The sequence below is a fragment of the Mustela erminea genome, chromosome 10 (genome assembly GCF_009829155.1).
Source record: "Mustela erminea isolate mMusErm1 chromosome 10, mMusErm1.Pri, whole genome shotgun sequence".
Taxonomy (NCBI): Eukaryota; Metazoa; Chordata; class Mammalia; order Carnivora; family Mustelidae; genus Mustela; species Mustela erminea.
Genome location: NC_045623.1, coordinates 6,250,074 through 6,389,919, shown reverse-complemented (window position 1 = coordinate 6,389,919; position 139,846 = coordinate 6,250,074). Strand labels below are relative to the sequence as shown.

The window sequence follows — 139,846 nt, the reverse complement described above, 5'->3', positions numbered from 1 at the left end:
ATTTATCTATATATATGGAAAACATGAGAATGAGAGACTTAAATGTTTATCACTTATGTGGTTTATTGTGGTGGTTAATTTTCGGTCTTCATAATATCTTATTTTCAAAATACCATTCTGGTTCTTATTTTCTTAGCTATTAAAATATTATTCTGAAGTATAATTTGACTTTAGGACTATTGACTTACTGAACTAGCTCTATGGTCTTGGATACACTGTTTAATTTCCCTGGTAAGACTGAAACATGTCTTGTTCCTCGTCATGGGTCAGGTGGTCTGTATGTCAGCATTAATTAGGGTATCAGCCTGTCTACTCTATGGTCAAATAATCTTCGCAAAACAGGAAAAAATATACAGTGGAAAACAGACGGTCTCTTCAATAAATGGTGCTGGGAAAACTGGACAGCTATATGTAGAAGAATGAAACTCGACCATTCTCTTACACCATACACAAAGATAAACTCAAAATGGATAAAAGCTTTTGGCTTCAATTTTGTTTTTGAGATTTGATTTAGGAGGTTGAGAAAATTTGCTAGTATTCTAAAATTACTGAGCAATTTTATCATGAATGCATTTTCTCAAGTGCATTCACCACATCTTTTGCAGTTAGCATATAATATTTCTCCTTCAATTTTAATGGAATAAGTTAAATATGTAGAAGTTTGTTTTTTTTTTTATGTTGACAACTTTGACTCTGGGATTATTTTGTTCAGCTTGTTTCTTTAAGATTTTTTGTTAAGTCATCTCAATACCCAATATGGGGTTTGAACTCACATCAGGAGTCACAGGCTCCACCCACTGAGCCAGCTCAGAGTCCCTCCACCAATGTGGAAGTTTATATCCTGGGATTGGACCCCTTTTTCTTTTTTCTTTATTGCATTTAATGTTATAAATCTAAGCACTGAATAGCTTATGAGACGACTTTTAATAAGTTGTGTTTTCCTCAATTATTTTTTGAGGTTTTTTGTTATTTTCAGACCCATGATCCATTAGAAATAGGTCATATAATCTTCAAGCATGTGGAGATTTTCTAGATGTATACTACTCAGTGACTTAGAATTGGATACTACTGTAGTACAGAACAAATTCTCTACAAATTCTCTTCTAACAAAATGTGACCTGTTTTGTGGCTCATCATATGGCTTTCATCACTGAGTATTTGCAGTACATTAGAGAGAAATGTGTATTTTACCAATATTCAGTGTGATGTTATATAATACCAATTAAGTCAAAATAGGACCGCTCTTCCAATCTGCTATATATTGACTGACTTCCTTTGCCTAATTAAAGACTGGAGGAAGGATATTAATGAGGCCAACTATTGAATTATGAAGAGTTTTTTTAGTTCAGTTTTGTTTTTTTGAAATTGTTGTATTTACCATATATGTATTCTTCCAGGAATTGTTATCTATTCAGAATTAGTTTTCTATATGGCATCTTTTCTCTTCAGTCTAAAGAAATTCTTTCAACTCACTTGATTTAGCAGGTCTGCTGGAGATAAATTCTTCCACATTTTGTCTGAAATGTATGTATTCATTGATCTTTATCTGCTATTTACAGTTCTCTTGAAAGCCCAAAAAAATAAAAATGCCTGTGATTTTTTTATCGTAAAATTTCTATTCAGTGCTTTTGAAAATTTTCATCTCTTTATTGAAAAGCATTATTTATTCCCTCATGATACTTACTTCTCTAAATTATTTGACACGTCAATCGTAATTACCTCAATCTATTTCTGATAATTCCAAAATCTGGACATTTCTGGGTCCAATATCATTTTTATTATAGTAATATGTTTTCACATTTCTTAATATTTCATTCAATGTGAGGGACTTTGTATAAAAAAACTGATAAAAATTGTTTCCCATAAAAATGAGACGGTTTCATCTGCCACATTACTCCTCTGGGATTGAAGGACAGAGTGCCTGATGCCTTGTGTAAGGTTCAGCCACCTGTTAACTTTCTCCTACTCCTCTACATACATCCTTACTCTACCTGGCCCCTAGCTGTCCCTTGACAACAAGTGACCCTTATTCTCATGCCTCAACTCCAGGGACAGACAGTCATTCACCATGTTTAAATTTTAGCTGCTTTCCTCTTAACAGCATTTAGGGAGGTTTCTTCCTCCTCTTACTTCTCTGTTAAAGGCTAAATCCACCATGGATCTCATCTAGCAGGGGAATTGTTACTTTTCTGTATTCACAGGGTTCATATTCCCAAGTCTATATTCTAATGGCATAATATAACTATGACTTTGAGTATTATTTGTCTTGAAATAATTACTGGGTCTCAAGTGGAATTCTTTAGTGATACCTTACTAGCCTGGTACTATTTTAAAAATGACACGTGGAGATTGGGTCTTAAATTAGTTGTACTTGAAACTACTGTGAAAATGTGTATCAGTACTTGTGCTAAAATACCCACTGTGGGTATTTTAGTCACCCCTAACTGTGTCCCCAAAATTTATAGTTTGCTTGAGCAAACTGTTGGGAATAGAAAAAGGAAAAGACCATATAACATGTATACTGAGAAATACAGGTTTATGTTTTCTAAGGAATCAGGCCATAAGGCTTCCCAAATGAGTCTAATAGGTGCTGAAAAAATAGAGTTGGTAAGTTTGGGGCCACTCTATATAAACGTTCATTCCTGCTATTAGAGTAAAAATGAGAATAAGCTTTCTTATAGGAGGTCATTGAGTGGACAATTCTTATATCTTGCCAAATACATATTAATTGAAACAGTCTGATTATATACTATGCAAATCAAAAAAAGATGATAATCACCAAAAAATAACAACAAACATAAAAGACATTGGAGTGTGTCTGCTTAACCAGTAAAAAGACCTGCCAATCTGAAAAGAGGGAACCAGGCCATACTTTAGAAAAGATAGTTGATTAATAATCAGAAGACAACTTATTTTGGTGAAATCCCATTGCTTTATTTTAACTTTTGTTTCCCTTGCCTCAGGAGACATATCTAGAAAGAAGTTGCTATAGCTGATGTCAGAGTTTACTTCGTGAGTTCTCCTATAGTACTTCCATATTCTCCTATGGCTTTATGTCTCACATTTAGGTCTTCAACCCATTTTGAATTAATTTTGGTGTATGGTATAAGAAAATGTTCCACTTTCATTTTTTTGCCTGTTGTTATCAAGTACTTTGTCAAAATAAATCCTTCTGCACAGTGAAGGAAAAAACACACTAAAGGCAAATTACAGAATAGGATAAGATATTTGCAAGTGACAAATTTGATAAAGGGTTAGTATCCAAAATGTGTAAAGAACTTAAACTCAAAATGAATAATATAATTCAAAAATGGGCAGGAGACATGAATAGCCCTTCTTCCAAAGATATACAAATGGTCAACAGGCACATGAAAAGATACACAACATCACTGATGATTAGAGATATAAAACTCAAATATGTCAGAATGACTAACCTCAAGAACAGATGAAATAACAGGCGTTGGCAAGAATGTGGAGAAAGGGAACCGATCTTGCATTGCTGGTGGGAGTGTAAAATGGTGAAGCCATTCTGGAAAACAGCATGGGGTTTGGTCAAAAAGTTAAAAACAAAACTACTGTACAATTCAGCAATTTTACTACTAAGTATTTATCCAAAGAATCCAAAAATACCAATTCAAAGGGATATATGGAGCATTATCTACAATAGCCAAATTACAGAAACAGTCCAACCATCTGTCAACTGATGAATGGATGAAGGGGTGGTGCGCATGCGTGTGTGTGTGTGTGTGTGTGTGTGTGTGTGATTTCATTATATTTATAGATGAGTAATATACAGTGGGATATTATTCAGCCATTAAAAAAAAAAAAACCTTGCCACTCACAGTGACATGGATGGAGCCAGAATAAATAATGCTAAATGAAATAAGCCAGTCAGAATAAAACAAATAGGATATAATTTCAGTCATGTGTAGAATTTAAAAATCAAGGGAGCTCAAGGAAAGGAGAGAGAGAAAGACCAAGAGACAGACTTAACTATAGCAAAAAATGGATGGTTACGAGTGGGGATGGGTGAAATAGGTTACGAGGATTAAGGAGGGCACTTGTCGTGATGAGCACAGGGTATCTTACAGAAGTGTTGAATCACTATATTGTATACCTGCTACTAATATTACACTGTATGTCAACTAGCTAGAATTTAAATAAAAAACTAAATTCATTTTAAGTTACTTTTTTAAGTTCATAGTAGAACACAAATTCATGTAATTCAAGCAAAAATTCATAAGGGAAGAAAAGAATGTAAGAAAAAAGGAAGTGAGTGAATAATGCAGAATTCAAATTATTTAGTAATAAAATGATGTATTACATTGCTATTGTAAATGAGGCAGAAATTGGGCTTTAAAAAATCAAAAAGACACTCACTATTGAAAATAGTGAGGTAGAAAAACATGGCTGTCAATATTTCCAGAATAAGTTTTTTCAATGATAGATGATAGAACAATTCGAAAAGACAAATGTAAACCATAATTTTGAGAAGAATGTAATGTTTTAAGACAGTTTTTGATTTTTTGTAATAATGGTTTTACTATATATATATATTTGTTTTACTATATTTTGCAACATTTTTAACAACCACAGAAAGAATAAAGTTCTTATCATGCAGAAATCATCATGGTTTTCAAGTACAAAATTCTACAAAATTGTCACCATATCAAATTTGTATTTTCAAATAGAAATTACTCTAATTTTATAATCAGTATAATAAAGACTATTGTGTTCACTATTCAGAACCTAAAACAATAGCTTCGATATAGTAGCTGTTACTAAAATTTATAAACAAATAGTTTTTGTTTAAAGGACTATCATTTCTAAAAGCAAAAAAGGAAAACACATCTGTAATCACACTGCAGCTATACTATTAATTTTTTATCTAAAGCTTCCCAGACTTTTATCATAAATGTATATGTATATTTAGAATCCTACTGTATCTACACTAAAATGCATATTTAATAGGATTTGAATATACTTCTCAATCCTTCCTAGCACAATATTTCAGAGATTCTCAAAGCCCCAGCTGGGTTGAAAGAGGGGATGTTTAGCACCAAACTGTGCTGGAGTCCAAGTATTTGAGAAGCTAAACAAAAACCATTGAAGGGGCTTCCCCATCTTCCTCCGATCTTGCACACACTTGAAAATGAAATCTGTTGCTTCACTAATATCAAATCTTTTTCCCCCAAGGGAAAATGTAAATATGAGTGTCCTCCAGCAACTCTGAGTTACATATAAAAATGTTTTTGAGTTCCAGCAGAGAGCAAGGTGAGAAAAGCAGCATGCCCATGGATCCCAGGGCCCTCCGGGCCCATCAGTGTGAGGCCGGCGGGTGAATTGGGGGGCCTGGGGACAGGTCGCGGGCTGTGACCTGCAAAGACCCAGCGCCCTTGCCGCGGCTGCCCACTGGCAAGGCCCAGGCTGAAGCAGCTGCGAGCTTCTCTGCACCCGACCTCACCTTGGCACAGATGGCAGCGGCCTTTGGGAGCCCAGACCTCACCTGCTGCCTACCGTTGGGCGCAACTCTGCAAGGCCTCCACCAAGCCCCTGCCCAAGCCCCCCGGTGCGCGGCGCCTTTGGACGTCAGGTGTAGAGGAGCGAGAAGAATGGTGCCCACACGAATGCCGCCCACTGGGCCATCAAGGTCTGAGAAGGTGGGTCTGTGGGGACTCTAGCTCGGCCACCTTTGGGCCTTGCAGCCCCACAGGTCCCGCCCTGGGAAAACCACTTCGTCACCACTCATCTTCCATAGAGAACGGTGGACAGAGGCCCTAATGGGCCCAGAAGGACGGGTGGAACGGTTAACGGGCCACAGGCAGTTGGTCTTCGTTCCACCAAACATTGATGTTGGAAGATCGACATGGGAGAATTACGTACGGCGTATGGCCAATGGGAAGACCACCCTTCGGGAAGATTTAATGGCCGTTTTTAGAAGGCCTGTGTACCTAATATGAAAAAGCTGCTCTCAGCTCCCCACCGCCCAACCTTTCAAAGGAAAACTTTTGCCACATCTAGGCCTTCTAGATGTAAAGATGTTGCAGACATATGATAAAGTAGAGTTAGAAAAATCACAAGTCTTGTAAATGCTTTTTTTTTTAATCATAGAAAAGATGTCTTTTGAAAATGACTTTGAAATGGAATTGCTAAACCACCTCTTGAAGGGACATCAGCAGCGACACACATCCACATTTGTTCAGTGGTTAAGAGGACGTGAGGTAGATGACCTTGAGGAGGAAGAAAAGAAGGTTCTGTGTCAGACTGGTCATATTTAGAAGACATTTTCATATTACAACCATTGTTTTGTGTCTGCATTTTATCCCTCAACTACTGTATATATAGATAACAATGCTAAGTACAATTTTGAAATATCTACTCTTTCCAGATATTCTGAAGTGCCTGAGAGGTGTTGAAAATAGAGGTAGTAAAAAGACATTCTAATAATATCTTTTTGTTAACATTCATATGGAATGCTGTTTAATTTGGGGGGAATGGCCAAAACACCTCTTTGAATAGTACACATTGTGTTTGTGCACTGGTTCAGAGGGGGTGGGAGAAGGACGTGCAGAGAGCTCTGCCAGTGTGTTCATAGTGAGGGAAGATTAACCATTGTCCTTTATGTTCCTGCATTTTGGTTTACTTGGCTGTGTATATAGTGTATATACTAGACAAATGAGTCCTAATTTTCAACATCTAGTTTTTCTAGAACTTAAAGAGGTTGGCAGTGTATGACAAATTAGTAAAATTAGCATATTCTGTACACATTGCACTGAAATTCAAAGGAAAGCTTTTCTTCTATAACTGACTTTTGGCTATGAATTTGTTCAACCACCTTTAAACATTATACTTGCCTGTACTTGTCTACTGGATTTTTGGTGGAAAGAAGGAAGTGAGGGAGAGAATAGTTTATTCCAAAATAAAGGTCATATTTAGAAGGTATCTCCGATTATATCCATTGTAAGGTGTGTGCAATTTAACAGGGCTGTTGTGTACATAGTGGCCAAGTACCTATATGAAATATCTAATCTTTCTAGTTATTTAGAAATGCTTGATGTATTTAAAAGTAGGTTAATGCCTCCTATAAATAGCTTTTAAAATCTGATGGGAAATATTATCTTTGAAAGTGGAATTTCTAAACCACCTCTCTGAACAGTATACTTATTCCCTGGTTTGAGGGAAGTGGGAGGAAAGAAATTGCAAAAGGTGCTTGACTAGTGTGTACTAGGAAATTTCAGTTTATCCATTGCCCTATATGTCATGTGAATTTAACTTGACTGTATATTTCTAAGAAATATACAGAAATAAAAATAAATTTCTATATATACTAGACAAGTAGGTCCTAATTTTATAATATCTAGTCTCTAGATATGAAAGAGGTAGCCAATGTATGACAAAAGTAGAGTTAGTAAACTAACACATTTTGCACACTTTGTGTTAAAATTCATCAAAAGGCTGCCTTCTGAGAAGGACTTGAAGAGATGACATTGTAGTCATCTAAGTGACACGTGCTTATTTGTACTCACCCGCTGGGTTGGCAGTAGAGAGGAGTTGTGAGAAATGAAGGGTTCTAGACTGGAATGTTTCCATGCAGAAGACACTTTCAGATATAACCCATTGTTCCATATGTGTAGTTGATTCAACACTACTGTGTATACAGTGGACAAACTTAAGTCCTAATTTGAAACATCCAGCCTTTCTAGATGTTTAGAAGTGCACGAAGTATGTTAAAAGTAGAGGTAGTAAGATAACACATTTTGTAGATAATCCTTTTGTTAAAATTCATATGAAATATTATTGTCTTGAAAATGGAATGATCAAAGTGATCAAACCACCTCTCAGAGCAGTACACATTCTGTGATATTTGTGCTGGTTCAAGGAGGAAGGAGAAGAAAGAGCAAAGGAATTTATACCAGTATGTTTATAGTTAGGGAGGATTATCCATTGTCCTGTATGTCTGCATTTTGTTTTACTTAGCTGTGTATGTAGTGTATATAAAGGACAAATGAATCCTAATTTACACTACCTAGTCTTTCTAGATGTTAAAGAGGTTGTCAGTGTATGACAAAAGTAGTAAACAAATGCATTGTGTATGCTTTGTGTTTAGGTTCATAGGAGAGACTATTCTGAGAACAACTAGAGGAAGTGAAATTGTTAAAATCCCCTCTAAGCATTACAGATACTTATACTTCCCACTAGGTTGATAGAGATGAAAAGAAGAAGGGTTCTAAGACAGAATATTCTTTCAGTGCTACTATGTATGTAGTGAGCAAATTTTAAATAAATCCTTACTTGAAACATCCAGTCTTCTGGATGTTTGAAAGTGAACATGTTAGAAGTAGAGTTGCAACAACCTTTATTGTTAATTTATGGGAATGTTTGTATTTTGGGAATGGAGTTGTTAAACTTGATGTCTTGGAGAGCATACTGACTTTTCACTGCATTCACTAGGGGATGGAGATGGGGGCAGGGAAAGAAGCGAGGAGAAAATTGTTCTGTGCCCATGAGTTATCAAAGTTCTGTATGTGCATTTTAGTTAACATTGCTGTATGTCAAAGGATAAACAAGTCATTATACCCAAAGTATATTAAAAGTAGAGGTAGTAATCAGGAAAAGATGCTGGATTTTGTCAAATGCTTTTTCTGCATCAATTGAGAGGACCATGTTGTTCATCAAAATCAAAAGCTTCTGCACAGCAAAGGAAACAGTCAAGAAAACAAAGAGACAACCCATGGAATGGGAGAAGATATTTGCAAATGACAGTGCAGACAAAAGGTTGATATCCAGGATCTATAAAGAACTCCTCAAACTCAACACACACAAAACAGACAATCATATCAAAAAATGGGCAGAAGATATGAACAGACACTTCTCCAATGAAGACATACAAATGGCTATCAGACACATGAAAAAATGTTCATCATCACTAGCCATCAGGGAGATTCAAATTAAAACCACATTGAGATATCACCTTACACCAGTTAGATTAGCAAGACAGGAAACAACATGTGTTGGAGGGGATGTGGAGAAAGGGGAACCCTCTTCCACTGTTGGTGGAATGCAAGTTGGTGCAGCCTCTTTGGAGAACAGTGTGGAGATTCCTCAAGAAATTAAAAATAGAACTTCCCTATGACCCTGCCATTGCACTACTGGGTATTACTTCAAAGATACAGATGTCGTGAAAAGAAGGGCCATCTGCACCCCCATGTTTATAGCAGCAATGGCCATGGTCGCCAAACTGTGGAAAGAACCAAGATGCTCTTCAACAGATGAATGGATAAGGAAGATGTAGTCCATATAGACTATGGAGTATTATGCCTCCATCAGAAAGGACGAATACCCAACTTTTGTAGCAACATGGACAGGACTGGAAGAGATGATGCTGAGTGAAAGAAGTCAAGCAGGGAGAGTCAATTATCATATGGTTTCACTTATTTGTGGAGCATAACAAATAGCATGGAGGACATGGGGAGTTAGAGAGGAGAAGGGAGTTGGGGGAAATTGGAAGGAGAGGTGAACCATGGGAGACTATGGACTCTGAAAAGCAATCTGGGGGGTTTGAAGTGGTGGGGAGGTGGGAGTTTGGGGGTACCAGGTCGTGGGTATTATAGAGGGCACGGATTGCATGGAGCACTGGGTGTGGTGCAAAAATAATGAATACTGTTGTGCTGAAAATAAATAAAAAATAAATTTAAAAAAAAGTAGAGGTAGTAAATACTCCCTTTATGAATGCCCTTTTGTTAGTCTTTAGGAAGGACTGTTCTGAGAGTGTTTGTCAATCACCTCTTAGAGCCAGATGTAGTCCTAGACTTGGTCATTAAAATGGTGGAGGGAGCAGAGGAGGGGTGAAGGGAAGGGCTATTTATTTATTTATTTATTTTTCCTAACTGGTTAACATGCTGCCTCTTGATTTGCCTCTCAGATGAAGAAAATTCCTCCATCTACAATTCTTTCTTCTTCCCATAAATCCTTTTCTGGCAGTTATAATCTTTATTTTCATGTTGCCTAGGTTGACTAAAATTTACACTACTGAATATTGACATTTCCAGCCAAGATGAAAAACAATAAATGTTAAAATTCTATGACTTAGAACCATGGTGCTTGCATAGGCAGCAGTATCCCAATCTGTGGGTCAGTGTCCTAGCTCTGAGCTACTCAAGAATGGAACTCACATGTTTTTGAAATGGATTTTCTCTAATTACGCATCATCAAGGTCTCAAAGGTGTGATTTGTTACAGTTAGTTTATATTCAAATCAGGTTTGTATTTTTCCAGATTTTCTATTTCACCTTTATGCCGTCCTTATTGACTGAAGTAGAGAGCTTTCTTTGGCGTGGACTATTTGTTCCATACATACTTTTTGGTATCTACTTGGTTCCTTTTCTTCAAGACTATTTCTCCTTTAGATGTCACACAACTTATGTTCTTATTTTAATGTTGTATTTCAAGGTCTCCTTAGTGCATATATCAAGTTACCATTTCCATTTTGCTGGAACTCTAGTTGAATTCACTGCTGTGGGTATAGCCTTCTTTTATTTTACCTTTCATTTATATTGTTCTTATTAAAATGTTCAGACAACATCCTTAAAAAAAATGAAGATAGGGAAAGAGACAGGCAGGAAGGAAGATACACAAAGAATGGAAGACACAGGAGGAGAGACAACATAGGAGGTAAAATTTCTGTCTGGTGGTCTTAGGAGACAGAATTTTAGGTTTGAATCATATTTTACAGTCAAAATGTTAAAGATATACCACAATTTTATTTGTAGACTCCAGTGTGATGAAAATCTAATGCAATTCTCCTGTACTTTCTCTTTAGAAACTCAATGCTCTGCATTTCAAAGTTATGTATCAAGGGGAAGGTTTAATTAGCTATATTTTCCACCCATTCTTAAGGGCACTAGGCAGTCCTTTTATTGTGAAATTTGTGGGATGTTTTATCCCTTCAGCTGTTCTAAATGACTTCTCTGCCTGCTGTAAGTATTTGTCCTTCTCCTTCTTTTCCCCTTTTCCCCAGCTCAAATACATGCCATTCATATATGGACACGATTGGAATAATGCATTAGGCTGTTTTCCTCTCAAAATAAATCCCTCTTAGTCTTCTTAACTCTGAATAAAATTTCCTTTTTTTGCATTTTTTAATGTTTTAAAATTTTTAATTTACATACTGAGTATACAAAAATTTTTAAATTTATTTATAACTTATTTTCAGCAGAACAGTATTCATTATTTTTGCACCACACCCAGTGCTCCATGCAATCCGTGCCCTCTATAATACCCACCACCTGGTTCCCCTAAACTCCCACGCCCCACCCCTTCAAAACCCTCAGATTATTTTTCAGAGTCCATAGTCTCCCATGGTTCACCTCTCCTTCCAATTTCCCCCAACTCCCTTCTCCTCTCTAACTCCCCATGTCCTCCATGCTATTTGTTATGCTCCACAAATAAGTGAAACCATATGATAATTGACACTCTCTGCTTGACTTCTTTCACTCAGCATCATCTCTTCCAGTCCTGTCCATGTTGCTACAAAAGTTGGGTATTTGTCCTTTCTGATGGAGGCATAATACTCCATGGTGTATATGGACCACATCTTCCTTATCCATTCATCTGTTGAAGAGCATCTTGGTTCTTTCCACAGTTTGGCGACCGTGGCCATTGCTGCTATAAACATGGGGGTGCAGATGGCCCTTCTTTTCATGACATCTGTATCTTTGGAGTAATACCCAGTAGTGCAATGGCAGGGTCATAGGGAAGTTCTATTTTTAATTTCTTGAGGAATCTCCACACTGTTCTCCAAGAGGCTACACCAACTTGCATTCCCACCAACAGTGGAAGAGGGTTCCCCTTTCTCCACATCCCCTCCAACACATGTTGTTTCCTGTCTTGCTAATTTTGGCCATTCTAACTGGTGTAAGGTTATACCTCAATGTGGTTTTAATTTGAGTCTCCCTGAGGGCTAGTGATGATGAACATTTTTTCATGTGTCTGATAGCCATTTGTATGTCTTCGTTGGAGAAGTGTCTGTTCATATCTTCTGCCCATTTTTTGATATGATTGTCTATTTTGTGTGTGTTGAGTTGGAGGAGTTCTTTATAGATGCTAGATATCAACCTTTTGTCTGTACTGTCATTTGCAAATATCTTCTCCCATTCCATGGGTTGTCTCTTTGTTTTCTTGACTGTTTCCTTTGCTGTGCAGAAGCTTTTGATTTTGATGAAGTCTCAAAAGTTTATTTTGGCTTTTGTTTTCTTTGCCTTTGGAGACATATCTTGAAAGAAGTTGCTGTGGCTGATATCAAGGAGAATACTGCCTATGTTCTCCTCTAGGATTCTGATGAATTCCTGTCTCACATTGAGGTCTTTTATCCATTTTGAGTTTATCTTTGTGTACGGTATAAGAGAATGGTTGAGTTTCATTCTTCTACATATAGCTGTCCAGTTTTCCCAGCACCATTTATTGAAGAGACTGTCTTTTTTCCACTGTATATTTTTTCCCATTTTGTCGAAAATTATTTGCCCATAAAGTTGAGGTTCCATATCTGGGCTCTCTACTCTGTTCCACTGGTCTATGTGTCCATTTTTATGCCAGTACCATGCTGTCTTGGTGATCACAGCTCTGTAGTAAAGCTTGAAATCAGGTAGCGTGATGCCCCGTTTTATTTTTGTATTTAAACAATTCCTTAGCGATTCAGGGTCTCTTCTGATTCCATACAAATTTTTGGATTATTTGCTCCAGCTCTTTGAAAAATACTGGTGGAATTTTGATCGGAATGGCATTAAAAGTATAGATTGCTCTAGGCAGTATAGACATTTTAACAATGTTTATTCTTCTGATCCAAGAGCATGGAATAGTCTTCTACCTTTTTGTGTCATCTTCAATTTCTTTCATGAGTGTTCTGTAGTTCCTCAAATACAGATCCTTTACCTCTTTAGTTAGGTTTATTCACAGGTATCTTATGGTTCTTGGTGCAATAGTAAATGGAATCGATTCTCTAATTTCCCTTTCTGTATTTTCATTGTTAGTGTATAAGAAAGCCACTGATTTCTGTACATTGACTTTGTATCCTGCTACATTGCTGAATTGCTCTATGAGTTCTAGTTAGTTTGGGGATGGAATCTTTTGGGTTTTCCATATGAAGAATCATGTCATCTGCGAAGAGAGAGACTTTGACTTCTTTATTGCCAATTTGGATACCTTTTCTTTCTCTTTGTTGTCTGATTGCTGTTGCTAGGACTTCTAATACTATATTGAACAAGAGTGGTGAGAGTGGGCATCCTTGTCGTGTTCCTGATCTCAACGGGAAGGCTGCAAGCTTTTTCCCATTGAGGATGATATTTGCTGTGAGTCTTTCATAGATAGATTTGATGAAGTTCAGGAATATTCCCTCTATCTCTGTACTTCAAAGCATTTTAATCAGGAACGGATGCTGGATTTTGTCAAATGCTTCTTCTGCATCATTTGAGAGGACCACGTGGTTCTTCTCCATTCTCATATTAATTTGTTCTATCCCATTGATTGATTTGCAAATGTTGAACCATCCTTGTAGCCCAGGGATGAATCCCACCTGGTCATGGTGGATAATCTTTTGAATGTGCTGTTGGATCCTGTTTGCTAGGATCTTGTTGAGATTCTTAGCATCCATATTCATCAGTGATATTGGTCTGTAATTCTCCTTTTTGGTAGGGTCTTTGCCTGGCTTGGGGATCAGGGTAATGCAGGCTTCATATAAAGAGTCAGGAAGTTTTCCTTCTGCTTCAACTTTTTGAAACAGCTTCAGGAGAATAGGTGTTATTTCTTCTTTGAAAGTTTGGTAGAATTCCCCAGGGAATCCGTCAGGTCCTGGGTTCTTGTTTTTTGGGAGGTTTTTGATCACTGCTCAATCTCGTTACTAGATATCAGTCTATTCAAGTTGTCAATTTCTTCCTGGTTCAATTTTGGGAGTTTATAGTTTTCCAGGAATGCATCCATTTTATCTAGGTTGCTAAGTTTATTAGCATATAATTTCTTATAATAACTTCTGATGATTGTTTCTAACTCCTTGGTGTTAGTTGTGATCTCTCCCTTTTCATTCATAATTTTATGAATTTGGGCATTCTTTCTTTTCTTTTGGATTAGTTTGGCCAATGGTTTATCGATCTTATTGATTCTTTCAAAAAACCAGATTCTAGTTTCATTGATACGTTCTACTGTATCTCTGGTTTCTACCTCATTGAATTCAGCTCTAATCTTGATAATATCCCTTCTTATGTGTGGAGTTGGTTTGATTTGTTGTTGATTCTCCAGTTCTTTAAGATGTAGAGATAGCTGGTGTGTTCTGGATTTTTCAATTTTTTTTTTAGAATATCTTTTTTTTAATTTTTAATTTTTTATAAACATATATTTTTATCCCCAGGGGTACAGGTCTGTGAAACGCCAGGTTTACACACTTCACAGCACTCACCAAAGGACATACCCTCCCCCATGTCCATAACACCACCCCCCTTCTCCCAACCCCCCTCCCCCCAGCAACCCTCAGTTTGTTTTGTGGGATTAAAAGTCACTTATGGTTTGTCTCCCTTCCAATCCCATCTTGTTTCATTGATTCTTCTCCTACCCACTTAAGCCTCCTTGTTGCATCACCACTTCCTCATATCAGGGAGATCATATGATAGTTGCCTTTCTCTGCTTGACTTATTTCGCTAAGCATGATACGCTCTAGTTCCTTCCATGTTGTCGCAAATGGCAAGATTTCACTTCTTTTTATGACTGCATAGTATTCCATTGTGTATATATACCACCTCTTCTTTATCCATTCATGTGTTGATGGACATCTAGGTTCTTTCCATAGTTTGGCTATTGTGGACATTGCTACTATAAACATTCAGGTGCACGTGCCCCTTTGGATCACTATGTTTGAATCTTTAGGGTAAGTACCCAGCAGTGCAATTGCTGGGTCATAGGGCAGTTCTATTTTCAACATTTTGAGGAACCTCCATGCTGTTTTCAGGAGTGGTTGCACCAGCTTGCATTCCCACCAACAGCATCTGTTATTTCCTGAATTGTTGATTTTAGCCATTCTGACTTGTGTGAGGTGATATCTCATTGTGGTTTTGATTTGTATTTCCCTGATGCCGAGTGATATGGAGCACTTTTTCATGTGTCTGTTGGCCATCTGGATGTCTTCTTTGCAGAAATGTCTGTTCATGTCCTCTGTCCATTTCTTGATTGGATTATTTGTTCTTTGGGTGTTGAGTTTGCTAAGTTCTTTATAGATTTCGGACATTAGTCCTTTATCTGATATGTCGTTTGCAAATTTCTTCTCCCATTCTGTCAGTTGTCTTTTGATTTTGTTAACTGTTTCCTTTGCTGTGCAGAAGCTTTTGATCTTGATGAAATCCCAATAGTTCATTTTTGCCCTTGCTTCCCTTGCCTTTGGCGATGTTCCTAGGAAGATGTTGCTGTGGCTGAGGTCGAAGAGGTTGCTGCCTGTGTTCTCCTCAAGGATTTTGATGGATTCCTTTCGCACATTGAGGTCCTTCATCCATTTTGAGTCTATTCTCGTGTGTGGTGTAAGGAAATGGTCCAATTTCATTTTTCTGCATGTGGCTGTCCAATTTTCCCAACATCATTTATTGAAGAGGCTGTCTTTTTTCCATTGGACATTCTTTCCTGCTTTGTCGAAGATTAGTTGACCATAGAGTTGAGGGTCTATTTCTGGGCTTTCTATTCTGTTCCATTGATCTATGTGTCTGTTTTTGTGCCAGTACCATGCTGTCTTGATGATTACAGCTTTGTAATAGAGCTTGAAGTCCGGAATTGTGATGCCACCAACTTTGGCTTTCTTTTTCAATGTTCCTTTGGCTATTCGAGGTCTTTTCTGGTTCCATATAACTTTTAGGATTATTTGTTCCATTTCTTTGAAAAAGATGGATGGTACTTTGATAGGAATTGCATTAAATGTGTAGATTGCTTTAGGTAGCATAGACATTTTCACGATATTTATTCTTCCAATCCAGGAGCATGGAACATTTTTCCATTTCTTTGTGTCTTCCTCAATTTCTTTCATGAGTACTTTATAGTTTTCTGAGTATAGACTCTGCCTCTTTGGTTAGGTTTATTTCTAGCTATCTTATGGTTTTGGGTGCAATTGTAAATGGGATTGACTCCTTAATTTCTCTTTCTTCTGTCTTGTTGTTGGTGTAGAGATATGCAACTGACTTCTGTGCATTGATTTTATATCCTGACACTTTACTGAATTCTTGTACAAGTTCTAGCAGTTTTAGAGTGGAGTCTTTTGGGTTTTCCACATATAGTATCATATCATCTGCGAAGAGTGATAAATTGACTTCTTCTTTGAAAATTTGGATGCCTTTAATTTCCTTTTGTTCTCTGATTGCTGAGGCTAGGACTTCTAGTACTATGTTGAATAGCAGTGGTGATAATGGACATCCCTGCCGTGTTCCTGACCTTAGCGGAAAAGCTTTCAGTTTTTCTCCATTGAGAATGATATTGTGGTGGATTTTTCATAGATGGCGTTGATGATATTGAGGTATGTGCCCTCTACCCCTACACTTTGAAGAGTTTTGATCAGGAAGGGATGCTGCACTTTGTCAAATGCTTTTTCAGCATCTATTGAGAGTATCATATGGTTCTTGTTCTTTCTTTTATTGATGTGTTGTATCACATTGACTGATTTGCGGATGTTGAACCAACCTTGCAGCCCTGGAATAAATCCCACTTGGTCGTGATGAATAATCATTTCAATGAACTGTTGAATCCTATTGGCTAGTATATTGGTGAGAATTTTCGCATCTGTGTTCATCAAGGATATTGGTCTATAGCTCTCTTTTTTGATGGGATCCTTGTCTGGTTTTGGGATCAAGGTGATGCTGGCCTCATAAAATGAGGTTGGAAGTTTTCCTTCCATTTCTATTTTTTGGGACACTTTCAGGAGAATGGGAATTAGTTCTTCTTTAAATGTTTGGTAGAATTCCCCCGGGAAGCCGTCTGGTCCTGGGCTTTTGTTTGTTTGGAGATTTTTCATGACTGTTTCAATTACCTTACTGGTTATGGGTCTGTTCAGGCTTTCTATTTCTTCCTGGTTCAGTTGTGGTAGTTTATATGTTTCTAGGAATGCATCCATTTCTTCCAGATTGTCAAATTTGTTGGCGTAGAGTTGCTCATAGTATGTTCTTATAATAGTTTGTATTTCTTTGGTGTTAGTTGTGATCTCTCCTCTTTCATTCATGATTTTATTTATTTGGGTCCTTTCTCTTTTCTTTTTGATAAGTCTGGTCAGGGGCTTATCAATTTTATTAATTCTTTCAAAGAACCAGCTTCTAGTTTCGTTGATTTGCTCTATTGTTTTTTTTTTTTTTTTTTTGGTTTCTATTTCATTGATTTCTGCTCTGATCTTTATGATTTCTCCTCTCCTGCTGGGCTTAGGGTTTCTTTTTTGTTCTTTCTCCAGCTCCTTTAGGTGTAGGGTTAGGTTGTGTACCTGAGACCTTTCTTGTTTCTTGAGAAAGGCTTGTACCGCTATATATTTTCCTCTCAGGACTGCCTTTGTTGTGTCCCACAGATTTTGAACCGTTGTATTTTCATTATCACTTGTTTCCATGATTTTTTTCAATTCTTCTTTAATATCCCGGTTGACCCATTCATTCTTTAGAAGGATGCTGTTTAGTCTCCATGTATTTGGGTTCTTTCCAAACTTCCTCTTGTGGTTGAGTTCTAGCTTCAGAGCATTGTGGTCTGAAAATATGCAGGGAATGATCCCAATCTTTTGATACCGGTTGAGTCCTGATTTAGGACCGAGAATGTGATCTATTCTGGAGAATGTTCCATGTGCACTAGAGAAGAATGTGTATTCTGTTGCTTTGGGATGAAATGTTCTGAATAAATCTGTGATGTCCATCTAGTCCAGTGTGTCGTTTAAGGCCTTTATTTCCTTGCTGATCTGTTGCTTGGATGATCTGTCCATTTCAGTGAGGGGAGTATTAAAGTCCCCTACTATTATTGTATTATTGTTGATGTGTCTTTGATTTTGTTATTAATTGGTTTATATAGTTGGCTGCTCCCACGTTGGGGGCATAGATATTTAAAATTGTTAGATCTTCCTGTTGGAAAGACCCTTTGAGTATGATATAGTGTCCTTACTCATCTCTTATTATAGTCTTTGGCTTAACATCTAATTGATCTGATATAAGGATTGCCACTCCTGCTTTCTTCTGATGTCCATTAGCATGGTAAATTCTTTTCCACCCCCTCACTTTAAATCTGGAGGGGCTTAAAATGAGTTTCTTGGAGGCAACATATAGATGGGTTTTGTTTTTTTATCCATTCTGATACCCTTTGTCTTTAGATTGGGGCATTTAGCCCATTAACATTCAGGGTAACTGTTGAGAGATATGAATTTAGTGCCATTGTATTGCCTGTAAGGTGACTGTTACTGTATATTGTCTCTGTTACTTACTGATCTACCACTTGTAGGCTCTCTCTTTGCTTAGAAGACCCCTTTCAATATTTTCTGTAGAGCTGGTTTGGTGTTTGCAAATTCTTTCAGATTTTGTTTGTCCTGGAAGCGTTTAATCTCTTCTTCTATTTTCAATGATAGCCTAGCTGGATATAGTATTCTTGGCTGCATGTTTTTCTCATTTAGTGCTCTGAAAATATCATGCCAGCTCTTTCTGGCCTGCCAGCTGCCAATCTAATATTTTTACCATTGTATGTTACAGACTTCTTTTCCCGGGCTGCTTTCAGGATTTTCTCTTTGTCACTGAGACTTGTAAATTTTACTATTAGGTGATGGAGTGTGGGCCTATTCTTATTGATTTTGAGGGGCATTGTCTGAACCTCCTGAATTTTGATGCTCATTCCCTTTGCCATATTGGGGAAATTCTCCCCAATAATTCTCTCCAGTATACCTTCTGCTCCCCATCTCTTTCTTCTTCTTCTGGAATCCCAATTATTCTAATGTTGTTTCATCTTATGGTGTCACTTTTCTCTCAAATTCTCCCCTCGTGGTCCAGGGCTGTTTGTCCCTCTTTTGCTCAGTTTCTTTATTCTCTGTCATTTGGTCTTCTATATCACTAATTCTTTCTTCTATCTCATTTATCCTAGCAGTGAGAGCCTCCATTTTTAATTGCACCTCATTAATAGCTTTTTTGATTTCAAATTGGTTAGATTTTAGTTCTTTTATTTCTCCAGAAAGGGCTTTTATATCTCCTGAGAGGGTTTCTCTTATATCTTCCATGCCTTTTTCAAGCCCGGCTAGAACCTTGAGAATTGTCTTTCTGAACTCTAGATCTGACATATTACCAATGTCTGTATTGTTTAGGTCCCTAGCCTTCAGTACTGCCTCTTGTTCTTTTTTTTGTGGTGAATTTTTCCGCCTTGTCATTTTGTCCAGATAAGAGTATATGAAGGAGCAAGTAAAATACTAAAAGGGTGGCAAGAACCCCAGGAAAATATGCTTTAACCAAATCAGAAGAGATCCCAAATGTGATGGGGGAGAAAGGGGATAAAAAGAGGTTCAAAAAGAAAGAAAGGAAAAAAAGAAAAAAGAAAAGAAAAGAATTTAAAAAAAGAAAATGAATAAAGAAAAATATAAAAGAGAATATATATATATATATATTAGATAAACTAGTTAAAAAACGTTAAAAAAGAAAAGGGTAAAAGTTAAAAAAAAATTTTAGCAGAAGAAGAGAAAAAAATGAAAAAGAAAAAAATTAAATTAACTGCAAGACTTAAAAAAACCACAGGGAGAAAGCCATGAGTTCCGTGCTTTGCTTTCTCCTCCTCTGGAAATCTGTTGCTCTCCTTGGTATTGAAACCGCACTCCTTGGTAGGTGAACTTGGTCTTGGCTGGGTTTCTTGTTGATCTTCTGGGGGAGGGGCCTGGTCTAGTGATTCTCAAGTGTCTTTGCCCCAGGCAGAATTGCACCGCCCTTACCAGGGGCTGGGGTGTGTAATCCGCTCAGGTTTGCTTTCAGGAGCTTTTGTTCCCTAAGCGCTTTCCGTAGAGTTCTGGAGAACGGGAATACAAATAGCGGCCTCCTGGTCTCCGGCCCAGAGGAGCCGAGAGCCCAGGGCCCCACTCCTCAGTGTGTCCTCAGAGGACAGCGCCCAGTTACTCCCGTCTGCCTGACCTCCAGCCGCGTTCGGAGCTCACCGAGCCTGCCACTGGTTCAAGGTAAGCCCGAGCTGTGATATTTTTTTTTCCGAGCTGCGAGCTTACTGTTGGCTCTGTCTCTGTAGCCAGCTTTCCCATTCCAATACCCGCAAGCTCTGCAACACTCCGACACCCCTGATCCTTCTGTGACCCTACGGGACCTGAGGCCACGCTGACCCCGCATGGGCTTCGCCCCGGTTTAACCTCTGGAGCGATGTCCCTCAGCGGAACAGACTTGTAAAAGTCCTGATTTTGTGCTCCTTTGCTCCACCGCTTGCCAGGAGCCGGCCCCTCCCCCTGGGGTCTATCTTCCTGTCGCTTTGGATTCACTTCTCCGCCAGTCCTACCTTCTAGAAAGTGGTTGTTTTTCTGTTTCCAGAATTGCTGTTCTTCTTCTCTTCGATCTGCCCTGGATTTGCCGGTGTTTGCAATCTTTATATAAGCTATCTAGCTGATCTCCTGCTAGCTGAAGTAGCCTCAGCCTGCTACTACTCTGCCATCTTGACTCCTCCCCCTGGATTTTTCAATTTTTTTGAGGGAGGCTTGGATGGCTATGTATTTCCCCCTTAGGACTGCTTTTCCTGTATCCCATAGGTTTTGGACCGAAGTGTCTTTATTCTCATTTGTTTCCATGAATTGTTTCAGTTCCTCTTTGATCTCCTGGTTGATCCAAGCATTCTTAAGCAAGGTGGTCTTTAGCGTCCAGGTGTTTGAGTTCCTTCCGAACTTTTCCTTGTGATTGAGCTCAAGTTTCAAAGCATTGTGATCTGAGAATATGCAGGGAATAATCTCAGTCTTTTGGTATCAGTTGAGTCCTTATTTGTGACCCAGTATGTGGTCTATTCTTGAGAAGCTTCCATGTGCACTTGAGAAGAATGAGTATTCTGTTGTTTTAGGGCGGAATGTTCTGTATATATCTATGAGGTCCATCTGGTCCAATGTGTCCTTCAATGCTCTTTTTTCTTTATAGATTTTCTGCTTCAATGATCTGTCTATTTCTGAGAGAGGCGTGTTAAGATCTCCTACTATTAATGTATTCATATCAATATGACTGTTTATCTTGATTAACAGTTTTCTTATGTAAGGCTGCTCCCATGTTGGGGGCATATATCTAACAATTGTTAGATCATCTTGGTGGATAGTCCCTTTAAGAATTATGCAGTGTCCTTCTGTATCTCTGACCACAGTCTTTAGTTTAAAATATAATTTATCTCAAATGAGATTTGCTACGGCCTTCTTTTGAAGCCCATTGGCATGAAAGATGCTTCTCTATCCCTTCACTTTCAATCTGGGTGTATCTTTAAGTTCCAAAAGGGTCTCTTGTAGACAACATATGGAGGGGTCCTGTCGCTTTATCCAATCTGCAACCCTGTGTCATTTCATGGGCGCATTTAGGCCTTTCACATTGAGGCTGATTATTGATAGATACGTTTTTATTGACATCGTGTTACCTTTGAAGTCTTTCTTACTGTAGATTGTCTCTATATTTCTGTTCAATGCTATTCTTGTGATTTTTCCCCTTTTATAGAACCCCCTTCAATATTTCCTGCAGTGTTGGCTTGGTGGTTGCATAGTCTTTTAAACCTTGCTGGTCTTGGAAACTCTTTATCTCTCTATCCATTTTGAATGTCAGTCTTGCTGGATAAAGTATTCTTGGCTGCATGTTCTTCTCATTTAGTGCCTGAATATATTTTTTCAGACCTTTCTGACTTGCCAGTTCTCTGTGGACAGGTCTGACATTATTCTGATGGGCTTTCCTCTGTAAGTAAGGAGCCTCTTTGTCCTAGCAGCTTTCAAGAGATTGTATCTACAAGTTTGATTCCTCAATTTGACTATCAGGTGCCTTGATGGTTTTTTTGTTTTTTTTTTTTTTAATCTATAATCTTGGGTGGAGATTGTTCAGCCTCTAGTACATGAACACTGGTTCCATTCGTGAGACTGGGAAAATTTTCATGAAGAATTTATTCCACTATATCTTCTAGTTTGTTTTAGGCTTCCTCCTGATCCTTTCTCTCTATCTGTTTGTCCTCCAGATCACTAATTCTATCTTCTGTCTCAGTTACCCTAACTTTGAGAGAATTTAGATTAGATTGGAACTCATTGAGAGCATTGTGAACCTCATCCCTGCAGGAGTTACATAAATAAATTCCTTTCACTTCTTCTACTGCCCATTAAACCTAGGGAATCAATATGCTTCCCTGTGCATGTGGGCTCCTAGGGAGACTTCTCCTATGATTTGTCACATAAATACTGCTTGACAACTGAGCTAGTTCCAGTTTCAAGCATGTGAACTTGCTGTTCTGGACCACACCATAAATGCAGAATGTTACTACAGTTTTAATGTGGATATTAAAAAAAAACTACATACTCACAGGAATTCTCATAGATGGGCTCTATTCTCCAAAAAGTAAATAGCATTTTGCTTTTGTCTCATTGAGCTTTCTGACCATTTATTCTGCATATCTCTATGATTGCTCTTCAAACAGTTGTAGTGAATTTATTTTAATTTTTTATTTCCTCTTATTGTCTGTATTTTAGCCTTATATAGTATTGAAGTTATCAACTTTGCAACTCTTCAGTCAGTTTTGGCATTTGTATCTATATAAAACTGCCTTTTAAAACATCTCTACTTTCAAATTTACTAGTTTAAAATTTTATATAAAAATATATTCACTCAAAAATTTACTTCTCAATTTATAATGTTGTTCATTTGGGTTTCATATATTTTATCAGCACTTTACCAAAGAGTACTGTATTTCTTTTTTAAAATAGGTACTATGGTTGATTGCTTTTTCCTAATTTTATATGTTTCTGGGCTTTGTTTTTGGATTTTTTTTTTGCACTAAATAATTAATTTAAAAACTGTGAAATAATCCAGACTTGGAAGAAAATTTGTGGCTTTAAATTCATATGTTAGAAAAAAACTGAACTAATTTAGGTATCTATTTTATAGAAAGAGAAAGCAAACTGAAAAATTAAAGAAAATTAAAGATAAAGATGGCAGTTAATGATATTGAAAACTACAAAAAAGAACAAACAAGTCAATTAAAAAGTAATTTTTCAAAATGACTAACGAAATTAAGAAACACACAAGTAAAAATCACTATTTAAAAAGATATGTTACTGTAAGGGCCTACTTAGCCAGAGGGAGCCATTTTGTTGTTTATGCAGTAAACTTAGATTGACCCTATGCAGTAGACTTAGATTGACCCTGCCCCTCCCAGAGGAACTTACTTGCAAAACCCCAATACAAGGGCAGGTCAGGCCAGGTGGAGACCTCCAATCAGTGGAGTGCACATACTGTCTCCCTAGCTACCAGGGAGAGTGGCCCCACCTTTTGAGTGCCAATTCTGACCAAGGTGATAGGCTAGTTCAAATATCTACTAGGGTAGTAATCTCATTGACCACCTATGTGTAGCCAGGCTCAACAACATGGCCTTTGCTCTATAAAAGTTAGTCTGTGCAGTGGGGAAGGGGCGCCTCTTTGTAAGAGATGGCCCTGACCAGTCAGTTTGATTCTCGATGCTTGGTGCAAAATAAAGCTTTGCTTGACCTTTGCTTTGTATCAGTCTCGCTCCTTTGACCATGGACCCAACAGTTACAACCTATCACACATACTTAAAAAATGGGAAAATATTATAAATAACTACCTGCTGATAATTTTTAAAAAAATGGGCCATGTACTGACAACTTCTGGGAAAATAGAACTTACCAAAACTACATAAAGAAAATTTGAAATCTAATATTCCTATAACTACGAAAGAAACATCCATAATTTCAAATTCTCCCTCAAATGAAACTCTGGATTAAGGCAACTATTCTGAATAAGTAAATGAGTAAGTAATACCAATGTTCATAGACTATTTCAGAGAATAAAATTTTAAGACAAACTTTGCAGGTCAACACAAACCTGAAAATTAAATACAATTCAATACTAGAAAGATGTAAATATTCCCCAAGTTACTCCATATATTCAATGTGACAACAGCATTCTAAACTGTATTACAGTCTTATTGTAGAACTTGACAAGTGATTTTAACTTTATGTGAAACTTTGAAGGCTAAGGATATACATGGGGAAATAGAAGATAAGGAAGATACGCTTTATTGTGTATCCAAAGTTTTCAGAAAGTAGAGTTGGGGTCCTAAAAAAGAGAAAGAAACTAGTGGAACTCAAAAGAGTTTAGATGAAGCCCAGGACATGATTTAAAAGGAAAAAAAATGGTATTACAAAACATTGGGAAAGAACTGTCCTTTTCAGTAAAGGGTGCTAGACCAATTGCATAACCTTGTGGAAGAAAATAAAGTTTGGTGTTCACCTTACATCACATACAAAATTCAATCACAACAGAAATCAATAGGTAAAATGCTAAATAATTAAATTCCAGAATGTAATAAAGGCGGATATCCAATGGTCTGGTGATAGGACAAGATTTAATCAACAGGACATTCAAAAATAAGCACTAAACATAAAGGTAAAAACTGAGAAATGGGTCTATGTGTCAGAGATATATGCCAAACCATTTAGAACTGCATTATTAATCAAAAAGTAGAAACAACCCAAATTCCCCCTTAGCAGCAGGATGCATACATAAACTGTGTTTTATTAATAGAATGGAATTCAATGCATCATTAAAAATCAACAAACCGCAGCTCCCTACAATGGAAATGGATCTCACAGATAAAAATTTGAATGCAAGAAGCCAGACCCACATGTATAAATCTTGTATAATTTCATTTACATAAAACAAAATGAAAAACTAAACAGTGGTGTTAAGGAACTTAAATCTCTAAATAAGTGCAAAGGAATAAGTGTCAAAATATAGGTACATTACATGAGAGGTTGAGAGGGGTGATGGTACATGGGCTACATTCAGCCTCTTGACCTTAGTGTCTCAGTCAACCGCACATTTACTTTGATATATGTCATTAGACTGTAGAATTCTGTGTTCTTCATACATTTTATTATATGCAACTCATAATGAGCTAAAAAAAGAGAGCAGTAACAATGAGGAGAGAGAGGGAAGAGGGGAGAGTCTCCATGTTTCCTCAGGGTATCATATAGTATTTCTGAAAAACTCTAAAATACATATGGTGTATTAATTTTGGTATATTTGAATTTGAGTTTCCAGGTCCTAACTAATTCTAGTTCATCTTTACCAGTATTCAGAAAAATCTAAAATCTGGATTACTAGTGTTATCTATTAACAACTGAAGTCACAAAAAGGACACAGGTCATCAACATCAAACATGATATTTGCAGTTTTGTCTGGCTAGTAGCCTTTTTCACTTCAGAGAAGTCCATATTCCCTTATTTGTTTCCTGAGGAACTCTTTTCAAAAGAGTCCTGGAGATATGAATTAAAATGTTGCCAAGAAGCACCCTGTGTACAAGAAGCACACTGTGTCATCAAAGGAAAATTCTGTCCAATCTGTCCCTGTCTCTGGACACAAATGAAATCAACTGATGACTACATGATAGTATTTAAGTGTTAATGTTTGACTTCATTATAATATTACATTATAGAATCCACAACAATTACATGAGATTTGATGCTTAATGACTATTAATATCTTATTCTATTTATTTTAAAGTCCATTTTAGATGAAAATCCTCCCTTGAAGGAAGTAACACTGAAATGGAAGTCTGTTATATAAATGCATAAAAATTATGCCATTCTGGCATTCATGTTGGAGGGCAAGGGCAATAGTCAGAATCTCGAGCTTGCCCTCCAGAATATGGAACACATTCTGACAATTCCATTTGTGTGTTCCATATGTTAGTAGAAATTCCAGTATTTAAATAAAAATTTATATAATAGGGTCAATATAGGTAATAATTCCCTTGGAAATAAAAACTTACACATTTTCATACCCAATCAGTTTTCTGGTTGTGGTAAATGACTTATTCAGCTTCACATTTGTCAGGTGACCTCATGGCTCTTCATGCAATTTTTAAAAAGGCTAAGTTAGCAGCTTCATTCAAGTAGAAGAAATTACCTTTAAAATTGGAAAACCTGAGCTTTCTAAAATCTAATAACAAGAGAAAAGATCTTCCCTGGAAGGGGAAGTTTAATAGTTATGTGATTAAGGTGCATCCCAAAGTAGCAAAATATACACATTTGTATTCAGTTCTCACGTTACCACAGTAAACAGAATCTGGCGGAGAGTTTCTAAGATCATAAAAATCTTACACTGCATTGAAAATTATTTTTTGTCTAGATTTTTAAAAGCTGTCTTTGCTCTTATTATTTGTGTTTTCTTTTTGCACTTGAGTGGCACGAGGTGTTCTGTACTACACAAAGTTTGGTCAACATTCTGGGCAGGCTACAGATGAAGATTTCCAGAACCTTTACTATGCTACTGTTTCCACTCTCCCAAGCCTGCTCTCCCACTTAATTTAGAGCAATACTTTCTCTAACACCAGTGAAAAAATGTTGAAAGGTCAAGGAGAGCACGTGAAACCTAACTGTAATTTCACACTAGCATTTTGCAACATATTTAGAGATACTTAAAAATAGTTCAACTCTTCTTTCTATATGGTGATTACAGTCTTTCTCTTCTGACCTAATGAAACTAATTTGGCATAAACAAGGGAGCTGGTTGATACTTTTTGTGTTCATACTGATTGAAGAGTAAACAGAGGCTGGGTTTCCCTCAGAATTTCTTCGTTTTTGCCACTGTGGAGGAAGAAGAAAAGAAGACAATTGTGTATTTCTGAATTTGTATTAATTTCTTTAATCCAAATACACAGATCAATGACTGTGAATATGTTTGTCTTTGAGAGCACATGATCATTCTTCTAATCAGCTTGTCAACTTAATTGTCAACAATTAATTATACTACTTCTAATTAATTTTACTAAGTAGTAATAGACTAATAGACTTATTCTACTAATTCTCCTAACCTATTAGATTGTTCTACTAATCAGCTTGTACCATTTGTGCAACACGCATGTTCCTATGACAGGTATGATTTTCTATATCCTGCCAATTCCATCTTCATATACTGCCTTTCACGTTCTCATAAGAATCTTCAGGAAATTTTCAAGAAGAAATTCAGAAAGGCCTATCATCAAGTAGCTTACTTTTTCCAACTTGGTAATGTACTAAAAACAGTTGTGCCATTCTCAATAACTGTGAGTACTTAATACCATTAGCTTTATTTTTCCTGCTCTTAAAGCTCAAACAAGGGAAAGCCCACTCCGTGCCATACCGATTATATTATAAACATATTAAGATGTATTTTTTCCAAAGTAATAATTTTCTTCTTTTTCTTATAATTCTATTACAATATTAGCTTTCTTAATTTTTATTTTTTTAATTAGTTTTCAGTATATTAGAATTCATTGTTTATGTACCACACCCAATGCTCTATGCAATACATGCCCTCCACAATACCCACCACCAGGCTGGCACAACTTCCCATCCCCTGCCCCTTCAAAACCCTCAGATTGTTTTTCAGAGTCCGTAGTCTCTCATGGTTCATCTCCTCCTCTGATTTCCATCAACTCCCTTCTCCTCTCCATCTCCCCATGTTGTCCATGTTATTTCTTATGCTCCACAAATAAGTGAAACCATAAGATAACTGAATCTCTCTGCTTGACTTATTTCACTCAGCATAATCTCTTCCACTCCTGTCCATGTTGATACAAAGTTATGTATTCATCCTTTCTTTTCTTTTCTTTTTAAGATTTTATTTATTTGAGAGAGAGAGAGAGAGAGTGAGCATAAAAGGGGCAAGGTGCAGAGGTAGAAGCCGGCTCCCTGATGAGCAGAGGGCCTGATGTGGGACTTGATCCTGGGACTCCAGGATCATGACCTGAGCCGAAGGCCATTGCTTAACCAACTGAGCCACCCAGGTGCCCAGGTATTCACCCTTTCTGATGGAGACATAATACTCTATAGTGTATATGGACCACATTTTCCTTATCCATTCATCCGTTGAAGGGCATCTTGGTTCTTTCCATAGTTTGGCGACCGTGGCCATTGCTGCTATAAACATTGGGGTACAGATGGCCCTTCTTTTCACTACACCTGTATCTTTGGGGTAAATACTCAGTAGTGCAATTGCAGGGTCATAGGGAAGTTCTATTTTTAATTTCTTGAGGAATCTCCACACTGTTCTCCAAAGTGGCTACACCAACCTGCATTCCTACCAACAGTGTAAGAGGGTTCCCCTTTCTCCACATCCCCTCCAACACACATTCTTTCCTGTCTTGTTAATTTTGGCCATTCTAACTGGTGTAAGGTGATATCTCAATGTGGTTTTAATTGGAATCTCCCTGATGGCTCATGATGATGAACATTTTTTTCACGTGTCCAATAGCCATTTGTGTGTCTTCATTGGAGAAGTGTCTGTTCATGTCTTCCACCCATTTTTTGACATGAGTATCTGTTTTGTGTGTGTTGAGTTTGAGGAGTTCTTTGTAGATCCTGGATATCAGCCTTTTGCCTGTAGAGCCATTTGTAAATATCTTCTCCCATTCTGTGGGTTTTGTTTGGTTGACTATTTCCTTTGCTGTGCAGAAGCTTTTGATTTTGATGAAGTCCCAAAAGTTTATTTTTGCTTTTGTTTCCTTTGCCTTTGGAGACATATCTTGAAAGAAGTTGCTGTGGCTGATATCAAAGAGATTACTGCCTATGTTCTCCTCTAGGATTCTGATGGATTCCTGTCTCATGTTGAGGTCTTTTATCCATCTCAAGTTTATCTTTGTGTATGGTGTAAGAGAATGGTCGAGTTTCATTCTTCTACATATAGCTGTCCAAGTTTCCCACCACCATTTATTGAAGGGACTGTCTTTTTCACTGCATATTTTTTCCTGCTTTGTTGAGGGTCCATATTTGGACTCTCTACTCTGTTCCACTGGTCTATGTGTCTGTTTTTATGCCAGTACCATGCTGTCTTGGTGATCACAGCTTTGTAGTAGAGCTTGAAATCCAGCAACGTGATGCCCCCAATTTTGTTTTCCTTTTTCAACATTTCCTTAGCAATTCGGGGTCTCTTCTGATTCCATACAAATTTTAGGATCATTTGCTTCAGCTCTTTGAAAAATGTCAGTGGAATTTTTATTGGAATGGCATTAAAAGTATAGATTGCTCTAGGCAGTATAAACATTTTAACAATGTTTATTCTTCCAATCCAAGAGCATGGAATGGTCTTCCATCTTTTTGTGTCTTCTTTGATTTCTTTCATGACTGTTCTGTAGTTCCTTCAGTATAGATCCTTTACCTCTTCGGTTAGGTTTATTCCCAGGTATCTTCTGGTTCTTGGTGCTATAGTAAATGGAATCAATTCTCTAATTTCCCCTTCTGTATTTACATTGTTAGCGTATAAGAAAGCCACTGATTTCTGTACATTGACTTTGTATCCTACCACATTACTGAATTGCTGTATGAGTTCTAGTACTTTTGGGTTTTCCATATAAAGTATCATGTCATCTGTGAAGAGAGAGAGTTTGACTTCTTCATTGCCAATTCGAATACCTTTTATTTCTCTTTGTTGTCTGATTGCTGTTGCTAGGACTTCTAATACTGTGTTGAACAAGAGTGGTGAGAGTGGGCATCCTTGTCTTGTTCCTGATCTCAACGGGAAGGCTGCAAGCTTTTTCCCATTGAGGATGCTATTTGCTGTGGGTTTTTCATAGATAGATTTTATGAACTTGAGGAATGTTCCCTCTATCCCTATACTTTAAAGGATTTTAATCAGGAACGGATGCTGGATTTTGTCAAATACTTTTTCTGCATCAATTGAGAGGACCATGTGGTTCTTCTCTCTTCTCTTATTGATTTGTTCTATCACACTGATTGATTTGTGAATGTTGAACCATCCTTGCAACCCAGGGATGAATCCCACCTAGTCATGGTGGATAATCTTTTTAATATGCTATTGGATCCTATTTGCTAGGATCTTGTTGAGAATCTGGCATCCATATTCATCAGGGATATTGGTCTGAAATTATCCTTTTAGGTAGGGTCTTTGCCTGGTTTGGGGATAAGGGTAATGCTGGCTTCATAAAAAGAGTCTGGAAGTTTGCCTTCTGCTTCAATTTTTTGAACCAGCTTCAGGAGAATAGGTGTTATTTCTTCTTTGAATGTTTGGTACAATTCCCCAGGGAAACCGTCAGGTCTTAGACTCCTGTTTTTTTTTTTTTGGAGGTTTTTCACTGTTTCAATCTCATTACTAGACATTGGTCTATTCGGGTTGTCAATTTCTTTCTGGTTCAATTTTGGAAGTTTACAGTTTCCAGGAATGCATCCATTTCATCTAGGCTGCTTAAATTATTGGCATATAACTGTTGATAATAATTTCTGATGATTGTTTCTATTTCCTTGGTGTTAGTTGTGATCTCTCCCTTTTCATTCATAATATTATGAATTGGGGCCTTTTTTCTTTTGGATTAGTTTGGCCAATGGTTTATTGATCTTATTGATTCTTTCAAAAAAAAAACAGCTTCTAGTTTCATTGATGTTTTCTACTGTATCTCTAGTTTCTATCTCCTTGATCTCTGCTCTAATCTTGATTATTTCCCTTCTTGTATGTGGACTTTGCTTAATTTGTTGTTGATTCTCCAGTTCTTTAAGTATCTTTAAGGTGTAGAGATAGCTGGAGTATTTCCTTTTTTTTTTTTTTTTTTTGAAGGAGGCTTGGATGGCTATGCATTTCCCCCTTAGGACCACCTTTGCTGTATCCCATAGGTTTTGGATTGAAGTGTCTTCATTCTCATTGGTTTCCATGAATTGTTTAAGTTCTTCTTCAATTTCCTGGTTGATTCAAGCATTCTTAAGCAAGGTGGTTTTTAGCTTCCAGGTGTTTGAATTCCTTCCAAACTTTTCCTTGTGATTGAGCTCCAGTTTCAAAGCATTGCGATCTGAGAATATGCAGGGAATAATCTCAATCTTTTGGTGTTGGTTGAGCCCTGATTTGTATGTTGTCTATTCTGAAGAAGAATGAGTATTCTGTTGTTTTAGGGTGGAATGTTCTGTATATATCTATGAGGTCCATCTTGTCCAATGTGTCATTCAATGCTCTTGTTTCTCTATTGATTTTCTGCTTGGATGATCTATTACTGAGAGTGGCATGTTAAGATCTCTTACTATTAATGTATTCATATCAATATGACTCTTTATCTCGATTAACAGTTTTCTTATATAGTTGGCTGCTCCTATATTGGGGTCATAAATACTTACAATTGGTAGATCTTCTTGGTGGATCTTCCCTTTAAGAATTATGTAGTGTCCTTCTTGGGTGCCTGGGTGGCTCAGCGGGTTAAAGCCTCTGCCTTCGGCTCAGGTCACGATCTCAGGTTCCTGGGATGGAGCCCCACATCAGGCTCTCTGCTCGGCAGGGAGCCTGCTTCCTCCTCTCTCTCTCTCTCTCTGCCTGCCTGTCTGCCTATTTGTGATTTCTCTCTGTCAAATAAATAAATAAAATCTTTAAAAAAAAAAGAATTATGTAGTGTCCTTCTGTATCTCTGACTGCAGTCTTTAGTTTAAAATCTAATTTATCTGATATGCGAATCACTACCCCAGCTTTCTTTGAGGCCCATTGGCATGAAAGATGCTTGTCTATCCCTTCACTTACAGTCTGGGTGTATACTTCGGTTCAAAATGGGTCTCTTGTAGACAACGTATGGATGGGCCCTGTTAGTTTATCCAATCTGCAACCCTGTGCCATTTTATGGGCGCATTTAGGCCATTCACGTTGAGAATGATTATTGAGAGATACGTTTTTATTGACATCGTGTTACCTGTGAAGTCATTGTTTCTATAGATTATCTCCATATATTTCTGTTCAATGATATTCTTTGGTTTTTTTCCTCTTTTATAAAACCTCCCTTAATATTTCTTGCAGTACTGGCTTGGTGGTCACATACTCTTTTAAACCTTGCCAGTCTTGGAAGCTCTTTATCTCTCCATCCATTTGGAATGTCAGTCTTGCTGAATAAAGAATTCTTGGCTGCATGTTCTTCTCATTTAGTGCCCTGAATACACTTTGCCAGCCCTTTCTGGCTTGCCAGGTTTCTGTGGACAGGTCTAACATTATTCTGATGGGTTTTCCTCTGTATTTAAGGAATTTCTTCACCCTAGCTGCTTTCAAGAGCTCCTGTCTACAATTATGATTCATCATTTTCACAATCAGGTGTCTCGAGGTCTTTCTAGATTCTAATATCTTGGGGACAGACCTTTCTGCCTCTAGTACATGAACGCTGGTTCCATTCCCTAGATTGGGAAAACTCTCATGGAGAATTTGTTCAACTATATCTTCTAGTCTTCTTTCTTCTCCTCCCACTCAGGGATTCCAATAATTCTGACATTGGAACGTTTCATGGCATCATTTATTTCCCTAATTCTGTTTTCATGGCTTCTAAGCTGTTTGTTCCAGGTTTCCTCCTGATCCTTTTTCTCTGTTTGTCCTCCAGATCTCTAATTCTATCTTCTGCCTCAGTTACCCTAGCTTTCAGAGAATTTAGATTAGATTGGAACTCACTGAGAACACTGTGAAAATCATCCCTGGTGGCTTTCACTTCTGCCCTAATCAATTCCATTTTGTCATCAAAGGCTTTCTCCAACATAGCGATTGCCTGGAGAATTGTTAGCCTGAATTCTCTTTCTGACATACTGTTTATGTCCTGAATAATCGTTAGACAGTATGTCAGAAAGGGAATTCGAACTATGTCCATATGCAATAGCTCTGGTGGAGACGGCCCAGTCTCTGAATTTTTCTTCTGTTGGGCATTCCTTCTCCTAGTCATTTTGGTTAGAGATGGCTGAACAGATGTGTACTGAATATATCAACCATGGCGCAGGCAAGGTGCACCCTAAAATGCCTCTGAGTAATCAAAAAAAAAAAAAAAAGAAAAAGAGAGAGAGAGAGAGAGAGAAAGAAAGAAAGGAGAGAGAGAGAGACAGGAAAAAAAGAGAGATAAAATAAAATGGGAGGCCCAGCCCAAATGGGCCCCAAGGTAATATTTATGAAGTATACAACAAAAACAGACAAATAAAAAGACCAACAAAAGGGGCGCCTGGGTGGCTCAGTGGGTTAGGCCGCTGCCTTCGGCTCAGGTCATGATCTCAGGGTCCTGGGATCGAGTCCCGCATCGGGCTCTCTGCTCAGCAGGGAGCCTGCTTCCCTCTCTCTCTCTCTCTGCCTGCCTCTCCATCTACTTGTGATTTCTCTCTGTCAAATAAATAAATAAAATCTTAAAAAAAAATAAAAAAGAAAGACCAACAAAAGATGCCAAGAGATAAATAAATAAATAGAACCTCATCAAAAAGAACCCCACGTATAAGATTTATATACTACAAGGACAAAAACAAATACACAGAAACACTAACAGAAGAAAAAGATGGGAGAGTGGTTATAAATTCTCAGTGTGGACGAGGAAGTTTTTTAATTCTTCCTGGATATATCTTGATATCTTTGTTAAAGGACTCAACTTTCCTAGGATAAAGGGGGATTAAAACTGGTTTACCTATAGGGGTAGCATTGATTGGGGAAAGGGGATTACCTTGAAGCTTATCTTTATATGAATATTTAAAAAATAATAATTAAATTTAAAAATAGAAAAGCAAAAGAAAATCACAGGTATATGTATCAAAAAGTTGAGGTTAAAATGTTATTATGGAATTTGATGTACTGAACATCTCCTTGTGATGGCAAATAGGTTAAGAAGTTTGTGTGTGTGTGTGTGTGTGTGTGTGTGTGTGTGTGTGTGTGTGTGTAAAGAACCAGAATAGTGGGAATGAATTAAAAATAGAAGTTGTATCTATGAAGTAGTGGTGGTTGTCCTATTGTCTTTTTTTGGGGGGGGAGCTGGCTTTTTGGGGGAGAGGCCTGCCACGTGGTTTTCAGGGAGTGTTATTAGAGTTGTTAAGTCCTCCTGTCCCCATCAAGGGGCTGGACTCTGAGGAAACTGGTTTTTCAGGCTTTTGTTCTCTGGAGGTTTTGTTTGGTTTGTTTTCTCTCACCTTGGAGGCTTTTGGCAGATTTTGGAAGTTAGAAGAAAGTAAACTGCATCCAGACCTCCCTCTCAGAGAGAAGCCTCAGTTTCTTCCCCTCTGGGTGCTCCAGAGCAAAGAAATTCCCCCTCTGCTGCTTGCAGAGCACATTCCCAGTCATGGCCTCTGGGGTCACAGGAACTCCTGCTTGTACCCAAAACCATGAGAAATGCTAGTGGCTGCCTGGGCAGCTCCAGACTGCCAGAGAGGTCCCAACCAGAGAGAGCACACTGAGATTTACCTGTTGGCCCAGGCTGGGAGTGCTCAGACTCTCTACGACTAACACCTGCAAGCACCTCTCTCAGGGGAGTGTGTAGGGCATGACTCAGACTCTGTGCAGTGCACACACCCCTGCAGAATGCAAAAGGCTGTGGTTCTGCTGTCTGGCAAGGCTCCTTTCCCCTCACCAGTGCCACCACCCAGACACTCTCTGGGGCTCCAGTGGCTCAGGGACCAAGACCTGGCTTCATCACTGCACTCTCTCTGGCTCAGCACCAGTGGTAGCTGTTCTGGATCAGCGGGCTTAAGCCTCTGTCCCTAACTGCCCAATTTTCCCAATATCCCCTAGGATCCTTTGCTCTTTTTGAGTGCTTTCAACCGACTCCAAGTTAATGATGGTTTCCAATCACAGGGAACTCTTGTATTGGGGTATTACTTTGCAATGGGTCGCTTCTGGTGGCTCCCTCCCACTTTTGTTTATCTTCCAATATCAGTCCGATGTTCCCACTCCACTTTACCTACCCACTAGTGTCTTCTGCCCCGTAGAGATCCAGAAGTGTATAATTCTAATCTCAGGCTGATCTCATGGGTGATCAGAGTTCTTTGGTAGGTGATCAGCTCACTTTAGGGGACAGGTTGAAATGGCCCCTGCTCCTACTTCTCCACCATCTTGTCTCCCCCACCACTTAAGATTTATTTATATATATATATATTTTTAATGAGTGTTTCATAGGCTCAAGTTCCCAACCACATTTGAGATGATTTTTTTATATGGTATAAGAGAGTATGATTTGTTTTGTGTGTGTGTGTGTGTGTGTTGTGTTTTGCGGGGTTTTGTTTTGTTTTGCATATTACTGTCTAGTTTTCTAAATGTCATGTATTCAAGAGACTATTCTGTCTCCATTTTATATTCTGGTCTTCTTTAAGATAAGTTCTCATACATATATGACTGTATTTCTCTTTATTCTGTTCCATTGATCTATGTGTTGGTTTTCTTGCTAACACTGTACTATTTTGATTACTGTAGGTTGGTAATATAGTTTGAAATCAGGCAGTATGATGCCTCTAGCTTTGTTCCTTCTTAAGATTGCTTTGGCAATTTAGGATCTTTATTGTTTCAGAACAATTTTAACATTGTTTGTTCTATTTTGGTTTAAAAATGCTACTTGGTACTTGATAGGGATTTCACCTAATCTATAGATGGTTTAAGGTAATACAGACATTTCAAATATCTTAATTATTTCAATCTATGAGCACAGAATATCTTTCCATTTATTTCTAATTTCTTTTTTTAAATTTTTATTTACTTTTCAAATTTATTTTCAGTGTCCCAGAATTCATTGTTTATGCACTACACCCAGTGCTCCATATTTCTAATTTTTTTTTTATCAACTGTATACACATTTTAGGAGACAGATCTTTCACATCCTTGGCTAAATTTAGTCCTAGATATTTTATTCCTTTGATGCAATTGTAAAAGGAATTATTTTCCAATTCCTTTGGTAGTTTGAATATAATGGAGAGAAATGAAACAGATTTTTGTGTATTGATTTTGTACTCTGATATTTTACTGAATTTGTTTAGAAGTTCTCACTTTTTTGGTAAAGTCTTTAGGTTTTTCTAAATATTGAATCACAGTTTATGTTCTGAAAAGATCACTTTGCTGGTTACTGAAGAAGAATGGGCTCTGTACAGCGGAGGACAGGGAAAGCCTAACCCTAAGCTCTCTAACCCCTAACCCTAACCTGACCCTAAATCTAATCAAACATCATGCCCAATTTTGAGGACTGACAGCTGTGCTCTGAAATCACAAACAAGTCCATCATTCTGCCTTTCACTCCTTGCTCAGTATTGTACTGAAAGTTCTACCCAGAACAATGAGACAAGAAATAAGGAATCCACATGTGAAAGGAAACAGTAGACCTAGATCTATTTAGAAGCCAGAGATGGCATCATCTCATATAAAGAGCTTCCTAAAGAATCAACAAAAAAATGATTATAGCCAGTTCCCTAATTCTGCAAAGTAACAGGACAAAATATCAATACACACAAATCTCTCTTATTTGTATACATTAGCAATGAATCATCCAAAAAGGAATTTAAGAAAACAATTCCATTTTAGGGAATATCAACATTGACAAAAATATTTAGGAATAGATGTAATCAAGGTATATGTCTTGTATACCAAAAATTACAAAACACTGCTGAAAGAAAGTAAGGGAAACCTAAATAAATCTGAGGATACCCCATGGTGATGAAAATACATACTACTGAAGATGGCAACAGTACACAAACAATGTGGAAATTCAGTGTCTTCCAAAGAAATTGCACAAAGGTCTTTGGGAAGAAATGCACATATGGAATTTTAAGGGACCACAAGATAACCAAAACCATCTTGAAAAAGAAAATCAATGGTGAAAGGTCATACTTCCAATGTTCAAACCTTAATACAAAGCAACAGTAAATAAAACATTGTGATACTGTCATAAAGATATGCATATACTCTGAAACAAATAATACAGTATATATTAATTAGTTGAAATTAATTTTTAAAAAATAATAAATAGTTTTTTAAGTATGCATACAGATCAGTGGGATTTAACTGAGAGCCCAGAAACAAACCCCTTCATCTATGGTTCACTGAATTTTGACAAGAGTAGACAACATTACACTAGGGGGACAGAATGGTCTTTTCAACAAAGGGTGCTAGATAATTGGCTATCCACATACAGAGGAATGGAACTAGACCCTTACCTCACACCACATACAAACATTAACTCAAAATAAGTTAAAGGATTAAATGTAAGAGGTAAAATTATAAGCTCTAGAAGAAACAAATGGGGATAAATCTTCATAACTTTGGATTTAGCAATGTTTTTAGATCTGACACCAAAATATAAGAAGGGAAAGAAAATAATACATAAAATAATATCCTTAAAATCAAAAATCTGTCCCAGGCACCTGGCTGGCTCAGTTGGTTAAACATATGACTCTTTTTTTTTTTAAGATTTTATTTATTTATTTGACAGACAGAGATTGCAGGTAGGCAAAGAGGCAGGCAGAGAGAGAGGAGGAAGCAGGCTCCCTGCTGAGCAGAGAGCCCGATGTGGGGCTCGATCCCAGGACCTGAGATCATGACCTGAGCCGAAGGCAGAGGCTTTAACCCACTGAGCCACCCAGGTGCTCCAACTATCTGACTCGTAATATTGACTCACATCATGATCTCAGAGTCATGATAGAGCCCCATGTCATGATCCACACTGAATGTGGGGCCTGCTTAAGATTCTCTTTTCTTCTCCCTCTGCCCCTGTCCACTTGTACACTCTCTCTCACTCACTCTTTAAAAAAAAGTTTAAAAAAAATTAAAAATACTTGTATATAAGTAGATACTATCCAAAAAGTGAAAAGACAGCCTCCAGAATGGAAGGAAATAGTTTTACATTATTTATCTAATAAGAGTCTGTTGCCCAGAATATGTAAAGAGCTTTTGCAACTCAACAAAAAGACAACCCCAGAGAAATCATACACATGGTGAAGAGCACATGAATAGATGTTAAACACCATTAGTTTTTATTGAAATGAAGATTTAAACCAGTTATTTGTCCTTTTACACAAGTAGAATCACTATAATTGAGAAAATTAAAAATAACAAAAGGATATTGAGAAACTGAAACCCTTATACCTTGCTTGTAAAAAATAGTGCAGTCTATGTATAAAATAGTTTGACAGTTACTCAAATAGATCAAAGCAGAATTAACATATGGTTCAACAATTGCATTCCTAGATATATATCCCCAAAATTGAAAACACTGGTACAAACAAACAAAAATATGCAGGAATATTCATAGCAGCAGTGCTCACAAAAGGCAAAAGCCAGACACTGTGCAAATATCCATCCACAGGGAAAAGGATCAACAAAATGAGGTCGATCCATAAATGGCTATTTTGTTCTGCCCTAGGAAGGAATGAAGTAAAATGGCTCATCTGTGTGGAAAAAAATATGGTGGTTCCTTAAAATATTAAACACCAGTTCCACTGCAGCCTATATGCCTCCCAAAACTGAAACCAGAAGCACCCTTATTCAGAACAGCATTTCTCACAACAGCCAAAAGGCAGAAGCCACCCAAGTGTCCACTGACAGATGAATGGATAAACAAAATGTGGTTTATACACCATGGAACATGATTCAGCCTTAAAAACAAAGGGAGTTCTGACACAGGCTACAACACAGATTGAACCTGGAAGTCATTATGCTGAGTGAAATCAGCCAGGCATGGAAGGAGAGATACTGTATGATTCCACTTGGATGAGGGGTCTGGGACACAAAGCTGGATGTGGTTGCAGGGGGCTGAAGGGAAAGGACAATGGGGAGTTGGTGTTTCATGCTCACAGATTCCCTCGGGAGAATGTGAAAGTTCTGGAGAATGATGTCCAACTGTGGGAACTCAGCTAAGGTCAAAGAACTGTGTACCTGAAATGTTTTAAGGGGTCGATGTTCTTATGTTTAGTCACTGTGAAAAAGTGAATGAAGGATTGATGCATGTCACAACGTGGATGGACACTGAAAAGGGCCCCAGTGACTTAAGCCATATAGAAATCCCACTCACTTGGGAGCTGTCTGTGCTCCTTAAGTCCATCAAGGCTACCCAAATAAGGGAAAGTCCTGAAGAAGTTCCAGAAGAAGAAAACTGGATCCAAATGGAGAGGACATTTCAGACCGTTGGGCAGGTGGTGACAGCTGGAGTGGGCCTGTGGTCTGGGTTCAAATGTGGGAACCATCATGGTTTCCTCACTTGGGGTCATGTGGTGGTTCTGCAGGACAGTGTCCCTGTTTGCGGTAAAATGCACTGAAGTAGTCCATGTGAAGTGGCAGACATGGTAGAGAAACAACAGCTGGGGAGTCTGAGTGTGGAGATAAAGCTCATCTGTGCTGCTGTGACACATAACTGCAGATGTGACATCGCCACAGAGGAAATGACTCTTCTGAACACCCATCTCAGCACCATATCACAGAAGCAGAGAGGACATCAGACCTTGGGGTGGAGGCCAAGCCTCCCCCCAGATATAGGTCACCCACAGTGGAGAGGCCACTCGCCCTTGCAGGAGGCCACATGTTGTAAGAGAATCATGGGGGCATTGAATCAGGCACCGCCGTGTCTCAGGTGCAGTAGAAGCAGTGAGGTTTGAAATTCCAATTCTCTACAATGCTCCCCCACAATCTGCTTAGAACTGTGAAAAGGCAGGAAGGAAGCCTCAATAGAGTGGACTGGGGACACCAGAAGGCGAGGCTGGAAGGGGGCGCCTGGTGCTGCATTACAATGGAGCCCATTACAGACCCCACAGTAGTAGCCCCCACAGGATGGGCTCCTCTGTTCCAGGCCCACAGGGGAAGCTGGAGGGTTCATCTTCTATAGGAAATCAGCATCTCTGCAGCTGAGCCAGTGAGAACCCTCTTCACACACCACCCCCCTGAACCCCTGCCTTTCTCCAGGGGACTTTCCTTCCAAGCAGCCCTCCCAAGTGCTTCCTTGCTCTCCATGAAATACTGTTCCTCTCCTTTGTTTCTTGCACTTGCCTGTGATGGGACTGGAGCTTGCTCAGTCCAGATCACCATTCTCTGCTCTTCCTAAATAAACCCATGTTGCTGGTCAAATAACTGGCCATTTGAGTTTAAGGTGAAGGGAACTAATAAACTCAAGAAATTCTCAAGGAGCAAAATCAATATACACAAATCAATTGCATTTCTATGTGCTCAGAAGGAACCATCAGAAAAAGTCCACAGAGAACAATATCATTTACTACTGCATCCAAAAGAACAAGACGCCTAGGAGTCTCCTGAACCCAGGAGCAGACAGACTTGTCCTCTGACAGCCATGCAACACTGAGGACAGACAGGGAGGGAGACACATGGATGCGGGGAGAAACTCTGTGCTCAGGGAGGAACCGACACCGGGAAAACACCTGCTCTCCCCAAAGCTGTCTATAGATTCCATGCTGTCGCTCCCAAAATTCCAAACTCCAGACAAGCCCTGGAGCCAGTGTAGATGCAGGAAGGACCCTGCAGGGCTGCGGTGGGGGGGAGCATGAGTCTCAAGTGGGGCGGCCGCTCCCTGATGCAGACCATCTGAGGAGCCCTAGGAACTGAATCCACATGTGCACGAACGCAGCTGCAGAACCTGGGGAGAATCCGAGCCCAGAAAGGGAGACCCTTCAGCCCCACACACAGCATGGTGAGAGACCACATCACCACACACAAAACCACGGAAGCCAAGTGTCTACAGAGCATGCCCTTCCTCCATGGGGTCCTGACACCATGCACGCCCTTGGCAGTCCCCGCTCAGGTGGCTTCTTCTCACCTTCTCCTCCAGCAGCCAGTTGTGAGGACGCTGGACTGCTATCAGTGTGGATATGGCCCACATCCTTCACAATGGGCCCTGTCAGTTTGGACATGGCCCCACGTCCTCCACAGCTAGTTCTGCTTGTACTACTCCTGCTTCTATCATCCTCCAAGAGTAGGAATTTCCCTTGGTATCTTGAACTGTTACTAAGTGTTAGAAATATTAAGGTGGCTGGATGAATATTGAGGAACCCAACTATTGAAAAATGATCAAAATAGATTAGTGGGGAAAAGGAAGTGAATTCTGATCCTGATTTGGATCCTGAAGAGACAGACTAACTTGTGCTACAGTTACTCACCCTTAATATTGATCCTTGGGAAACATTTTAGATAATTAAGTGATTTTTGTGGCATAGGATAAACTATGAGGTTGATCCTGATACTGTAGATGTAGACTAAAATCTGCTGCTAACATCCTAGAATGTGGCTTGCCAACAGTGCTTACCTGGAGAGAGTTTGCTAGTCTCAATATTTTGTGTGATGATTTGGCATCTTGTTAAAGAACTCCACTCTGATGAATTTTCTTCTGTAACCCAAGTATAGATGATGCTGTCATTGGCCACATCATTCATGGAATTCTACTTACCATGATGCAGTATGATTCTGTTCTCTCTCCAGGAGCACAGACCCTTTCTCTTACTGGATTATTCTACCTTCATCAGGCATTTTTCAGCCTTACAGTAATTTTAGAGAAAGCATCATGGGCTTGTAGAACCTTGTGCTTGAATTAAAAAAAAAATCATCTTGAATGAATTAAACCCAGGTCATGATTAATTAGAAGCACAAAACTTAAATTGATAAAAATCCATATTGATAGATTTGTTTTTACTTACATTTCCTTTTTGAATCATAGCAAATATACAAAGTAATGATTTTAAGAGACAGGGGAGATGAAGTCTATAGTTCTTAGAGCTGTAGAGCTGAAAAGAAACTCCAGGAGGATTTATTTAAAGAGTGAAATGGAAGTCCTTTTGATCAATATTTTCCTTAAAAGCTTTTCTGTTGCAGAAGTCTGATGATTAGTAAAAGTCAATATTTTTCTGCTGTTTTCTTGTAAGCTATTTAGCCAAGTTATTATTTTGGGAAGGAACTACTGGGCTATTTTAATACTGTCAGCCTTTTGCTTTGGTAGGTGTGCTCTTATCCTGAATCTCACCCACACCTGCTTTTCCATTCACTGCGGACAGCAGCATATTTTTCCTTTTTCATATTTTAAAAAGATTTGTCAGTATCATTTTATACACAGTAAGAGAGCTATAAAGATTAAGGAAATTGTGACCTATGCAGGATATTAGATCCTAGCCACAACAAGTTTCTTGGAGGGCTTTTCAGTATATTCTCCTTGCACAGCTTATATCTATATTCTCCTCGCACAGTTTATACCTAAGTGACCTCTGGGACAGATATACCCAAAAGACCTTTCACTTTGATGCTTATTTGTGCTAATTTGGTATGTGGGTCTGGGAAGTTTGGTTTCACAGATTCAAAAGAGTTCAAGAAAATTGATGTTAGTTCTGTCTCTGTTCCAGTTTGATCTAGGATTCTCTGATCAGGTAAAGGAGAAACAGATCAGACTATACCAAAAATTGATCTTTTCATTGAGAAATAAAAGTTGAATTACCTACGGTCACCTCTCTTTATACTATAAACCTTAAAGGGACAATACTTCTGTTCCTTTGCCTTCCTTGGGCAGCTGGTATTAGCAAACTCTAGTTCCTGTTTTAGGATAAAGTTGTTGTTTTCTGGTTTCATGGTCTTTTATTTATTTTTTTTTGAAGATTTTTATTTTTATTTATTTGAGAGAGAGCACCATTCAGGGGGATGTGGGAGGGAGAAGCAGATTCCCCACTGAGCAGGAAGCCTGACTCAACTTGGGGCTTGATTCCAGGACTCTAGGATCATGAACTGAGCTGAAGGCAGACACCCAACTGACTGAGCTGTCCAGGCTCCCTTCATGGTCTTTTAATATGAAAAATACAAATTTGATGTCCCTGAAAGAATCAAGTAGCCTCTTCAACTAGGTCCTCAGTAGTAATTCTACAGGTCTGCAGCCAATTCCCTGCAGGGAAATGTGGCAATCGGTCCCATGAAGCTAAGAAGAAATGGTAGGAACCATGCCCTGACAGTCCCCTTTCCATCTTGCCTTGTAGAAATGGTACTAGAGGTAGATTAAACAAAATTGGCTTTCTTTTTCAGAAGCTAACATCATGTGAGACCTGAGCATGTATAATATTTTCTCTCTTTTAAGGTTAAAATTAAGAGAGCTTTTCTTCTCCCTTTGGTCATGAAGAACCATTGGTACTGTAAGAAAAGTAGCTAGGAATACAGGGCTTATATGAACCAACCTGGTAATAAAACTTAGAAGGAATGAGTGAATGGGACAATCTATCAGAGTGATTTCTGTAGGTTAATAGTTTTTATGTCTTGCAACATTTTGGAATATGGATTTAAGACATCTCACTAGATATTTAGAGTAATAACTTTGTTAAACAACTTCATTATAATTAGAAGACAGGCATGTTGCTTTTTTTTTAAGATTTTATTTATTTATTTGAGAGAGAGACAGTGAGAGAGAGCATGAGCAAGGAGAAGGTCAGAGAGAGAAGCAGACTCCCCGTGGAGCCGGGAGCCCGATGTGGGACTCGATCCTGGGACTCCAGGATCATGACCTGAGCCGAAGGCAGTCGTCCAACCAACTGAGCCACCCAGGCGTCCCTTTTAAGTAGTTTGAGTATTGACAAAAGATAAATCCTCAACTTCCTTATATGTAATCCCATGAGCCAGGCCAAGTTTCCCAAATAAAAAAAAAATTGCACTGTAAGTTGCTTCCAGTAGAGGATGAGAAGTAGAGGGGAAATAACATGTAAATCTGACAATGTGAATTTTACCAGATTTCAAAAAAGAATGATTAAGCTTACAAAGTGATGTACTGATTCTTTTTGCATTACTTTCCCTTTATGTTGTTTAATCAAATTCCAGAAACAAAATTTTTTATTTATCATACTATTTCCTTTTGCCAAAGCTCAAGGTTATAACTGGAAGTTTGGCAAGAAAATCTTAGAAAATTATACGAAGAACAGGGATATTAAGTAGATGAGCTAAATCAGCTTCTTTGTTCCCTTTAAAAACTCATAATTGTCTAGTTCATGCATGTAGCTTTGCTTTTTGCTTTTACTATATAACATAAGGTTATAACATAAGTAGTGCTTCCTTTTGCAATTATCAAAATCATTACTCTAAAATACCAACCTCTCAGTCTGTAAACTTTAGAGGCATGTGTGTGTACAAGGATGTCCTAAAAGTCATGAATTTCTGTTTCCACAAAGTATTCAGTTTGATAATAAAAGTAGTTTTACTTCTATCACTTAAAATTTCGATCATAGAGCTGTAGAGAAAAAGTGAAGTGATTTCATAACAATTTAAATGAAGAAGGAAGTGACATGTTAAATGTCCAATAACTTGGCATTAGATTATTTATAGGACTATTTTCCCACCCAAGTAAGCTGTATATTTTCCTCTGGAAATTCATTTCTTCCAGTGTTAAACTGTGTTAATATTTGTGCATTAGTGGAGAGTGTTCTTTTTAATACATAAGTGTTAGAATTTCAGTTACTTCAGTTGAGACACAGAAAATTGTTACTGATCCAATAAAAGTATCAAAGGCCAAACAGTAACCATTTGGTTTCATTCTTGAAAAGGTGGATGAGAAGAGAAGTAGAGAAAACTCATGTCTTTTTTGTTTGTTTCCTTATAGGAGAATCAGTATTAAAAATACAAGTCAAAGTTAACGCTCTGGAATGAGTGATGCTTTTGTGATTTATTTAACTAGAGGAGGGAAAAGGAAGAAACCTGGATTGTTCTTTTCTCAAGGAAGTGAGACTAAAGAAACAGCATTTCATTTCCCCCCCAAATGTAAAATGAACTCCCTTACCTTAAAAACTCTTTCTTGTTCTCCTTGCTGAAGGAGAGCAGTAGTAAGCAGAATAGAGATGTGAGGAGTGAGCTTTTAATGGTGGGTGGTGCTCCTCCCCTAAATGTTCCTGGAAAGGCATTCTGCTTGTGTTCTTTGAGAAAAAAAAAAAGAGGCCATGAGCAGGAGGAACTCCTTGACGTTACAGAATTATAAGTCCCCTGGAAAACTGCTTTCTGAATAAAGTACAAGCTAGGAAGCTGCTTGAGAGGTGTTTCCCTCTATAGACCAAGCTACACCATAAAGGAGCTCAGCAGGGGCTCAACAGGGTCTCAGCCACAGACACCTGTTGGGCCCCAAGAGGCTAAGATGGCACCGGGTGGCCTTCTCTTCCGGATCGGGAACCCACATGGCCGACCACAAAGGCGCCAAAGTGGCGGTTTCGGTTTCCCATCAGTTTCGTTTCCCGTGAGCCTCCACCCCCTGCAGGGCGTGTCTCTCCCAACTCCCGCCGACAGGCACATCCCCATTGGCCCCCACTTTGCTGACCTCACTTCCCTTCCCTCACCCCATATAAGCCGCTGCCCTGATCAATAAAGCGAGATCCTGCTTCGACAGACCTCCCGAGCCCGGTGTCTTCTGTGGGTGCGTTCCGGGTTCACGACACTTGCCATCCCGCTCAGCCCCAAGGAGAGGCCTCTGGCTGGCCCGGGCGCCTCCTCCCCTCGGCGGGGAGCCCAACAGACACCAGTTTTCTTTCCTAGCTACTTCTGTCCCATGAGCAGACTCTATCTAGTGGAAGACTTCTACTTCTCAGCAGAAGCTTATGGAGGACTATATGAAACCTTAAAGTTCTTTTATGGTCCTGAAGGGAATGGATGCTGAGTTTGACAAGAGACTTTTTCTGTTGGATTCTGTCATACAGCATCATCATACTTAAGTCAGGGACAGTTAGTTGGCTCATGACGTGAACATGGAAGAGTTCTCGTAATAATGAGCCATGGCAGGTGCCTAAGAGTGAAGGTGAGATGGCCCAGAGCATCTGGTACAAGAGCCTGGTACTCAGGGGAAGACCAGCCAGTGGCTTGGCACCGCATGCTTACTCATGCTGTACAGTTTTTGTTCTTTGAATCCCCTTTCAAATCCCCTGCTACATTCTGAGTAACTATGTGGGAAATACCACTCCTTTTCTGCTGGTTGAATACAAATAGCTTAAAGGGGAAACAATAATGACTGTAGAGTAGAATTTAGAGAAAATGGTCTTGTCAAAACCCAGTTTGGGCTCATTACTGAAGAATTAACAGTCTATGATTTTTCCTCTAAGGCTTATTCACACATGATGGAGTTTTAAGACAATTATAATGCAATAATGATGAATCCTATTTGTAAAACACCTGTCCAAAAGAATTCATTCTACTTTACTAACAACTCTGTTTTTTCAAATTTTCTGTGAAACAGAGAGACCAAGAAGTGTTACTTCAAGCCTCCCATTGAGGGAAACAGAAATTCATAAGTAAGGAAGTGCAGATAAATGCAATCAAGATCATCCAGTTATAACATTAAGTATAAAATTTATCTCTGCAGATTACACTTGGGTTCTGTGGACACCTTTTTTCAGCCCACAGACCATGTCAGTTTACTAATGATAATAATACTTAAAGGCAATATTTAATGCACATACACTGTATGCCAAACACTGTTCTAAGCACTTCAAACACAACAAATCCTTTGAAGTTCACTAGTGAACAACTCTATGGAGTGGATATCACTGTTTCCCCTACTTAGTAAGTAAGGAAACGGAGTTACAGAAAGGTTGTGTCTTGCCTAAAGTCACAGAACTAATGACAGAAGCAGAAACCAAACCCAGACAGTTGGGCTCCAGGGTCCATATTCTTAATAATTAATGCCATCCTCAATTTTAAAAACTCCACAAAACTATCCATTTCTGTTTCCATAATTAAAAGAATGCATGTGCATGACACTTAAATTTTCACAGAAGTATTTAGAGTATTTTATTTCTGTGTACTTTATCAAGTTAGCTGGTGGAGGATAATTTTCTAAATCTAAAAGGGAGTTTGGATCTGAATGTAGAAATTTGCAAGAACCACAATTTGGGAACCACTATCAAAGCCTCAAATACAAAAAAAAAATTAAATGTAATTTCTAGTCTAATGTGTAAAACTTAACCTGGTGATAAAACCTGGAGAAGAAAGTTAAATTTGAAGTGACAGACTCTTACTTTTCAGAGTATCTCAAATTAAGCAGTAGGTGCACAAATATAAAGTATAGTAGATTTAAATCCGAAATTTAGAACATCACCAGTTGGTTTGGAAGATAGCATTTTGTTGCCTTGTAAAAGCTTAGAAAAGGGTATTCCCTCAAAAAAGAGAAATTACTGTCATTGATTTAAAATATAGTAACAAAGGTGTCTAGTGCAAACCTGCAGGGCTTTATGTGGAATAACTTACTCATCTCAATTTTTTCTATAAAACTTTCTCAAATTTATTCTAGTTCCCTCCCCCAACAGTCTTCAGCATTCTAATTCAAATTGGTAAAAGGCTGAGCAACTGTTGAAATTTACCTAAAGGAACTACACCAGACTAAACTAGCTAAAAACAAGTGAGGAAAGCAAAACTCCTATGTAGTAGAAAGTTGGGATGAAATGGGCATGCTTACTTTGTCTCCATTTAATTCCTGATGAAGTCAAAACCATGGTATTGTGACCCTGAGTGAACTGCAGAAAGAATATTTTCTAAAAATGCATGCATGGCATCAGAAAGGCCAACAAAGGTAAGTGCAGGGCAGAACATGTGAGATGAAAGCTTTCAAGACCAGTGACAGTCACTTTTTCCAATTGTCCCTCAACCTTACTCCTGGAACCTAAACCCAGGAATCCCCCTGGGATGTGGGGCAGCGTGGCCACACAAGCCCCCAAGATAATGATGGAGATGAGTTCAACTCATCCAGCTGAGCTTTCTTCAACCACAGGAACATTCTCTAGCCTGAAGCTCAGAGGAGAAATAATGTAAGAACCATGTTTTCTTAATCTGTCATTAAGTGGGACATTCATTTCCTTTACAAGGAAAAAATAAAAGATTCTGATCTCTACTGTTGTACAGGGAATGATTTTCCAAAATAAGCATAGTAAGATATGGATGTCCACAAGTGAATTAGCATCCTGGATTTCAGTGAGTTGCCAAAGCTTAAGTAGTCTGTTCATCCATCTCTCTGCAGCTACTATTGTGAATGAGATGGTTCTGGGGCTGGTTTGAAAGAGTTAATATTGGAAATCCCTCTTGTACAATGTCTGCCAAGGAATCCCTAACAATCTGAGTGGTGGAGTTACCTCTTGTAGGTAGGATATTATTGAACAGGGCACAGGAACTTGGTCCAACGTTAATACAACATTCATGGAATGAGTCATAAGATTAGGTTGTTAGGGCAACATACTTACTACCTTTTAGTACTTTAATAAGATTGGCCTGGGTCATTGCAAATACTCTGGCATGAACTTGCAGATGATAAGAGATGTAATGAAGGTGATGAAGGTGTGAGATGGTCCTGTTCACCTTATCTGCAGAGAAGATAGTGGATGCTCGTTATTTATCCATGGATGTCTGAGCTCAGGAGCAGGTTCTTTGGTCTTGGAGGAAGAAGCAAAGATAAAGATCTGATCATCAGAAGGAGCAGTGAGTTGCCTCTGTCTGGAAGTCCAGAGACCTGACTTCTTGGCACAGCTCTTGTCAGGACTATCTGTGTAACCGTGGACAAACCACCTAATCTCTTTCAGGCACAGGTTACTCGGTGGCCATAAGAGGAGTTTTAATATGTTGGTTGCTGAGGCCAGAATCAGAATGACATCTCGGGTTTCTCTAACTTAGGCAGTTTCTATAAGACCTGTTCTGTACACATGGGGAGTGTCATGGTAGACTTTCTTTGGTATAAAAAGGAATTAGCCATCATAAATTCCCCCAACTTCAGAAGAAATCAGTAATGTGGGCCACAAGTCTTAATCTAAAATTGGATGGACAGTCTTTTATTATAACAGATATGGAGAGGAAGAAATGCCCCAGCTTTGTCTGTCCAATATGGTGGCCATGAGCCCTGTGTGCCTAGCTGAATTTAAATTTGAATTAAATAAAAAAAAATATTTCCTCAATAACCTTAGCCCATTTTGAGTGCTCAGTAACCACACGTGTCTACTGTATTGGGCAGCACATGCATAGAATTACAAAAAGTTCTATTAGTCAACAGTGTCTCAGATCTTTGCCCAGACCACAAACTGCAGCTATTGTCCCTCCCTTAGTGCAAGACATGGATGTTGGTGTCCTCGGATGACTGTGTCCATCATTAAGAAACAAAAAAATGTATTAAAACTCACTTGGAAGTAGAAGAACTATAAGAAACTCTTCAGGCAAAAGATGCTGGAGGCATTGAACAAGAGTTTGAGAGAGGTGGGGAGGTTAAAGGAAGGAATTAGGAAACACCAAAACCATTCTGTGCCTTGAATCTTGACTAGTCCTGAGATTCTGTAAAATACACATCCCCTAGAGGGGTGTTCCTCAGAGATATGGTCACCCTATGACTCTGGAGATGGAAAAGGATGAGAAAAGCAGGTTTCCCTTAATCAGGCACCTCCTCAGTACTCAATGGTGGAGAAAAGGTTAGTCATGTTGGGCCCATGTTTCAAAAGACAAAGTTGTTATGTAGCCAGGCTGGCAGTACAGGAAATAGTTCAGGCTTTCTGGAAATAGGTGAGGGAGTAACCACTCTATCTAACAGCAGTTCCTTAGGTACAGATCAGTGCAGTCAAAGGCAGTGAATGTTCTAAGGCTTAAGCTTAAATATTAGAAAGTATCAGTGATAAAATCTTTTCTGAAGATTTGGTACAGTGGTTCCACCTTCAGCCCTGCTGGCTAGGGGGCCATGCATATGGGGAAAGGAAGAAATCAGAGGCAGATGGCAAAAAGTGTAATTTTAGCTGCTGTCTGAAAGCCACCTGTGAAGGGAATCACCTTTCTCCTCTGGACTCACTTCCAGGTGCAGCTTCAGGGAATGATACCAAAGACACTAACGCTGAGTTCACAGACAGCATCAAAGAGGAAGCTGCACACAGTAGCCAGCAAGTAAGTCCAAGCCAGGTTCTGGGTTCCCAGGGTGGCAGGCTCATAGCCCTTTGGGGTCTGGTAGTCTCCTACAGCCCTTGTAAGCTTAGAGTAAGAAGCTATCTTTTTCTCAAAACCACTTCCCAGTCTTCTTTCCACCCTCCCTGAGCTTCCCAGCCACATTGCCAGCCAACCCCTATCCTCACTCAACTTTCCTCTCCAATCCACCTTTTCTCCCCCTCTCCTTCTATCTATTGCTTCTCCTTCCCACCTTTGCCCCTATGTACCACCTATAGCTCTAGCTTCAGAAGAATGTTTTCTAACAACAAGACCATGGACAGTTCTGCTCTTGGGTTTTTGTATCAGAAACACACCACAGAAGACAGGGAGTCATCAGAGGCTGCTGGGGGAGGTGGCAGGCCTAAGATCCACTTCAGGAAAAGTGCTGAGAACCTCCAAGAGGATCAGAAATGCTTCCAAAGGAGGGAATCTGTCTTGGTGAAATCTTGTTACACAAAATAGAAGTCTGTTGGACAACCTGACAGACCACCCAGGTTGGGACACATCAGAGACCAGCAGGTGACACTTCAAGAGCAAGCCCCCATCAAACATCAGAACTTGGTAACCAGGGCTGAAATACTGTTTACAAAAGCCATCACTGAAGGTGCAACCAGCAGTTCGCAAGCTCAAGAGTTGAAAGCCTTGGACCTCAGAGATTAAGTCACAGACAGTGATCCCAGTGCACTCACTGGCACTCCTATGTGTCTCTACCTTGCCCAGAGACACTTAGCAATCACATCTCCTACATGGACCATGCCTGTGAGTCTCTGAGTTATTAAGGAGAAAGTGGATCATTTGGTATCTGTCCTTCTGCAGAAGTAGCTGGGCTTTTCCAGGGATAGCTTCCTTGGAGCTATTAGAGAAACTGCTGGGAAAATGAGTCTCTCTGGGTCTGCCTCTATACCTCCTGTATAATAAAAAGAGGAGACCAACAAAAAGAACCTACATGAGCATTCCTCAAATCTCACTGGACTTGGCACAGTCTTTGGCTCTTGGGGACATAAGTAGTTGGTTGTCTGGGATACCTCACATCCTCAACACCATTTCTTCCCCTTCTACCAAGATCCCCTTTTTGTTGCTCTAGCTATACCTGACCTTTACTTCTCCCTTAAGTTCTTGCATGAATTCCATTTCTCCTTTTGCTTGAACAGCTTCTTCTAATTTCTCCTAACCAATGCTTGTGACTTTAATTATGTAGAGTATTGCCTCTCCGAACAGATCCCTCTGCCTCCCACTCCTCCCACTGAGGGGCTCTGGGGAGAAGAGAGGGATCTGCAAGATAAGGAAATGTCCACTCTAGGAGTTAGATTGGGGTATCAGCCAGTCATGTGATTATTGCTGCTGTGGACAGGATTAGTTCCAAAAAAAGTGAACAAGAGGGACAGAAGTGAAGACAGCCAGATTCTGATTGATACGATCTTAACTATGAGTAGTCATGTGAGCCTTTTGCTCTAGTTCTCAGTTGTAGGCAAACAGATTTGTAAAGTTATTCCTTCTCAACCTTCCTTCCTATAGCCTAGCATGGAGCAAATAACCAGATGACATTTTGAGAAGGTCAGTTCAATCCTGGACTAAACCTTTTGCATTGGGGCAAGTATATTTCCCTTGCAATGGCTGCCCTACTGCTTGGCAGAAATACTTAATGAATTATTTGTTAGCCTTTGGATAGGGCTCATGATGGACAAATTTATATACCTGTTGGATGGAGATATCTTGGGTAAGCATAATTTTCTTTCCATCACCTTTCCTTGAAAATCAATGTCTAGTTTTGGGTAGGAGGAACCTTGGTGTATGAAATCATTGTAAATTCACTATAGCTTTTCTGGAGTTTGAGGATGTGACTGTCCAGCTACCAAATAAATAAAGCTTGCTTTGCCATAACTGTTTTGTGTCCAGATTCTCAAAACTGTGTTTGCTGGTTTCTGGTGAAATAGACTCTTACAGTTAGGTTCTGAATTCCTCTTTGCTGCATCCTTGGAAGGTAAACTTTATTCAACACCAAGCTACCTTTGTACCTCAGGTATACACAGACTTCCCCTAACAAACACATCCCACATTGTGTTCCTTCCAAGGCAAGAGCTATCTTTTGGCCAAAGCAAGTTCTTCATCCTTATTTTTAGACTCATTCACATCTGGAAGTCTCAGGTCTGGCTATGTTGGTAATTCTCCCCAGGTATCTCCCACAAAATCCCATTCTCAAGAAAATGTAAGGTCTCTAATAAATAACTAGGAAATGCCTGCGAAATGAATCAACCATTGCCTTTCTTCATTTAAATGTGTGCAACAGAAAAAAGTTATCAAGTGTCAAAGGCAATGATGGAGAAAAAAGTCAGTAGACTTCTTTTGAAGAACTTGAAAAGAAAATCATTAATACCTTTCACATATGTGAGAAGTGACACATTGTGAAACATATATCATAGAGTAAAAACAAAACAACCCAATTCAAACAGGAGATGAGATTTGCATATGAATTTCTGTAGGGTAAAAGGAAACCCAGCACACACAAAAGAGGTTTAATTTTACAATGGAAGCAACAGAACAAATGAATTAGGAACTGGCCAGTGGGGCAGAAAGTGTATGATATATAATTAACAATAGACCTAAAGGATTTATACTAACACCACACATACTGAAAGCCCTGGGATTTTATTTGGGAAAAAATATAGAAATGTCAACTTTCCACTGATGAGAAAGAAAAACTGATTAAAAAGCTAGATTCTGAGTCATTTTTCATGCATTTACATTTCAATTTTAAAGATAGATTAGCCTAAAGTAAGCTTCCACTGACACAGAACCCAAATTAGCCGGGAAACAAATCATAGCTCTATTTTCTATTTTCAAAGTGGGAAATTAGACCAGGTGTACCTTCAGGTCCTTTATGGTATAGACATTCCATGGTTCTTTATTTTTTTAATTTTTAAAGACACTATGTATATTTAAATCAGTGAAAGATAACATACATTCAGACGGCAGTTGGAGAGGAGAAGGGAGTTGAGGGAAATTGGAAGGGGAGGTGAACCATGAGAGACTATGGACTCTGAGAAACAATCTGAGTGTTTTGAAGGTACAGGGGGGTGGGAGGTTGGGGGAACCAGGTGGTGGGTATTAGAGAGGGCACGGATTGCATGGAGCACTGGGTATGGTGCAAAAACAATGAACACTGTTACACTGAAAAAATAAATAAATTTTTAAAAAATAAATAAATAATTTTTTATTTTTTATAAACATATGTTTTTATCCCCAGGGGTACAGGTCTGTGAATCACCAGGTTTACACACTTTACAGCACTCACCAAAGCACATACCCTCCCCAGTGTCCATAATCCCACCCCCTTCTCCCAAACAAAAAAAAAAAAAATAAAGCAAGATGTTACTAACTAAAAATAAATAAATAAATAAATAAATAAATAAATAAATAAATAAAAATAGATAGGTATAGATGGGGCATCTGGGTGGCTCAGTCAGTTACTTGGGCATCCAGGTCTTGATCTTAGCTGAGGTCTTGATCTCTAGGTCATGAGTTCAGGCCCCATGTTGTGCTCATCCCTGGGTATGGAGCCCACTTAAAAAAAAAGATATCATTAAAATGAGAGTTTTTTTTTAGATTTATTTATTTGAGAGAGAGAGCCCAAGCAGGAGGTAGGGGGAGAGGGACAAGCAGACTCCCTGATGACGAGGGAGCCCAACATGGAGCTCGATCCCAGAACCCTGGGATCATGACCAGAGCCGAAGGCAGACACTTGACTGACTGAACCACCCAGAAGCCCCAAAATGAGTTGTTATTTTTAAAGAGAAAGAACACTTGGTTTTTGGTAAAAAATAAAGTGCCCATATTCAAAGCTGATGGTAATGTTTATTTATTTTCTTAAACGTTTTATTTATTTGAGAGAGAGAGCACAAGCAGGGACAGGGGCAGAGAGGGGGAAGCAGACTCCCCACTGAACAGGAAGCTCAATGTGGGACTCAGTCTCAGGACCCTGAGATCAAGACCTGAGGCTGAAGGCAGATGCTTAATCGACTGAGCCACCCAGGTGCCCTGCCAGTGTTTATTTTCTTAAGTTTGTTGGAAAGGGTTTATATAGAAAGGTAACATCTCATAGTTTAAATGAGGGGTTGAAGTCCTAAGTTTTCAGAAGTGGTTTTATCCAGTCCCCCTTTCTTTATTTTGTTCCAATGCTTGGTGGCACATATGGAGATAGGCCAACCTAACTAAGCCCGGTAGGAGAACAAGAGAGGCAAAAGTCAGGCTCAGAACCCGAGGAAGGCCTGGGAAATGAGCAGCCGTGTCTATGCATCTTTCTTCATTCTCTTTATTTGCAACTTCAATGGCTGTGTTACTGGCAAATTCATGCTGTGAATCAACTCCACCCATGCAGCCTAGGTCTTACCAAGCTCCATTATGAGCAGAAGTCTGTGGCTTTGTGCCAGGCCAAGCAGCTCTGTCAGTCATTGATCCATTTAAGTGGCTCTGAGCCCTGTTCTGTTCTATATATTTGTAACCTGAATGAAGGTATAAAGCATGTAATCAGTTCTACAAAGCATGCCCAATTGAGTGGCTTCTACTTGATTTATGGAGATGCACAAAAAATATTTTGAAGACTTTGATCATTGAGAATATTCGTTCTGGATAACCAGAATGAATTTACCAGTGACAAGTACAAGTCACACTGTTAGTACAGATAGAAGAAACACCACAAGCCCAAAATAGCTGTGGTAGAGAGGTGGAAAATTGGGAAGTCAACATAGACCCGGAGCTAAGTAGAACTCCAAAGTGCAGTCGCAGACAAAAGAAAGAAGCAACATAGCTATGGGATGTATTAAGATTAATATTGGATGGATGGACAAGAAACCCTTGCACAAAAATACCTAGTCATACACTGAATGGGTTCTCATACTCAGGTTTTGGTTTCACACTTTTAAGAGTGTGGAGAAAATTGGAAAGGAACCCAAGATGAACAATAAGAAAGTCTTTTAAAAAATTCTCCTTTGAGGAAAAGCTACACAATCTGCTTGAGTTGACGCACTGAAGAGTAACTTCAGGAGTATCCACGGAACATAGAAAGGTGTTGGGAAGTTGTTTCCACCTTGTTTTCTCCTCAGGTGCTTAGATTTGTAGAGAGAGTTTGCCTGTCAGCATCAGCACAAGAGTGATAAGCAACAAGTGGGCAGGTGGCCTCACTTTAACTTCTCCGTAGTTATGGGGTGTGATTCTCCTGTTGCCAGTGAAATTAAGTTTCTGTTTTACCTGTGGCAGAGTGCCTCCTGTCTCAGTCTTCCCTTTTAGGGCATGAGGTGCAGGCTTGGCCTTAGGCTCTGAGAGCTGCTGTCTCAAGACGAGATCTTAAGTCAAGGACTTGGATGTTGTGGCATCAAGGTAGTTTCCTGTCTTGTAAGAAGCATCCCAGGAGACTCGGTTCCCAAGGGAGAGAACAATCACAGGATCCACACTCTCTGGTCCTGTGTAAACCTCAATTGTTTGCATTGGGTTTTTGTTTATGATGGGCTTGTGTTTTTTTTCTGGCCCACATTTGGATGCAGCTCTTCTGCCCATGGCGGCCGTTCTGAACACTGGCTCTCTTGTGTCCTCCCCATCCAGACCAGTCTCTAGGGCCCTTATGGCTGAGGAAGTCCTTAGGGTGAGCACATTTTAGGGCTGTCTTTTTTGTTTCCATTAATGGATGCCTTTGCAATCTGATGTTCCTCTTGAATCCTCTCTCATGACCTAACTTCTTTAAATTATGATTTTATTTCAGCTTATCAAGGTGGCCTTGGAGAAAAGCCTAGCAGCTGTGGAGACCCAGAATGTATGTTTTCCCCCCTCCTTCCTCAGCAGGAGGGAATAATAACAGATGTCTTCAGGAGGAAATGCTCCACCTGAGGGCTGAGATCCACCAACACTTAGAGAAGAAGAGAGCTGAGGGGGAACTGAAAGGGCTAAAGGCTCAAATTGAAGAAGCAGGATTCTCCTCTGTAGCCCACATCAGGTAGGACACTGCCCAGAGGAGGAGAGCCTGCCCATCAGGATGTCACCATAGACAAGTGATTTCACCTTGCTGCAACAAAGGCATTTGTGCTGCTCTAGGGCTTCCTGGTCCACATCCCAAGCTCCATGCATTAATACTTCAAATTCTTAAGAGAAAACTCAATAATATTGGATAATGGTGATCATTCAAATTATTTAAATCTGACCTTAATTCCATGTAATAATGCCCATTATTAGCTGTAGAGTCACAAGTGAAAATCTGCCAGTGTATGACTGGAACACTTTGAAGAATGTCCTACTACACATGACTACCCTACTGCTGCGTGTAGAACCAGAAGAGTCCCTGAGGGAAGATGATGTATACAGGGGCCCCTTTGCTTCCACTCAGCTCTCTCTTAGCAGCGTGAATCCCTAAATCATGGAATAGCACTTTTTTTTCCTAAAGATTTTATTTATTTATTTGACAGATCACAAGTAGGCAGAGAGAGGAAGAGAAGCAGGCTCCCTGCTGAGCAGAGAGCCCGATGCGGGGCTCGATCCCAGGACCCTGGGACCATGACCTGAGCGGAAAGCAGAGGCTTTAACCCACTGAGCCACCCAGATGCCCCTGGAATAGCACTTTTTTTTTTTAAGATTTTATTTATGTATTTGACAGACAGAGATCACAAGTAGGCAGAGAGGCAGCAGAGAGAGAGAGGAGAAAGCAGGCTCCCCGCTGAGCAGAGAGCCCGATGCGGGGCTCGATCCCAGGCCCCTGAGATCATGACCTGAGCCGAAGACAGAGGCTCAACCCACTGAGCCACGCAGGTGCCCCCTGGAATAGCCCTTTTAACAATATCTGCTGATTGTTAACTTTACAGAGTGGTATATAGCTGATTCATTGGTTAGATTGACCAACGTGTGTTTTTTTAATATTTTCTTTATTTATTTGAGAGAGAGACAGAGATAGAGCACAGGTTGGGAGGAGAGGGAGAAGCGGATTCCCTGCTGAGCAGGGAGCCTGACCCGGGGCTCCATCCCAGCATCCTGGGATAATGACCTTAGCCTACGGCAGACACCCAGCTGACTGAGCCACCCAGGTGCCCCTGGGCACTCTGTTTTTCATGGCATTTCTCAAAAGATGATTAGGGAACAGACTGATTATGTAGGACTAATCCATTCATTTGTTCATCCCTGAGGGTCAAAATCATCCTGGGGCCTGTTGTTTAGAACACAGGAGTGCAATTGTACAATTTCTAATTCATGCCCTATAGTTTCCCTTCTTACTATGTACCACTTAAACGTCCCCAAGTTATAGAATAATATTAGTGCTGAAGAGTACCTTGGCATCTAGCCTAATCCTTATTTCATAGTCAATGAAACTCCAGTCTAAAAAGTTCTAGCAGCTTGCTCAACATTGCATATTAAATTTTTAATATCTAAGCCTTCTGGATAACCAGAACAAATTTAGAATGCCTCTAAATTTTTAATATCTAAGCCTTTTCTTCTATGCTGTATATTTTTTAGAACAGTCTTGGAAATATTCTTGTGATCATCCTTCATGCTGGTTCTTTTACACTGAATTGTGATATTCCTTCCTTTTTTAAAGATTTTTATTTATTTGATAGAAATAGAGAGAGAGCACAAGTAAATAGAGTAGCAGGCAGAGGGGGAGGAAGAAGCAGGCTCTTTGTTGAGCAGGGAGCCCAATGTAGGTCTTGATCCAAGGACCCTGGGATCATGACCTGACCTTAAGACAGACACTTAAAGGACTGATCCACCCAAGCACCTCTTTCTTTCTTTCTTTCTTTCTTTCTTTCTTTCTTTCTTTCTCTTTCTTTCTTTTCTTTTTTTTTTCCTACAGAGAAAAAGAGAGTACATGTGAGAGCATATGCACAAGGAGGGGGAGGGCTGGAAGGAAAGGAGAGAGAGAATCTTGAACAGCCTCTATGCCTGGTGCAGAGCCTGATGTGGGGCTCAGTCTCACAGCCCTGAGATCATGACCTGAGCTGAAATCAAGAGTCAGATGCTTAACCAATTGAGTCACCCAGGTGCCCCCATGATATTTCTTTCTACTGAAGTGAAATTCTACTTAAGTGAAAGCTAAGTCATTGTTGTTTAAGTAATCTCTCTGCTCACCATGGGGCTTTAACTCACAACCTCGAGATCAAGAGTCACATGCTCTTCTGACTGAGCCAGCCAGTTCAGGATTCTAAGAAACTCAATCTAGGGGGACAGCCAACTGCTAATTCTTCAGATATGAATTACTAGTTTCTTGTGCCTCTTCTAGTCAGCAGTTCTCAATACAGCATGCTTACAGATCACCTGCAGGACTTAAGTAAAATATAGATCTATAGGCCTTAGCTCTAAATTTGTGGAGGGGGTGTTGTTTTATTCTGTTTTGTTTTGTTTTCCAAGTACCTCATAGAATTCTGTTAGTACATTTCAGGACTGCAGCTGGTATAGCAGAATAAAATGACTCCTCTGTTATAGACGCTGAACTGACTAGACCATATATGCAACTCCATTTAAGCATCCAGTAGCTCTACTAGCTATGAGTTATCCTAAGTTTATATAAAAGGATACTGAGGCTTAAAGAGGTTAAGCAAACTGCTGATTTAAATGAATTACCTTGGGGGGAGGAGTCAAGATGCTGGAGAAGTAGCAGGCTGAGATGACATCAGGTAGCAGATCAGCTAGATAGCTTATCTGATCATTGCAAACACCTACAAATCCAATGGGTAACCAAAGAGAAGAGCAAAAATTCTAGAAACAGAATATCGATCACTTTCTGAAAGGTAGGACCTGAGGAGAAGTGAATCCAAAGTGACAGGAATATAGACCACGGAGGGAGGAGCCAGCTCCCAGCAAGCGGTGGAGCAATGGAACACAAAATCAGAACTTTTAAATGTCTGCTCCACGGAGGGACATCACTCCAGAGGCTAAACTGTGGGGAAGCCCACGTGGGGTCAGCATAACCCCAGGTCCTGTGGGGTCACAGAAGGACTGGGGGTGTCTGAGTGTCACAGAGCTCGCAGGTATTAGAGTGGGGAAGCCAGATACAGCGACAAAGCCAAGGAGTGAGCTCTCAGCTTGGGGTTACCTTGAACTGGTCACAGGCTGGGTGAGCTTGGAGTGTGGCTGGAGGCCACAGAGACAGAAGCGACTGGGCGTTTTTCTCCAAGTGTGGCAATTGAGCGCTTTCCTCCAAGGCAAGGGAGATGGGGTGGTTGGGTGCTTTTCTCTGAGGACACACTGAGGAGCAGGACCCTGAGATCTTGGCTCCTCCGGGCCAGAGATTGGGAGGCCACCATCTTCATTCCCGTCCTCTGGAACTCTACAGAAAGCGCTCAGGGAACAAAAGCTCCTGAAAGCAAACCCAAGTGGATTACTTAGCCCAGCCCCTGGTAAGGGTGGTGCAATTCCAGCTGGGGCAAAGACACTTGAGAATCACTACAACAGGCCCCTCCCCAAGAAGATCAACAAGAAACCCAGCCAAGACCAACTTCACTCACCAAGGAGAACAGTGGAATTCCAGAAGAGAAGAAAGCAAATCTTATCTGGACAAAATGACAAGGCGAAAAAACTCACCACAAAAAAAAAAAAAAAAAAAAGAACAAGAAGTAGTACAGAAGGCTGAGGACCTAATCAATACAGACATTGGTAATATGACAGATCTAGAGTTTAAAATGATGATTCTCAAGGTTCTAGCCAGGCTCAAAAAAGGCATAGAAGATATTAGAGAAACCCTCTCCAGAGAGATAAAAGCCCTTTCTGGAGAAATAAAAGAACTAAAATCTAACCAAGTTGAAATTAAAAAAGCTATTAATGAGGTGCAATCAAAAATGGAAGCTCTTACTGCTAGGATAAATGAGGCAGAAGAAAGAATTAGTGACATAGAAGACCAAATGACAGAGAATAAAGAAGCTAAGCAAGAAAAACAAACAAATACTGGACCACAAGGAGAGAATTCGAGAGATAATGACACCATAAGATGACACAACATTAGAATAATTGGGATTCCATAAGAAGAAGAAAGAGAGAGGGGAGCAGAAGGTATATTGGAGAGAATTATTGTAGAGAATTTCCCTAATATGGCAAAGGGAAAAAACATCAAAATCCAGGAGATGCTAAGAACGCCCCTCAAAATCAATAAAAATAGGTCCACAACTCATCACTTGATAGTAAAATTTACAAGTCTTAGCGACAAAGAGAAAATCCTGAAAGCAGCCTGGGAAAAGAAGTCTGTAACATACACGGGTAAAAACATTATATTGGCAGCGGACCTATCCATAGAGACCTGGCAGGCCAGAAAGAACTGGCATGATATATTCAGAGCACTAAGCAAGGAAAACATGCAGCCAAGAATACTATATCCAGCTAGGCTATCATTAAAAATAGAAGGAGAGATTAAAAGCTCCCAGGACAAAAAAAAAAAACCTGAGAGAATTTGTAAACACCAAACCAGCTCTACAGGAAATGTTGAAAGGGGTCCTCTAAGCAAAGAGAGAGCCTACAAATGGTAGATCAGAAAGGAACAGAGACAATATACAGTAAGTCACCTTACAGGCAATACAATGGCACTAAATTCATATCTCTCAATAGTTGCCCTGAATGTTAATGGGCTAAATGTCCCAATCAAAGGAAACAGGGTATCAGAATGGATAAAAAACAAAACCCATCAATATGCTTCCTACAAGAAACTCATTTTAGACCCAAAGACACCTCCAGATTTAAAGTGAGGGGGTGGAAAACAATAGACCATGCTAATGGACATCAGAAGAAAGCTGGAGTGGCAATCCTTATATCAGATCAATTAGATGTTAAGCCAAAGACTATAATAAGAGATGAGGAAAAACACTATATCATACTCAAAGGGTCTGTTCAACAAGAAGACCTAACAATTTTAAATATCTATGCCCCTAACATGGGAGAAGTCAACTATATAAACCAATTAATAACAAAATCGAAGAAATACATCGACAATAATACAATAATAGTAGGGGACTTTAACACTCCCCTCACTGAAATGGACAGATCATCTAAACAAAAGATCAACAAGGAAATAAAGGCCTTAAATGACACGCTGGACCAGATGGACATCACAGATATATTCAGAACATTCAATCCCAAAGCAACAGAATATACATTCTTCTCTAGTGCACATGGAACATTCTCCAGAATAGACCGCATCCTGGGTCATAAAACAGGTCTCAACTGGTATCAGAAGATTGAGATCATTCCCTGCATAGTTTCAGACCACAATGCTCTGAAGCTAGAACTCAATCACAAGAGGAAATTTGGAAAGAACCCAAATACATGGAGACTAAACAGCATCCTTCTAAAAAAAAGAATAGGTCAACCAGGAAATTAAAGAAGAATTTAAAAAATCATGGAAACAAATGATAATGAAAACACAGTGGTTCAAAATCTGTGGGACACAACAAAGACAGTCCTGAGAGGAAAATATATAGTGGCACAAGCCTTTTTCAAGAAACAAGAAAGGTCTCAAATACACAACCTAACCCTACACCTAAAGGAGCTGGAGAAAGAACAACAAAGAAAGCCTAAACCCAACAGGAGAAGAGAAATCATAAAGATCAGAGCAGAAATCAATGAAATAGAAACTAAAAAAACAATAAAACAAATCAACGAAACTAGGATCTGGTTCTTTGAAAGAATTGATAAGATTGATAAACCCTTGGCCCGACTTATCAAAAAGAAAAGAGAAAGGACCCAAATAAATAAAAGTATGAATGAAAGAGGAGAGATCACAACAAACACCAAAGAAATACAAACAATTATAAGAACATACTATGAACAAATCTATACCAACAAATTCGACAATCTGGAAGAAATGGATACATTTCTAGAGACATATAAACTACCACAACTGAAACAGGAAGAAACAGAAAATCTGAACAGACCCATAACCAGTAAGGAGATTAAAACAGTCATCAAAAATCTCCAAACAAACAAAAGTCCAGGGCCAGATGGCTTCTCAGGGGAATTCTACCAAACATTTAAAGAAGAATTAACTCCTATTCTCCTGAAACTGTTCCAAAAAATAGAAATGGAAAACTTCCAAACTCATTTTATGAGGCCAGCATCACCTTGATCCCAAAACCAGACAAGGATCCCATCAAAAAAGAGAATTACAGACCAATATCCTTGATGAACACAGATGCAAAAATTCTCAGCAAAATACTGGACAATAGGACCCAACAGTACATTGAAAGGATTATTCACCACGACCAAGTGGGACTTATTCCAGGGCTGCAAGGTTGGTTCAACATCCACAAATCAATCAATGTGATACAATACTTTAATAAAAGAAAGAATATGAACCATATGATACTCTCAATAGACGCTGAAAAAGCATTTGACAAAGTGCAGCATCCCTTCCTGATCAAAACTCTTCAAAGTGTAGGAATAGAGGGCACATACCTCAATATTATCACCCACTGCAAATATCATTCTCAATGGAGAAAAACTGAAAGCTTTTCCGCTAAGGTCAGGAACATGGCAAGGATGTCTGTTATCACCACTGCTGTTCAACATAGTACTAGAAGTCCTAGCCTCAGCAATCAGACAACAAAAAGAAATTAAAGACATCCAAATCGGCAAAGAAGGAGTCAAACTATCACTCTTCGCAGATGATATGATCCTATATGTGGAAAACCCAAAAGACTCCACTCCAAAACTGCTAGAACTTGTACAAGAATTCAGTAAAGTGTCAGGATAAAAAGTCAATGCACAGAAATAAGTTGCATTTCTTTACACTAACAACAAGACAGAAGAAAGAGAAATTAAGGAGTCAGTCCCATTTACAATTGCACCCAAAACCATAAGATACCTAGGAATAAACCTAACCAAAGAGGCAAAGAATCTATACTCAAAAAACTGTAAAGTATTAATGAAAGAAATTGAGGAAGACACAAAGAAATGGAAAAATATTCCATGCTCATGGATTGGAAGAACAAATATTGTAGAAATGTCTATTCTATCTACAGCAATCTACACATTTAATGCAATCCCTATCAAAATCCCATCCATTTTTTTTTTCAAAGAAATAGAACAAACTATCCTAAAATTTATATGGAACCAGAAAAGACCTCGAATAGCCGAAGGGATATTGAAAAAGAAAGCAAAAGTTGGTGGCATCACAATTCCGGACTTCAAGCTCTATTACAAAGCTGTCATCATCAAGACAGTATGATACTGGCACAAAAACAGACACATAGATCAATGGAACAGAATAGAGAGCCCAGAAATAGACCCTCAACTCTATGGTCAACTAATCTTTGACAAAGCAGGAAGGAATGTCCAATGGAAAAAAGACAGCCTCTTCAACAAATGGTGCTGGGAAAATTGGACAGCCACATGCAGAAAAATGAAATTGGACTATTTCCTTACACCACACATGAAAATAGACTCAAAATGGATGAAGGACCTCAATGTGAGAAAGGAATCCATCAAAATCCTTGAGGAGAACACAGGCAGCAACCTCTTTGACCTCAACCACAGCAACTTCTTCCTAGGAACATCACCAAAGACAACAGAAGCAAGGGCAAAAATGAACTATTGTGATTTCATCAAGATCAAAAGCTTTTGTACAGCAAAGGAAACAGTTAACAAAACCAAAAGACAACTAACAGAATGGGAGAAGGTATTTGCAAATGACATCAGATAAAAGACTAGTGTCCAAAATCTATAAAGAGCTTAGCAAACTCAACACCCAAAGAACAAATAATCCAATCAAGAAATGGGCAGAGGACATGAACAGACATTTCCAAAGAAGATATCCAGATGGCCAAAGGACACATGAAAAAATGCTCCACATCACTCGGCATCAGGAAAATACAAATCAAAGCTGGTGAGATACCACCTCACACCAGTCAGAATGGCTAAAATTAACAAGTCAAGAAATGACAGATGCTGGCGAGGATGCAGAGAGTGGGGAGCCCTCCTACACTGTTGGTGGGAATGCAAGCTGGTGCAACCACTCTGGAAAACAGTGTGGAGGTTCCTTGAAAAACTGAAAATAGAGCGACCCTATGACCAGCGATTGCACTACTGGGTATATATCCTAAGGATACAAACGTGGTGCTCTGAAGGGGCACATACACCCAAACATTTATAGCAGCAATGTCCACAATAGCCAAACTATGGAAAGAACCTAGACGTCCATCAACAGATGAGTGGATAAAGATGAAGTGGTATATATACACAATGGAATACTATGCAGCCATCAAAAGAAATGAAATCTTGCCATTTGCGATGACGTGGATGGAACTAGAGGGTATTATGCTTAGCGAAATAAGTCAATCGGAGAAAGACAACTATCATATGATCTTCCCGATATGAGGAAATGGAGATACAATGTGGGGGGGTTGGGGTATAGGAAAAGAAAAAATGAAAGAAGGTGGGATTGGGAGGGAGACAAACCATAAAAGACTCAATCTCACAAAACAGACTGAGGGTTGCTGGGGGGTGGGGGGACGGCAGAGTGTGGTGGTGATATGGACATTGGGGAGAGTATGTGCTATGATGAGTGCTGTAAAATGTGTAAACCTGGCGATTCACAGACCTGTACCCCTGGGGATAAAAATACATTACATGTTTATTTTTAAAAATTAATTAATTAATAAAAAAATGAATTGCCTTGTTAAAGCAATGTTGTTGTTGTTGTTGTTGTTGTTGTTGTTGTTGTTTAACACTTCCATCCAACCCTGGTGAAGGGTTCGGTGTGAAGAAAGGATGGAGTCTAGAATGTCGTGGTGAAAATTAGTTGTTTATCCATTTTATGTCTTCTACAAGTATGCATGTTTTATGTGTCAGGCACTGCGGAGGCTCTGGGGATACAGGATGAACAGGATAGGAAGAATCCCTGACCTCATGAAGATGATTTATCGAAAGAGCCAAACGTAAAGCAAATAATAACAGAAGTACTTTTGATTGTAGTTCTGATTGGTATTACTTATTTCTTGTTTTCCTAGGTCCCAATTTCTCATCCAGTGGTTGAAAACTGACCAATGATAATTAATAGAATTGTAGAACCCATAATAAATTTGTCCCAGGAAAGGTCTTTCTTATTCTTTTTTTTTTTTTTCTTAACACTGTAAATACCCTTGTTTATTCCAAAGACCAGTGAAAATTAGAACATGAGGCTGAGGGGATGCCTGGGTAGTTCAGTTGGCTGAGCATTTGCTTTTGACTTGGGCCATGATCTCCTGTTCTGGGATCAAGTCCCGAATCTGTCTCCCTGCTCAGTGGGGAGCCTGCTTCTCCCTCTTCCTCTCCCCCTGCCTCTGCCACTACTTACTACTTATGCTCTCATTCTCTCTCTATCTCAAATAAATAAAATCATTTAAAAAAAAAAGAAAAGAAAATGAGGCTAGCTGACCAGGATAAAGACAACTAGATCATGTGTGTTGTGTCCAAGGTTTTTAGGGACTGTGTTGCCACCAAGTAGCTGTGGTAATGCGGGAGTCTCTCCTCCTGAATCTATCCAATAAGGGAGCCCATGCCATCTCTGAGGTGGCTTCCTGCTTTGGGGTGTCTCTGAGTCTCTGCTGGGCTTGATGGGGGCTACGGAAACTGAGGCTGAGAGAAGAGCCACCCCCTCATGGTGTGTGTGTGTGTGTGTGTGTGTGTGTGTGTGTGTGTGTGTGTGTGTTTCCTGCAGGAACACCATGCTGAGCCTTTGACTTGAGAATGCAGAGCTGAAAGAGCAGATGGGAGAAGCAATGTCTGATGGATGGGAGATAGAGGAAGACAAGGAGAAGGGCGAGGTGGCAGTGGAAACTGTGGTAGCCAGAGGGGGTCTGAATGAGAATAGCCTTCAGGCTGAATTCAGAAAGCTTCAGGGAAAACTGAAGAATGCCCACAACATCATCAGCCTCCTCAAAGAACAGCTCGTGCTGAGCAGCAAGGATGGGAATAGTAAGCTTAGCCCAGAGCTCCTTGCACACCTGGTCCGGGAGATCGACAGAATGAACACAGAGCTGGTCTGTTCTCCTGAGAATCCCCAATGCCAGGAAGAGGAGTGCATGACCATAAAGCCCTGCCCTAGACCCCAGAGTCTTGACATTGGGGCTGCCTCACCGTGGATGGCCACCAAGTAAGTGTGGGTTTAGATGGAAATAGAGACCTGTGGAGAAGGCCTGGACGTAACAATTTTTATCTAAAACAGTTCTTCTCCATGGGTCAGAAGGGACTGAGGGAAGGGCACCTTTGCCCCCCAAGCAGTGGTAATATTCCTCACACATTCATCTTTTGGAAAAGCTTTTACAACATTGTCTCACAAACATTACTTGGGCAATTAATTTTTCATAAATAGTGTTTCATTTTCCAGATGGCACACTAGGCATTGGGCAGCAGGCAGAAAGACCCGGTCTCTGCCCATAAGTCTGCAGTGTGGTGGGGAAAGATGGCATAAAACAGGTCATTTCAATAGGATGCCATATAGGGATGCTTGGGACTTAAGGAAGCCCCAACAAGTGGTGTGTAATGACACCTCTCCATATCACTGCCATTTTCATCACAGCCCATCCTAGGTGTCTGTTCATGGGCCACAGGATTGGGCTGTTGGGATCCTCCTAAGGGGAGGGGTTTTGCTGACTATTGAATAAATGGAGACTAGAGAGGATTCGGGCTGGGGGGAGTGGAGGACAAGGCTGGGACAGGAGCATGAGGATAGATGAAGAGAGGTTTCTACCCCTCCTCTCTTTAACCGCTGAACCAACCTTAACTGAGAGCCCCTCAGTAGACTCCAGTGGCACTGTACTTTGTGTTGAAAATACAGAGATGAATAAAACATTACCTTAGCTCTGCAGGAGCTTGGAGCTGAAAAGCAAGCCACTACCAAAGGGCTTGAGGAATGCTAGAACAAACCCATGAATATAGTCCACGGGGGGTCAGAAAGGGAAGGGGATCGGGACTGCCTGGGACTGTTACTGCCTGGTCTCTATGCTGGCTCTTTTCACAGCTGGATAACTGGCCCCAGGCCCAAGACCCTGGAACCCCATCAGAATTTAGCCTTCCTGGATCCACCAAGCACCTGCGCTCCCAGCTGGCCCAGTGCAGACAGACAACGCTACCAGGACCTCCAGGAGAAGCTGCTGATATCAGAAGCCACGGTCTTTGCCCAGGACAACCAGATGGAGAAATACAGAGTCATGCTTAGTAAGTCTTAGGTTCACCATCACTAAGACAGCTGCCTATGTGCTTTGTAGACTTCCCTTTTCTTCCACAGCCTCAAAACAAATTTAATCCCAACCAGGGTCCTAGAATTGTGGAAATGGTTATTTAACTTCAGTTTTCCAACTGGTAGAGAAGAATAAAAAACAAAGGAAGCTTGCAGTGAGCATATAGGGAAGAAACGGGCTAACATCTAGGTTTGCTGATTTCTGCTATAGTCAGCAAACTGCTTTACATCTCTCAACTTATACTGACAGTTTCTCTCCTCCTCTTGGCACCAAATCACAATCTTCAAAAATATACCATCACCATTGGTTTAGAATCCATGCTTTCTACTAGAACTTCCTACATTGATTGAAATGCTTATGGAGCACATGAGATGTCTCAAATTCAACTTCAGAATTTTGTTTACTTTTAATTAATTTAATATGAAGTTGTCACATGTGGCTAGTAGCTATGTTTTTAAAATTTTTATTTATTTTTATTTTTAAAAAGTTTTTTATTTTGGGGGGATTTCAAAAGTTAATTTTTAATCTATTTGTTTAAAAGATTTTTTAATTAATTTATTTATTTTCAGCATAACAGTATTCATTATTTTTGCACCACACCCAGTGCTCCATGCAATCCGTGCCCTCTATAATACCCACCACCTGGTACCCCAACCTCCCACCCCCCTCGCCAATTCAAACCCCTCAGATTGTTTTTCAGAGTCCATAGTCTCTCATGATTCACCTCCCCTTCCAATTTCCCCCAACTCCCTTCTCCTCTCTAACTCCCCATGTCCTCCATGCCATTTGTTATGCTCCACAAATAAGTGAAACCATATGATAATTGACTCTCTCTGCTTGACTTATTTCACTCAGCATAATCTCTTCCAGTCCCGTCCATGTTGCTACAAAAGTTGGGTATTCGTCCTTTCTGATGGAGGCATAATACTCCATAGTTTATATGGACCACATCTTCCTTATCCATTTGTCCTTTGAAGGGCATCTTGGTTCTTTCCATAGGTTGGCGACCGTGGCCATTGCTGCTATAAACATAGGGGTACAGATGGCCCTTCTTTTCACTACATCTGTATCCTTGGGGTAAATACCCAGTAGTGCAATTGCAGGGTCATAGGGAAGTTCTATTTTTAATTTCTTGAGGAATCTCCACACTGTTGTCCAAAGAGGCTGCACCAACTTGCATTCCCACCAACAGTGGAAGAGGGTTGCCCTTTCTCCACATCCCCTCCAACACATGTTGTTTCCTGTCTTGTTAATTTTGGCCATTCTAACTGGTGTAAGGTGATATCTCAATGTAGTTTTAATTTGAATCTCCCTGATGGCTAGTGATGATGAACATTTTTTCATGTGTCTGATAGCCATTTGTATGTCTTGATTGGAGAAGTGTCTGTCCATATCTTCTGCCCATTTTTTGATATCATTGCCTGTTTTGTGAGTTTTGAGTTTGAGGAGTTCATTATAGATCCTGGATATCAACCTTTTGTCTGTACTGTCATTTGCAAATATCTTCTCCCATTCCATGGGTTGCCTCTTTGTTTTTTTGACTGTTTCCTTTGCTGTGCAGAAGCTTTTGATTTTGATGAAGTCCCAAAAGTTTATTTTCACTTTTGTTTCCTTTGCCTTTGGAGACATATCTTGAAAGAAGTTGCTGTGGTTGATATCGAAAAGGTTACTGCCTATGTTCTCCTCTAGGATTCTGATGGGTTCCTATCTCACGTTGAGGTCTTTTATCCATTTTGAGTTTATCTTTGTGTACGGTATAAGAGAATGGTCGAGTTTCCTTCTTCTACATATAGCTGTCCAGTTTTCCCAGCACCATTTATTGAAGAGACTTTTTTTCCACTGTATATTTTTTCCTGTTTTGTCAAAGATTAATTGACCATAAAGTTGAGGGTCCATATCTGGGCTCTCTACTCTGTTCCACTGGTCTATGTGTCTGTTTTTATGCCAGGACCATGCTGTCTTGGTGATCACAGCTTTGTCTACGGCCATACCACCCTGAACGCGCCCGATCTCGTCTGATCTCGGAAGCTAAGCAGGGTCGGGCCTGGTTAGTACTTGGATGGGAGACAGCTTTGTAATAAAGCTTGAAATCAGGGAACATGATGCCCCCAATTTTATTTTTGTTTTTCAACAATTCCTTAGTGATTCAGGGTCTCTTCTGATTCCATACAAATTTTAGGATTATTTGCTCCAGCTCTTTGAAGAATACTGGTGGAATTTTGATCGAAATGGCATTAAAAGTACAGATTGCTCTAGGCAGTACAGACATTTTAACAATGTTTATTTTTCCGATCCAAGAGCATGGAATGGTCTTCCATCTTTTTGTGTCTTCAATTTCTTTCATGAGTGTTCTGTAGTTCCTCGAATATATATCCTTTACCTCTTTGGTTAGGTTTATTCCCAGGTATCTTCTGGTTCTTGGTGCTATAGCAAATGGAATCGATTCTCTAATTTCCCTTTCTGTATTTTCATTGTTATCGTATAAGAAAGCCACTGATTTCTGTACATTGACTTTGTATCCTGTCACATTACTGAATTGCTGTATGAGTTCTAGTAGTTTGGGGGTGGAGTCTTTAGGGTTGTCCATATAAAGTAGCATGTCATCTGTGAAGAGAGAGACTTTGACTTCTTCCTTGCCAATTTGAATACCTCTTATTTCTCTTTGTTGTCTGATTGCTGTTGCTAGGACTTCTAATACTATATTGAACAAGAGTAGTGAGAGTGGGCATCCTTGTTGTGTTCCTCATCTCAACAGGAAGGCTGTGAGCCCCATTGAGGATCATATTTGCTGTGGGCTAGTAGCTATGTTATAGAGCTGTACGGATCTTAATGTTTTAGGACTCTAAATTAATTCAACCCCATTCACATATTTAATGAGCTTCTGTGGATAAAGCACTTGCTAGTTTCTCAGGGCTTCTAGGGATGATAATATATATAATACCCAACATAAAGATATCTGGTCCACACAAAGCCTCAGTTGTTGTAGGTGACATCACCAGTGGCACACAGGCTCATCCTGGTGGAAGGAAGTCCTGCTTGGAGTGCGTTGTCTCTTCTCCCACTTGGGTCCAAAGAAGGTTCCATTCTACTTTGGCTGTAAACTCCCTGCCCCTTGAGGGCTAGGGCATGTGCCACTGAGGTTGAGAGGGTACATGGGACATTCTGAGAGCCCCTGTGACACCCTGTGTCTCTTCCTGAGGAGGCAAATCCTTGGTAAAGCAGGACAGCAAGCAGGTGCAGGTGGACCTCCAGGATCTGGGCTATAAGACCTGCGGCCAAAGTGAAAATGAAGCTGAGCGGGAAGAGAGTACCAGTCCCGGTAGGAACACAAGGGCAGGGCTCACCTGGCCTTCCTGGAGTTGGCCTTCCCATCTGGGAGCTACTGGCCAGTCCCACACCTAATGAGGAATAGGGCTGAGGGGTATGGTCAATGGAAGGGGACCCAGGACCAGTGAGGCACATGAAGTTTGGCAGACAACTCTGGTCCAACACGAGGCTGAGTGTGAGTGGGAATGTCTCTAATTAGTTTCCAGCATACTGCTATTGATTAAAAGAAGGAAAGTTCTGTCCAACTGATGATCATCTAAGGCTTACTTTTTACTGAAGAGACCAGATGAGCTTGTGGAGACAAGTAAACCCTAAGCTAAAAAATCTGTTTTTCCATCCTAGAAGGACATTGACTGTAGAGACACCCATCAAACTGAAATTGAGAAAAGGAAAAACACTCAGGGCAGTGGAAGGTGACTGTACCTGGTTCCTGACCTGCAGGCTTTTGAGTGGGTGAAAATACCATGTCTGAATGCTAGTAAAGCATGGAGCTGAATAAAGTACTGCCTCAACTTTCGCTCTAGTGATTCCTATCCCTGGCACCAGAGCTGTCTCCAAGCCTCAGCAGCACAGTGTAGCTTTATTCAGAAAGATGTCTTTTTCTTCTCTCAGAGTGTGAGGATCACGAGAGCCTCAAGGAAACAACCCTGACGGAGTGGTGCCTGGGCTCCTCAGCAGCTATCGCCCCAGGAAAGAAGCCCTTGAAGAGCCCTTGAGGGAAACAGGAGGAGTTCCGTGCATATGGAAAGTCGGAAGACATCTCTCTCCTGCAGAAGGACATCAGAGACCTGAAGGCCCAGCTGCGGAATGCCAACAAGATCATCTAGAACTTCAAGAGCAAGATCCGGTCCATCTCAGTTATAAGTTATTATTCATCTAGTCTGGAGACACGGCGAAAGCTGAAGGCCATTGACACCCTCGAGGGATCTTCACCTCACAGTGTCACTGACAAGGATGAGGGATGGCTGTCTGATGGCACTAGGGCTTCCTATCCCCCAGGGATTCAGGCTAAAAAGAATCTGGAGAGTCTGATCCAGAGAGTGTCCCAGCTAGAGGCCGAGCTCCTGAAAACTGAAGTGGAAGGGAAGCTGGCAGAGGAATTGAGTTCAACCTCCTGGCCTGGGTAAGGGGGGCACTCTTTTGACGTGATAAGATTGAAAATGTCTAAGTTTGTGTTGGAGGTTGGCTAGCCCAGGCAGTAGAAGAGATAGGGTGATCAGAATAAGGTGATCAGAAGAGTGCCTACTTTAATGCTAGGCCTAGATCCAATAGGGTGATCAGAAGAGTGCCTACTTTAATGCTAGGCCTAGATCCAAAGAAAGGTTAGTAGGCCCTGCTTGGGAGACACCAGGTCTCTGGGACTTCCTCTCAGGAATCTATTAGTAAAGTGACTGGATATGTCGTGTAGTAGGAAGACTGGAGTCAGATTGCCTGGGTCTGAATCCTAACTCTGGCACTTTCTAGCTGTTCAACTTATTTAGATTTTCTGGGATCTTTCCTCACCTATCAAATGAGGAGACTAAGAGAAACTATCTCAACAGGTGGTTACTGGGTTTAAATGAATTAGTACAAGTGATCAAAATTGCCTAACATATATTAAGCTCTCAGTACAATTTACCATAACTGTTACTGTTGTTGATACTTTGTGTTGGAAGACACTGGGTATCTGTCCTTGTTATCTGCACTGAGTATCAGAACATGCAAAAGCTTAGTGGCCTCAAACAATAATTCATGTGGATTTACAGGACTCAGCAGTGTAGCTGTTGCTTGGGGGGGTCTCTCCTGGGGCAGCCATCTGATGGCTTCACGTGTCTGGTGATATGATGCTCCTTGCCTTCTCTCTGTCCCCCTTTGGCTTCTTGTCTTCCATGGTCTTTCTTCTTGGGGTGGGCCTCTCAAGTGGTCTCAGGGTAAATCCACTTCTGTATGGCAGCTGGCTTCCAACAGAGCGGAAATAGAAGTTGCCAGGACAGTTCAGAGCTACTCCTTGACTTAGCACAGTGTTGCTTCCCTTATTACCTCAGTCACAGTGCTCACAGAGCTTGCCCAGATTTAAGGAGGTGGAGAACAGCCTCTACTTGCCAATGAGAGAAGGAGCAAAGGCACATTGGCAAAACAACATGTGGAAAAGGAATGTAATGGCCCTCTTGGCAAAACAGTCTGCCATAATAGAGATGATCTTCCAAATAGAATAGAATAGAAATGAAAGGTCTTATCTAGACTTAGGATTAAGTGATTCCTTCCCCCCCTCAAGTTTATGTATTTATTTATTTTACATAATGTCTCAACCCAACGTGGGGCTTGAACTCCTGACCCCATCATCAAGAGTCGTGAGCTCTTCTTACTGAGCCAGACAGCCAGGTGTCCCAGGATTAAGTAATTCTAGTCACTGAACTTATTTTTATTTATTGTGTCTATTGAATATCTACTCAATAAATACATTTAGTGTTTCTTGAGTATCAGCTGTGAATCTACACTCTACTAGTCCCATGAAGAATGTAAAATTGGGCACCATATTTACCTCCATAGGACCTAGTATTTTCCTGGACATAGGGCTAACTTGCACAAAACATTGTAAGAATCACTAAATTTCTAAACTGACATCATGTATCAGAACAGGATTTACTCTTAAATACTTTGGCTTCTGTGCCAGAATTTTGCCTGGGGAGCTCCTTTGAAATGCTCTCATGGAAATCTCTACTGAAGGCCCGTAATTTCACATTCACTCATTTTCATTCTTACTTTTTCCTCTTCTCTTCTGTATTAGGAAATATGATTCCCTGATTCAGGATCAGGCCTGAGAGCTGTCGTACCTATGCCAGAAGATACAAGAAAGGAGAGGCATCTGTTACCTTCTCACATAGCATGCAAAAGATATAGTAAAAACTTTTGAGGACCTTTTTAGGAGCAGTGACATTGAATACTACCTGGGACAGAGCTTCTGCGAGCAACTTGCCCAGGAAAGTCAGTTGACAGAGAGGATTACCAGCAAATTCAGCACCAGTAAGTTGGCCACAGGGCTTTGGCACACACTCAGTCACTCCCATAGCCCCAGGCCCAGGTGGCCACCACACCTCCACCACAGTTTCTAACCCAGGTCCTGCTTCCTCTTCATTTCCTGGGGCCATTACAGGAGCAGAACTGGTTGGTGGGGAACACTGAGGAGAAACACAGGATTTGGAGGTCATGATTGCAATGGCAGAAACTGGAGCACTCATGGCAAGTGACCTTTAGGGAAGCAGACTGTGTCCATCCAGAAAGGGAGAAAAGGGAGAAAAGATCAGAAAAGTTCAGAGGATGTCATCATAGTGAAAAGAGCCTGACCTGAGAATTGCAAGACCCAAGTGGTAGCCTGGATGCTGCCATTAATTTGCTTTGAGCAATGGTTTAGCCTTTCAGTGTCTTTTTGTTTATCACATGGTGTCATTCGTGAATATAATTCCAGTATAGTTAAAGCATCCTGCCCTTTGGACATGGCTTGGGCACTGAATGTCGTAGTGCAAGGGCTAGGAATACGGGTTTTTTTTTAATTTATTTTTTATTTTCAGCATAACAGTATTCATTGTTTTTGCACCACACCCAGTGCTCCATGCAATCCATGCCCTCTATAATACCCACCACCTGGTACCCCGACCTCCCACCCCCCGCCCCTTCAAAACCCTCAGATTGTTTTTCAGAGTCCATAGTCTCTCATAGTTCACCTCCCCTTCCAATTTCCCCCAGCTCCCTTCTCCTCTCTAACTCCCCATGTCCTCCATGCTATTTGTTATGCTCCACAAATAAGTGAAACCATATGATAACTGACTCTCTCTGCTTGACTTCTTTCACTCAGCACCATCTTTCCAGTCCCATCCATGTTGCTACAAAAGTTGGGTATTCGTCCTTTCTGATGGAGGCATAATACCCCATAGTGTATATGGACCACATCTTCCTTATCCATTCATCCGTTGAAGGGCATCTTGGTTCTTTCCATAGTTTGGCGACCGTGGCCATTGCTGCTATAAACATAGGGGTACAGATGGCCCTTCTTTTCACGACATCTGTATCTTTCGGGTAAATACCCAGGAGTGCAATTACAGGGAAGTTCTATTTTTAATTTCTTGAGGAATATCCACACTGTTCTCCAAAGAGGCTGCACCAACTTGCATTCCCACCAACAATGGAAGAGGGTTCCCCTTTCTCCACATCCCCTCCAACACATGTTTCCTGTCTTGCTAATTTTGGCCATTCTAACTGGTGTAAGGTGATATCTCAATGTAGTTTTAATTTGAATCTCCCTGATGGCTAGTGATGATGAACATTTTTTCATGTGTCTGATAGCCATTTGTATGTCTTGATTGGAGAAGTGTCTGTCCATATCTTCTGCCCATTTTTGATCTGATTGTCTGTTTTGTGTGTGTTGAGTTTGAGGAGTTCATTATAGATCCTGGATATCAACCTTTTGTCTGTACTGTCATTTGCAAATATCTTCTCCCATTCCATGGGTTGCCTCTTTGTTTTCTTGACTGTTTCCTTGGCTGTGCAAAAGCTTTTGATTTTGATGAAGTTCCAAAAGTTTATCTTCGCTTTTGTTTCCTTTGCCTTTGGAGACATATCTTGAAAGAAGTTGCTGTGGTTGATATCGAAGAGATTACTGCCTATGTTCTCCTCTAGGATTCTGATGTATTCCTGTCTCACATTGAGGTCTTTTATCCATTTTGAGTTTATCTTTGTGTATGGTGTAAGAGAATGGTCGAGTTTCATTCTTCTACATATAGCTGTCCAGTTTTCCCAGTACCATTTATTGAAGAGACTGTCTTTTTTCCACTGTATATTTTTTCCTGTTTTGTCAAAGATTAATTGACCATAGAGTTGAAGGTCCATATCTGGGCTCTCTACTCTGTTCCACTGGTCTATGTGTCTGTTTGTATGGAATCAGAAGAGACCCCGAATCGCTAAGGAAATGTTGAAAAACAAAAATAAAATGGGGGGCATCACGTTACCTGATTTCAAGCTTTACTACAAAGCTGTGATCACCAAGACAGCATGGAACTGGCATAAAAACAGAAACATAGACCAGGAATACGGGTTTTTGTTGTTGTTGTTGTTGTTGTTTTAAGCTTTCTTTTTTTAATAATTTTTTATTTTTATAAACATATATTTTTATCCCCAGGGGTACAGGTCTGTGAATCGCCAGGTTTACACACTTCACAGCACTCACCATAGCACATACCCTCCCCAATGTCCATAACCCCACCCCCCTTCTCCCAAAACCCCTCCCCACCAGCAACCCTCAGTTTGTTTTGTGAGATTAAGAGTCACTTATGGTTTGTCTCCCTCCCAATCCCATCTTGTTTCATTGATTCTTCTCCTACCCACTTAAGCCCCCATGTTGCATCACCACTTCCTCATATCAGGGAGATCATATGATAGTTGTCTTTCTCCACTTGATTTATTTCACTAAGCATGATACGCTCTATGACTCAGCAATTGCACTACTGGGTATTTACCCTAAAGATACAAACGTAGTGATCCGAAGGGGCACGTGCACCCGAATGTTTATAGCAGCAATGTCCACAATAGCCAAACTATGGAAAGAACCTAGATGTCCATCAACAGATGAATGGATAAAGAAGTGGATGGAATACGGGTTTTTATTGGAGTTCTTTACTTAGAAGACATTTCCTGAGAGTACCAAGAGATAGTGGGATCAGTCTTGGGGGCTGGTGGCACACACTGGTGGCAGGTGCAGAGGTGGTACAGGATGGTTTGTCATCTCTCAGAGCAAGAGTGGGCTCTCCATGAATGCTATGATGGGACACAGAGCATGCATCTGGGAGTGAGTCTGTGGCAGGCTTGGAAGGTGGAATATTCCAGAGAGAAGCTGAACAAGTGCGCTTCAAACTTCTTTGCATTGATTTAGGGTAGAGGAAGTCCTGAGGCTGATCACGAGGTCAGGGGAGGTCTGCCTGGTGAGTTCAAGAGAGCCCACAGGTCTACCCTCTGAGGATACAATCTGCAACCTTCCCAAGTAATTCTCCTACATGTCTTGGACATACACAGAGGAATCACCATTCTGTACCCACAGATGCTCTTGCATTCATAATGTAGGAAGTGGGATCTGTTTGATTTCTTACCATGTCTTTCTGAGTTTGGCTTTCAGAGGATCATAAAAGTGAGAAAGATCAAGTTGGACTTGAACTGCTGGCCCTCAGGTAACTTGAAATAGGATCTGGTAAAGGAATCTGGAACAAGGCCCAAAGGGGTCCAGGGTGACTGTAACTTTACAAATCAGGGCAGGGAAATGCTGATTATAACATTTTCATTTATTCATGAGACACTTTAGCCTCTCTTTTACTATAATTCTGTTGATTTATATCGTGTAATTATTCTCCAGGTTTAGTAACGTAGACTCATCCTGACCCAATAGGAAACTAACCAGGTTCCAGGGGTCTTGGCACCCCCAAGGCTCTCCTCTGCTTTCTTCCCAGATGTTTAAAGATGAGGCTGTGCAGCTATGTTCACTTAACCTAAGTTGGTCAGCTCATTTAGTAATAGTCCAGTTCCCCCTGGGGGAAAAAAAGAATTGAAGAACCATAAAGTAGTTCCTCAGAGGGGAAAGGCCTGGGTATTGCAGATGCCTGGGAGGCTGCAGTCTCTCAGGAACCAGTTTTCAATGAGTCACTGCAGAAAATCTTACCATGTACAGTAAAATATGGGCTCAAAATCCGTAGCTGTAGCCTCTAGTCCAAGCATCTCTCTGTTGGAAGCCTGCTTTAGACCACGTGGTGCTGCTTCAAATCCCTGCGGTGAAGAGCAAAGCATTTTGGTTTTGTTTTCATTGCTAATCCATCCCAGACACATACCTGGGCTGTAGCTCAATCATCCACATGATTCCACGCATCTTGCTCTCGGTTGTCAAGGGCGATGCCAGACTGCTGCGTGTTTGTCACCGCTTACCTTCTTGGAGACTGGTAACCAGCAGTTCTTGGGGCCGCACTTGGAGCAGCTGTGCCTTACAGGGCTGGCTGAGTCTCTGCTAGTTTCCGGCGTCTCCCGTGGCCAGTGCCCTGGGTGGTGATTGCCCCTCTTTCTCCCACTGCACCCCACCTACTCTCCGCCCCTAATCAGTGAGGAAAGGTTCCCTTGACTTAGGTGGCTTTTCCCGTGTGCCTTGGTCAGGACAAGTTGGGCTGGTGCCCTTGGCTTCACCTATTATCTCCTTACACCCCACTAGGCTCAACAGAAAGCTGCAGGAGAAGGAGAAAGTGATTGAGGTCCAGTAGGCCAAGCTGGATACACGGTCCCTCATGCCCTCCAGCAGCCACGACTTGTCGGACTCCCGGCACTCTCCCAGCAGCTCCTCCTTCCTGTCTGATGAGCTGGAAGTCTGCTCTGACATGGATGTAGCCAGCGAGTACACACAGTACAAACAGAAGAAGGCACTGCCTGGTCACTCAGGTAACCTCCTGTTTCTCTAGCCAGGCCTTATAGATCCTCCCTGGTGTGTGTCAGGATCTATAAGGAGGATCTATAAGGCCCTGGGACCAAGCACCAAGTACAGGCCCCAGTGCCTCAGATCTTTGCTCTGCTCCTGACTCTGCAGGGTGTTTCTGGGTCTCCACTGCATTTGCAACCTGGTAGACCCAAGGGGAAGTGCAGTGGGAAAAGCGAGAACATCCAGGCAGGCTCTTCCCCATTGTCTCATGAGCACAGACCGTCTGTCTTACTTCCTTCTTCAAATGGGACATCATCTCCCTCCTGCAGAGGTCTTGCTCACTGCGTATCCTGAACTAGTGTCCCCTGGGTATCTGTCAGCAGTCACAGATGCTGTCGTTCCCACCTGGTACTTTTGGAAATGCCATTTTCACAGTTTCTAGGTCTGGGCCCCACTCTCACCCCTAAGGTGGCTTGCCTCCCTCAAGAAGCTATCTGCAAGCAAGGAAATGAACACGGCTCACAGTGTTTGTGCTTGGTGCTTTCCCGGAAAGCCAGGCCCTGCCCTGGTACCCCTGGCTCAATAGAAGGCCAGATTCCAGTTCTTTGTCGACCACCAAACATTTTCTTTCATTCATGGGTTTTGTAGATTCCATCCATCATTTGAGTCATTCCACTGTACTGTCTTCTAAGCCATCAGCAACCAGTGCACCTCAGGAGGTTAAGGCTGAACCCAGCAGCAACCCCATCAGCTTGTCAGCTCCCCAGAACCACCCCCCCAGGAGGCCAGCCAGGCCCATCCAGGTATGCGACAGCCAACACAGCGGGAGCTGTCTCCTCTCCCTCAGCAGCCTGTTTGACTTTTCTTCAGGGACGAATGTTCCCACTGTCAGAGGCTTCTAGGCATCAGATCCTAGATGAAATCAAGAGGCCTTCCTAGTCCACCAATTGTGTCTGCATTTTCTTGGTTCTAAATATTTTAGGCAAATCAGAGATCTGCAGTAGACTTTGATCAGAATACCAATTTTGACCAGTAGTCAGCGAATCCATTTAAAGTAAACATTTTCATTTCTTTCTTTCATTTCACTCTGGGGAGCAAAGAGGCAAAAGAGGTCTCTCCCATGATTATAGTCACCACAGAACAAAAAGAAAGTCACTTCATGGCTAGCCTGGAAGCATTACCCATTTATCTTCAGGGCAAGCCTCTGTAACAACTTGGGATGCTTCAGGATCCTACAAGATTCTGTTCACATTACATGGCCATTCATTCATGGACTTATGAACAGCTGGGCAGCTCCTGATATGTACGTAGTGCCTGTCCTGAAGCCAGATGGAGGGGTACATTTCATTTAGCTGCCCCAAATTAATTGCCAGGAGTGTGCTGTTCAGTTAGAGCCCCACACCAGCGATGGCAAGAAGAAGGCAAGCCTTGTCCCTGCCTCCTACCCCTTGCCACAACCAGCTGGCTGCCCTCGGTGTGGTTTGTCATAAGGTGCCCACAGAAGGCACAGTGCTGTTCTTCTGTGGCTCCCATTTCTCCTGAGAGCCCATCAGCCAAAATCTTAAGAAGGAGATGTTTCTAATCCTTTCAGAGCTGGGGCTCAAGGTTTCTGGGCCAGAGTAGGCAGCAGCTGGCCCAGGAAGTCATGGGGAAAACCTGTTTGCCTAGTGTTATAGACATCTGTGCAAATGCTCTGGGGTCAAAAGGAGCAGAAGGTCAGGGGTTTTAAATCAGAATGCCTACGTGAAGGATGCCTGACCTGTGTCACTGGGCAATGTGGGGGTCCTCGCAGTGTTTCTCTGACAGTGTATCAGCATCCCGGGGCAAGGGATGTGATTAGAGTGTACTCATTGTTTTCCACGGCAGGCATTCTCCACAGACCAGTCTTGGTTTCTGCTCCCTCCACAGGCTTCCTGCCATATAACTGTTTTTAGGAAAGAGAAGATAGATTCAGACATCAGAATGTCCTAGGGTCCCTAAAGACTTGTCCATAGATGGGCTACATCATGGTCATCTGTGGAGATCTACTTTAAAGGCAAGTTTCCAAGCCCTCCTCCCAAAGTTTATGACTTAGTAGAACAGAGCCTGAAGCAACTGCACACATTAAGAATTTTTCCTAAGTGATTTGAATGCCTAGACCGGCATGCAAGCTATTGTGTCTGAGTCACTTTACCAAGACCTTGATTTTTCTTTTGGTGAATGAATGTGTTGACTTGAGATTCTCAGGTTTGTCTCCATGAGACTCGCATGACACGAATGAGGAATGCACATTTCCCCCACAGTTCTAGCCCGCTTCTGCCCTCCTCAGGGTGAGCCCTCATACTTTCAGAGGAGTTCCAGGTGTAGGGAGTCTTGTCACAGGGGCAAGGACCGACTCCCACTCAGGGGTGATTGGGAGCATTAGTGTGAGGACATCCTGACCCCTCTGTGCCTGGAACAGCTGGGAGAGGCTCTCATAGCTGCCTGGGATACAGCTATGCCACCTTGCCTGCTTTAGCCGGTTGTTTCCAAGATGAGCATAGAATATGTATGCCAGAAGTCCCCAGCAAGGGAGAAGGCAGAGGGGTCTGCTAAGCCTGGCTCTTGGGTGGCAACCCTGGCCCTTCACCTTGTTAGCTGTCACCATGCTGAATGATAGTCGCACCCCAAGGAGACATCAGGACAAGAAATAGTTTCATTTTCTCCATCTTTTCCCCATTTCTTTCTTTCTTTTTTTTAATTTATTTTTTATTTATTTGTAGCATAACAGTATTCATTATTTTTGCACCACACCCAGTGCTCCATGCAATCCGTGCCCTCTATAATACCCACCACCTGGTACCCCAACCTCCCACCCCCCACCCCTTCAAAACCCTCAGATTGTTTTTCAGAGTCCATAGTCTCTCATGGTTCACCTCCCCTTCCAATTTCCCCCAACTCCCTTCTCTTCTCTAACTCCCCATGTCATCCATGCTATTTGTTATGCTCCACAAATAAGTGAAACCATATGATAATTGACTCTCTCTGCTTGACTTATTTCACTCAGCATAATCTCTTCCAGTCCCATCCATGTTGCTACAAAAGTTGGGTATTCGTCCTTTCTGATGGAGGCATAATACTCCATTCCTTTCTTTCTAATGACGTGTCTCCTTTCTTCCCAACTCTGTGTTTCTAGGCCTTCACTTTCCCTCCATACGCACGCTGGTTAGCCTTCCCCAGGCACCATTGCCCTCAGCAGCACCCAGCTTCCTGCCTTTCAGCCCCACTGGCCCTCCCCTCCTTGGCTGCTGTGAGACCCCCGTGGTCTCCTTGGCAGAGGCTCAGCAGGAGCTACAGATGCTGCAGAAACAACTGGGAGAAAGTGAACACTTCCTGTGGCCTTCATGTGCTTGGGCCAGGCTGCCCCACCCCACGTGGCCCTGCAGGGCTTTGGCTTGGTGGCGGAGTTTTGAAAAATGACCTAGGGTACGCACGTCAATAGCAGGGGACTGGCGGGTGGCCCTCCTTGCTTTTTGGGGGGGAAATACCTTCACTGTTGTCTTTCTGGTGTGTGTGTGTCTCATCATTTCATCAGGTCCTAGACCTGCTCCTGTCCCACTGCTGCCAGTATGGGATACCAGCAAGTCTGCTGAAATCCTGACACAGCGGTGATGTGTCAGCAGGCAGGGCACAGGTGAGAGCTTTTATGCCTTGCCTATATAGGCGAGACAAAGTGGCCATTTCCAGTGAGTCCTTTCCATACTTACGATAGTCTCCCGCTGTGAAACACACTCTTCATCAAGTTTGGCTCCTGACATCATTAGGTTGAGGGTGTGAAGGGTAGTAGCAGTACAGGGATTCAGAAGAGGTGACAAAGCCCTCCTTCCTAGGGTACAAGGTTCATTTCTACCCCGGGACAGGTGACAGGTTGGCGGCTCGGACTGGAAGCACAGGCTGTGATACCTGATTGTAAATTCTGTCCTCTGACTCCCAGAGATCATTGATTGTATTGATAATAACCGTTACAGGCTCTGTATGGTCATCTTTTTGGAAAGGCTTTGATATATGTCTGGGTTGGATGACCCATTGTAAAAATTGTTGGTGTGGGGTCATTTATAGCTTAGAAAAAAAAAAAAAAGAAAAACCCTCAAATGAGGAATTTGCTCTCTAGTAATGCTTTAAAAAAAAAAAAAAACCTAGAAATCAGTTTGATGTTACCTTAAAACCACATTCTGTGCCATCAATAAATAAATAAATAAATAAAGGCCCAGATGAGCCAGAGATTGATGGTAAGGGAAACCAGGCACAGTGTCCAGTGACCTAGGACCACAGCTGAGAATTCATATACCTGAAGCCCCAGTTGTCATTTAGTCCAGCTTATTTTTTATGTCAATCCTGAAAGTAACCACACTCTTTAGTCTACTCTGTCCCAGTTTGATTCCCAGAACCAATTAGATAACATCATTTTTAGGAAAGTTTGTACATCTCCCTTTTTTGCAGGCAGTAACATCAAGAAGACTGCCTCCAGCTTATCACAGCTTTACCCAGTGTAGCAATCGAGGCTAACCCAGCAACACAAACCAGGTCTTTCTGAGCCTCACACGACATGTGTGATAGGTAGAGCCCAGGCAGGGAACTAAGGCTCAGGGAAATAGAGCTACTTGTTTAAGGTCACTAGTAAGTGGGAGAGATGGGCTTGAATCCAGGTCACAGTCCTGTGTTTCCATGATACCTTTTCTGTCTAGGATGGTTTTGTTACCATCCTGCTCAGAGCTAAGCTCAAAAAATTCTGGAATACCCTTGAAACAATCTTTTCTCTGTCTCTTTAGAGATCAGTAGACAGTTCATCAGAACCTCTGATCTAGAATTTGACATTTTAGCAGTTCTGGAACCAACAGTTGATAGAAAACAATTTTGTCCCATATCAAAATGGCAAGAGAGATCTCTAGCTGACTTTTCTTCTCCATTACCTTTCTGTATTTTTCAGTTTGTCCAAAAGGAGAGATAGGAGACATCTGTGCATGAAAAAATGGTCTGTTGATGGGATCAAGTCATACCTAGTCTGAGCCATTGACCATGGCTGGTCCATCGACCGTTTGGATGGTCCCAGCTTTGGTGAGCAAGATTACAGCCCTGTCTTTTCTGTCCTGAAGCACAGGCCTCTCTGAGGGATGGCAGCTTACCAGTGTTCCTTGTCTGCTTGAAAACAAGCTTCCTCGTGGGCAGTGGTGCATGGCGGCTTCTTGGGGCACGGTGGGGCAAAGATCTCCTTGTGTTAGAGTCTGTCTGGTGTCTTTGCATGGTTTAGGGCATGTGCTCTCTCTTGTGTGGCCTGGGCAACCAGGAACAGCTGATCCCTGTTACTGATAGACTTGGACTCTTCTACAGCCTTGGTTAAAAAGTAAGCTGTCAACTACCCCTGATTTCCCCCTTTTCCTTGTGTTGGCCTGGGGAGGAAGGGGGTGTAAAAGAGGCAGGAAATCACATCTTTACAAATCCCAACTAAAATCTAGATGTTGAGGGTCACGTGGGTAGCTCAGTGACTCTCAGTGAGTTAGGCATCTGACTCTAGATCTCAGCTCAAGTCTTGATCTCAGGGTGATGAGTTCAAGCCCCACATTGGGCTGCACACTGGACATGAAGCCTACTTTAAAAAAATAAAAGATTCAGGGGCGTCTGGGTGGCTCAGTGGGTTAAAGCCTCTGCCTTCAGCTCAGGTCATGATCCCAGGGTCCTGGGATCGAGCCCCACATTGGGCACTCTGCTCCACGGGGAGCCTGCTTCCTCCTCTCTCTGCCTGCCTCTCTGCTTACTTGTGATTTCTCTCTGTCAAATAAATAAATAAAATCTTTAAAAAAATAAAAAGTGCTCATTTAAAAAAAAAAGATTCAAATGCTGACACAGTTTATCCCCCAGTGATCCTAATGAACATCTATTATTTTGCATATTGAGGAAGGAGAGACCCATGATGGGTACTTCTCAAATTTTGCTGCCATTAGAATCACCTGGGATGGTTTTAAAACACCCAGTGCCCAAGCTGTATCCCAAGTTAAGGCAAAATCTCTGGGAGGTCCAGGCATCAGTATATGCTTGTTTACATTTTCCGAGGTGACTGTAGTGTGAGATAAATTTGAGAACCAGTTACAAATGGAGATAAAAATTGACAAGTAGCCAATTGCATTATCCCCTCTGAGGAGTTTGGCTTGGTTGGTGGGAATGATGACCTCTTCCTCTTTGCTTAGGTCAAGTTACCTGCTTACTATGCTGCCCATGCTGATAATCCCTGAAGGAAAGCAGTCTCTGAATAGGAATATCCTAAACTACAGACCTGCCCACCTCTCTCTGTCTCTCCCACAGCCTAGACTTCTTTTCACATAGAAGCAGAGATGATTTGGCTCAGGGGAAAGCCCATGATTTCCTAAGATCTATGAGAGCATCAGTCTATGTTAAATGAAAGGCCCCACATCACTCCATGGATGCTAGCATTGAGCACATCTATGAATAAGAATGTGCTATATCCTCCAACTTTGGGACTGAGTTCTCCTTCCAGAACTTTCCTGGACTGTATCGTGAGGAATTTTAGTAGAAGCCAGGAGTGCAGCCTCTGGACTTTTCCTTTGTGTACACTGGTGACTTCCACATACTTTGTCCATTCTCCGCCTCTTGGTGTCTCATGCCAGCAAACACATGAGGTGAAAGTTATGGCTTCTAGGTTATGGTCTTCATCTAACTGGTATTCCACAATGGACTGGCATTTCTGACATCGCACATGTCCCCTTTGGTGTCCACTTTTAGCAATCCCACACTTCCTTGCTGGTCCTTCCCTTCCAATCCTCTCTTCCTCACTCTGGTTTCTTTCTGCCCAGGTGTCAGCACCGTGCATCCTGCTTCCCCATCTGCACTGCCAAGCAACCATTTAGAAGCCAGCTCTTCTCACTATCTCAACCCCGCCCAGCCCCACTCCACTGAGGGGCGGCCCAGAACTGGGCAGAATCCTGGAGCCCGGCTATCTGGGCAGCGGCAGCCAGTGGGATGTGGTGAGGCCTCAGAAAGGGAGTTTATCCATATGATAATTGACTCTCTCTGCTTGACTGATTTCACTCAGCATAATCTCTTCATATGGTTTCACTTCATATGGTTTCACTTATTTGTGGAGCCTAACAAATAGCATGGAGGACATGGGGAGTTAGAGAGGAGAAGGGAGTTGGGGGAAATTGGAAGGGGAGGTGAACTATGAGAGACTACGGACTCTAAAAAACAATCTGAGGGGTTTGAAGGGGCGGGGGGGTGGGAGGTCGGGGTACCAGGTGGTGGGTATTATCGAGGGCACAGATTGCATGGAGCACTGGGTGTGCTGAAAAAATAATGAACACTGTTATGCCGAAAATAAACTAAAAAATAAATTAAAAAAAAAAAAGAAAAAGAAAGGGAGTGTATCAGGCGACCTGTCCTCAGGATCCTCTGTGTGTCAGCTTAACTCCAAACCCCCAGGTAAAAAACATAAAGCCAAACAGGTAGGTCTGCGAAATGAAATCTCATTTAGAGTCTTCTAGCTGGACAGGGGCATTTTTCATTTCTCTAGTCCCTGGCTCACAGAGTGGGGGTAAAATTTAAGGGTCCTATCTGTGCTGGACCTTCCTAAGTGCCCCACTTCAGCCTCCCTGCCCAGGGCCTCAGTGCTATTTGGGGAACTAGGAGAGTCAGGGACACACCTTGTGCTCTCACGTTCATGTCCTTAACCACACAGGAGAAGTTTATATCCATGTACTTCTACATTATGCCTCCTCTCTGAGGCTGGAGGAAGGGCTTGATGCCTCATTAAAGAATATTTCATCAAGTAACCATAAGAATGATATCAGGCTAGAGTGAAGTCTTCCCTAACACACTCAGGAGAGAAAGTCACACTCAGCTCACCACACATTTCCCGACACTTCAGTTATTTTTCTAAACCATGTGGAACTCCCTCACCCTCACTGGTTACACTGGTCACCGTACACTTACATTTAAAACTCCCTCATATTTTGGGGCACCTGGGTGGCTCAGCTGGTTAAGTGTCTGCCTTCAGCTCAGGTCATGATCTCAGGGTCCTGGGATCGAGCCCCGCATCGAAGGCTCCCTGCCCAGTGGAAAGTCTGCTTCTCCCTCTCCTTGTGCCCCCCACCTTCTCATTGACTGTGTGTGTGTGTGTGTGTGTCTCAAATAAATAGTCTTGAAACTTCCTCACACTTAACTGCATGTAGGAGGAGGCCCCTGGGGCATGCTTCACGCGGTCTGTCCTGGGTTTGACAGCCTGTTTCCTCTTTAAGCAAAGTTGCTGTGCTCCTGAGTGCCCTTGTGAGAAAATGCAGTTGGTGGAAAGGTGGGGATGTTTAGGGATCCTGCTGAGGAGCCACTAGCCGTGCCCCACTTCCACCTGGGCCCCCCTGGTGACCAGGATTCCTCATCTTGCACCTCTCCCCGGTCCTGATGGGATGGCTGCAGGGGCTGACCTGCTCGAGGAACATCTTGGAGAGATCGGGAACCTGTACCAGCGCCTGGAGTCCATCTGCATCAATGACTGGCTGTGGGAGCAGCTTGAACACTGGCTCAGCTGTGCAACCCATGGGAGCGGTAGGAGAGGCCCAGAGCTGCCCACGCTGCCACGACTGGGGAGCCTCTGGAGACTGGGCTTCACGCTTTCCAAAGCATGTGCTCGACTTTCCTCTACTTGCTCCTTCCAAACAGTCTGGCAAGGCATGGGGGAGGGGGGGTGGGCAGGTGCTCTTATCCTCACTTAGAGCTAAGAGAGAACTTTCCTCCTGGCAGAACTAACAAGGCATGTCTGCAGGACATCTGACTTCCCAGCCCGTCCTTAGTCTGCTCATATATGTGCCTGCTGACCTCTCCCCCTTGTCATGGGATTGGCACGTGGTGGAGCCCACTCAGCGGGTGCCCTCCCGCAACCACTCACCAAGGCGGCCGTTCTCCCAACACTCTCCTCTCGGGCTGGGGTCCCTTGGAGGCCAATCCTTCTACATGCCCTTGTCCTGCCCCCAGCCCCAAGGGGGCTCCTGCGGGGACAAGAGCCTCTGGAGCAGCTGCAGCTAGGGCACGTGGTGGGGTCCGCACAGAAACCAGGCACTTGGCCCGCCAGGCTTGGGGTCCAGGCACTCCTGCTGGGTTGGGACAGTATTTTTGGAGGGACAGAATGGGTAGTTTCTGGAAAGCATCTGTTACCCTAATGTGTAACATGTCTGCTTACACTTTCTGGGACAGGATCTACCTCCAGTTTCTATAGCTGCAGCCTGGAAACCACACCTCAGCTCTACAATGAGAAGAGAGTCCTTAAGGAAGAAAACCGAAGCCTTCAGGCTCAGCTGAGTCATGTTTCTAGAGGTGGGTGGTAAAAGCCACACACTGCGCTCCTTCCTGGTCCCTTTCCTCCTGGCCACACCAATCACCTTTTGAAGCCAAGAGAAGAAGGTGGAGATAACAGCTAACCAGATCCACCAACCCAAGGTTCCATGTGGTTCTCAGTCTAGAAGGGGCTACTTCCTGAGAGGTCCCAAATGTGGGCCCTCACACTCCCAGGTGCTCGGGACAAAGATAGCTCTAGGAAACCCACCACCTCTGTGCAACCCACAGATACTCAGATACTCAGTCATTAGTTATGAACTGGATACCAGTTAGGTGTCTGTTCTCCCTGTCCAGACTTTACTGCAGCATCATGTGTCTCTCCCGGTACTGAGCTGCCATCCCCGTCTCCTCACTGCTTCCCCTCATTCATCCAGTCCAGGCCCCTCTCTTCTCAGTAATCCTCAGGACTCTGTGTCTGGAAGCACCAGCCAGATGTCCTCCAGAGCATTCCCAATACTATTCAATGGGCATCTAAGGGAGATGGGGCATCACTTACTCTGTGACTTGGGGGACAGCTGACCTTAGTGTCAATTGACCTGATCAAATCAATATATGGTCAATAAAAATTATATTTATCTACAAATATTTATTGAATAGTCATGAAAGACTAATACTTTCCTAAAGGATCAAGCTTAGAATGTTGTGGAACGGGAAGAGATAGCAAGTGATGTTTCTGAATCTGTTTCTTCAGAGCAGGAAGATGTGAGGGGAGAGGTCACTGATGGGGAAGTAATGAGATGTCACAGAGAAGAGAGAAGACACAACTGCTAAACCACCGTTGCATGCCGGGACAGGCTAGCACAGACCTCAGTGGGGAGAAGTCACTAAGATGTGAACAAGCACGGTCAGCCAGGCCCAGGGACTTCCCCCTGGTAGACTGACAGCTCCTGCAGCCTGGTTCTCAGAGTCCCTGTCCTTAGTCTCTGGGAAATCATGCAGGTAATTGAGATTCCACAAGACCAGAAAAGGACAGATGTCCCCATTTGCAAATTGACGAATATAATATATTCTAAAAACTGTAGACAAGAAGTCTTGATGTTGCTCTTTAGCAAAATTAAAGAACAGATTATCACAGAGAGGGTGTGTGAACTTAGAAAATAGTGAGCATTAGAAACCACAGCATTTGGGGCTCCTGGGTGGCTCAGTGGGTTAGGACCTCTGCCTTGGCCTCAGGTCATGACCCCAGGGTCCTGGGATCGAGCCCCACATCAGGCTCTTTACTCAGTGGGGAGCCTGCTTCCCCCTTTCTCTCTGCCTGCCTCTCTGCCTACTTGTGATCTCTGTCAAATAAATAAATAGAATTTGGGGGGGGGGAAGAAGCCACAGCTTTTGGGGCACCTGGGTGGCTCAGTTGGTTAAGCGCCTGCCTTTGGCTAAGATCATGATCCCAGGGTCCTGGGATGGAGTCCCCTGCTCAGCAGGGAGAGGAGTCTGTGTCTCCCTCTCCCTCTGTTTCCTCCCTGCTGCTCCTGCTCTATCTCTCTCTCTTAAATAAATAAATTCTCAAAAGGGAGGGAGAAAGGAACAGAAGAAGGAATGAAGGAAAGAAGGAAGGAAGGAAAGGAGGAAAGAAAGAAACCGCAGCGTTTTCTCTAATAGCAGGGTAGACCTTATGAAAGCAGAAGATCAAGGGCATTGCAAAGATGGAGGCTCCACATTCCCCAGGGTGTGTGGATGTAGTGAGCTGACACCCTCTGCTTCTCTAAGCAGATGTGGCATCAGCTTGCATTCCCGTTGCCTTAGTTCTGCGCGTCAGGATGGAGGAGCTTGGGCTCCTTGTCCTGCCAGCCTCTGCCCCCACAGTGTAAGTCGTCCTGTGTTCTGCTCCCCAGAGCACTCCCAGGAGACGGAACGCCTGAGGGAGGCGCTGCTGTCCTCTCGATCCCGGCTTCAAGAGCTGGAGATGGAGCTGGAGCGCCAAAAGGGGGAACGGCAGCAGCTTCTGGAAGACTTGAAGGAGAAGCAACAGGAGATCTTGCATTTCCAGGAGGAACGCCTGTCCCTCCAGGAGAAAGACTCCAGGTAAGGGAGAGCCCAATAAGAAGGAAAGGGGCCCTGTTTTCAGATTTAATGGGATATTGGCAAGACAGGTATTGGAGCCTTTTGGGGTGCTCAGTTCCCCTCTGCTATTCCTGATTTATGGATGAATTTGAGCAGGAGGAAGGACTTCTCTGAGAATGCCTTTTCACTCCAAAGTTGGGAGAGTAAAACCCTATTTTAGAAGGCTCAGCATATCAGGGGCGCCTGGGTGTTCTGTTGGTTAAGTGTCCGGCTGTTGATTTTGGCTCAATTTATGATCTCGGGGTCATGAGAATGAGCCCTGCGCTGGGTTTGGCGCTCAGCTTGGAGTCTGTTTGGGATTCTTTCCCTCCTCCTCTCCCTCCTCTTCTGCTCCTCCTACTGCTTTCAGGCAAGTGATCTCTGTCTCTCTCAGATCAATCTTTAAAAAAAGGGGGGGGGGTTCAGCGTATCAGATCCTGGAGAAAAAAAAAAATGTTCTCATCCTTCCTATTAGTTTAAGGATATTAGTCTCACTGTAATGTAGGAAGCATCCCCACCAGTCATCATGGGCATCCCTGACACAAACCCTATGACTGCCTATCACTGAGAATAGAGCACTATAGGGGCAGGAAAATGCAGAGCTTGCATGTCTGCTCCCAACTAACGTAGCTAATGGCATGACATAAAGCGAAGTTACTTCACCTCTCAGAGCCTCTGTTTCCACATCCATAAAGTAAAAGTAATGGTCTTCACGACCCCTGGGTTGACATCTAGGGCTAAAGCCCCATGATGCGAAGGCTGGCTGACAGCAGGTGGCAGGGGAGCGCCAGGCGCTCAGTGGGCCCTTGCCTCCCCCGTGCAGGCTGCAGCCCAAGCTTGCCCTCCTGCAGCAGCAGTGTGAGGAGAAACAGCAGCTCTTGCAGTCCCTCCAGTCGGAGCTACAGATCTACGAGGCGCTTTATGGCAATTCCAAGAAAGGGCTGAAAGGTATGTGTTCTCCCTCTCCCCTCCCCAGTGAGCTCCCTGCCCTTGCTTAGGATTCTGAAGAGGTCCTTACCCTGGGAGTTGTAGAGCTCTGGAAAGCTACAGAGTTCTGCCTCAGCCAGGTCTGGGGCTCCCAGTAAGAACAAAGTGGTTCTCTCATGTAAAAGCCCAGAGGTTGGTGACATGTGCAAGATCCAGCCAAGACATCCTTAAAAGTAGGTAGATAAGAATCCAACTCTGTCTGCCTAGGGGGCCAGAGAAAAGTTGAGCAAAGTCCAGGTTATGCTCATGTAAGGCTCTCCAGATGCAGGTGGGTCACGTGAGTCTCAAGGCAGTTCTGGTGTGCAGTATCTCGCTCAGTGAATGCTGAGACCCACGCAGGAAAAGGAGGCAGCTCCATACCAAATGCGTGGCCTCCTGGGGCCCTAAGAGGACAGGGTCCTGAGTAGAAAGGAATGCCCCAGAGGAGTTTTGTGACAAATGCTTAGAAAAGCTTGGATCTGAGCCACCAGACCCCTTCTCTCTCTCTTCTTTCAGCTCCCACCTGGGATGCCTGTCTCCAGGCCCCTTTGAGCACTGGACTGTGCCACCTGGTGGCAGAGATCCGAGCTTTGCGAGGGCAGCTAGAGCAAAGAAAGCATCCAGGTGAACAGCTGTCTGAGATTGCAGCTGGATCAGCAGTTGGATGGCAGGGGGAGCAAAGCCAGCCTCAGCCCCTCCTCCACCCACCAGGAGGACCCTGGAAACAAGCAACCGCTCCTCCAAGGTAGGAAGGTCAGGGGGACCATGCCAGTGGGGCAGTGGCCAGGATGTCTGTGGTGGAAGGGATCTTCCCTCTTCCACACTCCTTAGGGTCCAGGTGAAATCAGAGTTGTTTCAATCTACAACCTTGGGTGAGAGTGTGGGAATGAGGGTCCCAGCTGGCTCAGGCCCCAGATTCTGAGTTTGCGGGTACAGGTTGCTTGCCTTGGGCAAGGTGTTTGAAGTCCCCAGGTACTGAAGCCTTACTTTCCTCATCTTCAGGGTGAGGACAATAATCATATGTATCTTATGGACAATCATATGTATGTTATATGGTAATTAAGCCTTCAGTGCAATAATTTACAAGTGCCTGACATGGTAAGGATCGCTCAACAGTTAATAGCTTGTGAGTTAATATCTATTCCTTGTACTTGTGGAGTGCTTTAAAATTTACCACGAGTTTTCAAACAATTTTCCAAACTGTTTCATCTGAGGTAAGGGAGGTTTTACTTTCATATTTCAATGTGGGAAAACTTTGGGATTGAGACATTAACCAGCTAAGACCCGACCCAGGATTCGAACTGGATGTTTTTATTTCCAGCTGCTGGCCTTCCTCCTCACCAGCCTCTGTCTCGGTATCGCTTGCCTTCCAGATTCCCATTCCCTGATTGGAGGGGAGCTCAGCTGAGTGGAAACCATTCCCGTCCCGCAGGCAATGCTGGCTGTGGAAAGCAGGGGGATGATAGCTCCCCTTATTCCCAGTGGCTGTCATCCCCTCCCCGCCCCGCGTCTGCCCTTCCAGATACTGCCTTGCCTGCTCTCTCCCTCTCTTCTCAATGTCCTTCATCCAGCCCCCTTCGCCCAGCTTCAGTCTGAATGTTAGTACTGTTGCCCTCCATCTTGACACACTCATTTCAACTTATTCTTTTCTTTTTTTTAATTAGCCATCTTCTCTCACCCCCAGGACCCTATTTTCAATTTTATTTCAGTAGGAGCCATTTCTGCTCAGGATTCTCTAAAGATGAGCTTTCAGACACGTTCCTGCCTGCTCTTCCTGGGGCATGTTAATCCTTAGCTTTCCCCCCCGCCCAGTCCTGCTAAATTTTCACCAATTAGGCACTGACTTGTCAAATGAAGGTGACACTTCCAAGATCCTGTGGTGTGGCCATTAGATGAGAAAGTGTCACATGGACTATGTCCCATAGTAACTGCTCGGCCACAATAGGTGAATGCCTGGCTCCCCCTGGGGAACTGTGATGGTTGTAGTGTTCAGTTATAACTCCCCACTCTGCCCTCCTGGCCAGATTTCCTCTGTTACTGCATCCCCATGACCCCAGGCAGGACTCAGCCCCAGTGACTCGGACACTGTGCCTGCTCCTTACCCACAGTGGCCTGAGCTGGAGAGCTGGTTCTAGGCCACATCCTGAGCAGGATTTTCTGCCTTCTCTGATATTTTCCAATTCTTCCACTGTAGGATTGCTGCCTGGTCTCCAGGAGGGCATCTCTAACCTTCCATGCCTTCTGTCTCTACTCTTCTCATCCTGCCACATTTTTCCTATCACTAACTCATCAGAATGGTGATTGGAATGCTAGTTTAATTGCCCACAAGTCCATTCATACTTTGATTCAGTATTTTTGACACATATACTATACATATCTGATGTGGAAATATTGGGACTCAGAGCTCAAGAAAAAATTCTTGAGACCTTTTCATGCAAAAAGGTGTTTTACGATAGCATGGGGACAGGACCAGTGGGCAGAAAGAGTGGCACTGGGTTTGGGAGGAGCCGTTGATTATATACTTTAGAATTGGGGGAGGTACAGGTGAAGGAAAGTTTCCAAAAGGACTTTAATATGCTAAAGAAGACTCATGGGATCCTGGAGGCCTGGCTTTTGTCAAGCTAAGACTGTTTTTCCCTTTAGTAGGTCTTTAAGATTAAGACAGTTGGGGTTCCTGTAATGTCTTATTCTGCCTGCCTCAAATGTGTATCAGTGGACTGTAGGTTATAAGGAAATTTAACTTTATGTATATTTCCTTTTGCCTTTGTTCTCTGCATCATAGGTTTAGTTACAAGGCAGTGTACTAAAAATTGCACACATAATTATATTCAAAATGCAGGCTAGAAAAATGCTCCTAATAATCTTTCAAACCAGAAGTCGCTTCTCATGGAGCTCACTTCCATTAAAGGGACATGTTCTTGTTCCAAACTAAGGGATTTGTTTGCTGTTGCTTACCATCACAGTTGGGGTGTAATGGGGACCAACCACGCTGCCTTAGGTCTCTGCTGGTGACAACTAGGCTGTGCTTGGGTTTGGTTCAGGGTTCCTGAAAATAGTTGTTGTCTTTATGCCCTAGATTCCATTGCTTCCCTCCAATCCGAAAGGTTGGCATGAACTCCCCAGCATTCACATTCCCTGCCTTTCTGCTGCTGCTCCTGGCTCAGAGACCACCATTTTCAAGAGGACGAATGGTAAATATGGAAATGGAAGGATTCAGGGATTGATGATGGAAAATTACCAATACAAGTAGCCTGTGGTTACTAATGGGTACATTACCTGAATGTAGAGATTTTTCTCCTTGGGTCCCAAAGTCTTTAGCCCTACTCATTGCACCTTCTGTGGCCATCTGTTTTGCCATTATTCTTCCTTCTGTGGTTTTCCTATTGCTCTGTTGTGCTTCACTGCACGGTGATCTCTCCATCCTTGAAAATGCTCTCTGTGTCTAGCTTAATTTCTTTGTGTCTTCTTTTTTTAAATGGGTTTATTTTAAAATTTATTTATTTTTATTTTTATTTTATTTTATTATTTTATTTTTTCAGTGTTCCAAGATTCATTATTTATGCACCACACTCAGTGCTCCGTGCAATACATGCCTTCCTTAATACCCACCACCAGGCCCTCCCAACCCCTCACCTCCCTCCCTTCCAGAACCCTTAGTTTGTCTGTCTTCTTAACTGGAAATTTAAAATTTTTTATTAAAATAATATTTGTCCTGGATATTTCATAAGGATAAAATTTTTCCTCCTGGCAATTTGATCATTATAAGATGATGTAAGAAAGATCATAAAAACATAGAACCCAGAAATCTATGGACTTCACACCTTGCTGTACTTTTCCCAGAGTGCCTTTCCTATTCCTGGCCTCTTTACTCCTTGATGTCTATTTTAGAATGAAGTGGACTGAGGATATGCTCATCACTGTGGATTCTATGTTGTTGGGGTTTTGTTTTTCAGAGCTGGATTTGGATGCTTCTCCAGTGATGAAGAAACCTCCCAAGCTGGAGGATGAAGCTACTGATGGCTCCTTTGCCAATAAGCATGGCTGGCATGTCTTTGGCCACATTGATGACTACAGTGCCCTAAGACAGCAGGTAGGGGAGAACAAACTGCTGGTCAAAAAGATAGCAGCTCCTGAAAATAAATTTTAAAAATTTTTTTTAAATAAATAAATAAAAACAGATGAAAAAAATAAATAAATAAAATGTGCCACATGGAGGAAAAAAAAAAAAAGATAGCAGCTCTTGTGAGATCAGCCTGCACCTTCCCTGGCCTTGAAACTCAGGGCACATAGGTAATCACATACTAGGTCTTAAGTTCTCCTTTTCCTTGTGCCCTTTCTCCTTCTGATCTTAGCTCCTTCTCCCACTGCATATCTCCCATAGCTGAGTCTACATCTTCTGCTTACACCCAGCTGGGCTTTTCTTCTCCATCTCCTGTTTTCACTATACACTGCCCTGACTGAGGTTTCCTCTCATAAACACAGAAGAGTCAGAAGAGAATTGTCATCCTCATCTGTAGGGGATTTGCTGAGCCAGTGCATGGATGTGTGGGGACAGCCCTGTCTGCAAGAGCCTCCACTCCAGAGAGAAGGCCACATATCCAAGTAAATAAGGACAACAGAGGATCTGGGCTCAGTGTCGGAAGCCATGCTCTGAGTTGGGATGGTGCAAACACAGAAGGGGTCCTTGGTCCAGGCAAGGAAAGTCACAGGGTCCTAGAGGAACCACTGGCAAGATACACGGCTTCTCTGGCTGGTGGAGGATAGCATTCCAGGTAAAGGGAATGGCATCACAGTCCTTGGAGCTACAAATGGTTCAGCCCAGTTGAAGCAGAGGTATGATTTAGAGATACACATGGGGTGCCAAAGCAAAAATCAGGGACCTTAGAGCCAAGAGCACAAAGCAGGACTAGCAGCTTACAGAGAGTATGAGAGAAGTCAGAATCTAGTGATTCTTACAAGTTGGGGGTCACTGCTGAAATGGAGATCCAGGGCTTCCAGGTTTAAAAATGGATTCACACGTTCAAGCAGGCCAATGCCTGTGCTTCCCTCATGAGGGGAACCTGAGCCCTGTGCTGAGGGAGCTGGAGCAGGGGGAAGGGAATGATCTCTCAGTCTGGTGCCCAGGGCAATCTCTACTTTCTCCCAGGTGCCGGGCAGCAAAGACATCCATGAACTTGGGAGCAGTGCCCAGGCCCTGCAGCACACGCTGGATGAATCGGCCTCCCTCCTCACCATGTTCTGGCGAGCGGCCCTGCCCAGCTCTCCCAGCCCTGTCCTGTCTGACAGCACAGTGAGTGGCAGCCTCCTTCATCGCTTCTGCCCCAAATGCCATTCTGCCTCCTCAGTTCCCAAGTCCTAAAGGTGAGGATCTGGACAGTTGAGTTGAGACAGGGGGGCCTTAGGGGAGGGTCCCCAAGGGAAGACCTGTCATCCATGGTGGCGGCTGGCAGGGCAGGTCCTACGACATCCCTTCTCCTCCCACCGCCAGCAAAGAGGGAAGGACAGAATAGGAAGAGGGCAGACACGTGAGAACCCCGGCAACCAGGAGTGTTTGGGTTCTTTCACTTTCTGAACTTAGCTCAGCCGAAAAATGTAGGGACCTGTGAAAATGTTGACATTTCCTTTCCCCGGGCCATCCCCACAGAATGTTACCAAGAGATAAGCAGCTTCCTAGAGCCACCCACTGCATCCCACACACAGCTTTTCTTATCCCCAGAGTCAGCCGCCCCACCACCAGGTGCTCTCAGATATAAGGCCTGGACTCTGGTCAGGGGGAGTGTGGACAGCAGATTTTCTCCGTCTCCCCCTACCAGCCCTGCCTAGGAGCCTGAGGCCAGATTAAAGCACTAAAACCTTATGGGCCCCAACTAAGCCGGTTCTGAGGCAGAGGGTGTTCTGCCATCTTGAATTTGCGCCAAAGATTTACAGAATTGCACACTGTCTCCCCAGGCAAAACACGCCCAGCTAGCAAGTCTTATCCATGAGGCCCTGGTACTAGAACCGATGTCAGCACTGAATGAGCGCTCTTGGTCCACCGCTGGGAGTTCTGGCACTGCCCGGGGATCAGGGCCCCTACAGCCACAGGAGTGGAGGCCTGTTTCCATCTGCGCCTGGGTCTCAGTGTGCTGACCTAACACCCTCAGTCTAAGCTGGCCTCAGCTGGAGCCTTCTAGGGGCTCTCCTGGAGGGACTCCAGTCCAAACATCATTGAGAGGATTGTAGAATCCTGCTTTTGATTTTCAAGAGCCACAAAGCGTGGGGTGCTTGAGGCCTTCTGACCTGTGACAGAGAGCCTATTTCCCTCCCCCAGGGACAGTCCCTGAAAAGGGAACTTCTGGAACTGAGAACCAGACTGTCCAAACAGGAGAGTGTCCTTCCGAGCACAGTGGAGCGTCTGAAGACCGCCAACCAGCAGAAGGAGAGCATGGAGCAGTTCATCTTCAATCAGTGTGGGTGCCCCTGAGCCAGGGGATGAGAGAGGAAAGGTAGGGGTGGGAGGACTTCCAGGCTCCCCACTTGTGCTGCCGATGGACCAGGACCAGACAGACTGGGTGGGGTGGGGAGGAGGGCTGCAGACCAGTGTGTGATGTCCCCAAACCTCCTGTGCCATGAGTAATTGGGGATGCGGAGGGAGGGGTGCATGGGGGCAGCAGGAGACCCTGATCTGAGCTGCCAGAAAGACACCCTTTGGAACACACTAGGCAAGTATGGCCCCAGATGGTCACTTCTACCTATTGGGCTGTTTTGTTGTTTTAGTGACCAGGACACATGACGTTTTGAAGAAGGCAAGGACTAATTTGGAGGTAAGGACACCACTGCACCTGCCAGAGCCACAGAACCCAGCCCAAATCCATGCCCACCTGTCTCCAGAGTCTGCAGATGATCCTCGACCCACTCTGACCTTTCAGGAGATTTCAGTCCATTCCTAGGACTCAGGTCCGCACTAAATGTCCTTCTAGCTTCGCACCCCATCACCTCTCCCAACCCAGTCCCTTCCCTGCCATCTCATCTCCCGGTGACATCGTGACCCTCTTCTCTCCTCACCGCACTTCTTCCCTCCTCTAGGCCAAGTCAGGAGTCCGAGGAAAGTAAGTGAGTTGATTCCCAAGACCAGAGGACATGAGGAGTATGCCTCTGAATTAGCTTCTAGGAAAGGGTCTCTGGGGCCAGCTCTAGTGTTTCCTGTAGCCCTTTTCACTTCATAAAAAAATAAACTGGAGATGCGATCAAATCGGTTGATTCTGTTGCACACTCTATTGGAAGAGAATAGCCATTCAGTCTTGGTCTTTCTTTTTTCAAAGAAAACCGTTGGGTCTTCTTGACCTAAAAGAAAATTTGATAATAAATAAAAATGAAACTTGAAGGGAAACATTTTATGTATATGGCAGGTATTCTGTACATTTACTTGAAATACTAACCTGATCCCTAGCAAGTAAGCTTAAGTGTACCAAATGGCTTGTAAATTAGAAACTAAACCTTTAGGGGAACCTGGGTGGCTCAGGCAGTTGAGCATCTGACTTGATCCTGGCTCAGGTCTTGATCTCCTGGTTGTGGCTTCAAGCCCTATGTTGGGCTCCACGTTAGCCATGGAGATTCCTTTAAAAAGAATAGGAAAAAAAACTAAACCCTTCACTGGACATTAAAGTTCTGCCATAAGCAATTGGACCTTTTCCTAGGAATGTTCCTTATGTAGCCTGAGAGAATATTGATCCCATGGCGTGAAAATGGGTTGGGCCATGACTTCACCCCCCCCCCTTTTTTTTCTAATTCTGTTTTGTTCTTCTCTGATGATTCCTTTCTTTCCTGAGCCTCTTTAGAAGAACACATACAAGATGGCCTCTGTAAAGCCTTATTCCTGTCCCAGCAAAGGTAATCCAACAGCCCCACACACCCACTGGCTTCCCCATGTTTGGAAGTTTCCTCCACACTTCGCAGAGACCAATGGGAAGGGCCTGAGGCCTGCGTTCCAATCCCAGGCTTGTCACTAGCTGGCCCTGTGGCCTTGGCCCATCCATCTGTAAGAGGTGGCACTAGGGGCTGTTGGAGCTCCCTGCTGATGGGGCCTCTCCCTCTCCACATTAAGTACATGGGACATGAACTGAGCAGGGGACTTCCCTGCGTCATGTCCTCTCCTTCCTACAACAGGCTATTTCTTCATGGGCATGTTTCATACTAAGCGCTTCGGTTCCCGGGAAGTCACAGAAGCCATCATTTTGCTCCAAGTGAACTGGGGAGTGGACTGGCCCATGAAGAGGGAGTGTGGGATCTGATCATCTCATGTGCAGCGGCTCTGAGTGGGGCTGTCACCTGCCTATGGTGGTGGGGAAGCTTCCCTCTCACCTGGTGGCACCAGGGGCTCCTCAGGTCTACACCCCCTCCCCTGGGCTCATCCTTCTGACAGGCTCTTGCTGAGCTCCTGGCTCAGCCCCCACCAGTGCTCACTGCAGCTCAGGGAGCCACCAGCAGAACCTGATACCAAGTTCTCACCTTGTTGTATTTCTGTCTCCAAGTGAAGTATGTAAGGGTGCTGCCATGCACCCCAGTCTTATGACCCTTGCCTTCCAGGAGCCATGGAGGAAAAGGAGCCACTGGAGGTCCTTCAAACAGCAGGACGACTGGGCTGCCCCCCTTTGGTGCAAATCCCATCTGCTGAGGAGACCTGGAGCCCAGTCCTCCACACCTGCCAGAGGGTCCCATCCTCTTCCCAGTGGAGGAGGATGAAGGGCAGACAGCCTCTCCTGTGGCTGAGGAACACCACCCGCCAGGGGCTGCTCAGCCCAGCACTGGTCTGTAGAGGAGCTCCTGACACTGCTTCTGCACACCTCACTGGCCTGGGAACTGGCCACAGCCCGTCCACGCTCCAACGCCTACCCTCAGACAGTCAGCTCAGGGGACATAGCACCCTGCTTCCTACAGATGGGACCCCTGATCCCCACATAAGAGCTCCTCAGCCTGTTCCAAAGCCCACGAGTGACAGCAGTGCCCTGAGGGCCAGTGGGGCGCAGCCAGTACAAGTTCCAGATCCACGCTTCCCTGGGCCTGGCTTAGCCCAGCCGCCGTTCAGCTGGGCGTCTGTCTACACCGAGGCTCCTGAGTGCTTCGAATGCTCCTGGTGAAAGCGGTGGCTTCCCATGTGCCATCTCCTGCTTAGCCTAGCACCTCCTAGTCCCCTTCCTTTATGATCTTCAAAGTATGGCCACCTCAATCTGAATATGCTGCTCCCTTTCATCACCCTAACTCCTCTCTAGGAAACTTGGGCTCAGGGCCAGCCCAAGCCCATTGAAAGTCCTGTAAGACAAACCAGTGATCATTTTTAAATGGCACCTGAGAAACCCCAGTTGTGGGAAAGCCTAGTCTGTGTCCTGACAGTGCTTTAGAAGGTGTGTACGTGTGTATAAATGTATGATAGATATTTATATATGTTACTGTAGTAATTTGTTGAGGACAACATAACTGGCGGACAGGGTCTGTTAGAAGAAATGAAACACAGTCCTTTGGGTGGCTATGAAAGTAAAATGTGTACAAAGAAATAAAAGGTTTTCCTCACCTGCTCTGTTTCTGATTTCTGCACCAGTCTCTAGGCTGAGCATGTAAGAGTAGGAAAGACACACTGTCCCTAAGAAGGTCATAGACTACTGTTGAAGTCTACACTTAAAAGGAGTTTTGCCTTCTCTGCCATTTTATAAGAAATCCCCAATCTAAAAATATTAGAGAGTGGTTCATAGGTTTGGGGAGCCTTAGAATCAGCAGTGGAGATCACAGGAGCCACTTCCTGGGCTCTAATCCCAAGTATTTCATTGATGAATCTGCATTTCTTACACAAATACCTCAGGTGATTATCTTCTTTTTCTTTTTTTTTCTTTTGGGTTTCAGAGCTTTTCGTTTTTGTTTTTGTTTTGTTTTTAGCCTTTTTTTTTTTTATTTCTTTTCAGTGTTCCAGAATTCATTGTTTATGGACCACACTCAGTGCTCCATGCAGTACGTGCCCTCCATAATACCACCAGGCTCACCCAACCTCCCACCCCCCTCCTCTCCAAAACCCTCAGATCATTTCTCAGTTTCCACAGTCTCTCGTGGTTTATCTCCCCTCCCCAACTTCCCCCAACTGCCATCTCCTCTCCATCTCCCCATGTCCTCCATGTTATTCCTTATGTTCCACAAATAAGCGAAACCATATGATAATTGACTCTCTCTGCTTGACTTATTTCACTGAGTATAATCTCCTCCAGTCCCGTCAATGTTGATACAAAAGTTGGGTATTCATTCTTTCTGATGGAGACATAATACTTCATAGTATAAATGGACCACATCTTCCTTATCCATTCATCCGTTGAAGGGCATCTTGGTTTTTCCTACAGTTTGGTGACTGTGGCCATTGCTGCTGTGAACATTAGGGTACAGATGGCCCTTTTTTTCACTATATCTGTATCTTACCCAAGGTGATTCTGATGCAGACCATAGTTTAAAACTGTTGTTCTCCAACATTGACCCAAAAGTATAAATAGATTTGTATCACTTTGATTGATAACCTTTAACTGAAAAGCGTGTAAGTCCTTCCATAAATGTTGGCACAGAGATCTGCAAATATTCCTTGGGAAGGGTCCTTAGTTATGTCCTTTTGCCTTTCAAGAATTACTATAAAGCTATCACTCCACAATTATTTCCTAGAAAGAGGCACAACCAGGGACAACAACAAGCAAAATCCTCAAATAGTATCTGACAACCATCACCACCACTGCCACCAGTAACACAAAGACCCAAAAAAAGGCTCCCACCTGAGGTAGAGATGCCCCCTATTTTTATAGTCAATGGAGTGACTCCACATCTGCTCTCACACTCTGTTATTCAAGTATTTCCACGAAGGCCTTTGGCTGTCAATACAGAGGAACTCGCTGGCCCAATCGGTGGAATGGATGAAAGTCGGTAAGCTATTAAGGCAAAGAAACCAAGCGTGAGACCATGTCACCCTGTGCTTATTCCAGCATCCCAGCGATTCCTCCTCCATCCCTGTGCTGCCAGGGCTGCTGCACTCTGAAGAGATAGTCAGTAATCAATGAAGAACTCAGACACTGCCTCTACAAAATTCATTTTAAGTACATAACATTTAGGAAAGCAACAGAGTATGATGTCATATTAACCTCACTCTGCTCAGGACCCAGTCACAGATCAGTTGCTTTCCACCCTTTGTGAAAGGCTGAAAAGTAGCTTTGTGCCTTAAGGGACCTCGTTGCAACAAAGAAAATGTACCTTTGATGGGAACGTTGTCCAATATTCACTTCTTTGTAATTTATGTCCTAACCCTCCCTGTGAGAGTAACAGAGCCCACTCTTTCCGTGTGACCGCCAACGTCTTCCACTTGGCATAATTCCCATAAGAACCTGGATGAGCCCCTGCAGGGAACAGACTGTGGATCCTACAGAAAAGAAGGGGGGGGGGAACGCAAGTGATGAGGAGAGCAAGGGCCAGTGAAATGTAAATAAAAGCAAATTTCCTTACAACCTGCAGCCCATGACAAAAAGAGCAGGATGTCCTCCAGGAATGCACAAGCACCCTAACGGTAATGCTTTGCTAGAGGCAAAAAGCAACCTTAGCTAGAAAATAGCCAGACTTCCAGGATCATGAAATCTCTTATAACAACTAAAAATCCCTTTGGAAATGTCTTTATCTCCACCCTCCACCCCCAACGTACAGTATATGTTAAATCACTCCTCACAATCCCAGGGCACCTCTTCCTATCCAGGGGTCCTGTATCTGAACTTTAATAAAAACACCTTTTTTGCCCTGAAGATGCCTCTTGACCATTCGATCCTGACCCACATCACATCAGGTACCTAAAAGTAAGACATAAACACAAATAAAATTAGCTCTTGACCTGTGGACCTAAGACAGAAAACCTGCAGAGTTTGTACAGAATTTATCGCATTCCCCAGAACTCATTACCACGGAGGTGAATAAGCTAGATGCTTCTTTTTCTTTTTTTTAATACATGAAAAACCACTAGATTTTATTAATGAAAATATATTAAGTTCACACATACACTAAGTTATGCATTTCAAATCCAGTCTATCGTCACTGTTCAAAATACAGAATACACGTGTGCAAAACCGTTCGAGTGTTGTTGGAAGGATGTGGAGTACCTAGTTCCCAAAATTTCAGGACTGAGGTACATTCCTAAGACATGTGTATGTTCAGTGGTATGGCACTGTAGGGAAGAGTTAGCTACCCTCCTTCAGTCATCTGTCAGGATTTCCTCATTTAACCATATCAAGTCATAATCTCTAACAATTGCTTACAAAGACTCATCGATAGTGTACTACCTCCCACCTCCTTTTTCTTAAAGAACAATTAGTAAAACCTTCTATTTCTAATATTGAGGAAGTTCTTTACTTTAAAACATGGAGCAGCATGTGTTCTGAACACCTATTTCATGGTAACATACATCAATGTTGTAACTATAAGCAACTCCAAGGAGACTTTCCTCGTATGTTGTATATTATACAGTCCTACATCTTCCATGGAAAATTAGGCACGTGTGCATCCCACTTAATGTAGCAGGGCATCTAGTATCTTTGATGGAGCAACAATCAGCCACATGGTCTTCCAGACTCAGTAGGGATAAAGGGATTCTTGGTAGAGATTTCAGAGTAAAATAAAATTATTTGTCACAAATCTCAAATAAGGTCAATGTAAAAAATGTTTAAAAATATACTGAAATTAAACACACATAAAAGCCTCTCTATGAAATCTGTTGAAACATTTTCTAAATGTTTGATTTTTCCTTGTAATAACTATTTTCAGAGTAATGTCTGAATTGAGTTCCTTCATTCGTTACAGTTATTGGCATTTGAGTTCAATTAGAAAGTCTTCTAAATATTTGTGTCTTTAAATTTACTTTATTTAATGCACTCTCTGGTGTTTACTCCGGTGTGTATTAAAATGAAGGTCTTTCAACATTCATTAGTTCCAAGGGTTTGAATCTAGTAAGCATTTTGTGATATTGAGTAAATACTGAATTCCAGAAAAGGCGTGTCTTGTCCACTTTCTTGACATTTTACAGTTCTTCTGCTACATGGTAACTATGACTTGAAGTAAGTTGGGAGTTCCAGTGAGAGGTCGGACACATTCTGTCTATGTGCAGAGTTACTCTCCTATATAAAATCTCTGCCATGAAGTAAATGAAGAAAAGGCCATAGATGTTTTCACACATACATTATGTCTGTAGATTACTCTCCACTTATGAATTTGGCGATGTCGAGTAAGGTTTGAGGGCCACATAAAGGTCTTGCCACATTCTTCACATTCATAAGGTTTCTCTCCAGTATGAATTCAGTGATGTGCAGTAAGTCTTGAGCTGTCATGAAAGGCCTTGTCACATTTGTTACATTGGTAAGGCTTCTCTCCAGGGTGAATTCGGTGATGTTTAGTAAGGGATGTGACCCACAAAAAGGCCTTGCCACAGTCGTTACATTTGTAAGATTTTTCTCCAGTGTGAATTCGGTGATGTTTAATAATATCTGAGGGCATCTTAAAGGCCTTGCCACACTGTTTACATTTGTAAGGCTTCTCTCCAGTATGAACTCGGTGATGTTGAAGAAGCCCTGAGCTCTGCTTAAAGGCCTTGTCACATTCTTGACATTGGTAAGGTTTCTCTCCAGTATGAACTCGGTGATGCTGAGTAAGCTCGGAAGGCCACATTAAGGCCTTGCCACATTCCTGACAATTGTAAGGTTTCTTTCCAGTATGAATTCTGTGATGTTGGCTAAGCCCTGAGCTCTGGTGAAAGGCCTTGCCACATTCTTGAGAATTGTAAGATTTCTCTCCAGTATGAACTCGGTGATGCCGAGTAACGTCTGAACTCCACTTAGAGGCCTTGCCGCATACTTGACATTGGTAAGGTTTCTCTCCAGTAGGAGTTCGGTGATGCTGAGTAAGGTCGCAATGCCACTTAAAGGTCTTGCCACATACTTCACATTGGTAACGTTTCTCTCCAGTATGGGTTTGGTGACTTCCAGGAAGGGTGGAGGGCAATGTAGATGCTTTCACACCTTTTGCCCATTTGTACTGTTTCACTCCAGTATGGATTGGCTTATGTCCCTTTACTGATGAAGGGTCCTTAAAAGGTTTACCACATTCCTTGCATTTACATATTTTGCATATTTTCTCTCCAGTATGCATTCGCGGGAACCGAGATAATGTTGAGTGGCAGTCAAAGGATTTACAACATTCCTTAATAATACAAGTTTTCTTGCCCCTAGGAATTGTCTTGTTTCTATTTGGTCTTGATGACTGACTAAACATGGTCCCTGGTTTATTAGATGTGAATGGGCTTTTTCCCTCATGAATTCTCTGATGATCAGCAACACTGCAGGACTGGTTATGAGCTTTCCCACATTCATTATCCTTGTAAGGACTGTCTCCAGAAGAGAGTATACTGAGGTTAGAGCTTGGATGAAAGCCTTCCCCACATTTATCACATTCATAATGGTTCTCCGCAAACCTAGTCCTGACACATCTGTGAGCATGGGAGCCCTGGTTCAATGTTTTCTCAGATTCAGTGCACTGAGCAGTTCTGTCTCCAGAGAGAAGCCTCTGGTCATACTGTAGGGTCGACTCCTCGGTGAAGCCCCTGTCGAATGGATCCCACTGAGCACTTTGCTTTTCATTTCTTTATCTCTGATTTAAATTCAGGCCAGTCCTGTCTTCCAAATGGCTCAAATCATTATTCTCATCATGGACTAGGTTACTTTCCAGATGTGCCAAATGATCTGTCCACAAATCGCTATGATGGAATATCTGATCGGAGCTTGTGCTGACAGAAACACACTGCTCTGCAGAAACAGTTGACTTCAAAAGGGAGGATTTCCACAGACATTTATGTCATTCACCATTTGGGGCAGTGAGATTCTCATGAAAGGCAGTTGACTTGGTTTGGATTTGTCTTCTCTGAAATCTTTGATGCCCATCACTCTCCCCATCATTGTCCCAGTCTCTATGTAAGTGTAAAATCTCAACAGCACTATGTTTGTATCTGTGCATTGATCCATTCCGGAAAGAACCTTGTATGCTCTGCTTTAGCAGGAAACTCTGGGTGTCCTGTGAAGATACAGCTGGATGGAAGCCTATGGTCTCTTTTCTCTTCACATCCCAGAGTTGCTTCTCTTGCTCCAAGAAAGCGATCAGGTCTGGCTTTGACACAGTGAGACCCAAGAAGCAGAGGTGTCCATAGTTCTCCAACATCACATTCCTGTACAGTTGCCGCTGAGTGTGGGTCAGGTGTCCCCACTCCTCCTGAGAGAGTTCTATGGCCACATCCCTGAATGTCAGCTGTCCCTGAGAACTGGCCATTTCTCCTTTCCCTTCGTCCTCTGGATTTCTTTCCCACAAGATACCTGCTGAGGCCTCTTTTGCCAGCGAAGCAATGAAGCTGCTGTTCCTCTTGATCCCCAGCTCCGTGTTCACATTAGATTTGGGGTCTGAGGCGTGGAGTTTGGGTCATACAGCAGAAGTGAATTTAGGAGAGGAAAACTTGTTTTTCTGGCTCCATTCTGAGTTCTTTGGCTGAGACTTTTTGAGTATCAGAGGGTTCCAGTGGAGAGAAAAGTTAAATGCTTCCTTTTGTTCACAAGTCAATACTTTATCGTGTTCTTTTTAAGTCACAGATATCTTAAGAGAAAGTTTCCTTAATCTGGAACAATGGTGGGGAAATCTGAACCGGGCAGTCCCAAGTCCACGGGGTGGTCTTCTTTGCTCCTCACAAGAAGGAGCAAGCTAGATGCTTCTTACTGTGACATCAAGTCACCATAAATGGAGCGCCTTAAAAGAACACATTTTTTTTTTATCTTACAGTTCTGAGGGTGCAGAGTCCCAACAAGGATCTCAATGGACTAAAATCCAGACGTCCACAGGGCACCTTCCCTTCTGGAGGATCTAGGAGAGGGTGGAAATTAGTCAAGGGAAACCACACTAAAATGCAGTCACAAGGTTTTAGCAAGGGAACTCCTCTGCCCTCCTTACCTCCTATTGCATTGCAGCCCCAGGGGAGGGGCTGATCTGACCTTACAGGGACTTGACATTGCACAGGCATAGGCCTCTACTAACCCGGCCAGAGTAAGAAATGCTAGCTTTGTCCCCCCAGGGAGACGCCAGCTCTCTTCTGACTCACAGTTCACCCCGATGGACTTTTAGAACAATCTTCCCAACTGACTCCTTTCCTCCAAAAAGAAGAGCATCCCTCCCGTTTGTTCTCTGGACTTGCCTATGGATTTGCCAACATTGCTTTATCCCAGATCACCTTTCCCTTTTATTCCCGACAAGTCCCATTTTTGCTGGTAAAATAATTAGCAGTTTGTATTTTTTAGGTGAAACAGACAGTGTGTCTCTTTGCCTGTTCCAGCTTTTAGAGGCCCTTCCTCCATGCTTAGCCCCAGCCCCAGCAGAGAGAGTCCTCCTCACGCAGCATCCTTCTGACCTCTTTCTCTGCCTCTTCCAGTTTTAAGACCCCCTTGTCATTCAGGGGGTTGCCTGGAGAATCCAGAATCATCTCCCCATCTCAAGGTCCTTAACATAAGCACCTCTGCAGGGTCCCTTTTGCTGCTGATGGAACGTGCACAGGTTCCTGATGATGGGGTTTTGGAATACAGGTGAGGTTTGATGGAGTGAGGTTGGGATCCAATGACAAAGAAAGAATTCTTGCAATGTCTCTGGTGCAAAATGTTGGTTTTAGTAAAGCATTGGAACAGGACCCTTGGGCAGAAAGAGTTGCTGCCATGGGGTTGGGAGCCAAGGCTCATTATATACTTGGGCATGAGGGGTTGGGAAAAAAGGAGGTATATTCAAAAGAATATGCTAAAGAGGACCTTCAAGATCCTGGAGGCCTTTGCCATTGTCAAGTTAAGGTTGTCTTTCCCTATAGTTTGGCATTACCAAGAACACAGCTGACAGCTTCCTGGAACTGTCCTAGAGATCTCACCCAGGAGTGGGAGGTCAGGGGCTCAGGGAGTCAGTCTGTGCTTTCTCCTTTAGCTAGCCTTCTGCTTCCTCCTCACTGGCATTATCATGGGCACCTCCTAAGGACAGGGCATTATTCTGCCTCCCACCACACTACAAACTAGGTGACAACTAAAGTTGGACACCCTCCACCCCCCAATCTTTTCAAATTTCAACAATCCAGTAAAAGCAAAGCCCTCCCTCAATGCACAATCAAGATGAAGGCAAATCAGGACCCTAGGACACTCCATCCAGGGCCATAAAATTGCCCAAGTACTGGTCTCTTGGGAGTCTTTGTTTTGCTTTGTTTTTCAGGCCTGGATTTTTTCCATCAAAAGGCTATCTTTGATGCAGAAATCTCATCCAAGGGAAAGAGCACTTCAGTGGAGGGAAGGAAGGTGGTGGCAGAGCTGGGGGCCTGGAACCCTGCTAACCCCCTGACATGAACTCTGAGCTCAGTCTAAGGGAGCAAAATGGATGGTTTCCTTTGGCCCCATCCTCAAAAGCAGGATCCTTGGGTGTTCTCTCTCTGGCAGCCATGAGGGGCGCCACGTCCCTGCCCTAGGAGCCCGCCTGGTGAAGAAGCCAGCCCTGGTGGTGTTCTCAGGACCTGGGATGTTGCTGCCAGGTGTCAGCCCAAGGGCCACCCCAGAGGTTGCTGACTTTGGGTTCCCCGCCCCCTCCCATGGGGTGTCTAGGCCTCTGGGTTGTGTGGGGGACTGGCTAGGAGGCTGAGCCCCACAAGTGCAGCCAATGCACTCTGTCTCCTCAAAGCCTGTTCTAAGGAGAGGGAGAGAGAGAGAGAGAGAGAGAGATGGATCTGTGCTTCTCTGTCTGCTGGAAAGTCCTCCCTCGTGTTCCTCTCAGGCTGGGGCAGCCTCCCCTGTGCTGAGTGCTCTGTGTGCCTGTCTGTGTGTGGTGGCGGGGAGACCCCCTGACATCATGGATAGGGCGTGTCTGATGTAAATCAATTACTCTTAGGCAGTGGTTCTGGGCTGGAGAACTCCTGGGGCAGAGGATGTAGCAGTGCTGTAGCTTCCATTGTATTAGGAAGACTCCTGTGGAGGGTGAGGATGCTTGGGGCAGGAGTGGGTGCTGAGGGTTTTGGAGAGCTGGCTGGTGAGTAGTGAGCATGTGTGCAGGGTGGACTGTGGGTGAGGCTAGTGTGGGGCAGAGGCGGAGGCGGAGAGGGTCATACTTACCCAGCAGGTGAGACACCATGATCAAGCAGGTCGTTTTCCCAGGATGAGGCTTGTCCATTGCACTGCAGATGTGCTGATCCCTGTGATTTCCCCAAATGTGGGAAACTCGACTCCATAATTGATAGCAGTGGGGGACTGCGTTCACGCTTTCCCTGGGTAATAGGGGAGATGCTCTGATTTTTTTTTTCTTACAGCTTTATCATTTAAGAGAGCATTTGTAGTTGGTGCTGTTTTAGTGGTACTACTTACTTAGTGAATGCGTGATTTATAACCCACTTAACCACATTGCTGGTTGATTGTCTTTCTCACCAAAGACACGTGGAAGTCCTTTATGCACAGTTTTTAGGAAAAGATTGGGCGTCTTGTTTTTCTTGAGGTCTCTCCTGAAGCAGTGTGCCACGTTCTCCAATATTTTGTGTGATTCTGCTTACATTTTGGTGTCTTTCAGCCCAAGGATCTAGGCGAAGAAGGTGCTTTCTTCTTCTTCTCTGCGTTCCCCAGGGAACACAAGCCAGAGTCTGTCCCCCTCTGCTGCCCTCTGGCTCTCCTTTTCCCACCAGCACCCTACAAAGCCTCATGCAATCCCCAGACTCCCTATCCTTAATCAGGCCACTTCATACCCTTGGCAGCCTTCCTCCAGAGGGCCTTTCAGAGAATACAGGCCTTGGAATTTGACATGCTTTTGTTTGTTTATTTATTTATTTAAGTTTATTTAAGCAATCTCTATTCCCAGCAGAGGTGGGGGGATCCCGAGCTCAGGACCCCTAGATCCAGAGTCTGGTGTTCTCCAGACTGAGCCAGCCAAATGACACTTGACAGGCTTCTAAAGAGGCATGTCTCTGAGGGTTTTGAAGGGGTGGGGGGTGGGAGGTTGGGGGAACCAGGTGGTGGGTATTAGAGAGGGCATGCATTGCATGGAGCACTGGGTATGGTGCAAAATCAATGAATACTGTTACACTGAAAAAAATAAATAAATTTTTTTTAATTTTTTTATTTTTTATAAACATATATTTTTATCCCCAGGGGTACAGGTCTGTGAATCGCCAGGTTTACACACTTCACAGCACTCACCAAAGCACATACCCTCCCCAATGTCCATAATCCCACACCCTTCTCCCAAACCCCCTCCCCCCAGCAACCCTCAGTTTGTTTTGTGAGATTAAGAGTCACTTATGGTTTGTCTCCCTCCCAATCCCATCTTGTTTCATTGATTCTTCTCCTACCCACTTAAGCCCCCATGTTGCATCACCACTTCCTCATATCAGGGAGATCATATGATAGTTGTCTTTCTCTGCTTGACTTATTTCGCTAAGCATGATACGCTCTAGATCCATCCATGTTGTCGCAAATGACAAGATTTCATTTCTTTTGATGGCTGCATAGTATTCCATTGTGTATATATACCACATCTTCTTGATCCATTCATCTGTTGATGGACATCTAGGTTCTTTCCATAGTTTGGCTATTGTGGACATTGCTGCTATAAACATTCGGGTGCACGTGCCCCTTTGGATCACTACGTTTCTATCTTTAGGGTAAATACCCAATAGTGCAATTGCTGGGTCATAGGGCAGTTCTATTTTCAACATTTTGAGGAACCTCCATGCTGTTTTCCAGAGTGGCTGCACCAGCTTGCATTCCCACCAACAGTGTAGGAGGGTTCCCCTTTCTCCGCATCCTCGCCAGCATCTGTCATTTCCTGACTTGTTGATTTTAGCCATTCTGACTGGTGTGAGGTGATATCTCATTGTGGTTTTGATTTGTATTTCCCTGATGCCGAGTGATATGGAGCACTTTTTCATGTGTCTGTTGGCCATCTGGATGTCTTCTTTGCAGAAATGTCTGTTCATGTCCTCTGCCCATTTCTTGATTGGATTATTTGTTCTTTGAGTGTTGAGTTTGCTAAATTCTTTATAGATTCTGGACACTAGTCCTTTATCTGATATGTCATTTGCAAATATCTTCTCCCATTCTGTCAGTTGTCTTTTGATTTTGTTAACTGTTTCCTTTGCTGTGCAAAAGTCTTTAATATTGATGAAATCCCAATAGTTCATTTTTGCCCTTGCTTCCCTTGCCTTTGGTGTTGTTCCTAGGAAGATGTTGCTGCGGCTGAGGTCGAAGAGGTTGCTGCCTGTGTTCTCCTCAAGGATTTTGATGGATTCCTTTCGCACATGGAGGTCCTTCATCCATTTTGAGTTTATTTTGGTGTGTGGTGTAAAGAAATGGTCCAATTTCATTTTTCTGCATGTGGCTGTCCAATTTTCCCAATACCATTTATTGAAGAGGCTGTCTTTTTTCCATTGGACATTCTTACCTGCTTTGTTGAAGATTAGTTGACCATAGAGTTGAGGGTCTATTTCTGGGCTTTCTATTCTGTTCCATTGATCTATGTGTCTGTTTTTGTGCCAGTACCATGCTGTCTTGATGATGACAGCTTTGTAATAGAGCTTGAAGTCCGGAATTGTGATGCCACCAACTTTGGCTTTCTTTTTCAATATTCATTTGGCTATTCGAGGTATTTTCTGGTTCCATATAAATTTTAGAATTATTTGTTCCATTTCTTTGAAAAAGATGGATGGTACTTTGATAGGAATTGCATTAAATGTGTAGATTGCTTTAGGTAGCATAGACATTTTCACAATATTTATTCTTCCAATCCAGGAGCATGGAACATTTTTCCATTTCTTTGTGTCTTCCTCAATTTCTTTCATGAGTACTTTATAGTCTTCTGAGTATAGATTCTGTGCCTCTTTGGTTAGGTTTATTTCTAGGTATCTTATGGTTTTGGGTGCAATTGTAAATGGGATTGACTCCTTAATTTCTCTTTCTTCTGTCTTGTTGTTGGTGTAGAGAAATGCAACTGATTTCTGTGCATTGATTTTATATCCTGACACTTTACTGGATTCTTGTACAAGTTCTAGCAGTTTTGGAGTGTAGTCTTTTGGGTTTTCCACATATAGTATCATATCATCTGCGAAGAGTGATAATTTGACTTCTTCTTTGCCTATTTGGATGCCTTTAATTTCTTTTTGTTGTCTGATTGCTGAGGCTAGGACTTCTAGTACTATGTTGAATAGCAGTGGTGATAATGGACATCCCTGCCCTGTTCCTGACCTTAGCGGAAAAGCTTTCAGTTTTTCTCCATTGAGAATGATATTTGCGGTGGGTTTTTCATAGATGGCTTTGATGATATTGAGGTATGTGCCCTCTATCCCTACACTTTGAAGAGTTTTGATCAGGAAGGGATGCTGTACTTTGTCAAATGCTTTTTCAGCATCTATTGAGAGTATCATATGGTTCTTGTTCTTTCTTTTATTGATGTGTTGTATCACATTGACTGATTTGCGGATGTTGAACCAACCTTGCAGCCCTGGAATAAATCCCACTTGGTCGTGGTGAATAATCCTTTTAATGTACTGTTGAATCCTATTGGCTAGTATTTTGGTGAGTATTTTCGCATCTGTGTTCATCAAGGATATTGGTCTATAGCTCTCTTTTTTGATGGGATCCTTGTCTGGTTTGGGGATCAAGGTGATGCTGGCCTCATAAAATGAGTTTGGAAGTTTTCCTTCCATTTCTATTTTTTGGAACAGTTTCAGGAGAATAGGAATTAGTTCTTCTTTAAATGTTTGGTAGAATTCCCCCGGGAAGCCGTCTGGCCCTGGGCTTTTGTTTGTTTGGAGATTTTTAATGACTGTTTCAATCTCCTTACTGGTTATGGGTCTGTTCAGTCTTTCTATTTCTTCCTGGTTCAGTTGTGGTAGTTTATATGTTTCTAAGAATGCATCCATTTCTTCCAGATTGTCAAATTTGTTGGCGTAGAGTTGCTCATAGTATGTTCTTATAATAGTTTGTATTTCTTTGGTGTTAGTTGTGATCTCTCCTCTTTCATTCATGATTTTATTTATTTGGGTCCTTTCTCTTTTCTTTTTGATAAGTCTGGCCAGGGGTTTATCAATTTTATTAATTCTTTCAAAGAACCAGCTCCTAGTTTTGTTGATTTGCTCTATTGTCTTTTTGGTTTCTATTTCATTGATTTCTGCTCTAATCTTTATGATTTCTCTTCTCCTGCTTGGCTTAGGGTTTCTTTCTTGTTCTTTCTCCAGCTCCTTTAGTTGTAGGGTTAGGTTGTGTACCTGAGACCTTTCTTGTTTCTTGAGAAAGGCTTGTACCGCTATATATTTTCCTCTCAGGACTGCCTTTGTTGTGTCCCACAGATTTTTGAACCGTTGTATTTTCATTATCATTTGTTTCCATGATTTTTTTCAATTCTTGTTTAATTTCCCGGTTGACCCATTCATTCTTTAGAAGGATGCTGTTTAGTCTCCATGTATTTGGGTTCTTTGCAAACTTCCTCTTGTGGTTGAGTTCTAGCTTCAGAGCATTGTGGTCTGAAAATATGCAGGGAATGATCCCAATCTTTTGATACCGATTGAGTCCTGATTTAGGACCGAGGATGTGATCTATTCTGGAGAATGTTCCATGTGCACTAGAGAAGAATGTGTATTCTGATGCTTTGGGATGGAATGTTCTGAATATATCTGTGATGTCCATCTGGTCCAGTGTGTCATTTAAGGCCTTTATTTCCTTGCTGATCTTTTGCTTGGATGATCTGTCCATTTCAGTGAGGGGAATGTTAAAGTCCCCTACTATTATTGTATTATTGTTGATGTGTTTCTTTGATTTTGTTATTAATTGGTTTATATAGTTGCCTGCTCCAACATTGGGGGCATAGATATTTAAAATTGTTAAATCTTCTTGTTGGACAGACCCTTTGAGTATGATATAGTGTCCTTCCTCATCTCTTATTATAGTCTTTGGCTTAACATCTAATTGAATTGATATAAGGATTGCCACTCCTGCTTTCTTCTGATGTCCATTAGCATGGTAAATTCTTTTCCACCCCCTCACTTTAAATCTGGAGGTGTCTTCGGGCTTAAAATGAGTTTCTTGGAGGCAACATATAGATGGGTTTTGTTTTTTTATCCATTCTGATACCCTGTGTCTTTTGACAGGGGCATTTAGCCCATTCACATTCAGGGTAACTATTGAGAGATATGAATTTAGTGCCATTGTATTGCCTGTAAGGTGACTGTTACTGTATATGGTCTCTGTTCCTTTCTGATCTACCACTTGTAGGCTCTCTCTTTGCTTAGAGGACCCCTTTCAATATTTCCTGTAGAGCTGGTTTGGTGTTTGCAAATTCTTTCAGTTTTTGTTTGTCCTGGAAGCTTTTAATCTCTCTTTCTATTTTCAATGATAGCCTGGCTGGATATAGTATTCTTGGCTGCATGTTTTTCTCGTTTAGTGCTCTGAAAATATCATGCCAGCTCTTTCTGGCCTGCCAGGTCTCTGTGGATAAGTCAGCTGCCAATCTAATATTTTTACCATTGTATGTTACAGACTTCTTTTCCCAGGCTGCTTTCAGAATTTTCTCTTTGTCACTGAGACTTGTAAATTTTACTATTAGGTGACGGGGTGTGGGCCTATTCTTATTGATTTTGAGGGGCATTCTCTGAACCTCCTGAATTTTGATGCTCGTTCCCTTTGCCATATTAGGGAAATTCTCCCCAATAATTCTCTCCAGTATACCTTCTGCTCCCCTCTCTCTTTCTTCTTCTTCTGGAATCCCAATTATTCTAATGTTGTTTCGTCTTATGGTGTCACTTATCTCTCGAATTCTCCCCTCGTGGTCCAGTAGCTGTTTGTTCCTCTTTTACTCAGCTTCTTTATTCTCTGTCATTTGGTCTTTTATATTGCTAATTCTTTCTTCTGCCTCATTTATCCTAGCAGTGAGAGCCTCCATTTTTGATTGCACCTCATTAATAGCTTTTTTGATTTCAACTTGGTTAGATTTTAGTTCTTTGATTTCTCCAGAAAGGGCTTTTATATCTCTCGAGAGGGTTTCTCTAATATCTTCCATGCCTTTTTCGAGCCCAGCTAGAACCTTGAGAATTGTCATTCTGAACTCTAGATCTGACATATTACCAATGTCTGTATTGATTAGGTCCCTAGCCTTCGGTACTGCCTCTTATTCTTTTTTTGTGTGTTGAATTTTTCCGTCTTGTCATTTTGTCCAGATAAGAGTATATGAAGGAGCAAGTAAAATACTAAAAAGGTGGCAACAACCCCAGGAAAATATGCTTTAACCAAATTAGAAGAGATCCCAAATCATGAGGGGGTAGAAAGGGGATAAAAAGAGGTTCAAAAAGGAAGAAAGAAAAAAAAAGAAAAGAAAAGAATTTTAAAAAAGAAAACAAATAAGAAAAATATAAAAAAGAAAATATATATATATATTGGATAAACTAGTTAAAAAGTGTTAAAAAAGAAAAAGGTAAAAGTTAAAAAAAAATTTACCAGAATGCGAGAAAGAAAAACAAAAAATGAAAAAGAAAAAAATCAAATTAACTGCAAGACTAAAAAAAATCACAGGGAAAAAGCCATGAGTTTCGTGCTTTGCTTTCTCCTCCTCTGGAATTCTGCTGCTCTCCTTGGTATTGAAACCGCACTCCTTGGTAGGTGAACTTGGTCTCGGCTGGATTTCCTGTTGATCTTCTGGGGGAGGGGCCTGGTGTAGTGATTCTCAAGTGTCTTTGCCCCAGGCGGAATTGCACCACCCTTACCCGGGGCCGGGGTGAGTAATCCGCTTGGGTTTGATTTCAGGAGCTTTTGTTCCCTGAGCGCTTTCCGTAGAGTTCCGGAGGACGGGAATACAAATGGCAGCCTCCTGGTCTCCGGCCCGGAGGAGCCGAGAGCCCAGGGCCCCACTCCTCAGTGCGCCCTCAGAGAACAGCGCCCAGTTACTCCCGTCTGCCCGACCTCCGGCCGCGCTCCGAGCTCACTGAGCCTGCGACCGGTTCAAGGTAACACCGAGCTGTGAGATTACTGTCGGCTCTGTCTCTGTAGCCGGCTTTCCCGTTCCAATACCCGCAAGCTCTGCGACACTCAGACACCCCCGATCCTTCTGTGACCCTGCGGGACCTGAGGCCACGCTGACCCCACATGGGCTTCACCCCGGTTTAGCCTCTGGAGTGATGTCCCTCAGCGGAACAGACTTTTAAAAGTCCTGATTTTGTGCTCCGTTGCTCCGCCGCTTGCCGGGAGCCAGCCCCTCCCCCGGGGGTCTCTCTTCCCGTCACTTTGGATTCACTTCTCCGCCGGTCCTACCTTTCAGAAAGTGGTTGTTTTTCTGTTTCCAGAATTGCCGTTCTTCTTCTCTTTGATCTGCCGATGGATTTTCAGGTGTTTGCAATCTTTAGATAAGCTATCTAGCTGATCTCCGGCCAGCTGAAGTAGTCTCAGCCTGCTACTTCTCCGCCATCTTGACTCCGCCCCCCACCCAATGTTTTTTTTTAATTATTTTATTTCCTTATTTGAGAGAGAGTGCTTGAGAGAGCAGGAGTGGTGGTGAGGCGAGGGTGAGTAAGAGGGAGAAGCAGACTCACCACCGAGCAGGGAGCTGGACATGGGGCCTATCCCAGGACCCTGGGATCCTGACCTGAGCCAAAGACTGACACTTAAGAGCCACCCAGGTGCCCCTTGAAAAATTAAAAAAAAAAAATCCGCTACACTTAACATACAGCGTTGTATTAGTTTCACATAAGATCATGATGTTAATTTTTTAATTATTTATTTATTTGTTTGTTTATTTTTATTTATTTTACAGGGTGATGGGCAGAGAGGGAGAAAAAAGGCAGATGGAGAGAAAGAAAGGAAGGAAGGAAGGAAAGAAGGAAAAGAAGAAAGGAAGGAGGGAAGGAAGAAAAGGAAGGAAGAAAGAGAAAGGAGGGAGGGAGGAAGAGAGAAAAAAGAAAGGAAAGATAAGAATGGAAGGAAAAAGAGGGAGGGAGAGAGGAAGTAGGGAAGAAGGGAGCAACAGAAAGAAAAAGAATGAGAAAGAAAGAGAGAGAGAGAAAGAAGAAAGAGGAAGTACCCTGGTCAATTTTCTTCGTTAACTTCTAGTGAAGACCCTGTTAGCAAAACCCGAATGCTGGTGACCCCTGGGAGGGCCCCTCTCTGGCATGCTCTCAGGACGGTGTATATGATGTGTATAGATCTATTTAAGGCACAAAATTTAGAATCTATTGATTAATATGGCCACATTCCCTAGAAACTGTCACATCAGCTATGTAAGCACAGCCATGGGAAATCACCCCAAACAGCTCCATTGTGTGCACCTGGGTGGCTCAGTGGCTAAGCATCTGCCTTTGGCTCAGGTCATAATCTCAGGGTCCTGGGATTGAGCCACACATCAGGCTCCCTGCTCAGCAGGAAGCCTGCTTCTCCCTCTCCCAAGCCTCCTGCTTGTGTTCCCTCTCTCATTGTCTCTCTCTGTCAAATAAATAAGTAAAATTTTTTAAAAAGTTAAAAAAAGAAAACTTAGAGATAATATATGTTTCGTCTGGGTCAGAGCATGTCCTCTTGTGGGAAGCAGGTTCCTGCAGTTAGTGTGGCTGGGGTCTCAGGTGCTTTGCTGGTACCTCAACATTCGAACCTTGAAAATGTGAGTAAAACTTGATACTGGGGATGATTTATGATTTAGGAGGACTGATTTGGCAATACAACTCCTTATATCACCCCCATATTGGTTGGATGTACTTTTATGCAAGTCTCTGATGTTTTCTGAAATACTTGCCATTGGCCAAGGTTAAAGCAGGATAATCTGTGTACAGAGTGACTGGTGGGTCATGGATTTTGTGGCTGTGATGGCCAAGTTTGTTGCTGAGCTCTCTTCCCAAACCACGTATCATTCTTTTGCATGTGCCCATTTGCAACTCGAAAAGTACAAAGTCATATTGACCTGCTGCTTTTTGGTCCTTGTCATCAATTCCTTGAAAGTTCAGGATCATAATAGCTGTCAATATCTTTTTTAAGATTTATTTATGTCATTGACAAAGACACAGAGAGAGAATACAAGGAGGGGGAACCACAAGGGAGAGGTTGAAGCAGGCTCCCCGTCAAGCAGGGAACGCAATGTGGGGTTTGATCCCAGGGATCATGACCTCGGCTGAGGGCAGACGCTAAACTGACTCAGCCACACAGGCACCCTGACCTCTTACTAAATCCCAAACCTCATCTATCATATCTTGTATCTTGTTTTATACAATTTCCAATAGGCAGGGTCTGCAACTCAGGGGCAATTATTTGAAAGCAGTAGAGGGACAGGGCCTGGAGCTCTCACAGGAGAAATGACCTCTAATCAGGAGACAGATCAGTCATCTAAACATAACCTATAGCTGATGCAGATGGGAGAGCCACCAGAAAATGACATAAAACATTTATTGTAACAATTTTATATCACTTGAAAATGAAAAATAGATAAATATGAACAAGACCCTATCTATCTTTAAGAGATGAAAATGACAATGTCTGAAAGGTAGTGTACTCCAAGAGACTGACAGCAACTAGAAAATGCAGAGTAAAAATATTGATACAACCATATTGACTCCATAGATTCCTGTATAGTATTGCCATAGGAACTACAGTAAATCATCCATACATGCACACAGTGGTTTTTCCCATTAGGTCTTTAATCTCCTACAGCAGTGTTTTATACATTTCAGTAAACAAGTCTTATTTCTCCTACAATGAATTTATACCTAAATATTTTACTGTTTTCAGTGCTGCTGTAAATGGAATTGTTTTAATTTCCTTCTCAGATTGTTCAGTGGTAGTGCATAGAAACACAAGTGATTTTTGTATATATAGTACCCTGCAACCTTATGGAATGAGTTTATGGACTCTAATATTTTTGTGTGTGGACGCTTTGAAATTTTTCTATATTTAAGCATGTCCCCTGTAAATATAGATGCAGGTTGACCCTTAAAGAATGCAGGATTAAAAATCTGTGTATACCTTTTGACTCCCCCAAGACTGAGCTACTAATAGTCACCTGTGGACTGGAAGCCTTAATGAAAACATAAGGAGTCGATTAACTGCTCTTTTGCAACTTACATGGATTCTACACTGTATTCATAAAATAAAGTAAGCTAGAGGGAAAAAATGTTATAAGGACAATCATAAGGAAGAGAACATATATTTAAAGTGGTAAGCTCTGTTTGTAAAAAAAAAAAATGCACCTGTAAGTGTACACATGCTGTTCCAACCTGTGGTGTATAAGATCGACTATAGTTTTCTTTCTTCCTTCCCACACTTCTTTTTTCTCACTTTCAATTTTGAAAGATATTCTGGCTCGGTATAGAATTCTCTCTGCCTTGGGCCACCCCTGCATTTTGCCAGCAGAGAGGAGCAGCGACAGATGGGAGGTGACCTCAGCCCCGGAGTCTCGGATCAGCACCCACAGGGACAGAAAGACTACAGGAGCCCTTGTTCTTGGCACACTTGCTCCAACCAGAAGGACCACAGTGTCCCGGAGGCCACTTCAAGGAGGGCTCAGGTCTCTGGAGCTGCCCCCAACAAGAGGCCAGAGGCAATCTCTCCCTCTCACCTTCTCAACTTCCCTCTCTCATTCCCCCAACACTTCATGTTGCTGACCTCCCCACCACCATCATCCTTTTGCTGCTTTTCAGTATTCCATGGGCACACCTCTCCCTGCCACCAGCATCCGAGGCTAAGGCAGCAGAGCTCCTCTGGGTGGAGAGCTCAGTGTTGTTCCAAGTGTTGCCTTCTAAATATTTCTCCCACGCTTGCTTGAATCTAAATCAGCTGCATGTCATAGACTTGTAAACGCTTTTGCCAACAAGAAAATAGTGGAGGGTGTGTTTGTGTGTCTGTGTGTGTGTGTTGCCTTGGAAATCGTAAGGTGCTGCCTCAGGAATCTTGAGTTCCTTCTCAGGAAAGGATAGGGGAATTATCTTGGTCCCTGCATATCAAGAGCAATTCTGAGCCCTGAGAGAATTCTAAATGTTGGCTGACACTTCCCAAGATCAACCCGAGATCCTATACTTTTAGTATTTACTGGGTCTCCCATGTGTGCTCAGAGGTCCACTGGCAGACAAAAGCTGGCACGCTAAGTAGAGAAGTAGACCAAGATAAGAATATTCCCTGGATGACCACATTACTCTCTGCCTTCACTGCAGTCTCTCTGAAAATGGGAAAGGACAATCAAAAGACCTTGCATTCAGTACAGGATAGAACAAAAGATGGAATATTGGAGGATAGTTCAAATTATTATATTTTTAGACTCTATTTGAGGGCATGTGGAAAACCTATTGAAAAGTTCTGGGCTATGCCCATGGGTAGGAAGGGCTAATGGAGACTGCAATTACACAACTCAGTATAATTTAATAACATATTATCTTTCCCTCTTCGTAGGGTTTTTCTTTCATTTTGTCTGATGCCAGGCCTGAATCTACACATATTTGTAAAAAAAGAAGTTTATATCACAGAAAGCTTTAAAAATCCACACCACCGATTTGATGGTACTATTTCCTAATGGTGCTCCAGGCTGGCTTATGACTGCACGTAGCCACATCATGGCTGACTCTGAAGGCAGTCCCTTTCTAGGCATGTGTATGGTTGTCCTTGGCCCCACCTGCAGGTTAAGCAGTCCCTCTGAGCTGGGTGCATCACTGGGGGAAGGATGTTGGTCAAACAGGTAATAAAGGGAAATGGGGGTATGAGGAGCCAGAAAAACAAAGCATGCTCCTAAGTGGGTGGGCTCCAGAGAGGATCCTGCTGTTTCTTCCAGCAATATGCATAGCTCTCTGTCAGAAATCCAGCACTGACCAATAAGCAATGCTGAGAGACAGCAACACTGCTGTCTCCCAGCAGTGTTGGGAAAAGAATTCAAGAAAAAGAATCTTGAATCCCTGCTGCTTTATAAGCTGTGCCTAAAAACTCCCCCTAAACAATTTGGGGAAGAGAGGAGAAACTGTGTTCCTTTTAAGTGTTGTGATTTCACTTCAGTGGGGCTAGCCTGGGAAACAAATATACCCCAGTCAATTTTCCTTGGGAACATCTGGTGAAGAACCTCTTGGGATGCCCATGAATGGTGGTTAACTTAGGAGAGTTTTTTTTTCCCTAATTTATTTTTTATTTTCAGCATAACAGTATTCATTATTTATCCACCACACCCAGTGCTCCATACAATCTGTGCCCTCTATAATATCCACTACCTGGTACCCCGACCTCCCACCCCCCGCCCCTTCAAAACCCTCAGATTGTTTTTCAGAGTCCATAGTCTCTCATGGTTCACCTCCCCTTCCAATTTCCCCCAACTCCCTTCTCTCTCTCTCCCCATGTCCTCCATGCTATTTGTTATGCTCCACAAATAAGTGAAACCATATGATAATTGACTCTCTCTGCTTGACTTATTTCACTTAGCATCATCTCTTCCAGTCCCGTCCATGTTGCTACAAAAATTGGGTATTCGTCCTTTCTGATGGAGGCATAATACCCCATAGTGTATTTCGACCACATCTTCCTTATCCATTTGTCCGTTGAAGGGCATCTTGGTTCTTTCCACAGTTTGGCGACCGTGGCCATTGCTGCTATAAACATTGGGGTACAGATGGCCCTTCTTTTCACGACATCTGTATCTTTGGGGTAAATACCCAGGAGTGCAATTGCAGGGTCATAGGGAAGTTCTATTTTTAATTTCTTGAGGAATCTCCACACTGTTGTCCAAAGAGGCTGCACCAACTTGCATTCCCACCAACAGTGGAAGAGGGTTGCCCTTTCTCCACATCCCCTCCAACACATGTTGTTTCCTGTCTTGCTAATTTTGGCCATTCTAACTGGTGTAAGGTGATATCTCAATGTAGTTTTAATTTGAATCTCCCTGATGGCTAGTGATGATGAACATTTTTTCATGTGTCTGATAGCCATTTGTATGTCCTCATTGGAGAAGTGTCTGTTCATATTTTCTGCCCATTTTTTGATATGATTGTCTGTTTTGTGTGTGTTGAGTTTGAGGAGTTAATTATAGATCCTGAATAACAACCTTTTGTCTGTACTGTCATTTGCAAATATCTTCTCCCATTCCGTGGGTTGCCTCTTTGTTTTCTTGACTGTTTCCTTTGCTGTGCAGAAGCTTTTGATTTTGATGAAGTCCCAAAAGTTCATCTTCGCTTTTGTTTCCTTTGCCTTTGGAGACATATCTTGAAAGAAGTTGCTGTGGCTGATATCGAAGAGATTATTGCCTATGTTCTCCTCTAGGATTCTGATGGATTCCTGTCTCACGTTAAGGTCTTTTATCCATTTTGAGTTTATCTTCGTGTACAGTGTAAGAGAATGGTCGAGTTTCATTCTTCTACATATAGCTGCCCAGTTTTCCCAGCACCATTTATTGAAGAGACTGTCTTTTTTCCACTGTATATTTTTTCCTGTTTTGTCGAAGATTATTTGACCATAGAGTTGAGGGTCCGTATCTGAGCTCTCTACTCTGTTCCACTGATCTATGTGTTTTTTATGCCTTAAAGAACTGGAAAATCAACAACAAATCAAACCAACTCCACACATAAGAAGGGAAATAAGATTAGAGCTGAGATCGATGAGGTAGAAACCAGAGATACAGTAGAACGTATCAATGAAACTAGAAGCTGGTTTTTTGAAAGAATCAATAAGATTGATAAACCATTGGCAACACTAATCCAAAAGAAAAGAGAGAAAGCTGAAATACATAAAATTATGAATGAAAAGGGAGAGATACAACTAACACCAAGGAAGTAGAAACAATCATCAGAAGTTATTATCAACAGTTATATGCCAATAAGCTAAGCAACCTAGATGAAATGGATGCATTCCTGGAAAAATATAAACTCCCAAAATTGAACCAGGAAGAAATCGACAACCTGAATAGACCAATATCTAGTAACGAGATTGAAGCGGTGATCAAAAACCTCCCAAAAAACAAGAGCCTGGGATCTGAGGGATTCCCTGGGGAATTCTATCAAACTTTCAAAGAAGAAATAACACCTATTCTCCTGAAGCTGTTTCAAAAAGTTGAAGCAGAAGGAAAACTTCCTGACTCTTTCTATGAAGCCAGCATTACCCTGATCCCCAAGCCAGGCAAAGACCCTACCAAAAAGGAGAATTTCAGACCAATATCACTGATGAATATGGATTCTAAGATTCTCAACAAGATCCTAGCAAACAGGATCCAACAGCACATTCAAAAGATTATCCACCATGACCAGGTGGGATTCATCCCGGGCTACAAGGATGGTTCAACATTCGCAAATCAATCAATGGGATAGAACAAATTAATAAGAGAAGAGAGAAGAACCACATGGTCCTCTCAATTGATGCAGAAGAAGCATTTGACAAAATCCAGCATCCGTTCCTGATTAAAACGCTTCAAAGTATAGGGATAGAGGGAACATTCCTGAACTTTATCAAATCTATCTATGAAAGACCCACAGCAAATATCATCTTCAATGGGAAAAAGTTTGCAGCCTTCCCGTTGAGATCAGGAACAAGACAAGGATGCCCACTCTCACCACTCTTATTCAACATAGTATTAGAAGTCCTAGCAACAGCAATCAGACAACAAAGAGAAGTAAAAGTTATCCAAATTGGCGATGAAGAAGTCAAACTCTCCCTCTTCGCAGATGACATGATTCTTTATATGGAAAACCCAAAAGACTCCACCCCCAAACTACTAGAACTCATACAGCAATTCAGCAACGTGGCAGGATACAAAGTCAATGTACAGAAATCAGTGGCTTTCTCATACAATAATAATGAAAATACAGAAAGGGAAATTAGAGAATCAATTCCATTTACTATAGCACCAAGAACTATAAGATACCTGGGAATAAACCTAACCAAAGAGGTAAAGGATCTGTACTTGAGGAACTACAGAACACTCATGAAAGAAATTGAAGAAGACACAAAAAGATGGAAGACCATGCCATGCTCTTGGATCAGAAGAATAAACATTGTTAAAATGTCTATACTGCCTAGAGCAATCTATACTTTTAATGCTATTCCAATTAAAACTCCACCAGTATTCTTCAAAGAGCTGGAGCAAATAATCCTAAAATTTGTATGGAATCAGAAGAGACCCCGAATCGCTAAGGAAATGTTGAAAAAAATAAAACGGGGGGCATCACGTTACCTGATTTCAAGCTTTCCTACAAAGCTGTGATCACCAAGACAGCATGGTACTGGCATAAAAACCTTAGGAGAGTTCTTACCTATGGCATGCTTTTAGTAGGATGTATGTGATGTGTGCAGAACCCTTTAGGGAATCAAATTTAGAATCTATGGCTTTCTGTGCCTCAGTTCCTTGGAACATGTCACATCAATTATGTATCTGCATAGATGACCCAAAACAGCTTCATCTTGTGTAAGTGATGGTCTCATATACCATATACATACCACATATGTTCAATGTGGACCAGAACATGTCCTAACGTGGAAAAGAGATTCTCACAAATAGGAAACATGTTATTAATATACATTTCACGTCATGTGCGGAGGCTTCAACAAGCAAATAGGAAGTGCAACACAGCCATCTTACCTTGAAAAACTATGGGCATTGTTGAATACCCATGGTAGCATTCTCTAGTTAACCTGTGCTGCCCTGGCATAGCCTTGTCCACTTTACACTGCACATTCATGATCTCTAGGACTTACACATGCACACACAGGCACACTCTCTCTCCTCCAGTCCCTCAGAACAGAACTTGTGGACAAAGAGTAGAGTAGTAGGTCCCAGAGCCTGTGAGCAGCAGATGCCTAAACAGCAGCCCATTTCTGCCTTTTCAACAGAAGACTCACCCATTATGTGGTCCCTTTCCTGTTTACCTTCTCTCTTCTCCGTGACCCCCAGGCCCACAGTGTATCCCACCCACCCCACCCTCTGGCCAATGCCCAGCCACTGACCAGGCAGAAATCATGTTGACATCCCTGGGTTTAGGCCTCCTCTGGTTTCTGTGGCATCGCTGGGCCTGCCACATAGAAAACTAGCTCTTGAAAGTGAAAACTGTAATAGTAGGAAAAAGAGCAACAACCAAAAGACTCATAGAATAATGAGAAGGGTATATTCTGGAAATCAGAGTGAAAATTGTAAGAGAACAAACAGAGAAGATAGACCCATAAGGTGTGTGTGGTAAGTCCAGGTGTGAGGAAGAGGATTTGCAGTGGAACAAGAAATGTGACGCGAGTCACAGCTGGGGGGAAGGCATGGGGACCAGCTTTCCAAAGGTTCCTGGGAAGAGGGAGGGAAGGAAGGGCCTGAAAGTAAACCCCATAGAGCCATCCAGTCCTGGATGCATGTAGTGGTGACAGTCAGCATGAACACTAGGAGCTCAGCCTCTGTCACAGATTCAGAGGAATGCAATCCAAACAACATGCAGTTAAATAGGGTAGAGTGGTGACATCTTGCTACTGACTGATCCTTGAAAGAAATGTAGCATTTCCTTCTGAATGTGGCAAGCAAGAGTCCTTTCATTTTGTCATCAATGCAAAATTCCAGTTCTATGATACCACATCCAGGTAGATGTTGTGACATGGTTTTGGGCTCAGTGTCTGCTGAGCTGTTGCAGTTAGACAGGGAGGGAGAGTCCAGAGTGGTAGCTTGGGGCTAGAGAGACCGCAGAGAGGACCAGCTCCTGCCTCTGGTTGGGTCATCAGAGAGCTCACACCTTTGTTAAGGGAAGGGTTGAAGAGTCCAGTTCAGCTAGGGATACCAGTTTAAAACTAATCCCAGGCCTTATTAAGCTATACTGTGGTACACATTCTGTTGTAGCTAGCTCTTTCCTAACTTATCCTCGATGGTATTTTTACTTTTAATTTTTAAAAAATATTTTTATTTATTTATTTGAGAGAGAGACCAAGATTTAGCTCCAATGCAAGCCTGCAAGTGCTGGGAATAGGCAAAGTGAGAGGGAGATGGAGAGAATCTGAAGAGGTCTCGGCACTAAGCCCTGTGGAAACCTGAGATAATGACCTGAGCCAATACCAAGAGTTGGAGGCTTACCCAACTCAACCATCAAGGTGATCCATATTTTTCAACATTTCATTAAAGATATTGTTTTTGAGTAATCTGTGCATCCAACGTGTTGTTCGACTCTCAATCCTGAGACCAAGAGCAATCTTTTCAACAGGTGGGAAAATATGCCTGAACAGCAAGTTTCATGTTAGTTACTAAAGGGGTTTGCTAGAAAGAGCCCTTTTTTTTTCTATTTTTTTCCTTTCCTTTTTTTTTTCTTTAAGGGATTAAAGCAAGTTCTGGAGTTCTGGAGCCTGGGCATCTCATAGACAATATAAACTATATTTCTGATGCTGTGTTTTTTGGGTTTTGTTGTTGTTGTTGTTTCTTTTCAGTGTTCCAGAATTGTTTATGCACCACACCCAGCGCTCCATGCAATACATGTCCTCCTTAATACTCACCACCAGGCTCACCCAACCCTTAAATCCCCTCCCCTCCAAAACCCTGTTTGTTTCTCAGAGTCCACACACTAAGGTCTCAGTAAGATGACCTTTTCAAGGATTTGGACTTTGGGTAGATGATGTCGGGGAGTGTGGAAAGATGCAAGGTTTGTTTATGGAACACTATCCTCACTGGCAATTCTATGAATGTAGTAAAGAAGTAATAGTCGTTTCCTATGGAGACAGGACATATTTGGGAGACAGGACATATTTGGGATGCAGGTTGCACTATGCCCTTGTTTTCATCTTTCTGAAACAATGTTATGAGGTAGACTTGTATTGTCTCATTTTATCAAAGTCTCAACGCAGTCTTGTCTGAGGTTGATATTCTGCATGAATGATTATTTATTTCAAACATGAGAAAATATAGTCAGGCTGGGAGTGTCAGTTGAGGGCGTCGGAGGCTGGCATTTTTCCTTCTCACTAGAAATCCCTAAAACAGAAAACAAGAAAAGAGAGAGATCTGGTCTGAGAGCTGTAGGGGCAAACCTGACTAAAGTTTGACTTTGACTAAGCATCTTGAATTTCCTGTGTCTCAGTTTCTAAAGGACTTGTTCCTGCATGGGTTGTCCCAGGTGCGAAGTTGGTAGAAGAGGCAGCTAGATATGAGCCATAGGCCCGGATGGTGGTACACAGTGCTTTCATGGTTATCCACTTCCTGGGCTATCAGATCAAGAACAGCAGGCACAGAGCCTGTGTTCTCCTTTCTAGCCTGGGTCCTACAGTAACCTCTGGCTTCATTGTATTTACATGGTGGTTTTGATCCTCCAGTGGGGATAGATGGCAATGACAGTTCCAGGAAGAACTTTGTTAGAGCCCAAATTGTCTCTATTGACTAATAGGATGAGTCCCTTGGATGACTGGAAACAACTTCCAGTTGGAGGCCACCCTGTGACAGCTGGGTCAGCTGACTGTGTTTTAGTCAACTAGAAAAGTTCTTAAGAAATGGGGAGCAATCCAAGCCCACAATGAAAACAGAAAACATTGTGAAAATGGATCATTTGTCATTGACCAAATGGGTAATAGAGCTCTCTTCAGCACTTTCTGCTTTTCCCTGGGTGCCACATTGGAATTCACAGCCCCCAAGTGTTCAGAATTACATGGGGTCAAATGACTCCTGTCTTTTCAGCCCCTCCTGATCCATTTGCTTTTCTGCAAATAAACGAAGAGAAAGAGTTACATTAAGAAGATCCCCCCTCACAAATGTCCACTCCTATGTTCCATGTAGCACAGAATAAAAATATAAGCAGCATAATTATAGGCATCTGTGAGACAAATCATCCCAGAAAGCTTAGGTAGGGCCCTATAAGCCATCACTGGGATTGCTCTCTTGAGCCATTAAACAAATGTCCTGATATGACAGGCCATCATCACAGTATCCTGTCCATGCAAACAACAAATGATTCTTTTCCCCAAGATTGGGGGAACTACCGGGCTCCTTCCTAAAGTGTTGCTGCAATATTCAGGATTTTCCATCTGAAATCCTTTTGGTTAATGATTTAGAGGAATTAGCCATTATGATTAAACCAATGAATGGAATCTGCACACCATCAAATCAGAATAATCTTCAAAGCCACAAAGAAACAGGGGCTGATTATGGGTAAGGGAAGTTTCAGGATTCTGCCTTACTCCAGAGAAACATACATTGTATGACAGCATGGGTCTAGTTCTGATTCTCTGGTGACTTGAGATAAGAGAAGTGAAGAGATCAATTAAATGAGTACAGTGACCCATGGTAGTGGCATCTCCAAAGATATAAAAAAGGCTGCCAACAGCCTTGGCAGGCATCAAAATTCAGGAATATGAGTTAAGAATGGAAATTAGATCCTTGCAAGAGATGCAAGAGATGAGTTCAAAATAGGAGGTCTGGAAGTGACCTCATGTGTCTGGGCGAGAGAGGTACATGATTCTTTCAGGGCTGCCTTGAGATCAGTGATGGACAGTGGCCTGGACATAAAGGTGTTGTGGCTTAGACAGGAGTTGAGCAAAACTCACTGACTCATTAAATGTCTTATTTCAAACTCAAATTTAGAGCCTGAATCAAAAGAGTTTGTAAGTATATGATTGACTTATGGGGGGTCAAGTCACTGAGTCTACACAGCATGTGAGGAACAAGATATATGATTATTACCTGGGAGACCACGCAAGGTTTCATCCCCTTTGGAATGTGACCATTCAATGGCTAAATCCAGAGTGGAGCCAAGTTCCTGATCATCAAATGGGAATTTTCCATCACTGTAATACTGGTTGCTTACACACCCTTCCTCCAGAATTGAGGAGTCAAAATGCATTTATGCACTGTGTTCCATAAGACTTCCTTCTTTTGAATTTCATGCTGCTCCCTGCTGTGCTGGTTGAGATAGGAATGATGAAAGATCAATCAGGAGGTTCAGACAACATGACTTCCTAGCTGGTACTGATGGGAGTTAATAGGTTTTGCTCACAGAAAGCAACTTGGCTGTCCCTTTGAAGGGAAAAACTATCCTCCTATATGAGTATCAAAGTGTGGCCTTCTATATGGGGATCAGAGAGAGAGCTGTAGATGCTCTGTGCACTGCCCTCATAACCAAGTGATGGAGGAAGAAACTCTCCATGTCACAGTCATGACTCCCAGCACACAGAAGGAATCCAAACCAGTGGCTTCAACCCTTCTGCATACATTGCATTGACTTTTATCAACAGTGCCCAAATGACTATAGTTCCTGAGGACTTACAGACTCAGGCATTCTGATTGCAATGAACATTTTCTCACTATTTTGATATGACATGCATTTATTCTTCCATCTCCTCCCTTGCTATCAAAAATCCTGTCAACAGGATGGTGTCAAACAAACACAGAGCTGATATGCTTCTCACCTGTGTTTGCACCACTGAGGAGAGAACAGCTGATTACAGGAATCTCTGGGTTGGTTCAGCTATGTGTGTCTACCCTTTATAGGTTACTCAACATATGAGGGAGTAAGAAATTGAGGCCTGCACAACTACCACATGGAAATAGAAGACACGGTTGAAAGGTATACTCTACTATTGGCTGAACGGATGAAATAGTTCTAGGCAAAACTTTCTCTTTAGCCCTGAATGTGAGGTCTCCAGGGGTCACCAGGAAAATTCATAGTCCACAGTCTTCAGTTACCTGGGGCACGTTGGCCATTGTCCATTTCCTTCCCCAAGTTCATCAAGACTTTCTGCAAGGAAGTTTGGAGGCAGAAGGTCACACGCAGGAAATCACACTTTCTATGTTACCAACACAGTGACCACACACACTGCAAGGACATTAAAGTTATCAGTGTAAAACCATACTGTTCTGGCAGGGATATTCCAGGATGCCCAAGGGTAAACCTTCGGAGAAACAGGACTGTGCCCTGACCTGCTGGGGAAATTCTCTTCCTTGTCCCCTACAAATTATCCCAATATCCTCCTCTAACGTGAGTCTGTGAGAAGAGGTTATAATATATTTTCCCCCAAAGATGCAGGAGAAGAACCCAGGCACCTGACAGAAGTGTTGCTGCAAAAGGGGATAATTCCATGAGATATCATGGCCTTGATGCTTCTCAGTAATTTATACTTGAGACTAGACTAATGAAGCAATTATAGAAACCCTCAAATCAAAAAGAATCTTTGGTCTCCTTCTAAAACAAATGCCATTTGTGGTTTGAGTGATGTCAGAGCCCCACCCTGCTTCACAGAAGCAAACACACAAGGTAATGACACAGTTGTTTTCAGGTGACTGCTTAGCTAAGTTGAGCCAGCATAGAGAAGAGAGCAACTGGGAGTGAGAGCAGTGAAATGAGGAAAAGCCCCTTATGTCAGCCAACAATGTTGGACAGGCCTAGAACCTCGAGAGAGGTTGATCATAAAGAGAAAGTATCAGTGCATATTGCAAAAGACATTTGATCCAAGTAGGGTATCTGACAACACCTTTGTGTATGTCCTACTGAGGTGGATAGAGTTTGTCACCCCAAACACAGGTACAATGGCTTGACACTCGGGTCATGGAGGCCAAGACATGACCCCTACCTAGGATGGTTGAAGGCTCCCTGATCCACCTGAGCTCTGTGTTTCCAAATCCTTTATGTCCTGATTTAAAGCAATGTGTGTCTATAGGGCCTGTGTATAGAGATGACCTTCTGTAGTGTAGACAAGGTGTGCGGAATAAACAATATGGAAACTACCTGAGGGGGCACATGGAGTTTCACCCCCTTTGGAATGGGAGCATTCACAGGCTAAATCTGGAGCAGAGCCGAATTCCTATCCATCTAATGGGAATCCGCCATCACTGTAGAACTGGTCACTGTCAAACCCTTCTTGCAGAGTTGAAGGAGTCAGAACACATTCATCCTCTGTGTCCTGTGAGACTTCCTTCTTTTCAACCTCCTGCAGCTCCCTGCTGTGCCAGGTGAGACAGGAATGTCAGAAGATCAAACCAGGAGGATCAGACATTGTGGCTTTCTAGCTGGTGTTGATGGGAGTTAATAGGGAGTGTCAATAGAGGCAAAGGGCCATTGCCTAGAGAGGGAAAAAGTTAGCCATCTTACAAGAGACAGAGTATGGCTACCTCAGGGTGGGAGAGTAGCAGCAGCAGATACTCAGAGTACCAGCCACAGAACGACTGATAAGACATGAGACTCAACCATCCCAGTATGGTACAGTCACCACATGAAGCATAGATGGAGACCAGCCCAGAGGCAACCATCATGTTTCCGAGTCTGGCTGACTTTAACATGGATTGATCAAGTTATTCCAGACCTGGAGTGTTTGAAGATGGCAGGATCTTGTGCCTTCTGGGTACCTTTGTATAGTGTCACATGACTCCCCGTGTTTTTGGTTTTTGGTTAGGTACTTCTCCTGGTGTTTAATTTTGGTAGTTGTCCCTTTAGCAATTCTTTTACTGCTCACCTTCCTACCATGGATCTTAGAGAACCATGGAGGGAATAGATATGCATCTCCTCCCTGTGCCCATTTACAGGGAAGAACAGCTATTTTGTAGGTATGGGGAACCCTAAGGCTGCTAATTCATCTTGGTCTTACAAGCCCCATAGAGACAACAGAAAGCCAGGCTCACAGGGCATCCAGGGTTGACCCTCTGCAGTCTTGCATATCCTCGCATCTGGCACCTGGGAATCTCTTGACCTCACTTACTTTTCTTTCTATGTCTGTGTACATTTTTACCTACACATTACCAGTTCCTGAATATTCCTTGTCACCTGGGGGTCAGTGTTTATTCTTCTTCTTCATCCTCCTCATTGTAATAATTTTCTGCAAAGAAATCAATTTCCCACATCACCCCTATAAACAGAGTGGTTTCTATGGCCCTACAGACATAAGTGTCTTTGCATGATGAGATGTAGTACTGAGTTTAGGGCAGTGTCTTTAAGAACTGCTGTGACCTGGGTTTCTGATCCACCAGGCAGTGTGTCTGTGATTCTGAGGCTCAGCATCACTAAACCTGGGCAATTGTTTCTACTGTCTCTTGTTGTCCATTATCAGGGGATTGTTGTCCAGGTTCAGTCTTAACTTCCACAACTGTGTCTTGCAGCATGCCCCAAGTCCCACCCCAGGCACAGTGGGATTAACAGCTGTCACACAGAGCCTCCTCTGTGTCCTCACAACCCACCCTGTCCTACATCCCTCCACCAGGGACTTCATGGACCCCCTCATGGGCTTCAGTGTTCTCAAGGGAACGTCTGTCTATGAAAAGTGTTCCAGTCTAAACTGCATTCCCACCTCCAAGTCCTATTGCATCCAGTACCTCCTCTAACTCCACAGAGTCAGGGCCTTTCTTTTTTACTCTAGTGCATTCAAGAATTTTCCCATTTGATCACTATAGGGACAACATTTTATTTCATATACATTGTAGATGAGGAGACAGTAATGGAGAAAGTAGAACTCACTCTCTCACACACAGTTAATACAGACAGGGCTGAGTCTGGGAAGCTCCCACATCTTCAGGGATCCTTGCACACTAACAAGCTGCCTCCTGTCACATTCCCCTTTCCAAACTCTAACACTGTTCGATGCTGCCTCCTACCCGAAAGTCTGCATCCCCACAGGGAGGAAGCAGACAGGTGGACCACGTGACCTCCACCCTGTGCATTGTTACTCTCTGCTACCACCTCCCAGTCCTGGCCTTCTCATGGCCCCACGTGCAATGGGGAACCCAGGACAGCTGCTGCAAACAGTGTGAAGGCAGGTGAGGAGACTCTTGGGAGCTCAGGGGCTTGGAGCAGTGCAGTGCAATTAGAGTATCTTACCTGAGCTGAGCTTCGGGGCAAGGGACTTGGCCAACCTGCATCCCTCAGCCAGCTGCTCTTGGAAGCCTTTCCATTGGGAATGCTCAGTGTCATCATGGGTGAAGAGGTCCTAGAGGTGCTTATTGAGTAGTTGGGAAACATCTTTCCCTTCCCGTAACTTCTGATACAAATGGGTCAGTTCTTTAGCCTGATATTTAATTAGGATATAATATTGCCTAAGGTGGGACAGAGAGAAAATTGTAAAATTCAAAGAGTTGAATAATAGATTATAAGAGCTTTTGTGAAGATTTCTGGCAGAATTTCCTCAAGGAGCCCTCGAAGCGGAATTCTGGCCTCTGTAGTGACCTGTCTGTGGCAGAGAAAGCAGAAAGTTAATCAAGGCCTCCTCTGTATCAGAGTATGCTCCTGTTCATGGCCTGGACATCCTGTGCATCTTTCCTTCTGTAAACAAAGCCAGGGGTCCTCCAAAGCACACTTCAGAGAGATGTTCCTTCAGCTGCTCACTTGGGGCACACACATTTCCCTGGAAAGCTACATACAGTGCAGCGTGCAGTGAATGGACACAGCACCAGACACAGAAGCACCAGACACAAAAGCATGGACAGTGCAGCTGGCGTTAACTGGTGGGCGCAGGAGAATGACAGGTCAAGAAGTCAGCATTTTCTGAAAGAAAGGATGGCAGGCTGTAGTCAGCCAAGTCCTGACAGTATAAACGGTAAATGAGGTGCTAATCTCACAACATTGTCAATGTGCTAAATGTCACAAATTGTTCCCTTGAATTTGGTAAATTTGATTTTTTTTTTCAAAAGAGAGAATGAGGCTCTGAGTCATTGGAGTCTGTGGTTTGCCAATCACCGTTGCCTAAATTGTTTTAGATATGTTTGTATAACATGCCTGCCATGATGGTTTCTGCCCTTCTCCAGGCCCAGACTTGCTGCTACCCCAAGTCAGAGATGCCCGCAGTTTCCCTCAGTCGCCCTCACAGAGCCCTTCTTACCTGAGCTTCTCAGCCAACGTGTCTGCCTGCTTGCCTGTCTCAAACAGTTTCTCCTTCCCCAACACGGATTCAGTGATGTTGGTGGACTGTTCACACTCTGAGAAACAGAGACAGCTGCCTCAGTGGAAAGCTGGACATGCTGCTATGCTCTCTGCCTTCAAGGGAGGAGGCAGGGTCCATCCCAGGACAAATGGAACCTGGCAACCAGGCACTGTGCTGGGAGCTCCACATCTCATTCATCAGCCTCCCAACTACAAGACACTGGATTACTCCCTGTTTTAGATCCCAGGAAAGAACAGCCTCAGGTCACAGAGAGGAACTAGATGCCCTGACTAACTGGTATTTGGCAGAGTTGGAATTCATATCCCCTGACGCCAACCCTGATCTTGGCCACTCTAGCAAGCTTTGCAGACTCTTAAGGAGAACACTAAGCAGGGACATGATATCAGGCCCCCAGGACTACAGGACCAATGAATCCCCTGAGCTGGGATTTCTGTAGTGAACAAGTGTCTCAAAAGTAAACATTCATCCAGATAGAACTGTGTGAACTAGAATGCATAAAACCAGAAGGACCTGAAAGGACCATGGCCAAATCCTAATAAAGCTTGTGTCATTAGAAGTACTAGAATTATGAACAGAGTTTACATGGTGCCAGACTCTACTGTGAAAGCTTTACAAGAAATTATTCAGTATTCATTTTGACTCAGAGAAGAAAGTCTTGTGACAGTAATAGAGGGCCAGGAAGATAGGCAGCATTGATTTGAGTCCAGGCCAACTGACCCAATGCCCATGCTCTTCACCCCTGTGCCATGTTACCTCCACCCATGACCTCGGTGATAAAATGTTTTCATCATCTTCCCAACTGGCTTTCTGAAGCTATGTGATGATCATCAGGAAAGTTGGGATCAAAACTTTGTTGTCCTTCACTAAAAGCTCATCATCTCTTCACTTTCTCTAGAGCAAGTTTCAATTTTTGCTTTTCTCAGCCTCAGTCATTTTTAATTATACCTCCCCTTGTTGTATTGAAAGCAAACTGTGAGAAAATGACAAAAATTCAGCCTCAGCATTGTCAGGATTCCTTCCTGTCATTCAGCTGTGCATGTGCCCCGTTCTCATGGTTCCTTCTGTCACTGCAGCCCCCTTCTAATGAACAGCCCCATTTCAGGCTAACTGTGGGGGAGGGCTTGCTGCCACACTGGCTTGGATGGTTTCTGGGGCTGTGGTTTCCCCCACTCACCCTCATTCTCACTTGCCCACATGTCTCATGGCCCAGGCCTGGAACTGCTGGCTGTCCTGCCTCACTGAAGGTTCCCCAGCTCAGGCAGGGACAGAGGAGGTAGCACAGATTGTCTGATGTTCCCCAAAACCCCCACCGCCTTCCCACTGGGTATCAAATAGCCTCCATGTACTTGAGAAACAGAGTCTGAGCAGGAGTTCCCTCTCAACAAAGGGGTCACTGTGTGGATGTTGTCCCTCATGGATACCACAGTTTCAGGGAAAGCAGACCCCACTTCCATCTCATTGAAAGTAGATCGTGTCACCTGCTATATTCTCTCCCCACCCCACAAACCTGGCACCATGTGTACAATCAGCATGTTTCCCCACTGTAGGTAGCTTGGTGCTTTGCCAATGGGACATCAGAGAAGCACGACTTGAAGCACAACTTTAGTCCCAGACACTTGGGCCAACAGTGATGAAGGATCTGCTACAGGACAGAGAGGATCCTGACAGGACCAGTCATCTCTGTGTCTGCACCAGGAATCAATCACTGGGATGAAAGCTCTAACCCACCCTATAGGTCACTGCTAACCTGGGGAGGATGCGAACATACTTGTCTTCAGTTTTCCCATTCTCAGCAAACTGAGGGTCAAATACCCACTCCTAACTTTCCTGCATTGTGGTCAGAATGAAATTTATGGTGACATTGGAAATGGAGAAGAAAGCATCTGGAGAGACTTTTCATTTCTCAGAAGGAATACAGACAGCCATGACTTTGGTGACCAGGACCTTGTAGGACTTACTGTATTTGTGCATTTGGTTGGCCAGGGAGTAGTCAGTAGTTTCTGATATAAAGAGTTTCTCCTTGAAGTCTTGGAAGTCCTGCTTGATTTTCTATAGCTGTGACTGAAGCTCCAGTTTGATTTCCTGGAGGCTGATTTCTGCCCCTCCCTGGGGCAGAGGGCCAAGAGATGCTGCCATGGTGACGTGTGGCAGAAAAGGTAGAGCTGCGGTCTGAGGAGAAGAAATACAAACACACAATGGGTTAAATTATAGTGACATCAAGTTGGTTTAATCAGGACCGAGGGGTAAAGATACAGGAATTCTTTACTTACTGTCAGGAATTTAAAAAACACCCCACAGCACTTGAGAGTCAGTAACCACAAAAACAAGATTCAAGATGGCAGAGGTGTGAGCTGGAGGCACTGCTCGCGTAGCTCACACTCCAACCAGAATGAATGAGGGAGCACCCAGAATGCCAGCTAATGGTCTGCACTTGCACTAACAGAATGGAACGTCCAGGGCATCAATGGAACATCCAGGGTGTCAGTGGAACCTGGGGAGCCCCTGCCTTCTGGTTGCTGAGGCCATGCTGATACACAAGACTACCTGGTCTCCTCTGAAGGTCACTACTAATGGGGCCCACCCCTCAGTGGCCACTCTCAGTAGTTGTCTACCCTTGTGCTGATAGCACAGTTCCCATCTCTTTCTAAAACATTATCTCAGCTTAGTTCTCATTGTTCAATATTATGTGTGCATAAAGTCATCAAAGCAGAAATAACTTCCCAAGATGTTTTCTTTCTTTTCTTTTTTCTTTCACTTTTTTTTTATTGATTTCAGGAAGAGCGAATGGGGGGTGGGTAGAAGAAGAGAGGATGATAAGGGCCTCAATGTCACAACCCATAAGATCATGACCCTAGCCTAAACCCAAAGGTCGGATGCTCAACTAACTGAACTGTGCAGGCACTCCTCCCAACAGGTGTTCTTAAGGGCTCTCATAAACTCAGCCCACTTCTCTTTAAGGTAAAACATATCTTAAGGCTTTTCCAATAAGGAAAATTTTCTAAAGTCATAGATTACCATGGTGTTCTTCTCTAGGTCTTCTCTGGTTTTCTTCTCTATCCATTAGAAACACAAGAGAAACAGGATAGCAGTTTAGTTATCTTTAGTTGCTTTGTATTTGAAATGCTTTTCAATTTATTTAAATCTTCCTCTATTTCAATACTTTCTTAGGATGTATGTAGTAAATCCTTAAAGCAAAAACAAAGCAAAAGCCCCAAAAATCTAAACCAAAAACCACGAGAAAAACCAGAGTTAGCTTATGCAATTAATTTTGGAAAACTGTTTTCTGTCCCAACTCTCTCAAAATTCTTCTTCCTGCATCTGTGTTAAGTGGGCTTCTTTTTCCCTTACGTGAATGTATAATTTCAATTTTCTTAGCTATTTTCCTAGGAGTGGAACTTCTGTGACCTACATAACCCTGTGTTTAACTTTTTGAGGAGCTGCCAAACTATTTTCCAAAGCAAAGCAAGGACACCAGGAACATGTAAAAATTCCATTTCTCTCAAGCTTCCCAACATGTATATTGTCTCCTTGTTTGAAGTCATACTTGTGGGGTAAAGTGGGATCTCACTATGCTTTAGATTTGTATTTTCCTAATGACCCATGATATTGAGCATCTTTTCATGTATTCACAGTTGCATTGGTATTACCTACCCTTTAGAGAAATTCTACTCAAACTCTTTTCCCCATTCTTATATTGACTGTCTTATTACTGCTTAGTTTAAGAGGGTTTTTTCAATGTATTCTAGATAGAAGACCTCCATCAGATATACAATTTGCAAATATTTCTCCCACTCTGTGGGTTGCCTTTTAACTTTTTTGATAGTGTCCTTTGAAACAAAAAACTTTTAACTTTAATGAAATCCAGTTTATCTATTTGTTGTTGGGTTAGTTGTGCATTTAAGAAGCAAGGCTCTAACCCCAAATAATGAAGATGCATAAGTGTATGTTCCTCAAAATATTGCTTTTGAATGAGAACTCTCCTGGGTCTTAGTGAGTGGTGGAGATTATTTAATAATGTCTCTTGTCTAAACCATAAGTAACTCTTAATCTCACAAAACAAACTGAGGGTTGCTGGCGCGGGGGTTGGGAGAAGGGGGGTGGGGTTATGGACATTGGGGAGGGTATGTGCTATGGCGAGTGCTGTGAAGTGTGTAAACCTGGTGATTCACAGACCTATATCCCTAGGGATAAAAATATATGTTTATAAAAAATAAAAATTAATAAAAAAAATAATGTCTCTTGTCTGTTGGTTGATATTTCTCTCAATTCATACTCCTGTGCCTGTTTTCCCTCCTGTGGAACATGCCATGGCCTGTAACAGAGATTTGGGAAATGGTATCTATCAATATCCTGGCTTAGATTCAGGGGCGAGGCCTGATCAGGTCTTACTTCACTCACAGTTTCACAAATTGCTCAGGGCCTTTAGAGGTAAGTAGTTGATGATCTTTCTGAGGTACACTTAATGGTCCAGTAATCCAGATTATTCTAGGGCTAGAGTTGACCTCCTCAGTCCCCTCCAGGCCAAGAAGACTGCCAGGGTTGGACCTAGTCAAAACTTTTATCTCTGGTCTTAATGGAAAGTAGACATGCTTCAGGGTTTTGGGAAAGTTGTTCCTTACAAATTGGTTCCTCTCCAATCTTTTTATTATATACATGATTTCTTCCAACTTGTCTTTTCTTTGCCAATTGTCTGTCTGTGCTTTTAAAAATGTGTAAAGGAGAATCCAAGGTCAAATATATCCTTAGCAAAAAGTACAGTTCCCGTACACTATCAGGTGATCATACTTAATACTAGGAACTATATCATTACCCAGATGTTATCATTTTCCTGATGATGGAAAAAAAGACTCAGAAAGATGACAAAGCTTCAAAAGGTCACAGATCTAGTGAAGAGAGGAGGGAGTATTAGAAGTCATTTCTGGAGGCACCTGGGTGACTCAGACAACTCTTGATCACAGTTCAGGTCTTGATCTCAGGGTTGTGAACTGGAGACCCATGTTGGGGCCAACTTGAAAAAAAGGGAAGAAAGAAAGAAAGAATGAAAGAAAGAAAGAAAGAAAGAAAGAAAGAAAGAAAGAAAGAAAGAAAGAAAGAAAGAAAGAAAGAAAGAAAGAAACCACTGTAGCAGATATCCCATTGGGTTTTCATAGGCTTATGAATCATTTAGTTATCTTCTTTTGGAATAAACTTTTTTTTTAAGAATTTACTTATTTACTTATTTCTCAGAGAGAGAGAGAGAGAGAGAGAGAGAGAGAGAGAAAATGCAGGCAGAGGCAGAGAGAGAAGCAGACTCCCTGCTGAGCAAGGAGCCTGATGTGGGACTCCATCCCAGGACCCTGGTATCATGACCTGAGCCAAAGCAGTGGCTTAACTGACTGAGCCACCCAGGTGTCCCTTGGGATAGGCTTTTTAAAATATTTTTCTCATTAATATACAAGTTATTTCTCATTTTCTTTGTGATTTGTAAGAGTTTTTCATACATTTTAGATGGGATTTTTGTCAGATATATGTTTTGAAAATCATCATTCCTGGTCTATAGATGGCCTTTTCATTTCTAAAGACTATCTTATATGTACCCCAATATTCATAGCAGCAATGTCCACAGTCACCAAACTGTGGAAAGAGCCAAGAAGCCCTTCAACAGATGAATGGATAAAGAAGATAATATCCATATATACAACGGAATATTATGCCTCCATCAGAAAGGATGAATACCCAACTTTTCTATCAACAGGGACGGGACTAGAGGAGATTATGTTGAGTGAAATAAGTCCAGCAGAGAGAGTCAATTATCATATAGTTTCACTTACTTGTGGAACATAAGGAATAACATGAAGGACATTAGGAGAAGGCAAGGGAAAGTGAATTTGGGGAAATTGGAGAGGGTATGAAGCATGAGAGACTGGAGACTCTGAGAAACAAACTGAGGGTTTTCGAGGGGAGGGGAGGAAAGTGGACGGATGGGTGAGGCTGGTGGTAGGTATTAAGGAGGGCATGTATTGAGTGGAGCACTGGTTGTGGTGCATAAACAATGAATCTTGAAACTCTGAAAAAATAAAATTAAAAAAATAAAGACTGTCTTATTATGTAAACAGAAGAATTTTTTTGTTTTCTTTGAAGTACATTTTTTTATTTTCTATGAAGTATAATTTAATTGATTTTTTAAAGGATTTTATTTATTTATTTGACATACAGAGATCACAAGTAGGCAGAGAAGCAGGAGGGGTGGGGGTACGGAGGGAAGAAGGCTCCCTGTCAAGCAGAGAGCCCGATGTGGGGCTCAATCCCAGGACCCTGAGATCACGACCTGAGCCTAAGGCAGAGGCTTTAACGCACTGGGCCACCCAGGTGCCCCAATTTAATTGATTTTTTTTATGGTGAGTGCTGTTGTGTCCTGTTTTAGAAATATTTTCCTATGCCAAGATTATGAATATTTCCTATTATTCTTTTATGGGCTTTGTAAATTTTGCTTTATATCTCCAATTAATTTCAATATATGGTGGAACTATTTGTTAATATTTACTTTTTTAAAAACAAATCTTCTTTTGCTCTAGTACAAGAATATGGATATATATATACACACATAAATAAAATCAAAAAACTGTACTTATTTTGTGGCTGTATGTTTAAATCTTTATTCTTTCATTTTGATATATTTACATTTACTCCCACCATATTAATTTTTTTTTAATTACTGGAGCTATAGAGTGAGTTTTGAAATTACGTGGAGTCCGCCATGTGAGTGCTTTTTCAAGACTGTCTGTCTTGGGGCACCTGGGTGGCTCAGTGGGTTGGGGCCTCTGCCTTTGGCTCAGGTCATGATCCCAGGGTCCTGAGATGGAGCCCCACATCAGGCTCTCTGCTCAGCAGGGAGCCTGCTTTCTCCTCT

General features: G+C 42.3%; 1 protein-coding gene, 1 non-coding gene and 1 pseudogene across 2 annotated transcripts; 2 read left to right on the top strand and 1 right to left on the bottom strand.

The window, feature by feature from the left end:
- Positions 1 to 38,925: 38,925 nt before the first annotated feature.
- Positions 38,926 to 99,308, top strand: LOC116567389 (annotated as a pseudogene).
- Positions 99,309 to 103,258: 3,950 nt separating this feature from the next.
- Positions 103,259 to 104,293, bottom strand: LOC116567387 (zinc finger protein 525-like). Its single transcript, XM_032302414.1, is given in 1 exon segment — positions 103,259 to 104,293. A coding segment is annotated over 1 exon segment (1,035 nt).
- A 4,005-nt stretch (positions 104,294 to 108,298) lies between these two features.
- On the top strand, positions 108,299 to 108,462 carry LOC116568421. The gene has a single exon (XR_004276626.1). It is a non-coding gene; the product is annotated as a U1 spliceosomal RNA (small nuclear RNA).
- The last annotated feature ends 31,384 nt before the right edge of the window (positions 108,463 to 139,846 follow it).